This window comes from Notechis scutatus, chromosome 8, assembly GCF_049901735.1.
Source record: "Notechis scutatus isolate UNSWTSFEM ecotype Mainland chromosome 8, rNotScu1.2, whole genome shotgun sequence".
Taxonomy (NCBI): domain Eukaryota; kingdom Metazoa; phylum Chordata; class Lepidosauria; order Squamata; family Elapidae; genus Notechis; species Notechis scutatus.
The window spans coordinates 5178530-5322708 of NC_142016.1; the positions used below are offsets into that span (position 1 = coordinate 5178530).

Genomic DNA, 144179 nt, shown 5'->3' on the forward strand with positions numbered 1-144179 from the left:
CGCCCCCATGGAAGAAGCCAACAGAACAAAAATTAAAAGGGGGGAAAAAAAAAAAGATTTGTTGATGGGCCCTTCTCTCCCAGGTACCGGGTTGCATTTTTTCCTGAGAGTCGCCTCCCTTCATACTCCTTCTCCCCCCCCCCCCCCCCCCCCGTCAGAAAGCTTCCCCTCCTCTAAACTTATTTCCAGTTGGATCTCCTCCAGCCCCTGCCCCCCCCCCCCCCCCCCCCCCCCCCCCCCCCCCCCCCCCCCTCCTTTATTATGTGGCCGAGGGGAGGAGCCAGCTGAGGCCCCGGCGCCCGGGGCCACCAGGCGGGCAACACGCCACCGCCCGGCCCTGGCAGGAAAGTCCTTATTTCCAGATTGAATCTCTCCATCCATTATTCCTTGTCTAGCCTTCAGTGCTTTGGAAAATAGCTTGACCCCTCCTCTCTGTGGCAGCCCCTCAAATATTGGAAGACTGCCATCATATCTCCCCTAGTCCTTCTCTTCACTAGACTAGCCATGCCCAGTTCCTATAACCGTTCTTCATATGCTTTAGCCTCCAGTCTCCTCATCATCCTGGTTGCTCTTCTGTGCATTCTTTCTAGAGTCTCATCTTTTTTATAATGCGGTGACCAAACCTGGATGTAATAGACTAGTTGTGGTCTTACTAAGGCCTTACTAAAGTGGTATTAGTACCTCCCTTGATCTTGATTCTATTCTATTACCCCTATTCCTGGTTCCTGTTCCCATTCCCTACTCCATTCCATTCTTCTAATTATTCTTAATAATTCTCTCCAGCATAGCTAGGAATATTAAAAATGGCTCAGCTCCCTACACTTTCAGAATTAGCCAATCTAGTTTTCCTTACGTAGAAGTTCCTTTCAAGCCCCATACATTTCTACTTATGAATTTGTCTCATTAACTACAGCAGAGTTGGGGTGGGGGAGGTAAAGCTACTAGAGAACCACTCTGGACCCTCCTACGCAGGTCTTCTGAACTGATGGGAAAGGCCATCCAGAGAGACTTTTCGCCAGCCCTTGCATTCCAAGTACCAATTAAAAAGTCAAGATCACAGCAAAAAAAAATTAAAAATCCAATTTCCTGTGATCAGCAAGCACGAAACATAATTATTGAAAGGGCTGCTCATCCACCACAGCTAACTTGTGCATTGGTCTGACAAAGTTTGACTGTTACACAAACCAGATCAACAGAGACCTTACTAAGAAAGAAAAAAACAGACCCGGAATAGAGAATCTACTGCCCTCTGGTGGTGCTCACAAGATTATTTCTGAAAGAATTTACTACTCTGGCCTCATCCTGTATATTACACGAGCAAAACACAACTGGGGACCTGTTGGTTGATTCACCAGAATTGTGCCGAGATTGTTTTGAAAATATGCAAGGTGTTGATTAGGTATATAGCAAAGGCTTCTGGGAGATAGAGGGGATGTTACAACTTTTACAGGGAAATGCTGAATCGGATCTACCCCACCCAGAATCCAATGACTCCCAATTAAGTGCTCACTGGTTTGGAGCTAATTCTCTTTGGTTTATGATGAGAGTTGCACCTTGCGCCTTAACCACAATGTATGTACAAGGGGCAGCTAGCCGAGTTCACATGCTAAGCCTGAATCAAAATACACAATGCAATGCCTGGAGTTAATCACAAATTGCCTCCCTTGTTTTGCCCCTCTTAATATGTCGGGGGATGGAAAGAGCGAACAGCAGACCTCATCTGCTGGGTAGCTTTCAGAATTATTCAAGCGCAGCAACTTCGCTATATTCTTGGAGTAGCTCCCTCAAGACATACCAGATGCCTGCAAAAAACATGTCTGTGTAGGAAATTCCTCTCACTTTCTTCCTCTCCTGCTCATCACAGTGTTTCCTCAGGAGAAGGCCACAGTGAGAAGAACTCTACCGGTAACCCAACCTCATTTAAAGCCACAACTGTCCTACCCCTACCAAAGGAAGGAGAAGCTGTGCACCACTGCATCCCTGGATTCATAACATCCTCTGTAAAGATACCTCACACCCACATTTATTTACTTATTTTAAAGTAACTTTAATTAAATGGCTGGAGATGAAATGAAAAACCAGCTTCCAGAAAGTTGCCATCGTTATTCCTATAGGCATTGAGAGCTATTTTGAAGGATTCTCCCTTTTTATACACCCCCCAAAAATGATTGATTTCTATTGTTCTTTCCTAATGGAGAACTTGCAATGCAGCAAAGTATCAGCCGGTGGTGGCCCAAAGTTAAGTAACAAAGAAATGGGAAATAAAAATGAGGTAGAGGTTTTACCCATTGGCCAATGGATTGATCTAAGCTTCTTTAGCACCAACTTAAAACATATCAATCCATAGAATTTGGGCAGGTTCTGAAGCATTTTGGCAAGTCTAAATCTGGCAAAGCAGAACTTGCTCTGGATCAGGATCAATTGATGAGCTGAGGTGAGAAAGACACATAGTATAGAATATTATAGAAAAAAGGGTTTATTGCATTTCATGCGTTTTTTTAAAAAACATGCATCGGCTGAATTTTATATCATTACCCAATAAATTGTATTTGCATGTCCAAATCCCCTTAAGTCATTCCAAAATAGTTTGAGGCCAAATTTAATGCGTTTCGAAAATAGGGTTCATGAAGGAAAAGCTGGGTTTTTCCTGTTTTTTTTTTTTTTTTTTTCCATATTTGGGAGCTGCAGGTAGCAGCACCTGGATTTGGGATATTAAAAAAAGAAAGAGGAATCCCTCTGCCCATTCTCCCTGTCTCTCTCTCTCTCTCAAACACACACACACACACACACTGTATATATACATGTACACACTAGCACACTTTCAGATTTAATGACAACAATGTGATATGCGAGATCAGGTGTGAAACAGGATAAAGACCTTCTGATTTCAAATGTAATGGACGGGAGAACAGAAAGGACAAAGAAAAGATCCCAGACCATGGAGAAATGAGAAGGCCTTGCACTGCCTGCAGAGCCCTCTATAAAATGGTCAAACTGGAACTATTGAGGAATTCAAAAATTTTAAAAGAAGAAATACACATATTGCATTGTAGTCAGTTCCTGTGGTATCCTCTCCTCCCAGCCAATGTAAGCGTTGATGTAATGCTGAACACAACCCTTGACATCTTTCTATCAATGAAGACACACGGTGGGGAGGGAATGGACTAGTTAAAGGCTGCTTCTGGACTTGATCAGTGGGAACATGGATCAAGTCGCTATGAATTCCGCCACATCAGGAAAGCTTCCGGCTGGAGCTGATCAGTCTCCCGTGACCTGTGGCGCCTGTCCATCTGTTGTCTGATTGGTAGACTGGATGAACATGGGTTGGGTGATATCTTGACCAGCAGGCATAGTAACTTGTTGGATCTGGTAGAGTTGCTGGAAGGGAAGAAGCAAAGAGAAGCTTGTGAAACTGTTTCTGGTGGATCCTTTTAAGGCATGGCGTGCACTGCACCCTCAGATTCATTTACACACTGCTAGTGACACCTACAAACACTTTCTTCTATAATAGTCCTCGACTGGGAAAAACTCACAACTTTAATCAGAGTCCCCTGAACTGCCAGGGAGCATCCGAAGCATGAAACTCTAAGCTAGTTTTCTCTACTCCTTGCGGTAGATTATGATAATGACAATCAAACCTCAACTTTTTACTTTTACATAATAGTATAAACCAGCTATTTCTGTAACAACCAACCTATGTAATCGGTAAAGCCCAAAATCAAAGTTTCTTTTTTTTTTCTCAAGCACAAAGTAGAAAAGCAGTTTCCAAGGAGAAACAAAAGTAATTGTGTTTTTCCTTTAATCAAAGCAGTCAGTTTGGCCATCTCTACTCCAAGCTAGTTCTCAATTAGCAGAACGAACTGATAGGGTAAATATTATGTAATCTACAGAACAATGTCTCTGGCTTCTTCCTATTAGGTCAACAACATTCCCACTAAACTGGCTTCCTTCAGGACAAATTGACCATGCCAAGCTGCTTCAAGCAACCACCCCTTCACCCAGCCCCAATTGCAAAGACATATTATACCTGTCCATCGGTAAACTGGCTGAATTGCTGCTGCCCCTGTTGAACGTCTGTCTGCGCAATCTGGAAAGACATACATGGATGACATTTGCACCTCTGATCAAGAGGGAATCAGTGTTTAAAATAAATGCAAAAGAAGAACTGTGAAATATAAGAGACGCCTTGAATCTCTGGTCTGCTCTTTTTCCTGCGAACCCCTTTCAATTTGTGGTTTTCATTATTTATTTCCCAAACAAATTTGCCTACCAATAGAAATAAATATCCCTTCAAAGGAGGTTCAAGACCCTGTCAAAAGTAACATTCCCCACATAGTTGGGGATAAAAGGATACGAGGGTGTGTGTGTGTGTGTGTGTGAGTGTGTGTGTGTGTGTTGGACCATTAGTGTTCTTTTTGCTGTTGCAATTGGGCGCAATACACAAGCCATTTAGATAGTCTGTTGAGCAAGAAGTCTATTTGCAGATATAGCTGTGAACTCCTCCAAATAAATGGCCTTCCATAAGCAAAGTCTGAAAGTCTATGACAATAGAAACTGCGCAACACAAAGCCTTCTTGAGAAAAGAGAGGTATGTGTTAGGAAAAGCTAAGAGGAACGGGAAGACAGACAGAGAAAAGCAATCCGATTTGATACTAATCAAGGCAGATCCCAGGCTGCAGACAATGAAGCATCAGATCCGAAAGAGGTGAAGGCTACTCTTAGCCAGGACCTAAACAAAAGTACTGCTTTTAATGAATACATTTAGCAGTTACTAAAAAAGGTTTTGCAAAGCAGGGGAAATTAGATACGGCGCCTGAACACAAAGAATGGCAACAGGAAGGCTGGCAGGTGGCTCAAACAGAAAAGCTGACGGACAACAAAGGCCTGGGAGGGTGTGTGTGGAAGGAACAGAGTTTCAATAAATTTGCTGAAAGTTGCATAAAGTTTTGAAATAAGAAAGAGATTTTGGATTCCAGCCTCCAAACACCAGGCCTTTTACCATACTGAAGTGTTTTTAAAGTGTTATTTCATTTTTAACCAACACAAGGCATTTAATGAGAATGGTGATGTCCAAGTGGAGGAGGAGGTGTCAAAAAAGTCAAGATGTAGCTGCGTCCACCTTCTTTGACACTCCACAAGAGATGCCCCTGAAACAGGATGTTTACCAAACAAAACATGATTCCTATTTTTCACAGCCAAGCAAACATAAAAGGCCTTAGGTCTGGGCAGATTTATGACAATAGTTCTGAGTCATAGATTTTGTCCTATTCCACATGCAAAGGAGCAGGGTTAATACAACTTCTCCAAATGGTTGAGGATTTCTTTAAAAAAAAAAAAGGGGGGGGGTTAGTAGTCAGCAGAAATACAAGATCAGAACTCCTCCCACCACCCCTGGTTTCAGTGGTTGTATCTGGAGAAATCAATTCCTTTCTCAAAGGGTCACAGGTATTTTAACAGCTCTTCTCAAGAAATCCAGGAGGTCAGCTGATACCTGCTGCGTGTTGGCTGCAAGCGTCTGGATCTGGCCCTGGACTACCTGAGTTCCAGACACAGGCTGAGCTAAGCGGATATACTGCAGCTGGCCGGCATTCAGTTGGACCTAGAAACAGCAGGAGGGAGAAAGGGGACACATGAAAGAGGTCACCTGAAAACAGAACTAGCCTCTCCTTTCCCAGACATGCTTGGAGAGATTACACAGGAAGATGACATAATACGACCAAAGATGAAACCATAAACACATGTGCTTGGGGTGGAAAAGTTGCTTCTTCCTGTTATCTTAATTTCCAATTCTCTTTTACATGAGCTATAAGTGTAAATTTAAATTCACCTTTTGCTCTACAATCACAACTTTTATTTTTATTTCTATAGTCTTCTGTATATTTTTTTTCGTTCATCAAAACCATAAATCCGAAGCTCAACAATGTAAAGACTTTGAGAAGAAATTAAGTGGAAACTTGAAAGAACCACCTAAGGTGCACATATCCATACTTCTTTTTCAAACCTGAAAGAACCCGACTTGGTTCCTAATTTTCTGATTAATGCAAATCCTGCCCCATTGTGACACTCTCCCAAAATTGTGCCGACAAAATATGGTATCTAATCATTGATTTTCAGTGGCATAATGACATTTTAAAAAAATGAAACAATGGCATTTAAAAACGTGAAAATGGACACATTAAATCTGATGTGTGCTTAAGGCAATGATTTTGATGCCAGGAATCTCAATCTACCCCCTCTGGTGATGTTATGGTGTCACTGCTGGATCTCCCAAGTTCGTTCTTTTGTGTTTTAAAAAGTGTAAAAATGCTTGCTCAGCTCTGTTTTAGAACAACCTCACAACATTTAGAAATAATTAACCTCCTGCCCCCGCCCTGCTGTATTTGTACAAAACACAATTATATTGTGCTCAGGACAGCATCTTTTAATCAAGGAACAGGTGGATAAGATCTTTAGACAATCTGTCATTGATGCTCCAAATCTCCTCAGGCAGAAATTATAGCCCTTGGACCTCGTCCCTCCACTGACTTCTCTAACATCTGGGATTTTTTTTCCTCCCCAAATAACCAGTCCCTAAAGGCAAAGGGTAGCCCCCTGTTGCAAATGCATACTTTCTGCAAGCGAAAGCTTCACAGCTGTCTTTCTGAAGGCACAGAAATATGCCTGCAGGGAGAAAAGCTGTTTGCAAGCAGAGGCCCTGGTTAGACTTTAACTAGAATAACTAACTTAAAATGGACAACGCAGACATTAAGGGCTTCGACTTACTGCTCTGGTGCACACCACCATGGCGCTTCTGTCTGGGAAACCACTTGTTAAAGATAAGAGTGGAAAAGCTTGAAGGAGCAGTTTGCAGAGAGACCTTCAAAACCAGCCTGATTATGAAAATAAGCATGGAATGTTTTGCAAATATCTGTGCGGCCCTAGTGATTGTGTGACTTTTAAATATTAACTCAGAATATAATGTAAACCTGTTTCACAAGATGAGAATGAAGGAAGGGGAGAAAGAAAGTCAAGGAGCTGAACTGATGAGTGTGGAGGGGGAGAAATGGCTTCAGCCAAGGTTTGAACGAGCTGCTTTTTAGAATGGGCTCTCTCTCTAGAAAGGAGGCGTCCAATCTTGGCAACTTTTAAGACCTGTAGCCTTCAACTCTAGCTCACTGGGGAAATCTGGGAACTAAAGTCAACAAGTCTTAAAGTTGCCAAGGCTAGACACCCCTGGCTCTAGAACTTGGCAGTCAAGATGCAGACCCCACACATGAACCTGAACCCAACCCAGCCAGCAAAAAAGGACTAGTGTTGATCATCCAGGAGTTTCTGCAGGAGAGGATACCAACATAGCCACCATATTTTTGCCATTCCATGAGGACATATTGCAGTTATCCACAACTCCCTTCTCGAATCAAGCCCAGGGCTTCTGTAACTTTTAGACCAATTTTGACTCTCACCGGTATCTGCTGTATTTCGCCCGTGTTGGTGATGATTTGCTGCATGACCTGCATAGTTGGCCCCGTCCCACTTTGCGCCGGCTGGGTTTGCCCCTGTGGCTGGGCCTGAACGATCTGCACCTGCTGCCCTTCTCCCACCTGCATGGTCACAGGAGTGGTCTGAAAGAAGAGAGGCACACAGGAGAAGATGGAGGACATCTCAGATACAATGATCAGCTACACTTTGCATCCTGCAACATGACCCGGACCAGACAACTCCTCTCTCATGAGGAAATGCTCCCCTCTGTTCAGTGTCACAATCTTTGAGACAGAAAAAGTCTCAAGATAGCAGGAAAAAAAATAAAAAATTCAGATGCTAATGCTTTGAAAGCAAAAGATCGTCCATATTTCATTCTTTTAAAATTCAAATTATATCCTGTCCTTCCTTCAGTCTTTCAAGATGGCATCCAAGACACTGTTCCAATTTTTCCCCCTGAGAACAACATTGGCAAACAATAATAGTGGCCAAACATCATCTACAGAGCTTCCACAGCCAAAGGTGGATTTGAATGAAAAGGAAGCCTCAGTCTGACCTTGTAAAACAGGAGCAGACAGACTTGAATGTTCCAAAATGACTGTCAGCATTAATGAGGAGAGCACTGGTTTCTCCTCACTGGTGTACTTTAGGTAGAGCCTATGGATCTGCTCCATTAACTAAATTGCAGGAGATGTGGACAACACATGGCCAGACAGATGTTGCTGGAACTCTAACTCCATGTTGTCCCAGCCAATATGACCGGGGAGGGAGAACAGGATCTGCAGCAAATACTGTCTTCTTTCTTTGCTTCTCACTTAAGAAGGCAGTGAGAAATCTGACCATACTTCCATTCCCATCCCCACCCTTATTGGGTAGTTCTTCCTTCTGCAAGTCTAAGCAGTTGACTTGAGTCTTAATCTGCAGTTTTGCCAACAGGTTGGTCCTTATAACACATGAAGGGCAGCCTAAAACAGGGATGGGGATTTTGCAATTCAGCATATTGTAAGAATGCAACCACAGAATGTTGGAAGGACCTGGTCTATATATTAAGCCACAATACCTTGGGGAGTTTTTTATTCGTTTGTTTGTTTGAATACCAAGATACCCCAATGTAGCATATTACATTTTGTTAACTTTCACATGCTGCCTTGATCTCAGCCCACGTCTCCTTCCCAGCTCAGAGAGCACCCGATACCACTTTCCACCTGCTCTTCAAATTCAGCATGCAAGAGTCATGAAAGGCCTGCCTACCAACCTGCCCTTGCTGAGGCTGGGCAATGATAATCTGCCCAGGCTGGATTGTGGTAGTGGATGTGGTTGTCTGCTGGCCCGTCTGCTGGCCCTGGACCTGGACAGCTGCTGGCTGCTGGGCCAGAGTGAAGTAGTACTGGACGGGTTCTGCTGGAGTCACAGCCTGGCGGACCTCCTCCTACGCCAATGGAGAAGAAGGTGGTCAGATACGGTAAACTAAGCCTGAAACATGGATTGTAGCAGAAATGCAAACAGGTATGGAAAAATTAGTATTAGAGGTATACAAATGTCAAGATTTGCTTCCCCCCCGACTAGTATTCTTTTTTGGACAGTGCATATCAACCATCTGTTCCGCCTGTTTTACTTTTTCCCATCTTGAGAGAATCTTCAGGTCTGGTGAATTTCAATTTCTTTCTTGAAAGACAAGCAGCATCCAAGAGTGAACAGGCCTGCTACTTTGGGGGAAAAGCTTTCCAGGCCAATGAAAGGAAGGAGGTATTATTAGCAGTGAAGCCAACAAGCTGATAAAGAATGCCATTTGCTTACTTAAAGTGAGATTTAAAGTGAGATTTGAAACTACAGGTAGTACTCAATTTACAACCATTCATTTAGCAATTGTTCCAAATTACAACGGCAGTGGGGGGGAAAAGGCGATTTCTGAGCAGTCCTTGCATTTACAGCTATTCCCCACAATCACAAGATCAAAATTTGGGCACTTGGCAACCAGCATTTATTTATGATGGCTGTAGCATCCCAGGGACACGCGATCACCATTTGTGGCCTTCCCAGCCAGCTTCTCATGAGCAAAGTCAATGGGGGAAGTTGATCTGATTAATGACTGTGGTTCTTGTGGTAGATTATGAAGGGAAACAATAAAATGCACTCATAGCACAGAAACAGGTAAGAATAACATCTTAGTACAATGATTATTGCAGTACAACTGGAGCAATTTTTATCTTAAGTGAACGCCAGGCGTGTGGCTACCCAAACTCTCCAATCAAGACCTCACCCCACCTACCTTTCCTGGTTCTCCGCCTCCCTCCAAACGATGAGGGAACAGAATGTTGAGAGGACAAGCTTGGAGCCATGCGCAGATACATCTTGAGTCCCACAAGTCATAATGAGGAGTTACAACTTCCGAGAGGACCAGTCCATGCCAGGAGGCGTAAACAACCTTCTCCCAGCTACCACAAAGTCACAGCTGAGAGTGTAGGATGTTTACACACACTGCTACATGGCTAGGGTTAAATTGGTAAAACACACACGAGGGCTACTGGCCAGTTAACATCCACCACCTTCTATGTAAAATGGCTGAGGCAAAAAAAAATAAAAGGGTGAAGATGCTCACCTCAACTGGGACTAAATTCGGTCTTAGTGACTCATTGTTCAAAGGTGATGTTAAGATCTAGTTAGAAAAATAAAGTCCCACCTTCAAAGGTTTTAAATAGAAAATCCAGTAGGTTATTTTCTTCTTGAACTTTTTCAAAAAGACAGGTATAATTTTTAGAATGTCCCTAAACTCAAGTACAATTTTTAACTATTTTAAAATCATTTGGCACTTGGAACGACTACTAAGTTTGAATGAATCAGAGCTTCAAAAGCACTACACAACTGTTGTTGTCTGGCCCACTTGCCAGCAACGATGTCAGTGGGCACGGCCAGGAGATGCTGCTGCCAAGAATGAATTCCATCAATAACACATAAGGATCTCTTGTGCAAAGTCACTGGCCTGCGTCAAAGCAGCTGACCCTGGACCTACAGGGTGGGAGAAAAATCTTTCTGGGAAATAAAATCCCTTGCTGACTTTAGAAGAGTTGGAATTGTGCAGACAGAATGGAAGCTGACGAGAGTCGCTCCTCTTCCCTTTTATCTAAAACCAGATTCATGTTGCCACAAGACATGAGCACTAGACAAATTTGGTCAGTGAGCTGGAAAAGAGGGAAGCTGACATAATTGGCTTCCTGCATTTTTCAGGGCACCCTTAGACATGAGGTTAGGGCTCTGTTCACCATGAAAGAGGTAACTGTGATGAGAAAGATCCAGCTGGAAAACCTATGCTAGAAAGCTCAAGGTTTTAAAGGTCACTGCAAGCAACTATGGATGGTTGTGGTTGACAAATCACTGCATCTAGCACAATGTGGAAAGTGTAGCTCAACACCACCTGGAGGACACCAAGCTGAAGGAAGATCCTTTACATAATGGCTGGAAGAGGGTTATTTTTTAAAAAAATTTCCAAACTATAGGAAGTTTTCCCCCCCACAAACTATATCAATCGTGACTGCTCCCTTCAATACATCAAGCAATCCAAGTGCTCTTTATATATTTCATCTCTCCTCCTGCAATACTGCAAGATTGGTCTCAACTTCTTGAAAACTCACAGATCTACGATGAACTGTTTTTAACTTTTCTTCCCCAAGATTCCAATGTGGATACTTTATACGTTTTTGCACAATAAGGAGTCAACCAGTATGTGGAAGCTCCTTATTTTAATTTTAAGCAGCTCTATTTTGTTTCCAAACTAAAACTTGACTAACGGGAGTGCCTATTAAGGAAATGACAGGCTAAAAACAAGCAGCAGCAACAGCAGTCCAGGGCTGCCAAAATGGGAATCCAAACACATCTACTTGATTGCAGTATGATTTTCGTCCAGAGCTCTGCAATGTACAATTCAGGAACATGATAAAACATGATAAGGCAGTGCCACAATGGGCCAATGTATTTGTAGAACTCAGTGCAAAAGAAAAAAGAAAAAAAAGCAAGACATCCACAAGCATCCAAAGTTGGCTTCATTAAATCTGTTTCATTAATCTAACCAATCAGAGAGATGCAAAACTCTTCATTACTCTCTTTAGCTAGCTATAATTGTGATTTCTGGATTTCCCAAATAGCTACAAAAGATTATCTCACAAACACAAAATAGTCACAAAACATAAAACATTAACTTAAAAATGTTGCTATGGGCCAATTTAAAGTGGCCTGCAGTAGTTTCGTAAATTATAGAAAAATCCACAAAGAAAAAGGAACACTGACACCTAAAGCTTCCTGGAAGATTTGGTAATAAGGACATGTCTTTCTTTTCTTCTTACTCAAGACCTCAAGTCAGTCTGTATGCAGACCTAAAGTTAACAGATGTCACTCTTTTTTATTTTATATTTCTGCATTGTTCTCCCTTTGTTAACTCAGCATAGATGCCTTATTTAATACTGCTCCGTAAGGACTTATATTTGTTATATCAATAATGATATGTTTTTTTTAATGAGCCAAGAATGCCATCTATTCAAAGCCACAGAGAATTACTTGAGTTCTGCTCATGAAATCTGGAGTCCGGTAACCCTTGAAACTGCAGCCATTCCCACATGTGACCTCAAGGGACAACAGGAGGAGGACAGATATAAAACAGCGGCTTGCTTGTTCTATATTTGTCGTCAAGACTTCTCTGAAACCAAAGCAAGCCTGTCTTGGCATTTACCAAGGAGAGAAAGTGGAACAGACGTCAGAGCACTGCTATCCACCCTGCTGCTGGGAACGTTCATACAGTGCAGTGTTGAAGGATGTTTCTCTCCCGCCCCCCTTTGTGGCACACCTGGATCCTTTAGGATCCTGCATGACTAGCAAACTACTCAGTGCCACTGAGCTTCTCGAGGAGACAGAAGCCTTAATCTAATTTACCTGCACAACACTGTTATTCTGCTGTGGCATAAGGAGATTTGCTATGTTTTTGAAGTACAGGTAGTCCTCAACATATGACAATTGACTCCAACATTTCTGTTGTTAAGTGAGAAATTTGTTAAGTGAGTCTTGGCCCATTTTACGATTTCTCCTGCCACTTTTGTTAAGTGAATCACTGCAGTTAAATTAGTAACACGGAGGTGAAGTGAATCTGATTTCCCCACTGACTTTGCTTATCAGAAGGTTGCAGAAGGGGGTCACGTGATCCCAAAAACCTGAATCAGTTGCCAAGCCTTTGAATTTTGATCATGTGACCATGGGGGATGCTGCAATGGTCATAAGTGTGAAGAAATGGTCGTAAGTATCTGTTTTCAGTGGCATCACTTAGTGAACTGTTGTAAGTTGAGGACTACCTGTATACTGTACACTGTTATCAATGTTCAGAAATGCAGTTTCATTACAGGGCGCTTTGGAACATCAGTGTGACTCCCGATTTTATTTTTATGGAAGGAACAGTATAAAATAAAAAACACCATATAGCAAGGGTGGGAACCTTCCATTACCCCCTTCCCCTGCCATCCAAGCTGGAGAGCCTGAGAACAGCAGCTGAATAACATCTGGAAGACTGCAAGTTCCCCACTTCCAAAGTGAGGCCTCTTGAGGGACACTGCAAATGTATTTGTTATGTAGATATTTCTGCAAAGCCATATACCCCTTCCCTGATCCTCCAGCTGGAAAGGTCTGCCTTGTTCTAAGTGGAGGGGAGATTTAAAGCCACGGAGAGCAAACACTATACTAGGATCAGTGTTCTTTTTACATCCTCCCTACAAAAATTCCAGACTTATACTTGCTATACCAGCAGAAATAACATTTGGACAAGGCTTCTCTGTAGTCACTGAATGTCACAAGTGGAAGCTGATGTACAGACATGGGACTGTATTTCAGTGGCACTAAGCTGTTCTCTCCGCAATCTGGAAAGTCAACTTCCCCAACAGGAGGCTTCTCCATGGAATGTCTTAGATAAAGGACAGGGGCAAACTTCAGGCCTAAAAGATCTGCTCGGTTTTCTGTATGAACATCAAGACCCAGAATATAAAGCAGGGACTGAAGATCCAGATGTATGATTAGGATTCCAGAACTGGGTATTTTCTGAGTACATTTAGCAGTTCAAGAATTTGTTTTCAGTACAACAGTTAAAAGCTCACAGGTTCCTCTCCCCAATCCTCCCACAACCACAACCCTACTCCTAGTTCCCCAATTTTCCCAGGCATTTTTGTACTTCAGTGACCTAATATAGGAGGAAGAAGTGTGTTTTATTTGTTGTTCTTGTGAGTCAGACGTCCTTGTTATCAGCCAAAGTCCTCTCTGGAGGTCTTCCAAGCATATCACCACTGCCATAAGAAGGCATGTTTTACTAAGAGGCAAAGGAAAGGGATCACATACGTTACCTTGAGGTCTCTGGAGGTAGTGTAAGCAGTAAATGCTATGACCATTATAGTTCGAAGAACATTTTGCATCCAATATTCTTCTGTGTTCTAAGGCTGGTTTAACAAAAAGTAGTGACTGACTAGATTCCAAGTTTGGAGCCTTCTCTAGCCAGGTGTCAGCCAAGGGCAACTTTTCAATTTGAACCCATTCTGATTCAGCAGGATTGTGGCAGCCTGCCGCTGTAAACATCCGACTGAAAGCCTCTTTGAGCCTGCACAGCTTCCAGTCAAGGATGTTTACAGGGGCAACAACTGCCTGGATAGATTCACAATGGGACTCTCCCAGGATGATGGATTCCTTGGTGCAAGAAAATCATGGTATTTGCACGTGTTGGCTGATTCCATGTCAAATGCGCTGAAAGACTAGGAGTTCTAAGGAAGATGGTGGCTCCCCATCCACATAATTCTCAGTTCAAGCAGGCACAGACTAAGTTAACTCTCTGGCTATCATTTGTCCAGTCCACTGGACAAGGTTTTTTGACCAGGCAAAATTCCAAATGGCTAATTGGAAAATGTGTCCTGTTTCTATGCACAAAGCAGAAACCTGTGACATCATGCACAGGTTATTGCTTATGTAACAGGAACCAGCTGGGTAGGCAAGCAAGGAGCCAGTTGTGAGGCCAGGGCGGGGATGGCATACACTGCATTTCAAATTTATCCTCAAGCTGCTTTACACAATTCCTAAAACATTCAATCATCTGAGTCAAAAGCAGCAGCAACACCCCGTTACATTGAGATGAGAGCAAAAATAAATAAAAAATGAAAAGACTCTGGAGAAGTAACTATATTAAATACAACTGGCAGACTAAACATAACTATGCTTGCTATGTACACACATCTGAAAAGGGGAGGACTGCCAAAGCTGGAGGAATAAGCTGTTCCATTCCCAAGACCGAATGTAAAGTTTGGCAGGCATTCAAGCCAGCTAAAGTTCAAACTGTATTCAACAAGTCCAACTGAATCCTGCATATAAATCCGGGCATTGTACAAGCCTGACTAAGTAATGCTGGTAACACATTGGGCAGCTCCATAGGTGACTTTTAGCCAAGAGAATGGCTAAAAGTACCCTCTAGAGCAGGGGTGTCCAACCTTGGCAACTTTAAGACTTGTGGACTTCAACTCCCAGAATTCCTCAGCCAGCAAAGCTGGCTGAGGAATTCTGGAGTTGAAGTCCACAAGTCTTAAAGTTGCCAAGGTTGGACACCCCTGCTCTAGACTCTACAAACCCCCATGGGGAATTAAGACATACATATACAACAATGTTACAAGGAACTCCACATTTACCCAGAAGCCAACTTCACTCGTTTGCTGCAGCTGAACCCTAATCTAGTCTAGTCAGACTACAGAGAGGGAACACAAGGCCGCCTTCATACCTTCAGAGGAGCCAGGTTCAGTGGCTCTCAGAAGAAGGATAACTGAAGAAGAAACAGGTTTACGCCCCTGTGCAGAGCTGATGTACCCAAAATTTGCAGTTCTTCCCCTGCTTGAACCGCTTCCATTTCAGTTGGCCAGAGCACCTTGTTCTATGGTCACCAATGTTAGTTTTCTTGCAAGGACCTTCTATTGGTGTTTGCGTCTTTTATCTCTTGTACTGTATGCTGTCTTTTTAGATTGCAAATCTAAGACACACGTTTTCTTGTATTTATTGGATCTATGATTTGCTCCAGGGGGCTTCTTGTCTGGGGAATAAGATATAAATCCACTTAATGTCCCAGAAACCATGGTACAGAAATCAGGTGGAACCTGAGTACTATCAAATAGGATTTTAGCTTGGTTTACACAAAATATTTACACATCTTGAGAGGAGAAAGAACTTTCCGACCGCATAGAACAGTCCATACATTCTTTTTCATGGATAAAATTACATTTTGGTCTGTGCTGATCTGTTTGCTAAAGTCTTAATCAAGAAGAAAAGCTTTTTTCTCTCTCTCATTAATTTCCACTGACCACGATAACATCACAAAGTTACAGTTAATTTGATTTGGGCATGTTACATCATCATGAAGGGCAAACAAAGCACGTTCCTTCTGGGCTGATCAGGTCCAGGTGCAGACATATAAAGAGAACACACATGCACAGATTCTCTTTCACCCTCACCTGCCGCTTTGGAGGTTTCAGTTCATCCCTTGGAACGATGTCAATGAGAAAGTCGAACTGATCAAACTTTGTGATGGCCATAGCAATATCATTTCTCTGTAACAAAAAAGGAAGCGCAAGTAACATCTGGTTTCTGTAACTCTAGCTGAACGAACGCTGTTGACACTGGCCTTAATCAGCTTAACAAGAAAGGTAGAGAGAACAAAAGGTGACGAAGATGACATCAAATCTTAACAACCTGAAGATATACTAAAATATTTGACAGGAAGACTATTTTCAAACTTCCCAGCTCTCTGATGTTTTTTATGTAATGCTTTGCATTATGCAAAGTTACTTTTGCAAAGATATGAAACATTTTCAGTTGCATTCATGCAGTAGTCCTCAACTTGCAACCAGTTGCTTAACCACCGAAGTCACGACAGACCTCCCCAGAGGTATTTAAAGCAGAGTACTGAAGTTGTGAAGGCTGCTCCCAAATAATCATGTGACTGCATTTGGGGCACTTGACTCGCATTTACAGCTGTTTGCAGGGTCCCATCATTCCACAACTGCTTTTTACAATGTTTTTGCTGAAAACTGACATTTACTTGCAGTTTTCATCCTCTTTATGACCAACATAACTTACAATTGTAACGGGCAGGGTCCATTATGGTTGTAAGCAGGGGTGGGATTCAAATTTCTTAACAACCGGTTCTGTGGGTGTGGCCTAATTTGTCGGTGTGGCTTGGTGGTCATGTGACTGGGTGGGTGTGGCTTGCTGACTGTGGCTTGGTGGTCAAGTGACTGGCTGGGCATTGTATGTAAATATTATAAATATTTATGTAAATATTGATTTTTTTATTAAAAAAGAGCAACTTTTAAACAATGGTTGCAATGGCTGGGAATTTCAGGAAGCTGCATATTCATTTATTATAATATGTATGCCACTTATTCATTTGTTGTGCCAAAGGTGCTTTTTCAAGAGGTAATTTCCAGAAAGTCCAGTTGACTCCTGAAAAAGCACCTTTGGGACAACCTGCCTTCATCCACTAGCCAGAGCAGGAAATAATTACAGTTTGCAGAGAGTTGGCTTTACCCTTTCTAGTCAGAAACAACAACTATTTCAAACTTAAACAAGATGACTCTACGCAATGGCAAGAGAAGGCATTTCCGCCCCAATACTACCGTTTCTTCCTGCTGCCTCTATGTTGTGGCTGTTAGATTGTGAGGCTACAGCAGTGTTATCTTTTACAGTCTGCATGACATTTATTAAGCAGTTAAACATTTCTAATGGCTTAGCAATAACACCACTAATAATTCCAAAATGAATGAATGCTGTAAAGTATCCACTAAGAAAAATGGCCATTAATGTTATTTCTCATCTGCTTTTAATTAATGTTCTGAATGCTTCATTTTCCCCTGTATGAAACACGGAGCTTAAGAATCTCTGTTTTCATTTTTCCCTTTATACAAGGAATAGGCAATGTTAGGGTGGCAAGCTAATATTTTGCAAGACGGCATGGACTACTTAAAGCATTGGAATTCTTTGTTTTCAACTGTAATTAATTCTTCAAGCCTGTTAATGCAATTTCTGTGCAGTTCTCATTTCAAGTATTATAAACCATGCTGTCAGTCTTCAGCAAACAAGGCTATTGTGCCACAAAAGGGGAGGCTAAGATAGCCCACCCTTGTTTTATTCCAAAATACCAACACTTAACTGTTGCAAACACCTCTTGGGAAAGGCAAAAGATGGGAATAAGGGACATTTGAAATGCCTGCTGCTGATGCCCATTGTCATGATACAACATAGTCTTATCCACTTCAAAGGTAGGGGAAAGCAAGGTCATCCTAAGTTTGTGGCATGAAACAGACCAGTATTCTTTAAACGGGGCAACTTTTAAGACATGTGAACTTCAACTCCCAGAATTTCCCAACCAGCATGTTGGGGAATTCTGGGAGTTGAAATTCACACAGCTTAAACTTGCCAAGGTTGAAAAACCCTGCACTGAACACCACCCATCCTGTAATGTGTTTCACAATCTAGCTCAAGAGAAGAAAATTTGAACATGCTGATTGAAAGGACAAAAAAGGAGGATTGTCAATTTGCTGGCTTGCAAGACTTGCTGAGGTAAAATAGTCCACCAAGACTCTTGAAATGGTGACATATTGGAATGTGGGCTTTTTCCTCTCCTCTTGTAATTGTTTGCTGACTTGCAAACCGCTAGAAGTTTTTGGGGCAGAGGAGTAAATAGTAACCAGTTGGTTTCAGTGCTCAGCTATCAGTTAGACATTTCTAGAGCAGCAGTAACAACAACAGGCCATCCAGGATCCATCATGGGGTAGGCATATGGGTCTTCTTTTTCTTTTTATGCCTTGGGAGCATCTTGTCCCAGAGCAAATGGCCAGTGCTTTTTTTTTCAGTATTTGTTTATTGATCAAATTTATTTGCCGACCATCTCGCAGTTCAGGCGACTGTGAGCAACTTACACCAAGATAAAACTAATTCTCAGTGATTATAAACATGGACTAAAATTACAAAAATTAAAACAAGCTGAAACAAGTTTTACACCTGCATTGTGCAATCATTTCAGTAGTCACATTACAGGAGAGATGGATGGCATAAAAATTAATTAATAAATAAAAAGATATTCAACTTTTGCAATCTCCAATAAAGCTATCTGCAAATAAGTCACAGGAAGCATTTGATAAAACACACACACACACACAACCCCCCATTCCCCCTTCAGAAGCATCACTGCCACATCTGTTGCAACTTTCTGAGATGTGCTAAAAAGAGTGGGGGGAGGGAGAGGGGAGGAGAGAAAGAACGAGAAGAAGGGGTGGAATCCGCCTTCTGGTACAAAAATGTCACCTATGCCTCTTCTAGAGCAACTCAGTGTTTGTTTCCTACATGAATATAAATATTGAATATTGAATGAATATTGAATATTGAATGAACACTCAATGAATACTGAAGCCAATGCTCAAAAGAGACATCGCTGGTGTCCCATTGCTCCATCCTCCCCCTTCCCCCCCATGGGATGCTGGACTTGTGTCTGCAGAGACCTAGAAATAGAAACTGAAAGAGGAGTTAAGCTCTTGTTAGATGCTTTTTACTGTCGACTGGCTTTGCAAGGGAGATGCTATCATTAGTAAAGATCTTAATACAATCTATTCTTGCTTCAATCTAGGCTCCCACCCCTAAAGCAGGAACAGGCAAAAAAAGTAAAGGAGACAGCATAATGTCAGGATGATAAGCAGCCTCTTACCTGCAAAGTCCTGCGTTTGTTGTCTTCTGTGTGTATCCAAGCTCGCAGTGTCAACTCCGTGATGAATATCTGAGCAGCCTTGGCAAACAGAACAGGGGCTTCTGCGCTTATCATCTACAGAAAGGAGGGTGCATTTAATCTACTGACTGTATCAAAAGAACACAATTACAGGACCCTGTGTTACCCCACACACACAAACACACACACACACCCAAAAAGCTTTCTTTGGGATGAGTGAGAGCTATTACTTACGTATCTTGGAAAATAAAGTATAAATAAACTTTATCTTCCAAGAAGATCAAAATGATGCATATGGAAATTATTCCTTTGGTCCTCACAGCAACCCCAAAAGGTCAGATAGACGGAATTAGAGGCTAGTTCAAGGTTACCTGTTGACTGTTTTGGATTAATTGAAAATTTTACCTGAAATTCCCTAGGTTTTGCCACCCTGTCAAAGGTTGCCTTCCAGATATGTTAGGATTGAAACATGCCATTTTCCAGCCAGAGAATTCAAGATTTTGAACCTCAAAGGGATACAAATATGAAAGAGCTTCATCTCTGGGGCCTTGCCTCAAGCCCAAGAAAGTGACAGAGAAGACAAATGTGCATGTCTTTCCGTTTAAGAACAAGCATACAGCAGAGAAAGAAAGAAAGAAGGAAAGAAGGAAAGAAAGAAAGAAAGAAAGAAAGAAAGAAAGAAAGAAAGAAAGGAAGGAAGGAAGGAAGGAAGGAAGGAAGGAAGGAAAGGAAGGAAGGAAGGAAGGAAGGAAGGAAGGAAGGAAGGAAGGAAGGAAGGAAGGAAGGAAGGAAGGAAGGAAGGAAGGAAGGAAGGAAGGAAAGAAAGAAAGAAAGAAAGAAAGAAAGAAAGAAAGAAAGAAAGAAAGAAAGAAAGAAAGAAAGAAAGAAAGAAAGAAAGAAAGAAAGAAAGAAAGAAAGAAAGAAAGAAAGAAAGAAAGAAAGAAAGGTTTGTTCTTGGCTTCTGGATGTTTCATTACCAAACTAAGTAACATCTTCAGTGGGGTTTTGGCCGAAGTGTCTTCTTTGTTTATATAGGTCCTGGGTGGTCAGTTGGTCTTGTGACTTACCAACTTTGATAACGAAACATCCAGGAGCCAAGCAGCAAGCTCAGAGCACAAATCTCTGCCTAAATCTACAACCCAAGCTACAAATATTATCTACAATTTCCAAATAAGAACAAGCATGGCATGGTCCAAGCCTTTGGCAAAGACTAACCAGCTTCTTCCTGGTTAGTCCTCACACAGGAAATGTCTCTCTTAATTTTGACTGCACTGCTGGCCTCAGTGAACTTCTTGTTCTTCTCAGGCTACAATCCCAAATAATAAATAATGCTGTCATATAAAAGCACCTTGATCCTGGAATTTTAATCAGTAAAATATATTTATGAAGTAATACCATCATTCTGCAATATAAAGCACGGTGAACCTTGTTTTCAGATGCTTTTCAGAAGAAGCATTTTCTCTAGTGAGTAAAGTTCCTTCAAAGGTTAAACTAAGCATCTAAGAGTTTTTATGTATTCTTGTTTTAAAAAAGTCTGCTGTCCATTATTTTTAAGTGGTCACAGAACCTTTTAAACAAAATATTTTTAATGAAATAATGGACTAAACGTTGATCCCTTAGGTTTTAAGATGGAAGTGAAAATGATCTCATCTGGTATTTTAAGAAACCTGTTTTCAGGAACTTCTTTGAAGAATTCTAGTTTTGCACTGAAGAGTAGACATCAAACATGTGCAGCCTTTGAAATCAACCTTGGCTCAATCTGTAATTCCTTAGAAATGGGACAATATTTCACACACAGCTTACTTCCCAGACAGCCATGTCTATATACAAAGCCTGGCCAATTCTCAAAAGGAATAGGGCAAACATCACTTGGTTTTCCAGCATTAGCCTGTTGAGGAAGAGAAGCTGCAGTTTTTACTTCAAGTCTGAACAATGGTCCATGCAACCAGATTCAATGTCTACATAAAAGAGGAGAAATTGTTCCAATGAACCATAGGTCATCTGCAAAGAAAGTTAAGAGAGGCACAGAGACCAAGATAAAAAATATATATCATTATCAAATGCGCCTGTCAGGTGAATCTGTTTTTAATCAACTGGAACAATTTCAAAAGTGCCCTGATCCAAATCAATGAAGATTTTCACCTTTGCAAGGGTGTCAGTTTCAGTGACCCTATTCCCATCCTGTGAGAACTACAATCAGCCTGAAGGAACCTAATCCTGATACTAAGAACGGGAGGGGGGGGGGAGGAAGAGAAGAGAAAGGGTGAGAGAGTGAGAGAAGGAAGGGAAACTGGACTAAGTTTTCTGTTGCAGGTTAAAGAGTAAGATCAAGATAAGCAGGGCTTTTATAAGGTGTAATGGACACTAGGTTGTTTTAAAGAAGTTTACTTATATTCAGAAATGAATATCAAAGGCAGTCTAGAAACTTAGAAACTTGTTTACCATGGAATGTCAGTTGCTGGGAACAGCAACAATCAAAGAATGCCTTTATTGTAGACTTCTTAGGGGATCTCACCAGTAGTGGCGCTTGTAATGACTAGTGGTGCTTCTGCTCAATCCAGCAATTCCTCAGATGCGCCAAAAAGTTATGATTTAAACAATGTCCATCATTCTACTTTAATAGCAAGTAACAATAGCATATCCACCTAGCATACCACATTGTGTTTCAGCTATATGAGCCGTGGTGGCACAGTAGTTAGAACGCAAGTATTGCAGGCTGCCAGCAGTTCGAGTTTCACCAGGCTCAAGGTTGACTCACCCTTCCATCCTTCCAAGGTAGGTAAAATGAGGACCCAGATTGTTGGGGGCAATAGGCTGACCCTATGAACCGCTTAGAGAAGGCTGTAAAGTACTATATAAGTCTAAATGCTATTGCTATATTGCAAACACGGGGCTTTCCCTTTGATACATATATGCAGAGAGAGAGAAGAGAGAACGAGAATACAGGGAGAAAGCCAACTTCTTCCTTTCCAGAAAACAAGTGGAAAATCAAACTGGAAAAGCGAAACATGAACGACTTTAAAATGGAAACTCACTCTCTTCAAACTGAAGTACAATCCTCACTTGGTACCCTACCTATCTCCCTCCCCCACCCAGCTGCCACTGCCCACTCTCACGGCAGTATCAGCGCAGCAGCCTGTACTGCATCTTAAGTTTCTATTCAACTCCCAAGCCAGTCTATGTTTAGTTTCTAATTTGAAAATAGACAAGTCTCCAAGGAAGTATGCAGGGAAGTCCAATATGCTTAGAACAAATTTTAGGGGTTTACATTTAAACTTTTTTTTTTACCTTCACATCTTCATCTAGTTTCATGATCTTCTTAATGCGTGCCAATGGGAGCTCCTGAACTCTGAAGTCTTTCTGCGAAGAGTAACATAAGAGAAGCCTGACATTAGTCCCCAAAACCTATAATCAGTAAAGGATGAGACAGCTATCCAACAGTTATGGTGCAGAATATTGCACAAACCTTCCCAAGATATGATGAAGTCTTGTGTGTTGCTCTCGCTACTCTTCTTCATTGGTGATCCATTGTTAAAATTAGGCAAGTGGATCTCAGGACTGCAAAGAACAGCATGATTTGCTGCAACACAATCAAACTCTCCAGAGATGCTTGGGTAAATATACAACCAGATAGATTGGTAAGGGTTTCCATGGATGTTCAACCCAAAGTCTGTTTTACACTGAAATCTATTAAAATATACGTTGGCAACCATCCAGCTAAACAAACTTCTCTTGACAATTCCTTGTCATTCTTTTCCCAAATTAGGTAAACTCCATAACCTTCAAGCCCCTGTACCAGCTCAGGAACCTTCATGTCTCACAGACAGATCTGTGCAATTAAAATTTCAATCTTTTTCTTTCCCCAGAATGAAAATATGTAGCATAACCCAAGGTCTGATACCACAGAGTCAATCATGCTTGAACGAATAACATTCTGCCCGTTTTTCCCCTAAATGTTAGAAGGAAAAAACCACTTCAAAAGTCTGTGGGTAAATATTGGGCACACAGAAAAAGCAACTGCTTTTTTGCTGATACTTATCAAGGTAAATTGGCATATGGCTAGCCTATTCCTTCCAACTGCAGCAATTCAAAATGCAGAAACCTTCACTTAAGTAGCATAAGCAGACCAGAGTCAAAATACAATAAAATTCAGTCCCCTCTTTAAACCACTCCCAGAATAACTAAAGTGAGGATAGGCTGAGAAGGATATTTGCCAGTTTGAGCTCAGCTTAGGTTCAGCTTTTCCTGTTCTTTTTGCATGTGTATTCTAGGAGGGGATTAAAAGCCATCATTTTGTATTTTTAGCCATTTTTGGCCTTCGCCTCTAGCGGTGAAAATATACAAGAAGAGCGTCAGAAGGAAGAGCTTGGTCCTTATCATTTCCGTTTTTAATAAGGAGCACATCAGTAAAAATTAACAGGTAGGGAAGGTCATATTACAGTAGTGCCAAAATTCTGGAAACCTTTTGGGAAAAGTGTATTTTTGAAGTTGCATGGCTAATAACACCACTTTTTTTTTTAGTAGAACCATAAAATTATATATCAATGGAAAAATAATTTAATCAAGAATGCAACAAAGTTTGTTCAATTATCTGTATTCTATGAAAAGTTATAGCCAAATAATCAGAAAAAGGAAGCACAACTTGCTTAGGTTGATATCAGGTAGCTTTCCTTCATCTGATTGTAGCCAATGAGCATGAATGTTTAGAGAGCCAATCAGGTGTCACCTTGTTTTGGCAATGAGCCAATCAGATCACAGTAGGATTCAGTTATTAATGTCATGTATTGAAGCTGAGTTTATCAGTGTGTTATGTGATTGCTATCAAGTTGGTTGGGTTTTTTGTGTTCTTTCATTTTTAGTGAGCTTGTAAAATGTAAAAAAAATAATGGTGCAAAAGAGGACTGGTTGCCCAGAAAGTGATATAAAATAGTATTATTAAGTGGACAACGCTACAGTTATAAAGAAATTAGAAGAAAAATTGGTGGAAACTTAACCAAAGGTGGCATTTCTAAGTTTTTGAAGAGGTATAAGGAGACTCAGACACCACAAAATCACACTTGATTTTGAAAAGGTGCACAACAGCAAGATAGAAGAATGAAGGGACTGCCAACGTGACAGAAGAAAATCATCTGGGTATATACAAGATGAAATGGCACAATGCAATGTGAAGTTGAATGCAAGGACTGTTTGGTGTGGACTGCAGGAATTTGGCCTAAAATATAGAAATCCATGAAAAAAGCCACTTTTATCTCTCAAACAAAGGTTGAAAAGACTAAACTGGGCTAAAACCCATGTTACCTGGACAGAGGAACAATGGGACAGTGTTATTTGGAGGGACGAGATCAAGATCTCTCTGTTTGGTAGTGGAAGCATAAAATACATAAAGAGACACTTTTCCCAAAAGGTTTCCACAATTTTGGCCATTACTGTAGAGTGTTGGGCACTTTAAAGAGCCATAGAAAATCCAAGGAATGAGGTGGACTTTAAAAAAACCATTTACAACCTTGATCCAACCTTAGCAATTAAAAGGGCTACAAATAACCCCATCTTGTGTCAGCAATTCCATCAAGCTCCTTTTGTGAGAATTCTGGTTATTGCTAATCCGGTGTAGCCAGATATTTCCTCTAAGTAATCAAACCAAATCTGGTGGTTCCATGTTGCTGGGATATTTAGAACAGGGGCTGGGGTTCTTCTGTTAAACATAGTCCCTCCCAAACGGAGAACTTCCCAGATATGTGGACCAACTTTTCAATAACAGCTATGGTGGCAGAATATTTTGGGAGTGGAAGGCCACACGTCTGACAAATGTCTGAGCTGAAAATATTGAATTGAAAGAACAATTATAAGATTCTCCTCCCTCCCCCCCTCCCCCCCAAAAAAGATGATGTCTATGACCTTCAAAATGCTCCTTCCATTTTTATGAGGTGACTGCAAGGTGAGAGGAAGCAGGGAAAGTGCTACATGGTCTCAGCCCCATAAAATAAATCTCTATCAGGCAGGCATTTCTAGGGAAGACAAGTCAGTCTGCAAGAGAACACTAAAACAAGACAAGTAGAAAATGATTATTCTAAGAAATACAAGGTGTTTCCATATTCTCAATGCAGCAGCATCCTGAGAGCGCTTGCCAAAAATGCCTGTCTCACTCAGATCAGGTATTCAACTAAGTGCACATCTCTTGTATGGATTAACAACAATGAACACTGAGGTCAGTGCAAGTGAAAGGAAACCTGAACTTCTGTACTCTTGCTGATCACTTGGCACAGCTACAGCAGAAGACAGGATTATAAACACACACACACACACACACAATTCAAGACATAATTTCAGAACTAGTTACAAGCAAGATAACAACAGATAAAGAGTCCCCTCCTGTTTTGTGGTAAATATCATTTTTCCATAGTCCTAAGCAGAAAGGTTACAGCTCAGTATTCAAGATTGTACTTAATCAAGTGTAGTACACTGTTTCATACATAAGAATGCCCAAAATTTTAAACAACTACCCTTCCCTGGAAGCTTGTAGAGTAAAACTCTTGACCATACAAAGCTGAAATTTCAACGCTTCCATGTAGTAAACCTCTGGGAATTAATTCTACTTTTTATGTTCTCTGCTGGGCTCCAAGTGTCAAATGAAAATAAATGCAAAGCTTTTTTGTTAGCATGCTAGTTTTGTGCCTGGTTCTGATATTTTATATTTCATTTTTTTTAAATGAAAGCAGCTTTTTACTGGTGGGGAGTGGATTTTCAATTAAATTGGACTACAGTTAATGATATGGAGATGCAATTCTCTTACAAGGTCTTGTTAAGAATCCCCACATTGAAAAGTTCCAGTTGCTTATTTTTAGCTTCATGCAAGCATCTTAAATAAAGCTTGACAAAATCAGTAATGCTTCGCGGAGGAGGATTTAATAGATTATTTAGTTCTCTTCCTTGCAATTAGATGCCAGCCTTGCTTTTCTTGTCTTTTTTCCCTCTGAAGAGTTCAATATTCAAGCCGTGGGACGGAAACCGCAGAACTCTATGAAAAGTCCCATCCTACACAAATCTGTCAGCAGCACAGAGGACAATGACCCAAACAACTTGGAATAGAGATAGTAGTCCTTGATTTACGACGACAAATGGGACCAGAATCTCAGTTGTTGAGTGGAGCGGTCATTCATGAGGTACCCACATGACTGCTTCATTCAATGACTGCAATTCCAGCTCTCCTAGTTGTGGTTGTTAAGCAACCACACAGGTCATTAGGGGAATTGGAGCAGGACGCTCTGGCAACTTGCTGCAAGTGCAAATAGGTTGCCAAGCACCCGGATCATAATAATGTGATTGCGAGTGGGAGGACTTTTAATGCTGATTGAAAGTAATTTATGGACTGTAAAACACCCTTTCTGAGCCAACGTATGGTTCCAGCCATCACAATAATCTTATGGTTGTTAAATGACTGGCTGTAAATTAGGGATTACCTGTATAAAAGATCCCTACTAAAATGCTAGCTACAAGGATTTACCTCATTCCCAATCCAGTTTTTAACAGAAGTCTTTGGAAAGGCCATATAGTTAGCTGTCTTTCCCCATCCTGTCCTTTTAATACCTAACAACACCACCTCTGGACATAAGAATTCCACTTAATTATTCCAGTTGCTGGGGTAATCTATATACATTGTCCAGGACAGTCTGCTCCAAACTGGGACTCTAAATATGTGTTGGGGCAGCAACTTTACAACTTTATAAAGAACATATAAAATATGTGTGCACATTAACATATACCAGTTTTTTTTAAAAAAAAATGGAAAAAACGTATGGTTTAGTAAAGTTTAATAAAAATGTATCAGGATGATGGGATTAGATTTTTCAAAATGTGTTGCATTCTATAATGAATTAATTTCCAGTATTATTGGGCTTTGTAATAAATTGGAACTAGGAACCAATTTGCTTATTGCATTTCTAGTATTTCACAGAAAATGAGTTGCTTATTTCAGCAATCCTGATTGGAAGTAAATATTTTATACTAATTCTAAGCTTAATATTTGAGGTGAAAAAAATTTTTTGCACTGAAATTCTCATTGTTCCATCTTTATGACTATACATGTAGCCTTCAGTTAACAACTCATTCAGTGACCATTCAAACTTATGGTGGTGCCAAACGAGTGACGTTTATGACCAGTCTTCAAAGTTCCGGGAGTCACAGTGCTCCTGGGATCACATGATCATATTTCCAACTGTCAGTGTTCCGTGGTCATGTGATTATGATTTGTGACCTTCCCTGACTGCTTCTCACAATCAATTTCAATGGGGAAATTGGCAAGAAGTCAGAAGTCCTGATCATATAATGTTCTTCTCATGTGATTCACTTAAGAACAGTAAACGGGGACTGCTGGAACTGCCATTGCTTGATTTCTAATACTCTGCCTTATTTTCATAACTGCTTTGTTGCTGTGCTGTTTATTTTGCAGCATGGAAATCAATTAAGTGTGGAAGCACAATGAATAGCCAAGACTTGAATGACCTTAGTTTCCTCATGTTAATAATATCTTACAAGCTGAAGAAATTGCTTTCTTTTAGTTTTGGTACTATCCTCTTCATAAAAAATAGTCATTTGGTAACAAAGCAAGAATGGAAAAATGTGGATGTAGTTTTTATCTCGATTTGTGCTGATCTTTAGTAAGTTTAAACATTCAGTATTATACAGTATGTTGAAATGGTATTTTTCTGTGTGTATCAACTTAAAATATATTTATGCAACCCCTCCAGGAGTACCCCTTCCACAGAAGTGATGCAACCATAAAGAAATATAATCCATTCTGAAATCCATGTTAAGAAAGCCAGCATGATAGCTTAATCTGAAATTCAGAGCCACTTGGCTGCCTAGTTCTTTTGAATCCTGCAAGTTCTTGAATTTAATCCTTGCCCTTGTATTACTACATATATAATTCATTACTTATGCAAGTGGTTTAATACCTTGCTCTCATTAGAAACTAGAATAATTTGAAATAGAAAATTTAGGCTTGGTAAAGTATTCATCTTAAATGCTGCAATTCTGCCTAACCAAGGTAAAAGTCTTCTATTTGGAAATATCTGTTATTTTCTTCCAGTTTAGTGAACAATTGTTCTTAAATAAATACTTTTTAAAAAAACCAAATAGATAAGTTTTTTTAAAAAAGTATCCAAGAACAATTGTTTATTAATCAGGAAGCAAATATCTTCTTATATTAAAATCTGTTAGTCAATATATAAATTGCTTTTCATCCTTTGTCAAATTCCATATCAACATCTGAGTTTTCTCCTTGATTCATTAGCCTGACACCAAATTATATTATTGTATATCAATACTATTTAGAAAACCTCATGTTAAGCAAGTGTTAGTACAACATCATCGGCAAATAATTTCAATTTATACTCTTGTGAAGCTATTTTGAATCCTAGGATTCTATTTTCTTGACACATTTGGACTGGCAACAATTCCTATGCTAATAAAAATAAAGGACCTTATCTACACACCCTCTGAATTGATTTTTCCTTTTTCTAGGCTAAGGGTGGGTGGGGTGGGGGCGTTAATCTGACTGTCTATGAATGTCGATATCTTCTTGAAAAAGGTCAGAGTGCAGCTAAACTAGCCAGCTGGGAGTGGTGTGATGCCAGTCAAACTTCTGAGCCTGGCCAACTAGTTAGCTGGGGTGCCAGTGTGATGCCCATGCATGAATCTATGCTGATCAGTCTGCTATTATCAGCAGGCTGGGGTGAGGGGACCTGAGCATTTTCCCTCTTAGGTTTCTAGGAGTGTAAGTGCCAGACTGTAAAATTTTTATATTCCTTAGGGAAGGTGGAGCTTAGCTTCAAGAAGTGTGTGTTGTGGGGAACAGTTCTATCTAAGAAGGTAGCATGTTTGGTGTTGCCTTCTCAAGCGCAGGGGGGATTTTTCAATCTCAATGCCCCCATTATCCTTGTTATATAGACAGCCAGTCTGGTTTAGGGTTAAGACACGAGGCTAGAAGTCCTGCCTTAGCCAGCTAGGTGACTTAGGCCAGCCACTCTCTCTCAGCTTAAGTCATCTCACAGCATTGTTGTTGTGGGTAAAATAAGAGGCAAAGTGTGTGTTTCATTACCTTGAGTTACTTGCAAAAATAGTAAAGGTGGAATAAAAAAAGATAAATTTGAGGCAACTTGGCTCAAAAAGTTTTATTCTATGATGCATTGTTAGAGATTACAAACATGAATGTTTTAGTAATATATTGTTGAAGTTGATGGAATGATGGAATGACAGGTTTTGAAGACCAAATGGCTCCATAATCAACAGTAGTGCAGACCATTCAATGGGGTATGCTTAACCACAGAAAGCCATACATAGAAATGGATGCTTGTCAACTGCTGAAATAATACATTGCTCAACATGCAACTATGGAACTTCTTCTGACTTGAAAGTAAGAGCAAAGTATTTTTAATATTTCTAAGCATGTGGACAATACTATATTTTAATGACACTGTTTCAATGAAGAACTAAATGAAAAATGGCAGATGAAGATGCCAGCACCCTGGCAGGAAGATTTTTATGTAGTTCAAATACTTTTGATTGAAATATATCTACTAGTCCTTCTTTAGAAGTATCTAGACAATATATTTTATATAGAAAGAGGTAGCTGATAAACATTTTTCTCTTGTTGGAAAATCAGAAAAGGGTGATTTTCCACTCTAGTTGCTCTAGTAACTAGCAATCCATGGAAGAGATTGTTAAGGTTTTTTAAAATTTTACAGTCATTAAAATTGCAAAAAGTCTGAACCTTCTCTCCTACAAAAGTACAACATGAAAAATCACTAAATGCTCGTGGATATAGCTAGTAAGAGGTCTATAAACAATTTCTCTGCAAGATGGTATGGAAAAAAAAAATCTTACCACTGTTAGGTTTCGAATCTCATCCATGACCCGAGGCCAGAAAGATTGAAGACACTGCTGTGCATCACTATTTCCTCCTGCAAAACCCCCATCCGTGGACATTATGGTAACTGAAAAGAAACCAAGTAATATATTAAATGTAAGACAATGTGGATATGGTATATTTTAAAAGATATATAGTATATGATGAATTGTAAAGTAAAATAAAGATGCTCCATAAAGCTTCAAAGCAAGAACCTAGAGAGGATCTTCCTCAAATTTCTTTCAACAACATAGATTTTATTCCATCAAACCTTGGAACAAAGTAATTTTGTTGGTCAAGGATTTTTGTAAGGTCTGATACTATTCCTATTCCCTATTCTGCTAAGTGATCAATCCAGGGAGTACCTTTTCTCTCAGAAATTATTTTTTGTTTTATAGATATACTTCCTGATGTAGTTTTTTCTTGCAGGTCTTGAAGATCCTTCTCTACCAAGCATTTGTCTTTACCATAATCTGTCAAGGAACTTCCTATCTTCTCTTCCACTGATTTAATTCAGATACTTGTATTAGTCTTAGATCAGGGGTGAGGAATGATGGCCCCTTTATAATTTATAGACTTCAACTCCCAGCCCTGAGCCAACAGGGCTGGCTAAGCAATTCTGGGAGTTGGAAGTCCACAGGTCATAAAAGGGCCATCGTTCCTCACTCCTGATCTAAGACAAGGATAAACTTATTTCATATGAAGAAGTTATCCTCAGCTAAGCACAGCAGAATTCCTTCAGATAATCTGTTTGCCTAACTTCTACATTCACCTGTACTGACTTGTTATGCATGTGTGTGTGTGTATGTATGGTTACATCATCATGCATTTTAAATATTACTGTTTGAAGCATTTGTTCTGACTGCAAATTAACTTCTTTTTATAATGCTCTGGAAATCTCATTATGACATCTGTTTCCAATATTGTGTGGCTCCTCTACAGAATGACAGAGGCCCAAGGAGGCATGAAATCCTGGAAAAAGGTATGGCTTCTTAAAGGAGAATGCAAAGATGCTGCATTCAATATCCCAGACAATTTCTTGGGAGTTAAATCTAAAGCTCTACACAACCCTGTTAGGGAAACACGAGGAAATAGAAGTGAGGATCCTAAATCAGCTTTTAAAAAACCCTTAATATTTTGCTTTGGTGGCAGTCTGTATCTTATTATCAATAGAATGGAGAGCAAGTTATCTTTCAAAAATTAATTTCTGAACAATCTAGAATAAAACATAAAAAATTATTGACTCTGGTTGGCCCAAAAGTATTCACTCATAAGAGACCACCCTCTGTGTCTTCCCATGATTCTTCTCTTTTCCCTGCTTTTTTTTTCCTTTTCAGCTTTTTCTGATATAATTTATTTATTTTTATTTACGTATTCAATTTATATCGCACATTTCTACTCATAGTAGTAGGTACTTCATTCTATATTTCTTAATATTTGGTGCAGCTTAAAGTGAATGATTCAATGCAGAGATATGTTGTGGTGACTGAACCTCAAGAGGATATAAATATATCCAGGTTTAGAAGATATTTGTAACTTTTCTGTAAGGGTTGGGTGTGACTTTTTTTTCCATTCAGAAGCCCCATCAAATAGAAATTCATTCTAAATTCAACAAGTTCATTCCTTTGAGAGCAATTATAAATATTTTTAACAAGAACTATTGGGGGGAGAGTTCTCCCTGTTGGAGGGCTCCGAAAGAGCTAAAGCCACTCTGTAGTGGTGATGAAGGGGGACGCCCTACAGATCGTGGAGAGCAGTAACTCTCCTGCTGGACTTCCCTCTCAACCACGACGAGAAGAGGCAGCCATCATGTTTGCCACGAAGCTGGGACAGCCGAGGCAACAAAGAAATGTGGAGGAGCAGTGTAGATGAACAGTGATTGGAGCTGGGTGAGAAGATCCTTTTTTATTTAGACCCTAACTTTAAAGAAAGATGAAAATCCAGGAAAAGAGACTCTTAGAACTATTTCTCAAAGCAGCGAACAACCATAGAGAGAAAAATCCTAGACCCGAAAAAAAGGAATTAAGGGGAGAAAAGCTAAAGGCCTTTTAAAACATAAAAAATTGGACTTTTAAATTAAGCAGGTGTTATTTTGAAAAGGAATTATAAAATGCTGGAACTGTCTACTTGAATAGCCAACTTTGCCTATATAAATTGAACTAAATTTGGATTAATCAAATCTATAAGACTTGAAACACTGAGGGCACCATCTACTGGTAAATAGAATATATCAGACCCTACAAGTTTAGAAAAACTTTGGATAAGAGAAATAAATAACATTCATCAGGAGGACTGTGGTAACACTTACTGTTCTATAACTATTTACTTTATTGATTACTGGAGACTCTATTATGAGAATAAGGAAGACTCTTAAGGAAGAACAAGGAAGACGTTTGATTTGAGGAAGCTGCCTAATTAATAATCCTGAGATGTAAAGAACTATGATTATTGAACTTTCTGAGGAGTAACATTGGACTGGAATATATTGTTTTTGGACTTGAGTAAGAGCGGGACTTATTAAATTAAGACAAGATGCTCCATCAGGAGGAAATGAGTGAGATTTCAAGAGAAATGGTGCTGATGTTCCAAAGCACTATGGAAAAGAATCACAGACAGATAAAGAACCTAATGCAAGGCATATATGGCAAAATAGAAAATATGCTGATAATGAAGATTAACGAATCCACGAAAGAGAGGAGAAAGCAGAAAGAATGGAACAAAAGATAGAATAGACAAACTAGCAAACAAAGAAGATGAGAAGGAGAAGACGATAAAGACAATAATAACCGATGAAATAAACCAAGGAAAAAGTACTTTAAGAAATTTAAAAATGGAAGCGAACTTATGGCACGCATGTCACAGGTGGCACACAGAGCCATTTGTGCTGGCACATGAGCCGCAGACAAACTTACGTCACTGCGTATGCGCATGCCTCCCAGCTGAATTTTGGGCTGTTTGAGGCCTTTTTCGGCCTCCCAGAGGCTTGAGGAAAACCTTTGTAGGTTGAAAAATAGGCTCGTTTCATCACTTCCTGTATTTCCGGAAATACCAGAAGTGACAAAACGGACCCTTTTTCGGCCCGCAAAGCCTACAGAAGCTTTCCTCAAGCCTCTGGGAGGCCAAAAACCAGCTGGGAGGCGCAGTGTAGGTAAGGGGGCAAGTGATTGCGCATGCATGCACAGGGGATGTGGAGGGGCACACATTGCCTTCTGGTGCACATTTTTGGCACAGGAGCCCAAAAAGATTAGCCACCACTGACCTAGAAGATATTTTTGAAAGGGAGGTAGGGTTTGGGTGGATCACTCTGGAGACCTGGCAGCTTAGGAGGATAGAGATGGAAGAAATATTTAGTCTGAAGGGTGAAGATACAGATGTTGATAAAGACAAAGATCCAAGACAGGAGTATGGGAGGCAAGCCAAAAAATGAATAAGAATTGAAGTATTAAAACAAACGAGAGATGATGGATAGAATTTTTTTTCTTTTTCTCTAATATAATTATGGCCTGATTAGAAATTTGAATAGTGGTAGAAATAAGAATATACACCTTCATATGAAGCAATAGTTAAATAATTGGAGGTTGAAAGATGGTAGTATTGGGTATGTTTAAATAATAGGAAGATGGGTACTTGAATGGCATATTGTGACTTTGAACAACCAAATAATGAAGGACTATGTTTTAATATAAACATGTGATTTAATACTAGGATTAGCAATGGTAACCTGATTATAGAAGCTAGAATAGAATAGAAATAGGGGGAATATTAGCAGACATAATATGTATATAACAGAATATAAGTAATAATTTGATGAAAAAGATCAGGTGTTAAAAGATGGTATTACCATGTATGCTTATATCATTGGAATTAAAATAGAACGCTGAGATATTGAATAATTACTCTAAAATCATGTATATTAATACAAAGATAATATAAATTTGATTAATACAACAACTATTATATTATTATTGACGTTTGTATCAAAATGAATTATATGTAGGGGTCACAGTGTTCATGTATTGATATTGATGTATACTTAGTTTTTAATAACAACTGCAGTTTTCTTGGGAACTAGGCCCACACATGGATGGCCTGGAAAAGGAGAAGAAAGTATCAAATTATTTAAAAAGAACGTTTACAGAACTCAGAATTCTATTTAACAGCAAAACTGAAAGTTTGCTTCTATACAGAAACAGTCTGGATCAAAAGATTATTTCCTTTTAAAATAAGATAAAACAAGATTCAACCAATGAAATTTAAATCTGCTAAATGTTCTCTTCAAAAATAATACTAAAGGTACTTTTAGAAATGACTGTGTTAACTATATCATTCAAAGTATGCCTAGAAGAGTGAGAGAAATAAAAGACTGCTTTATTTAAAAGTCTGAATGCCTACAATCTTTTTATGCAGTGGCGTAATGGGAAATGGCTTAAGGCCAAGAATAATTCTAACATAAGTGGATATGATTCCCACTGACTTATGTTCCATTGTATGTGGTAGATTTTATTTTGGCTTTCTCTCCCGCCATACCCACCGACAATGTAAGTCCACTGTTTGGAACAAAATTGTCCAGAACCAATTACAGCATGAATTTTGACTCATGCAGTGTAAAACAGCAAGTTATTTTTTAAAATAAAAAATACTTCTAAATCATCCTATGGGGAAATTAATAGCAGTTAGGTTGCTTATACACATCAATGAAAAACAATTATCCTCATACATTACTTATTTTAAAAAATATCTACAATTAGTTACATTTTTAAGTGTCCAGGTTAAAGAAGTTTTGATGAATATTGTTTAATATGCAGAGCATCATGGCTTGCAAAAAAAGGGAATTCTGTTGAGCATATCTAGAGAATTGGCTAGAATAAATACACAAAATGCAATCAGGTCTTTCAAATGTATATTTAGTTGACAATCATTAATACATGAAGCAAACGAAGATAATGTATGCAGTATCTGTATTTTTTACACTGTAGAAGGCATGAGAAATAAGCAAACTCACAACAGAAAAAGCTTCTGTAGTTTTAAAAAACACCCAGTATTAAGGCCATAATGACAGGCACCTCAACTCTAGCTGCTAAAGATAATTAGGTCACGATGCAGTGAAAAGACTTTGTAGATGGTCATAAGGGAGGACAGGTCAGTTTCTTTAGTTAATTGAAGGCACTTTAAAATGGGCGTTGGTAGAAGTTACCCTGAATGCCCTTTCTATCTATGCTGCGAGAGAGCCCAGGATGGGTTGACTCCTTCCTATGACGTCATTTACCTGAGTCTGTACTAAGATATAAAAGCCAGCCCCCGGAAGAGACCCCAACTTTGGCGAAGATACTTGATAGACTGAAAGGTGTCTCTGAAAGCACAAATGAATACAGAAATATGACTTACCCTCTCCGGACGAATCAAGGGAGGGGCTGGGCTCTCTCGCAGCATAGATAGAAAGGACATTCAGGGTAACTTCTACCAACGCCCATTTTCCTCCATGCTGCATCGAGAGCCCAGGATGGGACATACCAAAGCTTGCATGTCCACGGGTGGGTCCTCGTCCGCTCATCACACCGACTGTTGAACCACTCGTTGAAGCACCCGTCTGCCGAAGGCTGCAGTTGCCGAGGCAAAGACATCCAGACGGTAGTATCTGATGAAAGGAGACGGAGATGTCCACGTGGCCGCATGACAGATCTCCTCCAAGGGTGCTTGGGTCACCCAGGCAGCCGAAGTGGCCGCGTTTCTGGTAGAGTGCTTCATCAGACCTCAAGGAACCGGAAGGGACACAGCTTTGTAGGCCTGCTCAATGAAAGATCTGACCCACCTGCTAATAGTAGGAGAAGAGGCCTTGTGCCCCAAGTGAGAAGGGAAAAGGAAACAAAATGGCTTCAGACTTCCTGAAGGAGGAAGTGCGCTTAATGTATATTCTAAGAGCCCTACCTACGTCTAGCGAGTGCCACTGCTGTTTAAGACATGGTGCGGGAGGGGGCAGAAGCCAGACAACATAATGTTCTGGGACCTGTGAAACAGGTGTTAACCCTTGGAATAAATGAGCGGTCCAGACTGAGGACAACCCTATCATCGAGAAAGGAACAAAGGTCCTGTCTGATGGAAAGAGCAGCGAGCTTGGATATCCGCCTGGCTGAAGTGACGGAAACGGGGAACACTACCTTCAGAGTCAGGAAACGGAGAGACAATGTTCTAAGGGGTTCAAAAGGGGGCTTTGTAAGGGCATAAAGGACCACATGAAGATCCCAGGAAGGATACCTGTGAACCACCGGAGGGTGCAGGTTTGAAGCCCCTTTCGAAAACCTCCTGACTGAAGGGTGGTAGGATAAGGAAGGAAGTGAACGCCATGAAAGAACCGAGGAGAGGGCCTCAACCTGTCTGCATAAGGTGTTGGGGGCCAAACCTTTCTCCAGATCATGCTGAAGGAATCTAAGAACCTCTGCCAACTGGGCTAAAGCGGGAGAGAGAGACCCTCCCTAAGGCACCATCTGGAAAGGCCTTCCAGGTGGCATCATAGATGCGCCTTGTGGGAGGTTTGCGAGATGCCAGGATAGTGATGATGACCCTTTCAGGAAGATCAGCCACCTCTAGCCGCTGCCGCTCAAGTGCCACATGGTCAGCTTGAGCCACTGGGGCTCCGGGTGGAGCAGAATCCCCTGATGAAGGGAGATTAGATGGGCTGGGATCCTCCAAGGAGAAGCCACCGACAGGTTGACCAGGTCCACAAACCAGGGCGTCCTTGGCCAATAGGGTGCCAGGAGGAGGAGCTCCGCTCGTTCCTCCAACATCTTCCGAATTACTGCCGGAATGATGGGAGTGGGGGAAAGGCATAGAGGAGACTTTTGGGCCATCTGCACCGAAGAGCATTGGTCCCCTCCGGTCCCTGGCAAGGAAACCTGATGAAGAATCTGGTGACCTGGGAGTGGAGAAGATCTACCTCCGGCATTCCGAATCTGAGGTAAAGGTCCCTGAATAGAGAAGGAGGAATAGACCATTCTGCCTGGTCGACTAGGCTCCTGCTGAGCCAGTTGGCCTGGGAGTTGTTGATCCCGGAGAAGTGGTCCACCAAGATCGACAACAGGTGTTGCTCTGCCCATAATCCCAACCGTAGAGCCTCTCCCATGAGGGCTCTGGACGTCGTCTCCCCCCGCCGGTTGACATGAGCCATGGCGGCCATGTTGTCCATAAGGACTAGAACATGAGAGCCAGTCATGAGTGCCTGAAATGCTTGAGAGCTAGAAAAATGGCTCTGAGCTCTAGCCAATTTATGGGAAGGGCCTGCTTTGACCTGGACCAATGTCCTGAGCTATCTGGCCTTGCATATGAGAACTCCAACCCAGGAGGCTGGCATTGGTGGTTATCACTAGCCTGTCTGGGACCCTGAAAAGGAGTCCCTTCCAGATTAACGGGGAACACCACCAAATGAGAGATCTCCGGATTTGTGGCGGGAGCGGGACCTTGATGGATGAGTGGCTGGTTCCTGCTCGTTGATAGGGAAGCAGGAACCATTCGAGTGGACAGGAGTGGAAAAATCCGTAGCTCTGGAGATATGACAGGGTAATTTGCAGATCCCAATGGGCTGCATGGATGAAGGAAGACAGAATCAAAATGTTGTCCAAGTAGCATTGGATCCTCACTGGAACAGAAAGCAGAGATGCCATCAATGCTGCCAGAACCTTCGTGAAGACCCTTGAAGCCGATGAGAGGGCGAAGGGAAGTGCTCGATACTGGTAATGGGTATTCTGATAACAGAAACGGAAAAACTGGCGATGATGAGGCCCAATGGGGATGTGGAGGTAAGCCTCCATGAGATCAGTGGAAGAGAGGAGATCGCCCTTCCGAACGCTCTCTAAAATAGAATGCAGAATCTGCATTTTAAATAGCCTGTATTTTACAAATTGGTTGAGAAATTTTAGATCCAGGATGGTTCGCTACCCCCCCTCCCCCCTGAGGCTTTAGGAACGATGAAAGGCGAGAATAAAGCCCACGTCCCCATTGAGAGAGGGGAACAGGTTTGAATAGCTCGGATTTCAAGAAGGAGTTGAATGGCCTGATTCATGAGGTCTTGCCTTGAAATGTCCCAAGAGACAGGACAGATCAAAAAAAAATGGGGGGGGGGTGCATTAGGAAGTCCAATTGTAATCCTGACCTAATAGTGCTGAGCATGCAGGCATCCGCTGTTGACTCCTCCCATTTGGAGGCAAAGAAGGCTAGGCGACCTCCGATGGGTGGGGAGAATGTGGGATTACTTAGAGCAATGGCAGGAACGACCCCCATCCTCCCAAAAAGGCTGCTTACCAGTATAAGGAGCTGGGCGATAGTCGGCTCTCTTCCCAGAGGAAGAGAGAATTTTACGTTTATCTCTGGTTTCGATGAGATAAGGTTCCAGAGCATTGCCAAAAAGCTTATCGCCCGCGAATGGAACTGAAACCAGCTTCCATTTACGGCGTGACTCCGCCTGCCAATTTCTGAGCCATAACAGTCTTCTTGCTGCTACTGAAGATGCCATGGCCCTAGATGCAAATTTGGCGGAATTGAGAGTGGCATCTGCAGTGAATTCCGCCGCTGCGATAATCTTATTAAGGCCTTGGTGAGACCAAAGGTCAGATGTAGGCAATCTAATCTGGAGTTGGTGCAGCCACCGTATGGATGCCCACGTGAGAGTGCCAGAAAATGGGAACGAGGCCAGAACCGGAATGTCAACAGAAGGCACTGCCAGGGAATTGTCCAGGGCTGCGCTGACGTTGTAGAAACGCTTATCCAGAGAAGATGGGCAAGGACCTGCCAAAGGGGAAGCGCACTGTTCCTTGACCATGTCCAGGAACAAAGTGGGAGAAGGCAAAACCCCTGCCTGCACTACAGGCTTGGAGAAGAATGAATCTCCCTGGCTAGAGGGAATTCCTTGTGGCTCGGGAGCCACTTCCTCTGGCGACAGCTTGGCAGTGACCAAGGCCATGCTGAGTAATGGCCTGAAGAGAGAAGGATTGAAGACCAATGCAGAGGATGTCTGCTCTGGGCGAGAGTCCTCTTCCTCTGAAGATTTTGGTCAAAGGTCTCACCCTCTTCATGTTCTGAACGAGAGGAGTAACTGTGTTCAGATGGTGAAGCCCTTCCCTCCTCATCAACCTCCTCCCATTCTGGTAGAGAAGAATGGACCCTAAGGTCCTGGGGCCTGTGTAAATCAGGGTGATGAGGCAACTTATAGATTGAGAAGGGAGAAGGGCCTGAACCCTTTCCGGAGGTCGAAGGATTTGCTTGAAGCCTTCAGCCAATCCCTGCCTAATGGCCAAAGAGACAACATCTTGGATATCCCCTGGTCTATGCTCAAAGGTAGGGGCAGAAGGCCGAAGGCTCACTGCTGAGGGAATGAAAGTGGCTTCAGGCCTAGAATGAGAAGAGGTTCGAGGCCTGGAGGGAGGGAAAGGAGCATAGGGCCCAGAAGCCTGTTGGAAATAAGGCCCAGATCTGCTTAGATCCTGAGGATCATTGTACTGCAAAAGCCTCAGGAGACCAGGATGGAGGATGGAATGGGGCGTTGGTCCTTACCTGATACGCCCCTTCTAGGCGAGCCGCGAGGAGCATCCAGACTGTGGGATGTGCTTCTGAGTCCTCTTCTTTCAGGCTGAGCTTTAGACGAGGAACGCTCCGCCCCTCCCACGTGGCATCGCGCAGCGTCTCCCCAGTTTTTTGCGATAACGAGAAGAGAAGTTATTAATCCTATCTAATCAACTATTGGCTCCTTGGCTGAAAACAGGAGTCCCCACCAGACGGAGATGCTAGGGTGGGGCTGGATGCTCCTCGCGGCTCGCCTAGAAGGGCGTATCAGGTAAGGACCAACGCCCCATTCTCCTCGAGCCGCTCGGAGCATCCAGACTGTGGGACATACCAAAGCTTGGCTGTCCTATGGGTGGGACTCCGTCTGGCCCGAAGGCCCCTCCGGATCATTGACAACCCTCTGTAAGACCCGCCGGCCAAAGGAGGCCTCAGCTGAGGCATACGTATCGATCTTGTAATGCCTGATAAACGGGGACGGAGAGGCCCAGGTGGCTGCCCTACAAATGTCAGCAATGGGGGCTTGTGTGGCCCAGGCCGCCGAGTGGCTGCACTCCTGGTGGAATGGGCAGTTATTCCACCGGGTGCCGGCAGAGAATGGGAAGGTAACACCTGGCGATGGTCGCCCTGATCCAGCGGCTGATAGTGGAAGGAGAAACCTTGAGCCCTAGTGTCTTGGGTTGAAAGGACAGGAAAAGAGATTCCGACCTTCGTAAGGACTGAGTGCGCTTAATATATATACGCAAGGCCCGTCTAACATCTAGGGTGTGCCAAAGAACCTCCCTGTTCCCGGAGGTCTAGGGCAAAAATTTGGTAGAACCAGTTCCTGAGATCTATGGAAGGGCGAGTTAACTTTGGGTAGGAAAGTGGGGTCAGGCCGGGGCGACCCGGTCTGCATGGAACACACATAGATCGCTCCTGACTGACAGAGCTGCTAATTCCGACACTCGACGAGCAGAAGTGATGGCTACTAGAAAAACTACCTTAAAGGTGAGGAACTGAAGAGATGACTCCCTCAAAGGCTCAAACGGAGAACGTGTAAGAGAAACTAGGACCTTGTTGAGGTCCCATGTGGGAAACCTGTGAACAGTGGGAGGGCACAGGTTGGTGGCACCCCTAAGGAAGGATCTAACCCGGGGTGATGGGAAAGGGAGCCGTAGTTATCACAGGAGACCACTGTTGAGAGGGCAGAGACTTGTCGTCTCAGGGTGTTAGGTGCAAGCCCCTTGCGAAGGCCTTCCTGAAGAAATTCCAGAATCTGAGCCACGGAGGGAGAGAGGGGTCAACCTGGGACCCACTACACCACTTGCAGAACCCCTTCCAAGTGGCATCATAAATTCGTGTAGTGGAGGGTCGCCTGGCGGCCAAAATAGTGTCGATGACATGGCTTGATAGGTTCTCGCTAGTCAGACGGATCGCTCAACTTCCAGACGGCTAACTGTAGCCATTGAGGCTCCGGATGTAGAAGGGGCCCCTGAGAGAGGGAGACCCTGTCCGGGGATCCGCCATGGGGCGCTACCGATAGGTTGCGGAGGTCGCAAACCACGGTCGCCTGGGTCAATAGGGAGCCACCAGGAGAAGGACTGCCCTCTCCTGAATGAGTTTCTGAATGACTCTGGGCACTAGCGGGAGCGGAGGGAAGGCATATAGGAGCCCTGGGGGCCATGGGCAGCGCAGAGCATTGTGGTTCTCCGCCCGTGAGACGGATACCGGGAGAAAAACCGTGGAAGTTGTGTGTTGGATGGGGAAGCGAACAGATCCACCACTGGAAGGCCGAATATCCTGGACGCTTCCTCGAACAGGGATGGATGAAGTCGCCATTCTGCTTGGTCCACCGTGGCCCTGCTCAGCCAGTCCGCCTGGGTATTGTCTATCCCGGAGATGTGTTCGGCTTTTAGTGATAGGAGGTTGGCCTCTGCCCAGCGGCAAAGGCGCTCGGCTTCCCTCATCAGTTGAATTGACTGGGTGCCCCCTTGCCTGTTGATATGGGCCTTGGCGTGACGTTGTCTGTGAAAGAGAACATGGTGACTGCGGATCTGGGGGAAGCAGCGCAGAGCCAGATGGACGGCATGGAGCTCTAGCCAGTTGATGCTGCATCTTTGTTCGGTCAGCGACCATTTGCCTTGCGCCGAGAGTGAGTTGAGATGAGCGCCCAACCGGATAGACTTGCGTCGGTAGTGACGGTGAGTCTTTGAGGCTCCGCAAAGAGGTGGCCTCTGTTGATGGCGGATTGGTCCACCAGAGAAGAGGCGTGAGGACCTTTGGAGGGACCTTGACCTGATCTTCGAGTTGCTTCTTCCGGATCTTTGGAGCGGGAGCAGGAACCACTGGAGGGGCCTGCTGTGTAAGCGGGCCCAGGGAATAATAGAGATGCATGACACCATTTTTCCCAACAATCTAGAGAGGTCAAGCAAGGCCACCCTCCTAGAACGTCTAATTTGTTTGACCAGAGGTTTGAATGCTAAGAAACCTCTCTGGGGAGAAAAACACTCTCTGAGACCGAATCAATTATGGCACCCAGGTGGTTGATTCGGGTGGAAGGTAAGTTAGCTCTTTTGCCAATTGACTAGAAACCCGTGTGCCCGTGGGGCGGAAAGGGTGACCCTGGTATCCCTGACTGCCTGGGACTTGGACGGGGACAGGATAAGGATATCGTCCAAGTAGCAGTGGAGGCGGACAGGAATGCTCCTGAGGTGGCCGCCAGGGCCGCCAGGACCTTGGTGAAGGTCCTGGGGGCGAGGCCAGCCCAAAGGGTAGGGCCACGTATTGATAGTGAAGGCCATTATAACAGAACCTAAGGAATTTGTGATGAGAGGGCCTGATAGGAATATGAAGGTATGCCTCAGAGATCTATGGAGGACAGCCAGTCTCCCGCCTGGTGCCTAGGAGAATGGATTGCAAGGTGTGCATTTTGAATTTGCGCTGGATAAGGTGACGGTTGAGCCGTTTCAGGTCTAGGATGGCTCTCCAGCCCCCAGAATGTTTGGGCACGACAAAGAGATGGGAGTAAAATCCCTTTCCTCTCTGAGCCGGAGGGACAGGTTGAATGGCCTGAATATCAAGCAGGTGATGGATGGCTGCCTCCATTAATGCACGTTTGGTGGGATCCCCTGAGGAGGGGGATGGGAAGAAACGATCAGGGGAGTGGATTTGAACTCGAGGGCGAGACCAAACCTTATTGTGTCTCTAACCCATGCATCGGAAGTGGATTTGTCCCATTGGGCGGCGAAGTGGCGGAGGCGGCCACCAATGGGGAGGAGAAGGAGGCTCTACCTTCTGCGGGGGGCCTTCCTCCCGTACCCGAAGGTCTCTTATAACCACCCCTCGCCTGGTCCTGTCGCCTGAGTCCGTGCGATCCTGGGATCGGAAGGAAGGGGGTCGGGGAATCTGGGCGGGAAGGGGGGTTGGTAGAAAGGCGGGAAAGCTCCTCGAAGGGCTGAGAGCCCCTGGTCTCCGATCTTCGAAGAAGGGAAGGCAAGTACTTCCTCTTGCTGCGACCCTCGACCAGCAGGGGGTTCGAGGGCGGGCCAAACAGTTTGTCTCCTGTAATAGGGGCAGTGGCCAGCTTGACCTTATTCTTTACGTCCGCCTGCCAGTGTTTGAGCCATAGCAGGCGACGAGCCGTGACGTGGGACGTGATGGCCCTGGAAGAGAATTTCACCGACTGGTAAGTGGCGTCAGCCGAGAACTCGGCTGCAGCCACTAACGCAATGTCCTGGTGCGCCCTCAGGTTGGAAGCAGGGACGTGTTCCCTGAGCTGACGTAGCCAGCGGATAGAGGACCTAGTGAAAAAGAGGCGGCGGTAGCTGACTTAATGGCCCAGGCGTCGGATAGGTGGGCCCTGCGCAGGGGCCAGCTCCACCCGCTTATCCTCAGGTTTCAAGGCCTCTAGGGCCTCACTAGGTGTAGAGGAGGAAGCTAGACCCACAATAGGGTCATCGACCTCTGGAATGTTCAGGAGGCTGGACAGTGCCGAATCGAGATTAAAGAACCTCTTGTCTTGGCTAGAGGGTGTGGGAGGGGTCCCTGTGGAGGATAGTTGCTTCGCTACCAGATCTACCAATATGGGGGGAAGGGATGACCTCAGCTTCAACCACTGGTTGGGTGAAAATGGAATCTTCTGGGCCCTCTGGGATGGGGGGGAGGTCAGCAGGGGCCTGGGAAAGAAGGCCCGAGACATTCTTGGCCTTAAGAAGGAGGACTTGAACATGTGTGGTTTGAAGAGCCCCCAAAGGAGGGTTGGTCAGTCGAAGTGCCCTCGTCCTCGGACATCTCCCCCTCCATGATGTCAGTCTCTAAGGAGGTTCACTGTAGCGGAGGATCCCATCTGGGAATCCTCCTCCTCGAAATCCCTAAAGTCCCCTTCCTCCTCAACCTGGGCCCCAACCGGAGGAGGGCTGTCCCTCTGAGAGAGTACCTGAGCAACCGGGGGGACCGGTTGTGGAAGGATCTGATAGACAGGAGTCGTGCTCGGAGACTCGAGGAGAGAAGCCTGATCTGGACATGTGCTGTAGTTCCTCTATAACACTCTGGCGGATGGCTGATTCCATCAAGCCCTGATGTGAGTGTGGCACCTCAGATGTAGAAGGTTCGTCCTGGCGCAGACCAGCAGCCGTGGGTGTAAAAGTGGCTTCGGGTGTCAGACTCATCGTAGGACCGGGGTCGGGAGACCCTGGGGCGAACTGCGCCTAGGTAGGGAAGAAAGGCCTGGGGGGAGAGGTTGAATAGAGGTAGGGGGTGGAGGAGGAGGTAGAGACGGTTCAGAGCGGGACTCCCTTGAACGCCTGTCGAACTCTTTTTCTAACGCCTTGTGGCGCCTTAAGGCGTCACGTTGAGAGGCCTTGGAAGGTTCCTTGTCCTTTCTAGAGCCCTTAGGTTCCTTGTCCTGCTTGCGCAAATAGTGGGACTTTGCCTTGGCCTTCAATGAAGGACGTTTAGAGGAATTGTCGTCTGCCATATTGAACAATAGAGATTAATAAGGGCGGTTGGCTCGCCCAGATCAGGCCTGGATAAGGCCGGGTGAGGATGAGGCTGGCCCGCTCCCTTTTGGAATTTTACTTGTACAGAGATAACAGAAATATATATATATATATATTTAGCTATGTAATCCTGTTTTGTTCCTTTCTGTAGTGCTTTTTATATTCTTTATATCAGCTGAATATACAGGTACTCCGATATATCCAATATCTTAAGAGAAAAATTGCTGTACCAAAAAAATTATTTCTTTTTTTGTTATTATTCCTTTTGTATTTGGATCAAATATAAATTCTATTATAGTTATTTCCTTGGATGGATATCTCTCAGTGCCGAATCAGTCGAATAACGCCTGAGGCCTAGAGTTGAATAGGAGCCTCTGGCAGCCAGCCTCCAGACAACAGAAGAAAAACCGGAGGGGAGGCTGCAACCGCCCCGAAAAGGGCTGCGGGAGGCCAACAAGCACTAACCAAGACTAGCCAGGCAGTTCAATGGGCAGCTAGGCTTTAACCCTAGGCCTGGAGATTTAATTCACCGCAGCTGAATATTAAATAAAAAGAAACTTTCAGCGCCCGGCCACGAGGTGGAGCCAAAATGGCGATCCGCGAGCTGAACTGCCTGGGCGCCTTCGGGACGGAAAGAAAAGGAAGGCTTGGCCGGTCAGCTCGGCGCTCCTAAAGCCTTAGGGCGATAGCCCTCCCGGTTGGCGTTTAGGGTGGGGAATCCAGCGGAGCGCGTGCCACAGGCAACGCGCAGGCAGCGACACGATCTGATAAGGGTGGGGGCGTCGCTGAAGGCGCTGCGAGCCCGCAACCGCCCTGAGGACAGGAAGAAATTTCCCTTGAGTCCTGACCCTTGCGCAGGAGGAGGAAGAAGCAAACCTTATTAGGACGGAGGATTCAATGAAACAGCCAAGGAGCTCTTTGAAACGCAGCCTGATTCTTGAGGCTGAGCAAAAGACTGGGAGGCGCTGCGCGATGCCACGTGGGAGGGGCGGAGCGTTTCTGCGTCTAAAGCTCAGCCTGAAAGAGAGGACTCAGAAGCACATCCCACAGTCTGGATGCTCCGAGCGGCTCGAGGGAGAAAGGCTCATAGATAACTTCTCCCCTGGGAGGGCTTGGCTGGTGCCCACAGGTCACCTGAAACATGCTGCAGTTGCACTCCCTTCTGTTGAATAGTTCTGTTGAACTGCCTCTCTAGGGCTGCATGTCTGCGCTTTTCTGCCCTCAACTCAGCCTGAGTTGCCTTCTTAGGGGCTAGAGCCTTAGCTCTGATTTTAGAAGCCACCTCCCTCTGGAATGATTGGGTGTGTTGCCTACAACTTTTTCTCTTATTGGCTTAAGAGACTGTTCCACTGGGGGGGACGGGACTCTGCCTGACCCTTATCTTACTCCATTTGAAGAATAAAGGCTCTTACGATGGAAAGAAACTGTTTGGAAATTTTTTGTATTAAGCCTCTTAGGGTATAAATTGGCCCCCGGGCTTACAAAATGGCCGCTCACCTCGTGGTGGAAGGCTTCAATCCAAGATGGCCACTGATTATGTGAAACAGGCTCCGAGATAGAAGAATTTCTCCTTAGGCTATAAAGAGCCCCAAGTGAAGTCGGCAAAGGAAAGGGCAGCCTCTGGCCACACGATCAGCTGGCTGACGCTGGTATTGGTTTGCCGATCGCTTTTTACGACCGCTCAAACCGCAGGCGTGGGGGAGGTCTACAGACGCTGCCCAACTTGCCTGAACAGCACTCTGGCAACGCTGCTCCCAACGCTGCAGGAGAGAGAGCCCTGCTCTCCTGGAAGAGCAGCTGCCCAGATCCTGGGAGCTGCTGAAGCAGGGAAAAAAGGTACTGAAGATCACTGGTGAGTGCTATCTACAGAACCTCAGCTGGCTGAAGCTGTTATCGGCTTGCCGATCGCTTTTTACGACCGCTCAAACCACACTGAAGATCGCTGGTGAGTGTTATCTAACAGAAGCTTTCAGAGACACAGCTACTGAATGAAAAGAGCTGAGTCAAAAGCTGGGGTCTCTTCCAGGGGCTGGCTTTTATATCTTAGTACAGACTCAGCTAAATAACGTCATAGGAAGGAGTCAACCCATCCTGGGCTCTCGATGCAGCATGGAGGAGAATATCTCCCTACCATCAGAATCTGTAGTAATGTGCTGAAGTTTCATAGCAATTGCACACGGATTCACCAGCATAAGCTAAATTGGAAATGATTCTAATGAAGCCAGGGGAAATCCACTAATTTAAAGATTCTTCTTCTGCACTCCACCGTTAAATTCACCAAGGGATTTACATTTTTTCATTAGAGCCTATTCGCAGTATTAACCTTTAGAATGTTTGAGAGCATCAGACTGAAATGAGTACCAACTTATTTCCTATGTCAAGATGTCCAATATGGATTTTATATAGCACGAACCTATCCATCAAATCTGCTTTGACCTGGCAGGGGTTGGTTATATAACTAAACTTGCTATATTAGCTACTAACATAGAATTTTATCCTCCCAAGCAGCAAAGCAATTGCCTTAAAAGGCAAAATTAGGCTACAATTACCAACAGTAATTTTGCCCTTTGTCAAACCTTGTTTGCTCCTTTATCTAGTTAATTCAAATACTATGCTTACATAGAAAGAAAAAATAAATAAAATTGTATTACTTAGACCTATACAGCCATCAATTCAAAAAGACTAGAGATTTCTCCCTATCTCTATTGTCATTGCTTTTCCACAGGCTACATACCACATTAACAATGAAAACTATGAGATGGTGCTATCTATGAGAGAGTTCCTTGCTTCAGCATGCAGGATACTTCTCCCAAACACTGGAAATTCTCTACTTTATATTATTTGTATAGGTGTGGTAGGGGAGGATTCTAAAAGAATAGCCTATGATTACCAAGTATGCTCAAGTAAGAAACAAGTTTTGGGAAAGAGTTTGTTTCTGGTTTAGTCATTAGTCTTCTATCCAAGGAGTAGTGCAGCTAAAGGCTTAGTAGGCATACCTTAAAGCAAGTTCTTAAGCCATTACAATCAGAAAAAAATATGCATACAGTATAAATAGTAGCTGATTTACGATCACAAGTGAGTCCAAATTTCCATTGCTAAGCAAGACAACTGTTAACTTTTGCCCCATTTTACAGCATGTCTTGCCACAATTGTTAAGTGAATCACTGCAGCTGTTAAGCTAGTAACAGGACTGTGAAATGAACAGAAATGAATCTGGCTTCTCCATTGACTTTGCTTGTCAGGTCACAAAAGGTGATCACATGATCTCAGGACACAGCAACCATCATTAATACATGTTGGCTGCAAAACATCCAAAATTTTTTGAAACATGATCGTGGGGATGCTGCCACAGGTGTTAAGTGTGAAATATTATTTCAGAGCCGTTGTAACTTTGAATGGTCACTAAACGAATAACTGAAGTCGAAGACTACCTACACAGTACAGCCTTTTGAGCCCTTAAAAGTTTTGAAAGTCTCACTCATGCTCTGATTTTTGACTGATGATTTTTCACATATCTTCCTTTAATTTAAATACTTGATTCTGAAGTACTCTAATATTTTTTCTGCACAATGTAAAAGAAATACCATTTACAGAACAATATCAAAATATGATATCATTACTAAGGAAACCATTAGGATAACTGGAGAGAAAGCAATATGATAATTCACCCAAATTCATATAGTGTTGCCATAACTATTTTCAGGGACAAACCTTGCCTAAAATGCTCAGATGACAGCTCTGCAAAATCAGACAGTATTTGTAATCATTCAAAAAAAAATTCTTCCATTTTGCCTCTGACACACCTCAAAGTTTAAACAGCAATACTTGATTTAAAATGTCCCCTTTTTCCAGATTTTTATTTCATAATGGTCGCATCTCCTGAGTGGCTTAAATAACTTCAAATGATTACTGCAGTATTTAAAGAACTGCAGATATAAAGGAGAATACTTAACACATCTAACTGAATTTTAGGATAGGATAGGATAGGATAGGACAGGACAGAATCTGGAAGAGACCTTGGAGGTCTTCTAGTCCAACCCCCTGCTCAGGCGGGAACCTTATACCATTTCAGACAAATGGTTATCCAATCTCTTCTTAAAAACCTCCACTGTTGGAGAATTCACAAATACTGGAGGCACTGCTTAATTAATTGTTCTAACTGACAAGAAATCTTGTACCCTAACATGAAACTTGGAGCATTTGTTGAGCCTTATCTACAAACTATTGCTAAAATGTAACTCAAAAATAGAACACATTAAAGATTGTTCAATTAAATAGATGCAGAATGTAGATATAATAATGATATACAACAAGATGATTTTGAATGTAAGGAGAGTATCAGATAAACTGGCACAACATATACAGAAAATCTTTAACTTATTTTCCAGGCTGAAATGGGCGTTGGTAGAATTACCTGAGAACGCCCTTTCTATACATGCTGCAAGAGTGTCCAGGAAATGGGTAGGACTCCTCCTACTGACGTCATAGAGCTGGGTTTGCCACTATAAAACCAATCAGTCTTAGCTGCTCGCCATCTTTTAGGCGAAGATTCTTGACAGAATCTTATGTGTCTCTGGAAGATAAACAAACAAATTAGAACTAAACAACCCCCCCTGACAAACTAGGGTGGGGCTGGACACTCTTACAGCATATATAGAAAGGGCGTTCTCAGGTAATTCTACCAACGCCCATTCTCATACACGCTGCTAAGAGTGTCCACGAAATGGGACATAGCAAAGCTCGCATGTCCATGGGAGGGTCAACATCTGGGCAGGTCACTCCGACCGTGGAGCCACCTGCTGAAGCACCCTCCGTCCAAAGGAGGCATCCGCCGAAGCAAAGGAATCCAACCTATAATGACGCATGAATGGTGACGCCCAGGTAGCCGCCCTGCAAATCTCCTCCAGCGAAGCCTGCGTAGACCAGGCAGCCGAAGTAGCCGTGCTTCTAGTGGAGTGGGCCGTAATGTTCGTAGGCACTGGCAGGACAAAGCTTGATAGGCCTTGGCGATGCAAGATTGAATCCACCTCCCAATCGTCAAGGGAGCCACCTTGGTACCCAAGGAGGTGGGATGAAAGGACACAAACATGGCCTCCGATCGTCAGAATTCCGCTGTCCTCTTGATATAAAACTTGAGGGCCCGCCTTACATCCAGCCTATGCCACCTACGCTTCAACTCATGTTGTGGGTCGGGGCAAAAATTAGGCAACACCACCTCTTGCGCCCGGTGAAACCAGGAATTCACCTTAGGAACAAACGTGGAATCTAACCTCAATACCAGCCTGTTCTTGCGGAACACACAAAGATCTTGCCCTAATGGAAAAAGCTGCCAACTCCGACACGCTCCTGACCGAAGTGATGGCCACCAAAAATGCCACCTCATCATTTCAAGAGAAACTGACTTAAGGGGTTCAAAGGGAGACCCCTTAAGGGCCTGTAGAACTGAAGGGAGATCCCACGTGGGAAATCTGTGAACCACAGGAGGACGAAGGTTATCTCCCCCCTTAGAAACCTGCGTATGGAGGGATGATGAGATAAGGAATCAAAACCCTCCCAGGCCAAAACAGAGAACAGAGCCACCACTTGGCGGCGAAGAGTATTGGGGGCGAGACCCTTATCAAGGTGATCCCAGGGGAAACTTAACACCTCCACAACGGATGCCAAGGAAGGCACAACAGCAGACTTGGCCGCCCATGACCAGAAGACCTTACAGGTAGCATCGTAGAGGCATGAGGTGGAAGGCTTCCGGGAGGCCTGAATGGTGTCAATCACCCTATCAGAAAATTTGGCCTCCTTCAAGGTCTGCCGCTCAAGCGCCAAGCGGTTAGTTGGAACCACTGAGAATCCAGGTGGATCAAGGCCCCCTGATGCAGAGAGATCCTGTTGTCCAGGATCCTCCATGGCTGGGCCACAGACAGATTCACCAGATCCGCAAATCAGGGTGTCCTGGGCCAATAGGGGGCCAGGAGAATTAGCTCCGCCAGTTCCTCCAACAACTTCTGGATTACAGCCGGAATGACCGGAAGAGGGGGAAAGGTGTAAAGGAGACCTGGAGGCCAACGACTCCGAAGCGCGTTGGTCCCCTCCATTCCCTGGGTCGGAAACCTGGTGAAGAAGCTGCTTACCTGAGCGTTGAGGGAATGGCGAATAGGTCCACTGCCGGGGAGCCGAACCTGTGGGACAATGTCAGAAACAGTGAAAGGTAGAGGCACCATTCCAAATGGTCGACCCGGGACCGACTCAACCAGTCGGCCTGGACATTGTTGACCCCCGATATGTGATCTGCCTTGAGGGAAAGCAGATGCTTCTCTGCCCATCTCCCCAGGCGTTCCGCCTCCCTCATGAGAGCCCTGGACCTGGTGCCCCCGTCTGTTGACATGAGCCTTTGTGGCCATATTTTCTATCATGACTAGGACGTGGCAACCTGTCACCCTGTGTCAAAAATGCTTCAGGGCCAAGAAAATGGCCCTGATTTCGAGCCAATTGATGGGGGAAGTCCTGTCTCCCTAGGACCAGCTGCCTTGAGCTATCTTGCCCTCTAGATGGGCTCCCCAGCCCTGGAGGCTGGCATCCGTGGTGAGCAGGACCCTGTTTGGTTCCCTGAAGGGAAGGCCCCACCCTACTGCCTGGGACTGCCACCACCTGAAGGAATGAAGAACCTGAGGTAGAACCTCCACTCTGATTGATGAGTGGCTGGTGCCTGCCCTTTGGAATGGCAGCAGGAACCACTGAAGCGCTCGTGCATGAAGGCGGGCCCACAGGACAATGCCAATGCAGAAGATTATCTTCCCCAGGAGCTGAGACAGGAGAGACAGTGGAATGGTGCGTTGTCCTCTGATCTGAATACTAAGGACGTTGAGGCTCTCCCCACATTCTGGGGAGAGGAAAACTTGGTAGCGGGAAGTATCGATGATCGCTCCGAGATGCTGCAGCCTGGTGGTAGGGGAGAGGTGGCTTTTCTTGAGGTTGATCGAGAAGCCATGGTTTCGCAGGCACTGTACCGTGATGCGAAGATCTTGATGGGCCGAACCGATGGACTGCAACTGAATCAGGATATCATCCAGGTAGCACTGGACCCTCACCAGAATAGCCCTCAGCAACGCCGCCAGAGCTGCCAACAACTTTGTGAAGACCCTGGGTGCCGATGAAAGACCAAATGGAAGGGCCCAGTACTGGAAGTGGACATTCTGGTAACAGAAACGGAGAAACTGGCGGTGATGAGGCCAAATAGGTGTGTGGAGGTAAGCCTCCGTGAGATCAATGGAGGAAAGGAGGTCGCCCTCTCATACACTCTCTAAAATGGAATGCAGAGTTTGCATTTTAAAGCGCCTGTACAGAATAAGCCTGTTTAGCCGTTTAAGGTCGAGGATGGCCCTCCACCCCTCCGAAGCCTTTGGGATGACGAAGAGTCGAGAGTAGAAACCCAGTCCTCGTTGTTCCATTGGAACCAGCTCAATGGCCCTAATTTCGACCAGGTGTTGAATGGCCGACTCCACGAGGTCCCGTCGAGATCTGTCCCTTGATGTAGGGCATTGAACAAAAAATCATGGGGGTGGAGATATAAACTCAAGCCACAGGCCAAACCTGCGTACTGTACTGTTTCCAGTACCCAGGCATCTGAAGTTGACTCCTCTCATTGAGAGGTGAAAAAAGCCAAACGGCCTCCAATGGGGGAGGGTCAACCGCCTCTTTACTTTGAGCAACGGAACAAATGACCTCCTCCCCCTCGAAAGGGCCCTTTACCCAAGGCCTGTTGTTGCCCACCTGAAGCCTCAGGACGGTGGTCTTGGCATTGAGCGAACGATCTCTGGCCTCTAGAGAATTGCGATGCGGATTCAGATCTGAATGTGGCTGGTCGACAGTACGGACTGGGACGATATTCCGACCTCTTCCCTGCCATAGAGAGAACTTTTCTCTTGTCCTTGGTTTCGACCAAGTAAGGCTCCAGAGCCTCCCTGAACAGTTTATCCCCCAAGCAGGGGGCCGATGCCAACTTCCATTTGTGCTTCGCATCCGACTGCCAGTTCTGTAACCAAACGAGTCGCCTGGAGGCCACCGAGGAAACCATTGCCCTGGAGGCGAATTTGGCTGAGTCCAAGGTCGCATCAGCCGTAAATTCCACAGCTGCAATTATTTTGTTAAGATCCTGGTGAGCCCTGGAATCAGTGGCCGGAAGTCTTTCTTGAAGCTGTTGAAGCCAGCGCAATGAGAACTTCGTGAAAAATGAGGCAGCCGTAGATGCCCTGATAGCCCATGCTGCAGCCTGGTAGGTGCATCTGAGGGTTTGTTCAGACCTCCTATCCTCTGCCTTAAGCACATCCTCAGGCTCAGTGGATGTGCCCGAAGAGAAGGAGGCTACCACTGGGGCATCTACCATGGGGACAATGAGGGCATTGGCCAGGCCGGTCCCACATTGTAAAATTGCCTATCATGCGATGAAGGCCGTGGTCCCGCTCCTGGGGAGATACCCTGTTCCCTAACCAGATCCAGGAATATGGTGGGAGAAGGGAGAATCTCAGTGTGAATCACTGGTTTTGTGAACAGAGAATCACTGTGGCCTGAAGGGGCCGTCTGAGACTCTGGGGCCACTTCCTCAGGTGTCAATTGTGCCGTAACCAAGGCTTTGTGTAAGAAAGGTTTGAAAAGGGAAGTTTTGAAAACCCCAGTAGAGGAAGGCTGATCAGCTCTAAATTCTTCCTCCTCAGACATATTGCAATCAACAATCTCACCCTCCTCCTCCTCAGAGTGATAGTAGTGACTGTGATCAGAAGGGTTAGTATAATCTTCTTCCTCCTCCTCCCCCCCAATCAGAAACAGCTGGTCGATGGCTAGGGAACACTGAAAGGAGCCACCCCTTGGGGCAAGGAAGACAAGGACTGACCCACTTGAGGGCAAAGGAGTTGCTGAAACCCCTCAGTTACACTCTGTCTGATGGCGACATACCCATCTGATGGCGAGTCATACCCATTTCCTGGACACTCTTAGCAGCGTGTATGAGAATTCACTGTTCTATAGTTGTTCTGTATTGTGGAACTTCTAAGTAAAAACCATCTGATTATAGAATCTTTTCTCAAAATGGAAGCTAGGCTACTCCCTACAATACAAAAACAATTGAAATTCCTGTTCACTCAGGCATTATAACTATAATTACCTGACCAGACTGCCTTTATGTTTGCCTCTTATTCAGTTTTTCTATTTTTAAAAAAGAAAGCATTTTTGTCATTTTAAAAATCTCTGTTGGTTTACAGGAATGATTTTAATACTCCCCAATTTATCTTGAAAATAGAAATATAGAATATAGAAATAAGGTAAAATAAAGTATCTTTCAAAACATTATTGAAAGAGAAGGTTGTGTATTTTCAGAAGTTATTTCAAAAATATGTTATTTTATGTCTGCTTTTCTTGGATCAGCTTCTGTCATTAATTCCCCAATCGATAAGAGGAGAAAAAGGAGGAATCAGGAATAATTCAAGATAGTCTGAACATACATAAATCCCAAGGATTGGTTTTCTTCAAGGTTTATTCCAATCCATCAATTCTAATGTTATTTTCCCTTTTTATTCATTAAGAAATAGAAATACAGAATTATTAAATGCTGTTAATCAATTACATGGCATGTGATCCTATAAAAGAGGATGTCAACAAACATTGTTAAAGAAACTAACATCAATGCAAGTGTTACACATCGCAACCATAAAAACAACCCATATCTGGTTTCTTTTCCTTACAAAAAACCTGAGAAAGGGATATATAAAAAATCTCCTATTTTCCCCACAGCAATAACCTTGCGAGGTGGGTTGGCTGACTGGTCCTAAGTTACCCAGCTGGTTTCCATGTCTAAGGAGATATATTTATGTGCTTGAAGGTCTGATTATACACCTGTTCACTTTAACAAATGTTTATATCCATACTATGGCACAAGACAGGCTATTGACATAAAAATATGGTTTAGTCCTCATTTACTACCCACAATTGGGGTTGGCAATGCAACTAACTGAAACAATTACTATGCTTACTTCACCTTTCTTTTGCAGACCTAAAAAGGATGTAAATACAAGGACTGGTCATTTTTCATTAGCATCATTAATTGTGAATGATGCAGTTACTAAATAAGGACTACCTGTAATTGAAAGACCATCCACCACCTTATCTGTCATCTTATTAATACATGCTTTCCTCCACAAAACTTTGTTTCTGAGCAACAAGAAGATTAAATTATCTCAGTTCTCATGGTTGCATGGAGAAGTTGGAGAACCTGCTTGGGAAGAATCTATGTTAAGAACAAGAGCCAGAATAAACTCTGATAGGCACAACCTATTAACGAAGCAAATCAAGAATGTGGGTACCTATGAGAAGGTCTATAAATCGACTCTATTCTCGGCACATCTATTTTTAATCTCAGAACCTTTACTAGTTTGTTGTAGAGTTTAGCTGAAATAATACCTGTTGCTGATTTAAATTACCTCTATCAAGCCCTGCCACATATGTCTTTAGTAAAATATATGATGGGTAAGTACCTTCCAGCATTTGACAATGCTTGTCAACAAGAATTTTCATGTTTCCCCAGTTGTCAGCTCAGTATTAGAATTATTAAATATTGAATAAACCCATCTGTAGCTTATGAGAAAGTCTCTTTTTTGACAGCTTATTTTCACTAAGTGTTCACAATTTATGTATTTTAATTGAGGTGGAATGAGCGCAATGGATTTGTATCACACAAAATTAAACTTTATACTGCATAACCCCTGCTGCACAAAACTTAATATCAGAATACTACACAACACTTTCCCACTACAAAGTTTTTTTCAGGGTACAACTGAACAATAAAGCTATAGACCAGACAGGCAACCAGCAAGCAACCATGATCCAGAAGAAAAGTGGAGAGCTGCATGCCAAAGAAGAAATGACCTTTCCTTCGTGGCCCACCTCAATTGCCAGCTATTTGGAAAATGCTTCACTTGCTAGTTTTAAAAAGTAATGTATTAAGAGAGGAATAAGACATATTGGCATTGCTATTTCCATCAATTATTGTGCTTGCCTTTAACACCGAGCAGTTCAAGGGCATATTTAAAAATGGTACTTTAAAAGTTAAACATTTACTTTGACTTATTTTGTTAAAGCTATCACTTTGTTACATTAAATTTTCCTAAGTTTTCCTTGGTGAGCAAGGCACTTTCCAAGTGCAGAATCAGTGTAGAAAAAGAAGTCAATGTTACCATTGTACTTCAGAGCCATTAAAGGTAGTCCTCAACTTATGACCACCATTGAGCCCAACATTTCTGTTAAGTGAGACGTTTGTTAAGTGAGTTTTGCCCCATTTTATGAACTTTCTTGCCACAGTTGTTAAGTGAATCACTGCAGTTGATAAGTTAGTAATCTAGTTGTTAAGTGAATCCGGCTTCCCCGTTGACTTTGCTTGTTAGAAGGCTGTAAAAGGTGATCACATGACCTTGGGACACAACAATGGTCACAAATATGAACCAGCTACCAGGCATTTGAATTTTGATGATCACAGGGATGTTGCAAAAGGTCACAACTGTGAAAAATGGTCACAAGTCACATTTTTCAGTGCCTTGTAACTTTGAACGTCACTAAATGAACTGTTGTAAGTCGAGGACTACCTGTATTAAAGGCAGGTTCAAGAAGACAGAGATAGTGTAATACAGATCATACTTTTTCAGATTCTATTGCAAAAGCTCTGAATTTTATTCATTTTTTTATCCTGCTTTTGTTGTTTTTATAAATAACACAAGGAAGCAAACATACCTAATACTCCTTCATCCTCTAATTTTCCCAACCATCGCCCTGGTGATTGGTGACTTGGGCTGACAATGAGTGACTGGCCCAAAGTCACCCAGCCGATAATTTTAATATCAATTAAAGGGATATAATTCTGACACACTGTAAACTTAAACATAGACTAAATTACAATTGCGAGGGATCCTGGGAACGGGAGGGACATTTATAAACATCATATATTAAGGTGTAATCAGAGTTCACAAAGATTGTTGACTGAAAAGAGGATAAAAACTTTTCATATCTACCTTCCCAAATTGAACACCATGAAAATGCGCTCTAGGGTATCATAATTCTACACACAAGTGAGAGGGAATGTTGCAGTGAACTTTGGAACAGGAAGAAATCCAGCACAATATATAATTTATTTATTTTTTGCCCTCTCCCTTCTGAGTTTTCTCACAGACTTCTGGACAAAATAATTTAGTGGACATACAAAATACAGCAAGCTTGTGAAATAAGATCATTGCCATAGAATGCCATTTTGCCTTCATCACATTCTTGAGTTATTAACTAGGCAGTTAATTTATACTATTTCCAAGGGCAAAGTTACCATCCCTGAGCTCTTTCCTTATTTATGTATGGATCAAATTTATATAGCTGCACATCTCACCAAAAGTGACTCTGGTGGCTTACAATAATCCAGTTATAATATGTATCTTTTTTACTGTATGCCAGTCAAAGAAGAGACAGTTCACAGAAATATTAGGAAGTCAAGTCATATACGTTTTGTAACACCATCCTTGTTCTCTATCAAGAACCATATAATTCTTTATTCTTTATTGGCCAAGTGTGATTGGACACACAAGGAGTTGTCTCCAGTGCATAAGCTGTCATTGTACATACAAAGAGCAAAGTGATAGGTTATAGATCATAAATTATAATGATTTTGAAGTCGTATTCAAAAAATAGATTGCTTTATGAGAAGTACAAAAAAGAACATGAAAAAATTGAATCAACACGAAGAGCACTTTTTACCCATTTAAAGGCAAACAATTGTGGGCTCCTCAGAACTTTAAGGAACATAGGAAATAATTCATTTTCGATGCTTAAAATTTGGGTTTATGCAACAACTATGGCATTGGACATGCTTCAAGCACCACCCTCAACAACTGTGGATTTTCTCAGCTTTTAATATCTTGTTAAGCATTATTTGTACTGTTATCTAATAAGCCACATTCTTTAAAGATAGTGGAAAGTATGTATTTTTAATTAGCATGAACTACTTTAAAAGCCTAGGCTTGTTTCAATCAGGGTTAACTAAGCTACTATAGAAAAGTTTATATGTCTTATGGCATAAATTGTGTTATTCAAACAACAATAACTGGATTCACACATTATGCTAAACAATGGCTTAACAGTACAGTTCCATACATATATGTGTGGGACAAATCTTTTTTAACCACCAGGTGATATATATTAACAATTTGAATCCTAATACCTAAATTTGCAAATACTTTTGGTTAAAATCTTCCTCAAATAAGAGGATAAGAAAAACTCAACACATTGGTAGATTTGTATATTCTGAGCCTTATGTTACATATTATATAGTATGCAATAGTCTGCTTTCATTTCCAGATCATAAATTTGAGCTAGCCATCTTGATTGTTCATTTATTTGTAAAATAAATGTCCCATAAAAAGGTACAAAAACATTTAAGCTGTAGGGAAAGCATCTGAGATTCTGAAGAACAGTCACTGGTTTTACACAGTACATTAAACCATGGCTTTACTTATGTTTCTTAAAACAAATTACAAGCAGCTGATTCATATAACACTAACCCATAAACCTTAATTTACCAACAAAAGTGGTAGCTGAGATCATGTATCAAAATACCAAGAAAAAAAAAAGAGAGCTTAACATAATTATGACAAACCAATATCATGGTTGTGTTCAGATACTAAATCATAACCATGGTTAACAAACCACAGCATTTAAGTTAGTTACTAATTGAGGGAACCAAATGAAATAATTCAACAGGCACAACAATAATATATGAAAACAACCCAAAATTTACTACTACACAAGGCCAATGCAAATGTGTCAACACGCAAGCACACATGTAAGATGTTAATTAGAATGCTAAAAAGATTTAAAAATGAAAGCAAAAATAATGGATCTTTGTTTGGAAAAATGGAAGTCATAGTTTAGGACCTCTGTGGTTATCAAAAATTGTTGTTGAGGTGAGACAAAAAAAAATCAGCAAAATTGTATTGCAAGCCAACTTTTTTGCCATTACTAATAACACCCATAATAAAATATCTAAGAGTTGCTAATAAAACCAAGCTATTTGACAGAAACGAATATAGATGCCTAGAAATGGTAACAGAGAAAATAGAATAAATATTATTTTGAAAACCTAGACCAAAGGCATAGAAGCAACCAGGTCTTATAAACTGTGGGCAGGTTTCACATATTGCACTAGGGCATGATGGGTTTGCATACATCACATTAGCACATTTTATGAAGCCAAGTACTATGGCTAAAGTATGGATCATACATTAGCATACATTAAGTATTTTGTCTTTACACATAAGTTAATCTACTTTTTAATAAATCTGGTGGTTTACCTGCTTACATGAGGAAAAGTATGGGTCACAATGGGTGTTTATGAATCTTATCAAATCTAAAACTACCCTTTGCAAAAGGTAAAAAGAAAATAAGCTTTTAAGTGTAATCAAACTACATGAGAAGTAGAATCTAAAAGGAAACTCAGCCATGTAATACCTACTGAAATAACAATGACTTTGTACAATTCCCATTAGTTCAAAGATGCACATGGAAAACTTCAGCTGGCTATGTACTGCATTTTTATATTATGAACAATGGATAACTTTGCTTTCCAAAACTTCAGTGACAAATGGGAGGCCTGAATGAACATGCCGTTAGAGCTCTCACAGTAGTTTATTGAAAGATGCTATTAGAAATACATTTGTTTGTAAAACTGCTTCCAAAAATAGTTATTTCCTGAAAATGCAAAGGAAAAAAGAGGAAATGACCAGCAGCCTGACACAAAGCAGAACAGATGGAGGAAAGAAAATGAACTTACTTCCTGCTCCTTTCAGCAAGCCAGGTGAGTGCCAAGGTCACTTCTGAATAAATAACCTATTCTGAACTTTCAAAATATTGCTCAAGGCCAGTAAATGGTTATAGATGAGAGAAAGGCATCATTTCTGGATTTCTGTCATCTTTCTTGGATTTCTTGGATTTGTGTCATCTTTCTGGATTTCTGAAGAGTTAAAATACTCTACCCTCTTGAAACCTCTACGAATAAGGATAATAGTGGGGCACAGAAGACATGAGGGAATAGGTAGTTCAAAGCTCTTCATTACAATGGCTTTAGTTTAAGATGTTCATGTCATTCACAGTGATTTTCTCAGGTACTAGTAACCCAGTTTCTTCCTTCCAACTCTGATTCTTTTCACCAGCTCTAAAAAGCATAAACAAACTTCATCCTTCAATAGTTAAAACCCAGAGAAGCTGTGCTTCAAGGTCACTCTTGCTTGCACAGGCAGGCCTTGCTTCAGCAACTTTTACTGCAACGCTATTCCACTCAGATGAAAGGGAAGGAGGAAAATGTAAAGAACTCAGGTGTAATTCTTTACTTAAGGCAAACACAAAGGTAAGCCCTTTGCTATAAAAGTATTCCAGAATACACTTATGCACCTTAATCCATTAAAGGATGAGATATCTCAACATCAGGAACATTCCAGTGACCTTCATCACTTACTTTTAAAAAACCCAAAGTATTCTTATACTTATGAAAAGACAGAGCAAATTAGGAGAAGAGAAGCTATCCCCCTTCAGCTATCCCACACAAACTTTTCTTCCGTTGTTTGTTTTACTTAAAGCAGATCTGGGATGAAACTATAAGAGAACAGATGAGCTTCTTTTCTACTATTCAAGCCCAACATAATGTAAATATATTACAAAGGTCCAAAGACTATACTGGGAAACTAGCTTTATGATAGGTAAGGTATTGTTATGACTCATGCTGCTTAAAACATGTGTCATTTTAAGAAAGCACCCTTTCAATCCTGCAGCCTCATTAGTCAAGCTACACAACATTGGGATGTGGGTGGAGACAAGGAGGAAAAAGGAATGACAGATGAAACAGATGTCAACATACAAGTAGTTGCAAATAGGTGGCATTTAATTCAGATGTGCCAATCTATCAGTCCAAATTCTTTGTATTGAAATGGAACATCCTGATCTGACACCTCGACCCCTCCCCCCAAGCTTGTTGCCAATGTCCTTTTTTCCTAAAATCCAAAGGGAAGCTGAAGAACTCTCTCTGCTTACATTTTTTTTAGCCTTCCACAAAAGCATTTCAAAAAAGACAAATGACAGGAAAGTGGATGGGAGAAGAGTTCCAGCTTTTTACAACCCCCCCCCCCCAAAAAAACTATGCATCTCTGTACAAATTTCTCTTAGTTTTCACAGGGAAAGACAGAGAGAGAGAGAGAGAGAGAGAGAGAGAGAGAGAGAGAGGCTGGGCTTAAAGCCAAGGACAGCAAGGTAAAATAGGTGCTTCCTTAAGCTTGCGAAGTAAGGGGCCATTTTCTGAGACAGTTTCAACTTATCTGCACTTTGGGATTTCATGACTACTCCGGGTATTGCTACATTAGGAAAGCAAAACAAAAGCAATGCAAAAAAAAAAAAAACTTACCAGGGATAGCGTTAATTTTACAGGCAGCTAATTATGCCTCCTCTGACAGAGCTAATTTAGCCATTGCTAGTCCTTCTCCACACACAAAAAGAGAGAGGAAGAGAGACGTGGAGGAAGAGGAAACAAAGGCGGCAGGAGATGCAGGCCAAGCTCTCTGGAGTGTCCACTGTGGTACAAAACTGAGCAGCTGCCCTCCCAAACTATTCGCCATTTTTCTTTGTCTTTCAGCTGACCCCTGCCTCAGTGCAAAACTCCCAGAGACTCCAATGAGACACACGGTGCAGCCTCCTTCCACTTTAACGGTGAAAGGCATTCAACCTAGCTTGCTCCCGGACACCGGACCTCCCCTCGGCCGGCCCCTCGTTGGCCGAGCGCCTTCCTGGCGGAGGTTCCCCGCGCCCGGATTGGCTGCTCCGCCCGTCACTAAACCCTCCTTTGTACACTTCCTGTTTTACAAGTTACCTTGAGAAGGCAGAACAGGGGTCAGACGCAGAGACTTCAAGCCAGGAGCAACTTATGTAAAAGGCGGATCTCGTGGAGACGCTCCAGGGTCACAATAGAGCGAAAGGGGAGCCGGGGTGATTTTCGGAGGGAGCGGGGTTCGGAGCCTCGCGATGGGACCCGGGGGCTGTCCGTGAAAAGGCAGCGTTGGCTTTTATAAAAAAAAAAAAAAAAAAAGCAGCGCCTAGAGAAACGCTGCTTTCCTCCGGAAAGGAAGGAATCGAGGCGGGAGGAGCCTTGGGGGTCCCGGGGTTTAATTTTTAGACCCTCGCTTCGCCCTCACGAATAATGGGGAATGCAGGCGGGGGGATATGTGTGGAAAGGCTCCGTTTCCCTTTCCCTCCCTCCCCCCCTCCCCCCTTTAAAGTGGTCCTTGGCCGCTCCTGGGATTCCCGGCCCGGTTCTCATCCTGGCTCAGCGGTTTACCGGCCCAGCCGATTTCTTGAATGAAGGCGACTCCTTCCCTCAACCCCATCTGTGTTAACCTAAACTGCAAGCCAGGGCAGTTGTGTTTCTCATGGCAAGGCAGTGTTAAAACAAGGGATGGCCGTTGGAATGAAAGAAGAGGGAAAGGGGGCAGGACTAGTGGAGAGAAACAGAAAGGATAGAGGAGAGGCACAGCAAAGAGGCCGAAACGTAGGCTTTTCCTTTACAAGCTGGAAAAAAAGGGGTTTTTAAATGTATTGCCAAATGCAGAATTTCTTGCTTGGGTGCTAACCTCAAAATTGCAAAGTTGCAAAATTGCAAAAAAATTCCAACCATTCAGAATATAAACAAAACATGCATACATTTCATACACAAAATGCCCTGAGATCATAGATGTATGTATGAGGTAGGATCCCCTAGGGTCTAATTTAAAATCAAGACACATCAGAAAAGTCAGATGATTTATATTAATCTTTGTTTTAAGATGCACCTGCATTTTTTTAAAAAGTATCCTTAATATATCAGTTGGTATAATGTAGAAACTGCATTGGGCAAAGTCTTTTCTAACTTTGCAACTCCAGGAGTATTGAACTACAATTCCGAGTATCCCAGATTAGCAAGAAGTCAAGAGAGGCTGTTCTAGATTTAAATCACTATCTGATAGATTCACCTTAAAAATAACGTTCTAAGTTAGTGAAGAGAATATTATGTAGTTTAAAGTCAGCTAAATCATAACTAAACCTAAATAGAAGATTGAAAAGGCATCTGTAACTTTCATAAAAAGGGCAGCAAACAAATATGTCATCTTAAATCATGGAAAAGTTCCATAACTAGGAACGGAGAGGCAATCCAAGAAGCATTCGAGGAGAGCAAAACTACTTTCCTGCATTTCAATAGTAAAAGGTTACTAGGAAATAGAGAATCCCAGGCTTCAAGGAAGAACAACTATAAGAAAACAGTTCACAAAAGTGGGTGGCGATGACAAATATTTTTTCATTTCTGTGAATATTTAGAGGGGGGAAACCTAATTCTTTCAGCATTTCTCAAACTTGGCAACTTCAGATTGTGTGGACTTCAATTCCCAGAATTCCATACATCTGAAAGTTGCCAGGTTTCAAAAACACTGATTTACATCTAGTCCAAGCAATGCTTTCAAATAAGTAGCTGAAGATTCTCTTGTCATATCATAAACGTGACCACATTTCTATAAGAAGTCTTCTGAAACTCAAATCATTTCAACTCATTTCCCCCCACCTTTAGATCAAAAGTTTATTGTGGAAATAAACCCTACAAACAACTGTGTTGCAGACTTGGAAGGTCTGGAAAATTCAAGACTTTCTCCAGCACCCATGGTGACTTCAGCTTGATTTGGGCTCAATTGCATGTGTATTTAATAATTCTTTAAAGAGAAATGACAGTAAACCAGCTACTGTAAAAAAGGTTGGGGTCAGGTTACTTACCTCTGACAAGTAGCTATGAGATACTTCAATTATCTAGCACTAGAAGATAAGCAGGATGGATTTCATTTAAATCAAGTCGATTTAAATCATGAGGCTTGATTTACATAATTTTTAAAGAGCAACTGTCATCTCTGTCCAGCAGCAGCTCCTCTGACCTGCTGTTGACTCACCAACAGTCCCAATATTGCAGAATATACAGCCTCATGCTGCATAACTAAGCTCCATTTCATGCTGAATAAACTCATGTATCTTAAATAGTAAACTATCTTTAAATAGATTTTTACTCCAAAAGCATTTTATTAAAATAAATTGATAAAAATTAAAAAAAACTGATTTACATTAAAAATTCCATTTTTAATTTTTTTTAAAAATAAAAAAGAATAGATTTTTATCCACTCGGAAGATAAGTCACCCATAAGTCATGCCAAAGTGACCTATGCAGATTATATGAATACATTCCTTGTCTTCCTGATGTTAACAGTATCCCCACTTTTCCAGCTAAATGGGTCTACCTCATCTGCCATTATCTAGTCCCACTTTTAGACTTTGAATAACTTTATTGTCACTTTGAATGTACATTAATCAACATACATTAAAATGAAAATTTGTTGCATATAACTCTCAAAGGGTCTCCTTCTCCAATATACACTACATAAACATGACAAAATAAATACAGTAAATACAAAATTATGCATATACCCGCATATTTTCTGGACTTTTGTGCCAGAATCAGCACTTAGCTGTAATCTTTGTTGGTGCTTAATGTCCGGACATATGCTTTCTCTTGAAACTGCTCAAGTTTTTAAAACGATCTTTACACCTCCTACTTTTAAAGTCTTGAGAGATATTAAGTGATTTATTATATTTTATGTAAAGAGCATTTTAAATTCTCCAATAGCAAAGAGAAAAGAAAAAGGTTGAAATGAGTTTGACATACAACAGCCAAACATTTGGACAGTAATGATATTTCAATAAACAGTCCAATTCACTAATTCTCAGTGAACAATGGAATAAATGAAGATACACTGAACAATTGCCTACCTATCTATTTTTGAGTGAACTAGATTTTTAAAACTTGCAAAAATGACTGACGTAAAACACTATCATTAACCGAAAAAATCCTTGTGAAAATATTACTGTAGCCCATCACAGTAGCTTATTCAGATAACCATGGTGCTGACTTCTCTACATAACTGTAATGTTTACATGTATTTAAGGCTCATAACACTTTGAGAGATTGTATACTGATAATGGTCATAGGGAAAACAGAGTGAACTTTGAAAATGATATGACCAGGCTAAGATATGGTTTTAAAAAGTTTCTCAACCTTGACAGTTTTAAAATAGGTGGAATTCAGCTCCCAGAATTCTCTAGATAGCTGTGGTGTGCTAGCTGGGGAATTCTGGAAGTCCAATCTATTTTAAAATTGCCATGAGTCACACACCTTGCTTTAAAATTATGGGCAAAACTCTTGCTATTGCTCTGGACAACAGTATAAAAATAAAGCTTTCCGTGTACACAAAGCTTACTGGACATATACATGCTTCAAAAAGGTGTTGTTGTGTCCTAAGACACCATTAACTACAGGAACATCCACAGTCTTTTCTCCATCCCAATAAACTGTTGTTTTGATGCAAAACAAGACAGGTATCAAGCAAGTAATTGGTCTACAACCAAGATGTAACCTTACCTCTGGAGAAGAATGGAGAACTGGAAGAAATCAGGAGAACTGCTTATGGAAAGAGGCAGGAATGAAATTGGGGGACGACTAAAGGGAAAGAACCTGCCTGGAGATGACACACTCACATAAACATGAAAGCAGAGAAGGGGGGAGGTTTTTTAATTAGAATACAACTCAATGTATATTTAATTGGAAATAAATCTCATATAGTTTTAACTGTAATTAGTAAACATCTGTTTAAAAAAGCAAAGAGGAAGTTAACTATCGCCACTACTACATGAGCTGAACTCGCTGCTGGGCAGAGTTGATATTTAATAAATGGCCCATTTTCTTTTATTGTTTTTGCTGTCTTACATTATTTTTGTCTGGGCTGCATGAGCCAATATTAACTGTTTTTCTGTCTTCATTTTGTATATTGCCTAGAGTCCATTGGAGTTGGGCAGCCAGTAAATTTAAATATTTAATTTAAAAAATAAGCATAAGTTCTCATGAGATGCATCTATGTAACTGCAATGTCTTCTCTACTCTTCTCTCCCTCACCTTCCCAAATGAAATTAAAACCCACACCTCTCAAGCCATTCCTCGCATCTGATGAAGTGAAGGATGGGAGGCTATCACTCTCCAAGACAAAAGGATCCAGAATTTTGGAACACCTTGAAAATTCCCAACTAACTGAACTATGTGCATTATCTATTAGAAGCATTATTTTCTTCAGCACAGAACAGAAATTATTGACTTAGGGTTATGAAGTGGCCCTGGTAAATACATAAATTACATATTTAGAAGTGTTTAAAAGCTAGAATATAACACCTGCAAAGTTAGCTGCCCCACACTTAAGGTATAAAGCATATTCAAATTTGTTTCTGAATCCAAAGTGCTCACTTTTTTTCTGTTAAAAAGACTTATTTTTAGATTCACATTTCACCTTTATTTTGTATAACTCAAGGCAACTAATTAATACTTGTGTCTCTTATTTTCCCCACAATAGTACGGGGGAATAGCAGGTTGGGCTCAGTGTGACTGGCTCAAAGCCTAACTTTTAAAAACTGACTTTCCTGTCTAAAGGAAAACATGATATAAACTACGATACTTCAAAAATCAGAATGTAACTACAGAAATTGGAGCAATGAAACATAGAGGTTTAAATATTTTTCTTTTCTTTTCTTTTGCATTCTATATACCCTTTTTCTAATCCCAATCATAGCCATGGGAAGTAAGAGGCTGTCAAGAGCCAGAGATCAATAAGAGTTTCGATCATCAACAGCAGATCTTCCTGAGAGTCATGCAATTCCAAGAGATGAAACCCACTTTGCCTCCTTCTTAAAGAGGACACAGGTACCGAGTTTGTTCGATAAACTTATCATGATTAAATGAATCATGGTTTACTGAATGAACCACATCACTAGGACTCATGCAATACCCGTACAAGCATAGATTAACGGCTCGGGGTAACGTCGGAGCCCAGCCAGAATTCTGACTTTTTCTTGGCTGTTTAGAACCCAGGAGAAATTCAGGTTCCTTCCACTTAAGCCCCGCCTCCGACTGAACCTAGCCGGCCCCTCTGCTCTCCTCTATGGAAAGTTACCCATGGTCACAAGCCCCGCCCTTTCCGATGTCCGCCTCGAGGCTTGGATAGAGGGGCGGAGAAAAAGACTCTTTCCGTTGCACGCTGCTTTCTCCACGGTCCGTCCGCAATCTTTTACCCAATGGCCTACCGACAGTTCCGCCCATTTGTCTACCCCGCCGGCGGCCAATCAGGAATGACAGCGGAGGGCCATTCCAACCAATCAGAAGGACGGGCAGGGTGAATGGCGGCGACGGGAGAAGGGGGAAGGGAAAGATAAGTCCAACCGCCACTCCACCTCGGAGCTTCCTTCGCCCTACTTTAACTCACCGTCCAGCTCCGAGTCCGTGGCTCCCGTTGGGCTTCGGCTGCAGCGGAGAATGCCAGTGGTTTAGCCGCAACTCGGGCGCTTCCCACCGAAACGAGCGGGAGGGGGCGGGGATGTGAGGGAACGGAGCGAGCGCGAAGCGGCGGTGAAACAAGATGGCGGCGGGGCCGAAACTGAGGAGAACGGCAAACCCCGCCCCCTTCCCTCTGAGCTAATGCGCAGGATCAACGTTCCAATTTCGTCTACCTCTCCCTCCATTCTCTCGGAAGTGTAGATTACCGCGAGAATTCACCAAAGGCCGAGAATTTTTTTTTCTTGCCACTGCAAGAGAGAGGGAGTTGGTTCTCCCGCGGAATTGTGGGAAGTGTAGTTTGGGCGGACTTGGAGCCGCCGATACAGGTCTGTCGTGGAACTCTGGCCACTGTGTGGCTACTGGGTTTGCCCGCCGGCTGCAGAGGAACGAGCAGCTGCACACCTCTGATCTCCTTCGCTCGCTATTTCTCTTGGAAGGTGGAAGGACACTTTAGTTAAGCAACAGACAATACTGCTACCCTTCAAAAAGACCTCGACTATGCATCAGAATGGTCAAACAAATAAATGCTCTGTCTTACATATTGGCAAAAAAATCAGAAAATAAAATACAGGCTGAATAGTCAAGACCTTGTTGATGATCCAAACTCTGTCAAGGATCTTGGAGTACTCATCTCAAATGATCTAGAGCCCACTGCAACTACATAGCCAAAAAGGCGTTAAGAGTTGTTAACCTAATCCTACTAGCTTTTTCTCTGGTAATATCACACTACTAACCAGAGCATACAAAACATTTGCTAGACCAATACTCGAATACAGCTCATCAGTCTGGAACCCACATTACGTATCTGATATTAGCACAATTGAGAAAGTCCAGAAATATTTCACAAGAAGAGTTCTCCACTCCTCTACTCGTTGCAGAATACCTTATGACACCAGACTCGAAATTCTAGACCTAGAAAATCTTGAACTATGCCGTCTTCGGTCCGATCTAAGTATAGTATATAAAATCATACATTGCAATGTCCTGCCTGTCAATGAATACTTCAGCTTCAACCATAACAACACTAGAGCAAACAATAGATACAAACTCAAGGTTAATCACACCAAACTTGATTGCAGGAAATACGACTTCAGCAACAGAGTGGTCAATGTCTGGAATACTCTACCTGACTGTGGTTTCTTCCCCAAACCCCAAAAACTTTAACCTTAGACTGACCTCACCTTAGATTTTGAGTCTGACCTCACCCCTTTCCTAAGAGGTCTGTAGGGGGCGTGCATAAGCGCACCAATGTGCCTACTGTCCCTGTCCTATTGTTTCTTTTATTTTTCTTATATGCATCCATGTATTCATAACTATGTTTTTACTTATACCTATTATCTTGTAAGCAATTGACAAACCAAATAAAATAAATAAACAAACCAGAACACATTGCCATACAGCAGAGGTCTCCAAACTTGGCCGCTTTAAGACTTGTGGACTTCAACTCCCAGAGAATTCTGGGAGTTGAAGTCCACAAGTCTTAAAGCGGCCAAGTTTGGAGACCTCTGCCATACAGTAACTCCAGGAATGGAATTAAGTATTTGTCAACTTGGGATCAAACTTGGAACCAAAATTTCGATTGCTAACTAAGGAGGAGGTTTAGTGAATCATGCCCCACTTTATAACCTTTTTTGCCATGGTTGTTAAGTGAATTCCTGCAGCTGTTAAGCAAATAGATGGTCATTAAGTGAACCCTGCTTCCTCCATTGTCTTCCTTTCCCTCCTCCCCACCCCTAGAAGAATGAAATATTTGGGGGAATATTAAAAAGGCAGGATAGAATATTTACCCTGACGGAGAAATGGGGGAAAAAACCCTTAAAGGAGACAGAAACCAGCCCCAGTTTCCCTCCCCAGGAAGAAACTGAAGAGGCCAGCTTATAGAAATGCAGATTTCTATCCCAGGGCAGTAACTCTGTTGAATTCTACTACATAGTACACTAAAGATGGTATTTAATTTCGTTGTACAATGTGCAATGACAATAAAGTAAAGTAAATTTGGGTCAGGCAGAAACTTCAGGTAAGCAACACAATCAAGCCAAAGGTTGACAAAATTAGCTAAGACAAACACCTAGGATTTGCATTTCCCCTTTTGCCTATAGAGCCAGCCATGACCCCTGTTTGACCCCATAGAGATCCAGAAGGTATAAAACCCACTCACTCTCAACTCCATTTGGTCAGCTGTCTCAGAACTGCAACACTGTGTGTGTGTTGGTTCTGCTCACCAATAAACAGAATCTTTCTTTCCAATCAGCCTCCATTTTATTCCCAGCTTGGAACTGGAACTGGATATTTCTTCCAAGAAAGACAAGTGGGAAGGTCGCAAATAGTGGTCCCATAGCCCCAGGACACCACAATTATTGCAAATCCTTGCTGGTTGCCATGCATCCAAATTTTGTTCTCATGACCGTGGAGATGCTACAATAGCTGTAAGTTCAAGGACTAGTTACAAGTCATTTTTTCAGTGCTGTTGTAACTTTGAATGGTTCCTAAAGAAATGGCTGTAATTTGAGGACTACCTGTATTAGCGTCAGAATGACAATCAAGGGACAAAGGAATGCAGCTGGTCTGTTTCATTGAATTCTTGGGATAGGAGACTGGCATAAGGTTCAATTGCCACATTGTGCACTCTGCATGCCTTTTGCCTCCCACATATTGAGGGACTTCGCCTTTCATTAAGCTGAGGCATTATTCAAATACAGACAGCCACTAGATGGAGGGTTAGAACTCTTTGTACTGTATCTTTGGCTTGCAAATTTTTCCAACCCAGGTCTTGCAATTGAAGGAAAGGAAACACCATCCAGAAGGCTGGACAACAAAATGCCCTGCTGAGAGGTTGTGTATTTCAGACTTTACTAACACACAATGTTATTTAGTTTAGATAATGAAACATCTGCAAGAAAACAACCAAGCTCACAGACCACCAAGGATCCCTCATTTCAGCCCTGACCTATTCTCCTTTATTGAAACTTCACTCAGCTCGCAACAGCCTGGCTGAGAATGGTCAAAAGAACCAGAGAATGACAAGAAACTGCAAATGGTTACACCAAGAATCTGGAAGGCAGGACTTTAGTTTCCTTGAGATGATGTCAGCCTTTTTTGCCCAAACCACAAAGGTGTGATAATTGTCCTGGGCTTCCAAGGCAGAGGTTGCTGAATTCTGTAGTTCCCTATCATTTGGTGGACTATAGGCTCCTCATCCTAATCTACGTAAAAGCTCCCTTTCGTGTTTATACATGCTCATTAAGAAGGGCATTCTACAGATTCTCAGATTATGGGGTGGATCTCCTTCATCCAAATCAGAAATAAAAAAACTGCACAGTGTGCATAAATCATATTATTAAGGACAGAGACTAAGGGTAGCCCTTCCTAACTAAGGCAGGGCATGAAGCAATGAATAGAAGCTGATCAAGGAGAGAACCAACCTAGAATTAAGGATAAATTTTCTGACAGAAAAATTAATAAGTAGAACGGCTTGCCTGCAGAAGTTGTGGGTGCTCCAAGCTGGAGTTTTTAAGAAGAGATTGGGCAACGATTTGTCTGAAATGGTATAGGGTTTCCTGCCTAAGCAGGGGGTTGAAAGACCTCAAAGATCCCTTCCAACTCTGTTATTCTGTTGTACCTACTTGAGCTGGCAGAGAGGACCTACTGTGGATCCCATTGGTCAAACAACTACTGGATCCAGAAGAAGAGCCTTCACAACCACAGAAGCCGCCCTGTGGGACATCCTGCCCTCGAGCATAAGATCTGCCTCCAACCTCTTAACCAAGTGTGGGATTCTACCGGTTCTGTCTGGTTCTATAGAACCGGATGTTAGGGTTCCCGGTAGTTCGGAGAACTGGTAAAATGGCCCCCTGGCTGGCCCGGCCCCTTTCTGCCTGCTTCTCTGCTTCCTGCCCAGTCAGTCCCTATTGCACATGCGCAACATCATGAGCATGCGTGACATGCCTGCAGTCTGCTATTGACTGCCAGGCCAGCATTGCTGCCTACCTTTCGCTCCTGGGCAGCAGAAAAGCAGCCCGGTTGAATCCCGTTTCTCTCTGCTGCCCAGGAGCCATTTCCCGAAGGGAGAGGCCTTGTAAGCTTTTCCCTCTGCCGGGAGAGGCTCTCCCAGCAAGAGCAGGTGAAAGAAGCAGCCCAGAGCCGATCTGCCTGTTCACAGGTAAGCCTGCCCTTCCCCCACTGTCCCTGGGACTCCCCGGGCCTCACCCAGCCTACCTAGCTGCCCTCCCCAACATCCCCGGGCTCGGCTCTCCCAGCTCTCTTTACCTCGTGGCAGGCAGCTGACCTGGCCGCTGCCCATAAGCAGTGCCATCAAACGGGAGGCAGCCAGGTCCGCCGCCTCTACCACCAGCGGAGGTGCTTTGGGAGGGCTGGGACAGTGTGTGTATGTGTGTGTGTGTGTGTGTGTGTGTGTGCTTTTATAGGTGGAATTCGTAGCCTTCACCTTGGTCTTCCCCAGCGACCCACTCAGAGCAATGGTTTGCCGTCGCTGCACATGGAGCGGAGGTGCTTTGGGAGGGCTGGGGCAGGGTGTGTGTGTGTGTGTGTGTGTGTGCTCATGGCCTTGTTTTAAGCATGCAGAGGTTCTTAAAGCAGCAGGGCCCGGAGCACCTGCTGCCCCAGCTGTCGCTGCACATGGAGCGGAGGTGCTTTGGGAGACCTGGGGCGGTGTGTGTGTGCTTATGGCCCTGCTTTAAGCATGCGGAGGTGCTTTGGGAGGGCTGGGACAGGATGTGTGTGTGTGTGTGTGCTCATGGACCTGTTTTAAGCACGCGGAGGTTCTTAAAGCAGCAGGGCCAGGAGCACCTGCTGCCCCAGCTGTCACTGCATGTGGAGCGGAGGTGCTTTCGGAGGGCTGGGGCAGTGTGTGTGTGTGTGTGTATGTGTGATCATGGCCGGGGTGGGATTCCAATTTTTTAAGAACAGGTTCTGTGGGCGTGGCTTAGTTGGTGGGTGTGGCTTGGTGGCCATGTTACTGCCTGGGCATGGCCAACTCAATATCACTCACATCAAGGCACCATCTCCTCGCCTGGCCTCTCATGACTGTGGGGATGCTGCAACAGTTGTAAGTGTGAAAAATGGTCATAAGTCACTTTTTACAGTGCCATTGTAACTTTAAATGGTCACTCCACATAAGCAAAGTACCAGCAAAGGAGGGGAAACAAACTCCAGAAATGTTCCTGAGGCAGGAAGTCTAGTCCTGCCAAGAATGTAATAAGGGTTAACGGAGAGGCAGTTTCTGTAAGCAACACCAGAATGTTTCCTTCCTGCCTTCCTTACAGGATTAGGCCAGTAATTTCTTCTACAACCGGTTCTCTGAACTATTTAGAATGTTAACAACCGGTTCTAGTGAATAGGTGCGAACTGGTAGAATCCCACCCCTGCTCATGGACCTGTTTTAAGCACGTGGAGGTGCTTAAAGGAGCAGGGCCAGGAGCACCCGCTGCCCCAGCCATCAAACGGGAGGCATCCAGGTCCACCGCCTCTGCCGCCCGCCGAGGTGTGTGTGTGTGTGTGTGTGTGCTTTTATATGTGGAATTCTTAGACTTCGCCTTGGTCTTCCCCAGCGACCCACTGGGAGCGCTGTTTTTTGCTGATGCTAGCGATGGTTAGGAAAACGACCTGACCATCGTTCCGAGTGGGTCGCAGGGGAAGACCAAGGCGAAGGCTAAGAATTCCACGTAGGTGGAGGACATGTGCGGTTGGAGCCGGCTTGCAGGAGAAGACTTTGTTTGGTGGGATGCTGGTGCTCGAAGCGGCCCGCTGACCCCTCTCCTCCGTCATAGTCTGGCTCTCCGTGCGGGCGTAGAGAGCCGTCCTTGCCCTCCCTCTTCCCAGGCTCCCTTCCCTGTTTCACCTGCCCGCTCTCCCTCATGTCCTTTCTTCCCCCCACGCCCCGGCGATGGCTTCTTCAGCGCCTCCGGGTTCCAACTGGGGCCTGATCATGAACATTGTGAACAGCATCATCAGGGTTAGCGTGCTGACGATGTCTTTCTGTTTCCGACAGGCATTAATGGTTATTATATAAAATATATAGGTTGAATATTCACCTTAGGAGCAGTAGTATGACTTGCTTGCTATATTGCTCAAGGTTTATGTTTCATTTTTTTATTCTTATTTCGTATTCTTTTTAAATTGAGTTATATTGTCTGTTCTTAGAACATCTATCCTGCATTATTGATATAAAAGGATAGCATATGTAAGAGTTCTCTTGATACATGAATTCCAAGGTTCATTATTTCTTTAATGCTTTCTCTCTTTTGTCTTATTGTCTGGTCATGTTTGTTATAACCTGGTGCTTAGACACCTGTTCATCTGTGTGACTTGTCTGACAGGGACAAAAATATAGAATTTGAGATTAAACTTTGTTTTATAAATTGGGAAATTACAAACTATTTCTGTTCATCATTAAAGTAATCTTATATATATATATGAGAGTCATATAAATCTTGTTTCTTTTTTTCTATTTTTCCTTCCCCCCTCACCATTGCCATGGATGTTGAGAGGCTTTCAGATTGTGGAATCAAATGTAAAGTAGATTTTAGAAACATATGCCCCAGGTTGTTTCATATTAAGAAATTATCTGTGTGTTTAAGCTCCAGATACATTCCTTAGGAGCCATTTTGGTGTAGTGGTTAAGGCATCAGGCTTGAAACAAGGGGGCTGAATTGTAGTCCCACCTTACCCTAGTGCCTAGTCCCACCTTAGGCCCAAAGCCAGCTGGGTGACCTTGGCCCACTCACTGTTTCACTAGCCCTAGGAAGAAGGCAGTGGCAAATCCTTTCTGAAATCTTGCCAAGAAAACTGCAGGAATGTTTCCGGGAAGATGTCAGGATTGACTTGAAGGCACACACAAAAGATAAAGTTTGCATTACATGGCTTTGCAGAATAAAGAGCCCTGGAATATGTTTTTTGCAGTAATTAAGAAAAAAGTGAAGTGAAATTGCCTGTCCAATGAATAAGTGGCATACATATTATAATAAATGAATATGCAGCTTCCTGAAATTCCCAGCCATTGCAACCATTGTTTAAAAGTTGCTCTTTTTAAATAAAAAAATCAATATTTACATAAATATTTATAATATTTACATACAAGCCACACCCACCCAGTCACATGACCACCAAGCCACACCCACAAATTAGGCCACACCCACAGAACCGGTTGTTAAGGAATTTGAATCCCACCCCTGCTCCTAACCCTCCATAATAGCCTAAAAACCTGACTCTGCAATTTGGCATGGGGTCCCAATGGGGAAATGAGGTACTGCTAGATTGACAGCAGACTCCATCTCCCCACCTCTTGCTCCCCACACATCCATCTTTTTTATTAGATGTATTGATGTATTTTCTGTTTTCTTTTTCCTTGTTTGTTTTATTCTATTATTTTGCTTTCATTTTGTTTAATCTTCCTTGTTATTTCCTCATTTTTATGGTTGTGGGTTGCCCAGAGTAGCCATGGTGAGATAGGTGTGTTATGATATGTACAGAATAACCCTTGAGTAACAAGGATATGCATATGGAAACGTTTATGAGAGTAGTTATGAATAATTATTCAGCCACGCACAGATACACTAAATTGAGTTAAAGTTTACTTTAAGAAATAGCACACTCCAATAAATGGTCCAGGTCATATACGTTTTACAATCCAAAGAATATCCAATTACAAAATCTTCTTACCGGTTGCCTTTGTCATTTCCAGTAAACAAAAATATCAAAGTATAAGCACAGCATAAATACAACAGATAACCTTAGATAGCAACAGAATGTCAGAGAGACAGAATGTCAGAGAGAGAGCAAGCTATGATCTCTAGCTCCCTCTTATGGTAATTTGCAGTATAATCAACCAATCGGAATATAGTATAAATCAATACAGTGATTTTTGTCTTAAAGCTACAAACATACATTGTTGGTTTATATATTGCCAACCCAACTCATTGGTGGACAGATTCCTAACAAGGTGGATAATAATAATAATAATAATAATAATAATAATAATAATAATAATAATAATAATAATAGTAATAATAGTAATAATAATAATAATATAACAACAACAACAACAACAACATCTTGTGGGACTTTTGAATACAGATGGATCGCCATTTGGAACACAATATATCAGATATTAAAGTTGTTGAGGGCCGAAGCGTACAATGTATTGATATTGCTGTACCAGGAGACGCCAGAGTCGAAAAAAAAGAACTGGAAAAAAATCATAAAATATTGTGATCTGGCCATCGAAACTACGTGGTTATGGATGAAACAAGTAACAGTGATACCCATTGTCATCAGGGCACTTGGTACCTTGTCCAATAATTTTACAAAATACATCAAGAAATTGCAGCTTCCTGCAATAACACCAGTGGAACTGCAAAAAACTGCACTACTCAGAACATCGTATATTTTAAGAAGACTTGGTTGATACCTAGGATGCTGGCAACCATTAGAATCAGTCACTGATATTTGTGATACATTTTAAAATGTTCAGCTGACAGCTTCATGTTTAATGAATAAAAGATAATATTGAAGAAACTACTGTGGTTGTGTTTACACAATATATTAACTCAAAACACAATTATTTATAACAGGGTGCCTAATTAACACACTTAAGACATCACGGCTGTGCTTGCACAGCATGTTTAACTTGGTTATTAAATTTTATTTGGGGTCAATCATACTAACCAAACCAGCTAGGTTTGGAAAATAGAAGCAACTGAGCAAAGTGTGTTGTGTGAAGGTATCATTTGGCTAAGGATATTATGACAGCAAAATAAGCAATGAATACATTTAATCAATAACTGAATCAATGTTGAATGAACACAGTATGGTTTGCTTGGCTTTGGCTTATTTTATTTACATAAAATTTTATATGCCATCTGCTTCACAAGACTTAAGGCCATTTGCTATGATGCATACAATTAATAAATAGAAATTGAAATGATTTCCCACATTAAAAATCAATTTGAAGGCAGTAGTATTCCCATTTATGTGCAAACACTTTGCAAAATAAGATTGTTCTTCAGCCAGAAGGTTAGGAGCACCATTTACCTCAGAAGCATAAGGGAGGTCCTAGAACAGTGTCCTCAGCCCACTCACATGTGGGGAAGCCATTTCTAAGTTATCAGGACAAGTTGAAACTTGGTGGGAGAAATAAGTGCTTGAGAACCAAGTAATGTAAGTGATATCCAGCATTTTTAATCAGAAATGGAAGCAAATTGGTAGCCAATTAAGCTACTATAACTTATACAGCAGTGGCACCAGGGATCACCAAAAAGTGATAAAGACAATAAACCAGTACAAGTATCTTGGCTGTTATCATTCTAGCTGCTTCCACACTGGAATTGGTCAATGGGATGGCGTTCACGGCATTATCCCCAGAGAAATAAAATTTCCTTTAAAAAGACCAGTCATACCAAGGACTAACTTGATCCATCCATGTTCTGGAAATATCTAACCCTAGTTACTGATTGTTTTCCATATCTAGTTCTCCAAGACCAAAAGGAGTGGCTGAAAAAGGAAGCCAGACCATAAGAGCATTCATTCCCTAAGCATGGAGCTGAGAACAGATCACCCAAATCTATTGACTGCATTGACCAACCCATGCCTACTGTTGCCTGTTGGCCAACAAAGAAAGGCTGGCCTTCCTGGAGAAAGGCTGGCACATGTAATACCTTTGCTGCACAAGCAGCATTGGGAGCTGATGTGCTTCCAGGTCTAGTTCAAGGTGTTGGTCATCATCTGTAAAGCCTGTCATGACATGGGACCAGAATACCTGAAGAACTGTTTCATCCCACCCATTACATTGATCTGTCCCACCTGGTCAAGCAGGAGGGCATGTTGTGTATCCCATTGGTCAAGGAGTTTTTAGTAGCACGATCTGGGAGGAGGGCTTCCTCTGCTTTGGAACATCTCACCCCCAGGGGTGAGGTGAACCCCCTACTCTTCTGGATTTCCAGAAGAATGTAAAGACTGATTCTGCCAAATTAGCATGAGTGTCTAAGACCCTGGGGACGGCTGGTGGCTTACCTTCTACTGCAGCCCAGTGACTAAAACAATTGAGGCGCGGCAAACTGTTCTGCCATGCTAATCTGTTCTAGAAAAACAGGAAATAAAGCACAGGAAAGAGCAGAGGCAGGTGGGCAGGGCCAAATGCTTACTGGAACTACAAGTTCGCCCAAACCGGTCTGAACCGGTAGAATCCCACCAGTGCTTCAGGGCATTCCTGCTGCTTTGTTAATCTTTTTAACCTTCTGAATTTGATTACCTTTGATTTTCACTTTTAACTTCTAGGTTTTATAACTTGATCTTAACTCTATTTTTAATCTGTGCTTTTATTCAGGTGTGTATATTTTGTGCTGCTGTAAAACACTCACAGTCATTTAATGTAGTAAGATAGATGGTGTAGAAATGTAATAAATAAAATGAGCAGGAACATTTTTTTCCAGAAAATAATACTTTTAACCAGGTTAATGTGATAATGTAAGAACTACTGAAAAGATTTGCCTGGGTGATGAAACGTCCTTTGGAAAAAGGACCACTATCTTTAAGAACCAGAAGCCAGGGTAACCATAAAGGAAGGTTATTGAGCTATACCTGTTGATGACATTTTCCAGAAGCAATTGGAAGATCAGGAAAATATATATGTTTTTTCTTAACAAGGCACCACCGTGGCTCTTTTTCCACAATATGTTTAACTCGGTCAATGAGGGATCAAATGTGGCTACACACCTAAAAGGGTTAATTGATCCAACTGACTGATTCGGCAAGATTCAATTCAACCCACAACAAACCCAGTCATGCAAAAGATTAAAATAACTTCACTCAGCTCACCATTCATGTCCTGGGAACACCTAAACCCAGTTGACCCTGTGATTATAGCCCATCTGCCAAGAAAAAGAGCCGATCAACATTTGGAAAAGCAGCAGCATTGACCCTCAACCATTTCTGACCTCCACGAGGATCCCTGGTTGCAAGAGAAACGCCCACTTTGTGCTTTCAGACTCAGTTTCTGCCAGCACTTACAAAACAACAAAGACTCCAAATGAAGAGAAACTTTAGTGGAGGTAACTTGTGACTCAGCTACTGAAAATCCAAACATAAACAAAGAGATTCTGCCCTAGCTTCCCAAGAATGGCAACTTTTGGCCTTGCACCTCTGGAAATTCTACCGGTTGATTTCAGGATCCTCTGGAAAGATTGATCTATTCCATCATAACTGTCACCATGCCCTCAAGGGAATCTATTGAGTGAACCCATGGGGATAACCAGTCATGTTACCATTTATTCACCATCGAGATTGATTAAGTGCTAATGATCTTTGAGTTCATGCTGGCCTTTGAAGTAACTCAGTGGTATACTCAGCTGCTAGACCTCGCTGGTTTGATTCGGATTGCCAGCGACTGAAAAAGAAATTGAAGGCAGCCATGAGGTTTGCCCAGAGGAACCCTACTGCCTATATACAAGCTAAGATGTAGCGCACAAGAAGGGAATATAAAAAAAAACTATAACATTAAAGAAAAAAAGTTTTGCCACCTCAATCTGGTCAGAACTTGAGTTGGCTGCCAGAAGTCAGAACTCAGTATTATTTTGGCATTCTGCAGCAGGTATCCTGAAGGAACGGAGATTTGCGTTTGACATACCAATCTCTGCTGAGGATTGGGAGAATTATCATCAGTGCTTGTTTGCCTCCACCGAACCAATAAATAAATTATTTTTAAACAGTGATTTAATAAACCCTAGAACTCCCCCCTCCCCGCCCTTGGTCACCAGTCTCAGAAAAGGAGATACAGTCCATCATTAAAAGTTTAAAGAGCAATAAAGCCCAGGAGAGGATTTTCTACCAGCAGAACTATTTAAGAAATTTCCCAACTGGTGGGGCCCTGTATTAGCAAGCCTTTTTACACACATAAATAACACCTGCCACATACCAGATGGCACTAGTTGTCCCCATATATAAAAAAGGGAATAAAAAGGATCCTAGTAATTATAGGCCCATCAGCCTGATTGACATTGTAGCAAAATATATATGCTAGGTACCTTTTGAATAGAATTGAAATCTGGGTAGAGGAAAACAACATCCTCACAGAAGAACAAGCAGGTTTTAAACAAGGCAGATCTACTATTGATAACTGCTTTGTCTTGAATCATCTAATTGCCAGATATGCCTATAGACCTTACAGCAGCATTTGATATGGTAAATAGAGACATACTATGGAGTAAACTGACATCTCTTAAATTAGAACCCAGACTCCTGGCTTTGATTAAAGCCCTTTACACAAGTACCTGTTTGAGGGTGCGGTATGGGGTTAACGGGGCCCTGACTAACAGGATTTGCACAAATAAAGGGATAAGGCAAGGGTGTATCCTGGCCCCATTATTATTTAATTTATACATCAATGACTTGCCAGGGTTAATGAAGGATACCATGGTACACATGCCGATAATCTTAAATACTTACTGTAACAGCTTGCTTTATGCTGATGATATGATTTTATTATCATACACACAAGTAGGATTACGTAGGCTATTAAGAAGATTTAGCTCTTATAGCCAGGATCTCTAATCATTAGTAAATCTAAATAAAAAATAATGGTGTTTGGAAGAAACCATCAGAGGCATAGGTGGCAATTGGATGGTGAACCAATTGAACAGGTTAATTCCTTTGTATATTTGGGTGTAACTTTTTCCAAGACTGAATCTTGGGCCTGCCATCATCAACAGAGTACATTTAGAGCAAAAGCCCATTTGAATTTATTGCTCAAACTAAAAAAAACATAGTTATCCAGGGTCCCTAGTCCCATTAATCAAGGTTTATAAGGCTAAGGTTACCACAATGCTCTTGTACGGAGCAGAAATTTGGGGTCTTTACTCAAGCACAGTCCTAGAACAAACACAGCCCCAGCATTTGAGATGTATTTGGGTGTAGACCCAAGAACATCTGCTGCAGCAGTTAGAGCTGAACTGGAAATTTATACAATTCAGGCATTATCTAAAATTAGAACTTATAATTACTGGTGCAAAGTTAATGAAATGGAGACTGATAGACTACCCAAATTATGCCTACTAGAGCAAATAAAACTACAATCACAAATCTCCTGGATCATTAAACTAACAAATTTTGTAAGAAGCTGTGGTCTTCCCATCTCTTGTGTAACAGAACAATCTAAAAGAAGAGTTGCCCAAAGAATTAAGGATATAGATGCACAAACTGATATAGCTATCCTTAGTAAGGTAGGTAACTTGAAATGGTTGAGTAAATACAAATGTACTTTCCAAGTAGATAGCTACTTGAATTTACAACTCCCAAAACATCTTAGGGAGATATTCACGAGAGCGAGATTTGAACAGCTTGACACAATGGTTAGATGGGAGATTTTATGCAATACCGTACAATGAGCGTCTCTGCATTTGCAGAGCGGCAGAGGTAGAGGACTTGGCTTACATCCTATTTGACTGTTGCCTGTATAAGAGGATGAGAGACAAGTATCTTGGTCTATATATCAGACGAATGACCCATTGGGATACCCATATCAAAATAACTTGAAAATAACATTTAAAGTAGCACAGAATTTAAACAAAATGATTCGGTTGAGATCTGCATATGTGGGATTGATTGGGGTAGATTGCAAGGGCGACTCCGAAATATGTTATTATATTTTATCTATATCTTAAATTATTGTACATTATTACAATTTTATTTTGGATTGTATTTTATTACAATTTCATCTTAAATCATATTTTGTCTAGATTCCATTTTAAATTGTATTTTATCAAGTTCCATTTTAAATAGTATTTTATCAAATTTCATTTTGAATTGCTTTTATTAAATTTTAGTAACAAATTGTTGCTGAAACTTTGCACTTTGATATGGCCCAAGAGCTAATCAATAAAGACTTATTATTATTACTCAGCTGCTGTTACAATTAGGTTTACCCACTTTGCTCCTGGCTGTCTTCTTTCCTTTTCTTTCCTTCTGCATTTCACCCATTATGGACTTCTCAAGAGAACTAAATCTTTGCATACTGTGTGGTCATTTGTGTCTTGAGTTAAAACTCTGGCTCAGTTTGCTTTCTTTGAGCCATTTGTTTAACTGCCTGTCTTCGGTGTTCTTCTGGGTCTTCTCCAACATCAAAGTTCAATAATCATCAATATTCTTCTTATCCAGCTTCTTCAGAGTTCAACTTTACTTCCATAGATTGTCAGAGGGAAAAATCAAAGATTCTAATGTTTATAGAGATTCTCAAGTCATGGTTGCCATGGTTGTCCCAAAGTTGATTTGTCCAAAAGGCAACTGGATTTCTTGGTTTTTTCCCTTTGAAGACGTTTCATTTCTCATCTAAGGAGCTCCTTCATGCTGCTCATGTTGGCATTGGAGAAGGAGAAAAAAATACTCAAAAATATCCAAATGTCTACAAAGTTACAATTCAGGAGAAAGGAAGATGAACTCCAGTAATATTGAGAACCATCACAAAGGAACAGGACTTGTGAGATCCTTCTAGAATTAGAGGGCAAGGAAATCGGAAGGTGTGATAGGGGATGCATGTTTGGTGCACATCCACAACAGTGGTGGGATTCAATTTTTTTTTTTATTACCGGTTCTGTGGCCATGGCTTGGTGGGTATGGCAGAGGAAGGATACTGTAAAATCTCCAGTCAGAGGTAATATTTGTCGGTTCTCTGAACTACTCGCTGCCGGTTCTCCAGAACTGGTCTGAACCTGCTGAATACCACCTCCGAAGCTTTTTTTTTTTACTATCTGATGTATATTTTTCAGGTTTCTTTTAATGCAGCTAGTGCTTTTTACAACATAGGCATTCAGTCATCACAGCAAGTGGCACCCCCTACAGTAATTGAAAAAGCTAGATGAGACTGATTAGAAAACATCAGAAAATCCAGGGCTAGAGAGAAGAATTGGGATGGGGGTGAGGAGAGAGATGCAGAAGAATGCAATGGTAAACCAGTTCCATACTGTACAGGAACACTAGAACTGTTAGTAGAACCTGCTGAATACCCCCTCTAATACACAATACTTGGCCCTTCCTGGCGTTGAGGAACATTGAGGCACATTTACAACATTTTCTGTGACTGCTGGCAAAAAAGTTGACTGGCTCATGCCCTCTTCTTATCCTCTTCCTTCCTCTTGGGGCAGGTTGAAAATCCTAGCAGGAGGAAAGTGATTTGGTCTGTGCCAAGGTCATTTTTGTTGGTATTTTTATGGTAGGCAAATAATTCAGCACAAGGCCACAAACCTATAAGCAAAAAAAAAAAAAAAAAGTGGGTGGGCGTGCTGGAAGGTTCTTCAATTTACGTTATGAAAAGAAACAGGAAAATCAAAGAAAGGGTAGTTGTTTTTTGAGTTGCAGATGTTGCAGGACATATTGCTGGAGAGGACTTCAGTTGGGAAATATGGAGTGAGGTGGAGCCTGCAAGTCCAGAGATTCTGGCCCTGAGATGATGAGGATGAGGATGACCAGGAAAGAAAGTCTGGGAGTGGGTTGTGAACTTTCTATGTGGAGAGACCAAGAGAAGGGACTGTGTTCGACACAGGAAAACCAGGGGTGGGATTCAAATTTCTTAACAACCGGTTCTGTGGGTGTGGCCTAATTTGTGGGTGTGGCTTGGTGGTCATGTGACTGGGTGGGCATGGCGTGCTGACTGGGTGTGGCTTGGTGGTCACGTGACTGGCTGGGCATGGCTTGCATGTAAATATTATAAATATTTATGTAAATATTGATTTTTTTTATTAAAAAAGAGAAACTTTTAAACAATGGTTGCAATGGCTGGGAATTTCAGGAAGCTGCATATTCATTTATTATAATATGTATGCCACTTATTCATTGGACAGGCAATTTCACTTTACTTTTTTCTTAATTACTGCAAAAAACATATTCCAGGGCTCTTTATTCTGCAAAGCCATGTAATGCAAACTTTATCTTTTGTGTGTGCCTTCAAGTCAATCCTGACATCTTCCTGGAAACATCCCTGCAGTTTTCTTGGCAAGATTTCAGAAAGGATTTGCCACTGCCTTCTTCCTAGGGCTAGTGAAACAGTGAGTGGCCCAAGGTCACCCAGCTGGCTTTGGGCCTAAGGTGGGACTAGGCACTAGGGTAAGGTGGGACTACAATTCAGCCCCCTTGTTTCAAGCCTGATGCCTTAACCACTACACCAAAATGGCTCCTAAGGAATGTATCTGGAGCTTAAACACACAGATAATTTCTTAATATGAAACAACCTGGGGCATGTTTCTAAAATCTACATGACATTGGATTCCACAATCTGAAAGCCTCTCAACATCCATGGCAATGGTGAGGCGGGGAGGGGAGGAAAAATAGAAAAAAATAAACAAGATTTATATGACTCTCATATAGATATAAGATTACTTTAATGATGAACAGAAATAGTTTGTAATTTCCCAATTTATAAAACAAAGTTTAATCCCAAATTCTATATTTTTGTGCCTGTCAGAAAAGTCACACAGTTGAACAGGTGTCTAAGCACCAGGTTATAACAAACATGACCAGACAATATAAGAGAGAGAAAGCGTTAAAGAAATAATGAACCTTGGAATTCATGTATCAAGAGAACTCTTACATATGCTATCCTTTTATATCAATAATGCAGGATAGATATTCTAAGAACAGACAATAAAGCTCAATTTTAAAGGAATATGAAATAAGAATAAAAAAATGAAACATAAACCTTGAGCAATATAACAAGCAAGCCATGCTACTGCTCCTAAGGTGAATATTCAACCTATATATTTTATATAATAACCATTAATGCCTGGTGGAAACAGAAAGGCATCGTCCGCACGCTAACCCCAACGATGCTGTTCACAATGTTTATGATCAGGCCCCAGTTGGAACCCGGAGGCGCCGAAGAAGCCATCGCCGGGGTGTGGGGGGAAGAAAGGACATGCGAGGGAGTGGGGGAAGGGCGGGCTTACCTGTGAGCAGGCAGATCGGCTCCGGGCTGCTTCTTTCACCTGCTCTCCCGGTGAAAGAGCCTCTCCCAGCAGAGTGAAAAGCTTACAAGGCCTCTCCCTTCGGGAAATGGCTCCTGGGCAGCAGAGAGAAACGGGATTCAACCAGGCTGCTCTTCTGCTGCCCAGGAGCGAAAGGCACGCAGCAATGCTGGCCTGGTAGGCAAAAGCAGGCTGCAGGCATGCCACGCATGCGCATGATGTTGCGCATGTGCAATAAGGACTGACTGGGCAGGAAGCGGAGAAGCGGACGGGGAGGGGTGGGGCCAGCCAGAGGGCCATTTTACCAGTTCTCTGAACTACCGGGAGCCCTAACATCCGGTTCTATAGAACCGGACAGAACCGATAGAATTGCACCCCTGAGGAGAACTATGAAAGCTTTGCTTGGCAGCAAGACAATCAGAACTCACAGGTGTTTCCATATCAGCCACTGAGATAAGGAGAAGAAAAGCGGAAAGATAGGGAAGGACAAGCAAAAAGCTAGCTAGAGCTGGAGTATTAACTAGATAGATGGATGGATGATAGGATGAGAGATGATACACAGATATGATGAGATATATAACACAGACAGCTAGATAAAACACAGTATATATTATACATACTAGATTTTGTAAATTATATTTTTAACTGTCTATTTTAGCTCCCATTATTATATTTGTATCTCGGTGGTTAAAATAAATTCCTCCATTTATTTAAGTGCTGTCCAAGTGCATGTGCCTGTATCAGCTCCTTCGCTTCTCGGCCTTTTGGCTAAGATAAAGTGTAGTATCAACTTCCAGCGTGACCCATCCTCGGGTAATATCTCACAGTTCGTTAGAAGGTGTTACCACCGATAGGCACCCTGAACTAAGTGCAGTTAATTAACCTGGCATTCTTGGAGAAGTAAGCATGTAACAGGCTACATCGTTATGGCATTGGTATCTGCCCTGTTGAAGGGGGTCTACAGAATCACAGGAGGGCCCATGCTTACCATCTGCTAGAAACAACTAGATACTGGCTGGGAAATTCTGGGAGTGGAGGTCCACTTATCTTAATGTTGCCAAGACTGACAAATGTTGCAGGAGAGGAGCTCTTGCATTGTGTGGTCAGAAGGAGGCACTTGCTGTTATAGATGCTCAGATATGTTCCATATTAGCATACTTGAAATACCCTCTTCTGATTGGTCAACAAACACTGTACAATGATTGCTTCAAATATCCTACTGCAATTGGTTCGCTAAGAATCGCCCGCGATTGGCATGGCCGATCGCGGGAGATTCAAAGAATTGTCATTGGTTGCGAGCCGCAGGAAAGTCCTATAAAAGGGCTGCTGCGGCTCCAAGATCTTGTACAGAATTATATACTGAAATAAAGAGCTGAACTGTCACACTGGTCTCTAGTCTCTTTTTCCCGCGATCGAACAATGTACATTTCCTATCTTGCTGATTATCTGATCTCAGTAGCTATTGAATAGATGTCTTGGTATATCTCTAGAATCTGCTTGTGGCCATTGGTAAGTCCAGGTGACCTGAGGGCTCTTCTGCCCACCTTTTTTCTTTTGCCCCCACCCTCCAGCTCAATCACTAACTGAATTCAGCTTTATTTTCTTCCTAGCGGTCTTCTCATTAAAAATAACAAAACAAAAAAGCAGATTACCCATAACAATAAGGAAACTTCAATCCAAAAAGAGATCACTCTGGCGGAAAAACAAATCTGGTCACGTTGCCAATTTCAAAAGCCGATACAAAAATTTATGCCACCAGATAAAGACCGAATGCATCAATTATCACATTAAACAAGAGGAAAACCTTCTAAGCACCAATTCCATCCGTGCTTTTTACAATTTTGTAAACAACAAACTAAAAGACTCAAGGTCTATCCCACCCTTGATAGGACCTGATGGTAAAGACTGCAACAACGACACCATTAAAGCCAACATCTTTAACACATTCTTCGGCTCAGTATTTGTAAACAGCAATGGATCATGCCCAGTATTTCCTAGCCGTACCACAGATAACAACAATGATCTAATACATATCGATTTTACAGAAGACAATGTTGAAAAAGCACTACGCAATCTAAAACCATCTCTATCTATTGGACCGGATGGAATATGTGCCTACTTCTTAAAAAAGCTATCCACTGCCATAGCCAAACCTCTAAGCATAATCTTTGAAAAATCTTTCAGGACCAGCTCCTTGCCTAACCTATGGTCACAAGCCACAGTCATCCCCATCTTCAAAAAGGGAGACCCAAGCCTAGTTGAAAATTACAGACCAATCTCCTTATGCTGCGTCACCTGTAAAGTCATGGAATCAATTATTAACCAATCCATCATCCTCCACTTAGAGACAAACAACCTACTCTCCAATAAACAATTTGGTTTCAGAAAAAAACTATCCTGTAATCTGCAACTCTTACACTGCAAAAACATATGGACGACACAACTCGACCAGGGCAAAGCAATAGACGCAATCTACATAGACTTCTGTAAAGCCTTTGATTCAGTGGTACACGACAAACTACTCCTAAAAATAAAATCCTATGGTATCTCTGGACAACTGAATAACTGGATAGAAGCATTCCTGGCAAACAGACAACAAATGGTCAAAATTGGGAGCGTCCTATCAAATTCTGTACCTGTCAATAGTGGTGTCCCCCAAGGCAGTGTTCTAGGACCAACTCTCTTCATACTCTACATAAATGACCTCTGTGATCATATTAAGAGCAATTGCGTTCTTTTCGCTGATGATGTAAAGCTGTTCAATACCACAGACAATACTGCTACCCTACAAAAAGATCTTGACTATGTATCAGAATGGTCAAACAAATGGCAACTTCAAATCTCAACAAATAAATGCTCTGTCTTACATATTGGCAAAAAAAAAACAGAAAATAAAATACAAGCTGAATAGTCAAGATCTTGTTGATGACCCAAGCTCTGTAAAGGACCTTGGAATACTCACCTCTAATGATCTAAGTGCTAGAGCCCACTGCAACTACATAGCCAAAAAGGCATTAAGAGTTGTTAACCTAATCCTACGTAGCTTTTTCTCTGGTAATATCACATTACTAACCAGAGCATACAAACATTTGCTAGACCAATACTCGAATACAGTTCATCAGTCTGGAACCCACATTACGTATCTGATATTAGCACAATTGAGAAAGTCCAGAAATATTTCACAAGAAGAGTTCTCCACTCCTCTACTTGTTGTAGAATACCTTATGCCACCAGACTTGAAATTCTAGAACTAGAAAACCTTGAATTACGCCGTCTTCGGTCTGATTTAAGCATGGTATATAAAATCATACATTGCAACGTCCTACCTGTCAATGAATACTTCAGCTTCAACCATAACAACACAAGAGCACACAATAGATACAAACTCAAAGTTAACCGCACCAAACTTGATTGCAGGAAATACGACTTCAGCAATAGAGTGGTCAATGTCTGGAATACTCTACCCGACTCTGTAGTTTCTTCCCCAAACCCCAAAAACTTTAACCTTAGACTGTCTACTATTGACCTCACCCCTTTCCTAAGAGGTCTGTAGGGGCGTGCATAAGCGCACCAACATGCCTACCGTCCCTGTCCTATTGTTTCTCTTATTCTTCTTTTATTTTTCTTATATGTACCCATTTCATGTATTCACAACTATGTATACACTTATACTTATTATCTTGTAAACAATTGGCAAATCAAATAAATAAATAAATAAATAAATATCCCAAAATGCTATTTTACAGTACAAAATATCCCTCCTCCTATTTTTGTTGTTTGCTTTTTGCAAATCAAGGAGTCTGCTCCTCTGAGGGAAGCAGAAATGAAGTTTTCTGCATTCTGAGCATCTGAACAGAGTTGCAAAATTGCTGACCTTCCTTCTTTATCAGGGAGACGCTCCTTCATTAGCCACATATTGTGGGGGGACTGCTGCTGAAATCTGGTGGTTTGCAATTTGCTTTTAAAAAGATGCAAAGTTCAGCAGTGGAAAACCACTCTGCTGATCAGGTTTTTGGCTGCTATCTTCTGCTTTTTTTATTTAGTATAGTAAAGAAAATACAGTTCTAACAAAGTTGTGGAAAACTTTGAAAATGAAGGGCTGGCAAGGAAGCAGCTGGTAGCTTTCCCTCTGCTTGTCTGACCACCTGGGATATCTGCAGTAAAAGGTTTGTTTTTTTAAGTCAAGATGGTGGTACAATTAAACTCCACCCATTTTTTCAAAATTTACCCATTTTTTCAAAATTTTACCATGTTTGATGGACATGTAGAAAAACTAGAAGACTGTGGATACAAAGATATACACTAATCCAGAGGATCTGAAACACACACATGAACTTAACACACACGTGAAACTGGAGGTTTTTCTTTGGGATTGGTGGATAAACAATGGGGGGAAAGTCATGGAACAGTGTTTTTACACATGATAACTACAGCAAGACTATTACATGCACAAAAGTAGAATGATTTGGCACTACCCACAATGGAGGAATGGTTGGCAAAACTTGCAAAGATGGCTAAATGGACTTTCTTGATTAGAGAAAAGACACATTCTGCATTTATGGCTCACTGGAAACCTATTATAGACTTTTTGTGTGAAACAAACAAAAAAAGAGCTTATGACCTGATGATCAGAAAAAGTAGATAATAGGAAAAAAGGGAGGGGTTTTTGTAAGCATGAAGTAAGTTTGTATTTGTACTTATAATTGATATAAAGGAAATATATAATTTAATTTCTTTTCATTCTTTCTTTTTCCACTTATGTTTGTGTTTCTTTCCTTATTTCTTTATGTTAGTTCTTGTTAGTTTTACCTCCTTTTTAAAATTCTTAATAAATATATCTGCTGTCATTAAGCAAGGACTACCCTGAATGGCAAAAAGAAATCATTCCTAGTTAGAAAAAGGAGATAAAGATCCTGTGTGTCAAATGGAAATGGTTTTAAAAACAATATTTTATTTGAAGAACCAATTTCAAACAATTCAAACAGATGGTTGAAAGCGTTAATAAAAGCATACATTACGTTGTATAAAAAATTAAGATAAAATGGGCAGTAAAATATAAAGAAAATAACAGAGAGTAAAATCGGTAATAGAATATTTTAAATATCTCATCAGAATTAACAGATCATTTACAAGCCATGATGGTGAACCTATGGCACGCATGTCACAGGTGGCACGCAGAGCCATTTGTGTGAGCACGTGAGCCCCAGCCAAACTTACCTCACTGCGCATGCGCATGCCTGCCAGCTGATTTTCGGACCGTTTGCGGATGTTTTCGCCCTCCCGGAGACTCGAGGGAACCTCAGCAACTTTGAGAGGCCGAAAAATGGGCCTTCCAGAAATACTGGATGTTGCGTTCAACAGACTGACCCGCAGTCTTCACTCCGATCCACGCTTCTGGCGGGAGCGCGGACCACTCCCATTGGTCGATGCCGTTTGACAGCCGGCTATAAAAGGAGCTGTCAAACGGCATCAGCTGTTGCCGCTAGCTGACTGCCTGTTAGCCCGGCAGCCGCGGCAACCCTTTATTCTTTGTAATGAAGTTACTTGACGTTCGCTCCGTGTCTGCCTCAGCTCATTACCCACCGCTCTACAACACTGGAAGTGTCAAAACTGGCCCGTTTCTCTCAAGCTTCTGGGAGGGTGAAAACGGCTTCAGACCGATCTGAAAATCAGCTCGGAGGCGCATTCATGTGCAGCTAAGGGGACGGGGCAGGGGTGTTGCGTGCATATGCACAGGGGTGGGGGCCAGTGGTGGGATTCAAATTTTTTTACTACTGGTTCTGTGGGCATGGCTTGGTGGGCATGGCAAGGAAAGGATACTGCAAAATCTCCAGTCAGAGGTGGTATTTGCCCATTCTCCGAACTACCCAAAATTTCCGCTACGGTTCCCCAGAACTGTTCAGAACCTGCTGAATACCAACTCTGGTGGGAGCGCATTGCATTGTGGGTGCTGGCATGCACGCACGCACTTTCAGCACACCACAACAAAAAGGTTCACCATCATTGATTTAGAGCCTTCAGAAGTTGTAAATGCTCCCACACTGGAAGTTTTTAATAAGGGATTGGACAACCATTTCTCTGAAATAGTATAGGGTTTCCTGCCTAAACAGGGGGTTGGACTAGAAGACCTCCAAGGTCCCTTCCAACTCTGTTATTTGTAATCAGGAGAAAATTAAGTGCCTCTGTTTGGCACAGAAAAGACAATAAATGCACCAGATGTACCTATCTTCTTAGTTTTGAGGCTAAGATCAAATATTATACCTGTTCTATTTAGTATTTGTTCTCTATTCAAACTGACATCTTTGATCATGAACGTGTCTTTCTCATTATTCTGCAACAGAAGATGGAATTGGTTTTCAATATCTTCACACCACTAATGCATTTCTGTTCAAGATGTTCTTTGGCCTCTTCTATTTTAAGTCAAATGTTCTCCGTATTGACAGGAAAGGTTTTCGTATAGGCTGATGTTTTGTTCTTGGAGCTGTAACTAAGAGCTGCTGGTCTAATTCTTCAAGAAAGATATCGGGAGTTGTGGGTGGTGTTTGTCCACATGCTTGGAGTGGCAGGTGTGTGCATTTTATGCTGCATTTCTCTAACTCTGGAGCTGTAACATTAGGCCCGATGAGGAGCAAACTGTACAAAGAAATCTAATTTTAGGTCACATTTGAGATGCAAAGTTTGGTTGCTGGATTGGCATAGCACCAAAGGAATACATTATGAACTTTACAAAAGACAAGGTGCCACTTGTGAAAATTCTTTAAAATGTGTAATTATGGTGCAGGGTGAATAGAATGCTAGAAGGCTGAAAACAAAGAGAATTAAGATTTTTTTCAATATTAGGAAAGAGAAAAGGTATAACCAGGGGTGGGATGCTACCGGTTCAGCCCAGTTCTATAGAACCGGTAGCTCTGAAGGGTAGCAGACACTGAACCGGTTCGCTGCGATGACCTTTTGGTCATCTGTTTGGCCCACCCGCCTGCCCGGACTCTTGGTTGTCCTTTATTTCCTGCTTTTTCAACCTCAGCTGCTTTGCGCAGCCAGATGAGTTTGAAAAAGCAGGAAAGGAGTTTGAAACGTTGTGCACTCCCACGAAGCACTTGTCAGCTGTCCAGGCAGCATGGCTGAGGTTTTTTGGAAATGGTCTACACACTCACGCAAAACGCAAATCACGCCACTGGCTGCCCCCGCCCCACTCACTCACTCCTTACCTGGCATGCACGCCTAGTAACCTGTCTGCTAAGTTGCTATTTTTCCTTTTTTTTTCCCCCTGACCATCAGCTGTTCTGTTGTGCCGGGAGATTTAGATTAGCTAAAAAGCAGAAAATTGTTGCATTTCTTGCTTTCTAGCTAATCTAAAACATGAATCTTTCTTAGGACCGAAGTTTCTATTTTTCAATGCAGACTCAGGTAGCCGATGGCAGATAGACAGATCTCTAAGTGAATCTGTGATTCTGTGAGCAACTCAATCTGCCTGCCTGCTTTGCCTGATTTTGGGTAAAAATTGTTCTTTTTTAAATAAAAAATTCAATATTTACATACATAGTGTGTTGTGAGTTAATTTTGTGAGTTTGCTTGCTAGCAAATTTTATGAGTTTGCTTGCAAGCAAATTTTATGTGACAGACTCAGGTAGCCGATTGCAGAAAGATAGATCTCTGAATGAATCTGTGAGCAACTCAATCTGCCTGTCTGCTTTGCCTGATTTTGGGTAAAAGTTCCTCTTTTTATAAAAAAATTCAATATTTACATAAATATTTATAATATTTACATACAAGCCATGCCCAGCCAGTCACATGCCCACCAAGCCACGCCCAGACAGCAAGCCATGCCCAGCTAGTCACATGACCACCAAGCCACACCCACAAATTAGGCCACACCCAAAGAACTGGTTGTTAAGAAATTTGAATTCCACCCCTGGGTACAACCGGATTATATAACCCAACTGCAAGAGGGGCTGACTGGGGGATGCTTTGCACAGTTTAAGTTATAGGTAGTTCTCAAATTATGACTGTAATGGAGCCTGCTGATGAAGGTTGTAAGTTATAACAGTAGTAAAACAAGTCACCCACATTCACTTGCCTGATTTTATGATCTTTTTGGAAGTGGTTGTTAACTGAAAGCTGCAGTTATTAAGCGAAGTTTGCCATTTATTTATTTATTTGTAAAATTTATTAGCCACCCATCTTACCTCAATTTCACTGAAAACTAAATTCTTGTTTTTGGCAAAAATGTTGTAAAATTCAGTCATGTGATAGTGAGACACTGTACATTGCTGGAAATGTGGGCTGGTTGCCAAGCAACCGGCAGGTCACCACATGACTGCAGTGAGGCCCTGGCCATTAGAACTTCAGACTCAGTAAATGTCTATGGAAATTACCAATCACCCAGGTCATGGTTGTCCCAAAGGTGCTTTTTCAAACCCTCTCTCAACAGAGGGAGAGATATATGACCTCATCTATCTCCAGTCTATAACACAGTCCTTTCAGCAGTTCCAAGAAGGCTGCACACTCATTTGCACCACTCAGGTGACCCTGAGGACACAGGGTGGCCTCAACGACCCTCTAAAAGTATGTAAATGACCAGCTGTCTAGAAGGAATATAATACTATAATATTATTAGTGGCCTCAACGACCCTCTAAAAGTATGTAAATAACCGGCTGTCTAGAAGGAATATAATAATATTATATAATATTATTAGTGGCCTCAACGACCCTCTAAAAGTATGTAAATGACCAGTTGTCTAGAAGAAATATAATAATATTATATAATTAGTGGCCTCAACGACCCTCTAAAAGTATGTAAATGACCAGCTGTCTAGAAGAAATATAATAATATTATATATTATTATTAGTGGTCTCAACGACCCTCTAAAAGGATGTAAATAACCAGCTGTCTAGAAGGAATATAATAATATTATATAATATTATTAGTGGCCTCAACGACCCTCTAAAAGTATGTAAATGACCAGTTGTCTAGAAGGAATATAATAATATTATATAATTAGTGGCCTCAACGACCCTCTAAAAGTATGTAAATGACCAGCTGTCTAGAAGGAATATAATAATATTATACTGTATAATATTCCCACCATCCAGTCTGAGCTGAAGAAGCTTCTTGGCGGAGAAGTGAAACCTCTTTAAAGAAAAACCAGAAAGCATAGTTGCCTCTTTAAAAAAAAAAGCCTTTGAGTTCAGAATCAGTAAGTACCTCTGGGACATTCATCGTACCTTTCAACTGTCATTAAGTGATCCATCATAAGTCAAGGATTACCTTACTGGTTGGGAGCTGGTGATTTCATTTTGGAGCCCTGCTGCGTCAGACTAGAGACCCACTGAGTCCAATGTTTTGTCCTTATGTTGGCCAGCCAGGAGATTTTTGGGGTCCAGAATAAACACAATTACATCACAATATCCTCATATGTCTGAAACTATAATAATAAAGAAAAATAACGATTCCTATTATTTTCATGATGGCATCATGATATCCCTTGCCCCACTGTGTCTTGCACAGATGCTCATCTTCACAAGCAGGCCAGGGAAAATAATTCTGCTTGGCAGCTTTTGATCTGCATGAATTTATCTCATCTTCTCAAGTTGTCCAATCTCAAGTTGTTTCAATCTGTACTGTGAGAAAATACTTGTCTCCCTAATATATTAGTTTTAACAGATTAATAGATTAACAGAGTTGGAAAGGACCTTCTAGGTCATGTAGTCCGACACCACTACCCAAGCAGGAGATCCTACACCATTTCTGACAGATGGCAGTCCAATCTCTTCTTGAAAGTTTCAGTGATGAAGCTCCCACAGCTTCTGAGGGCTAGCTGTACCATTGATTGATTGTTCTCACTGTCAGAAAGTTTCTTCTTATTTCTAGGTTAAATCTCTCCTTGTTCAGTTTCCATCCATTATTCTTTGTCTGGCCTTTGGGTGCCTTGGAGAATAGCTTGACTCCCTTCCTCTCGGTGGCAACCCCTCAAATATTGGAAGACTCCTATCATGTCTCCCTTGGACCTTCTATTCACTAGACTAGCCATACCCAATTCCTGTAACCATTCTTCATGTTTTAGTCTCCAGTCCCCTAATAATCTTTATTGCTCTTCTCTGCACTTTTTCTAGAGTCTCAACATCCTTTTTATAGTGTGGTGATCAAAACTGGATGCAGTATTCTAGGTCTGTTCTTACTAAGGCTTTATAGAGTGGTATTAGTACCTCACTTGATCTTGATTGTATCCCTCTGTTGATGTAATTTAGGATTGCATTGGCTTTTTTGGCTGCCGCTGCACACTGTTGGCTCATATTTAGCTGGTTGTCCACTAAGACTCCACATTTTGGTGGAGTGTGTGTGTGAAAGTTTCCTGTCCTGCTGTGATCCATCCTGTTTGCAAGTTGGGGTTTATGCACAAGACCTATTTCAAATCTGAACATCCTGCAAGCCAAATTAAACTAACATTGTGTGTTTAGTTCCATCCTCCATAGTTAGTCCCACCCAGAACTGGAGATTTTATACAGGTGATCCTCGTGTAGCGACTATACTAACAACTCAGTTGTTAAGTGTAACAGTTATTAAGTGAAACCATGACTGTGGTTAGGATCAGCTTTCCTTTGCTTTACAGACCTGTGAAGATATAAATGTGAAGATTGGGTTACAAAACTACTTTTTCTTCACCTTACACAAGTGGCATCTTGGTACTCAACTGCTTTAAAACTCATCAAATGGACTTCCGGTTTGAAGGGCTTCAGCGATAGACAGAAATCCGCGATTGTGCGCGGTTTCTGTCTGGGCTCGCCGCTGGAACGCCCCGAGCCGGCTGGTTTCAGGGCTAAGCCACCCCATAGAGGTGGTGAAGAGGGGGGAGACCGCCAGTAGGGTTGAGGAGAGCCGCATCTCTCCTCCTCAGCTGGCCATTACTCCCTTTCCCAAAGGCGGTTGTAGCGATGGTCAGAAATGGCCACCACAAAGGAGAACTCAACCAGAAAAGAATGTGCAGGAGGAAGATAAGAAGTGAAAGTTTTGGCTGACCGGGTTAAATTGTAAAAGCAACAACTAAGGTACCCTGGAATTTAAACTTACAAAAAATAACATAGCTCCCAAAGAAGAGTCGGAAGCAGCGAAGGAAAGTGAAAAGGGAAAGGTTTGGCTTTTTTTTCCTTCTCTCTCCTTCCCTATACTGACAACTAAGAGACTTAAATAAGAAATTGGAAAAATCTGCTTTGACATCAATAGGCAATTAAGCTGAAAATAAAACAAAATGCCAAAGGGATAATAAAGATTTCTGGACATTAAAAATTTTCTTTTTCATAAGCAGGAAGGAAGAGAAAAAGAATAAGGGCAGGATCTGGAAGAGGGAGGAGACTGCCTGGAATTAAAAAGAATCTACAGTAAAATCTCAACAAGACTTCTAAAAGATACATTTTAACTGAAACTTTGCAATTAAATAGTAACCCCAGGAAGAGAAAGTGAAAAAAAAGAGCAAAAAAGAAACAGCTTGCGTGTATTTGGATTATTTGGTGATCCTTGGATTCTTGGTTATTACATTTGAATGACTAAAATCAATCGGGTGGTTGTTTAAAAATTTATACAATGGCACCACTTCTGGATGAATTGAAAATGGAACTTAAAAAGTACAAAGAAGATGCACAAGAAGGGAAGGGTTCTTTTGGCTTCATTTTTCAATTCTTAGAAATGGAGATTTGGAACTATGAGAAACAACAAGAAAAGACTGCAAAACAAGAAGACTGGGACAAAGAAGAAGCCATCTTTAATAAACAAGCAATTTTATGTGGGGAAGAAAAAGGAAAGGGGAGAAAGAGAATGGAGAATTTAAGACTTAAAAAAACAACCAAACAAAAGAAAAATAATTCGAAAAATAAGTATAATACCGGAAAGCAACAGAAAAGGGGAATACAGAAGAGAGAAATAGAGGTAGAGAGACAAGGGAGTAAAAAGGGGAGAGAGAAGAGCGGGAAGAAGGAAAGGAAAAGAAGTTACAAAGGACCGGAGCAAGATATAGAGAAACAGGACCTATTTAGAGATAATGAATGAAAATCTAACTGAAAAAGGGATTGTGTAAAGGTACATAAGATTGTATTGTTATATTAGTAATAGAAATAACTTTAGAAAATGGGAAACAACGTATGATTAAAATGAGGGATAAAATAGTTAGTGTAATTTAGTGAAATGTTTGTGAATAAAATAAGTGAAATAAAATAAATGAGAAAATTGAATTAGGAAGGAACGGGAACATTTGAATTAGTTAATGTTTTATAAAATATAAGTGAAGAGGGGGGGGGATTAACTATGGAAAGCTTATAATTGTTCCCATAGAAGTATGATATTTAATTGAAAAGTAATGTTAAAGATGTTAAGACTTTAATGAATATTAATATTGATACAATTGAATTGGAATGGAATGTTGTTTTTATTATATACATTTATATTTTTTTTAAAGAATACAGTGTGTATTTTAAGAATGTACCAAGCAGAATCCGAATGGAAGTTATGTATTATATTGAATGATACAACTTTAGGGAAAAGATATAAAGGCGTCATACTCCAATCAGTAACTACAGGAGAAATTTTGTTTAATGAGAAAAGATAATAGATAATTGAAACAGGACAGACAAAAAATATAAATACAATGATTTGAATAGAGATGAGATAATTAAAATAAAATTGAGAAAATTAAAAGAGGGGAGAAGCTATGCAGAAAATGTAAAATAGTAATAAGATATGGAATAGAATATAAAAATGAGCATGAACCTGAATTTGTGTCTGTACAAAGAAATGTAACCCGGGATTACGCTACTTTCAAAAAAGATGTTTTATTTGTATTTTTTTTCTTTGTGAAAACTCAAATAAAATTTACAAAAAAACCCCAACTCATCAAATATGGTACTCAACACTTTTTGACCTGAAAATTTTGTCCCGTATTCATGGTTTGTTTGGTACTCAACACACAAGCTAGAACTTGTCAGTGTCAGCTGCCTTGTGACTCCTTATAGAAATAAATTGGTTGGTACTCATCATTTTTGATACTCATCACACCTCCCGGAACCAATTAATGATGACTACTGAGGTACCACTCTCAGCGCAAATGGTCACTAAACCAGGCAGTTGCTAAATGAGAACTACTTGTATTTATTTTCATGATCCCCTCTCTCTTAGACTGCAAAGGCTGCCAACTCTCTTTGTGCCTCTAGGTGGGGGCAGAGAGCAACCATTGGGGCTGTTGCTGAAAAGAAACAGGTGGTGGGTTGGTGATGCTCAAATCTGGGGAATTGCTGTGAAATGCTACATCAGGGACCAGCAGCAGGAATCTCTACTCCCTAAACAGAGGAGCATCTGCTCTCTGCAGTCAAGAAGAACAGTTGGATAGCAGAAGGCTACAGACTCCATCTGGGTTTCAACAACAGAACAACAGAGAGTTGGAAGGGACCTTGGAGGTCTTCTAGTCCAGCCCCCTGTTCAAGCAGGAGACGCTATACCATTCCAGACAAGTGGCTGTCCAGCCTCTTCTTAAAAACCTCCAGTGATGGAACACCCACAACTTCTGAAGGCAAGCACATTCTGCTGATTAATTGTTCTATCAAGAAACTTCTCCTTATTGATTCTCTCCTTAATTACTTATCATCCACTGTTTCCTGTTCCAACCTCAGGTGCTTTGGAGAGTAGGTCGACCCGCTCTTGTTTGTTGCAGCCTGTTAGATATCGAAACACTGCTATCATCTCACCCCTGGTCCATGTTTTCATTAGACATACCCCATTTCTGTAACCATTCTTCATATGTTTTACATGGATTAGCACCAAAGCAGCCCTTAGTTAGTATCCAAGACCAGACAAAGCTCAGGTTCTTCCAGGTATCAGTACTGTCAGTCAACTGGCTGAAGAGCACCCTGAAAAGAAGCGGAATGCAGTGGGGGTTTGGTTCTATTTTTCTGGGCATGTACAGATTTCTCTGGGGCGTTGCGTTTCCCTCCCACCTTGCAAATTAGGAGGAGCCAAGAAACAATCCTCACAAATTCCCTGTGAGCTCAATGCTCAAGTGGAGATTTGAACCCAGTCCTGCTTGACCTTTGAACCACAACTCCAAATGCGTTTTAAAAGTGTGGGTTCCTCAAGCAAGGAAGAGGAGAACTGCATAGCATTAAAAGCTCTTAGGTAGCATCCTGGAAAGTGGCAACTGCAACCTTTTGTGCTGCTGTCCTACTTAATGCCATTAACACCTCTGCTTAGTGTTAGAGCAGTATCCCTGTCCTTAATCCAGCACTCAAAACATTGCACAGCTATTGTATTCTGTGTTTTTCAAAATGGTTTTTTTTAGATCAGTTTTTAAAAGCGAACCACTATAATTTTTCACCAAATATGATGGATGATTAGCAAAATGAAACACACAAATTTGATTAGAAGGAAAATAAACCTTTCCTGCACAATTCTGGCAAAGGATATAGACTCACAACTGAAGACTTAATGACATCCTGTCAAAGCTATCCAGCAGGGCAGAAAAACATCTGGAGTTAGATAGCCTCTAACTTGGATATAAATAAATAACTAGGAGGTGAAAGTGGGGAGGGGTATTTTATTTATTTCCCCACTTGGTGAAAGTGGGGAGGGGTATTTTATTAAAGTGGATGGGACTTGATTTTCCAGGTTTGGGGGGCTGACTTGGAAGGAAGGAAAGGGGTCCCTGTGGATTTCACATCACTAGTTGTTGCTGATTATAGGGAGCTGTGCTGATCTCCATTTTGAGGCCATTGAGCCAATACTGTCCAAAGATGTTCCTACGGTCATTGGTCATACGGTCATTGGCCAGCGTGACATCATGGTATGCTGTTACCTTCCCACTGAAGTTGTACCTACTTATCTATTCGCACTTGCATGCTTTCAAGCTGCTAGATGGGCAGGAGCAGGGGTGGGATTCTACCAGTTCGCACCTATTCGCTAGAACCGGTTGTTAACATTCTAAGCAGTTCGTAGAATCAGTTGTCAGAAGAAATTACTGGCCTAATCCTGTAAGGAAGGCAGGAAGGAAACATTCTGGTGTTGCTTACAGAAACTGCCCCTCCGTTAACCCTTATTACATTCTTGGCAGGACTAGACTTCCTGTCTCTGGAACTTCACTAGAGGTTTTTTCCCTTCTTTTCTGGTACTTTGCTTGTGTGGAGTGACCATTCAAAGTTACAATGGCACTGACTTATGACCATTTTTCACACTTACAACTGTTGCCAGCATCCCCACAGTCATGAGAGGCCAGGCGAGGAGATGGTGCCTCGATGTGAGTGATATTGAGTTGGCCACGTCCAGCCAAAACATGACCAAGTCACACCTACCAACTAAGCCACACCCACAGAACCTGTTGTTAAAAAATTTGAATCCCACCCCTGGGCAGGAGGTAGGCAAAGACAGGCGCTCACCCTGTTGCATGATGCTCGGATCTCAAAGTGGTTAAGCATCTTAACCACTGAACCATTACACCGCTGACTTGGAAACCTGATTCAAAAAATAAATGAATAAGCTTTTTTTTAGTGCCTGAATAATCATTTGTAGGAAGAGAAGTGGGAAGCCATGCCATACATGTCTGGACAGTACAGGAAGAAGGAGGTCCAGGACCCCCAAATGGACCACAGCTCTAAAGCTCATTTTTGAAAGCACATTGCTTCTGTAATACCACATCTAAACAGAAAGGCATCCCTACGGTGCTTTGTTTTTGTTGTGCATCCTAAATGCTTCCAATAAGAGCCAGTTTGGTGTAGTGGTTAAGACAGTGTTTCACAACCTTGGCAACTTGAAAATGGCTGGTTGGGGAATTCTAGGAGTTGAAGTCCACACCTCTTCAAGTTGCCAAGGTTGAGAAACACTGTCTTAACCAGGTCATCTCTGAAAAATGGACATCATCTAACAGAAGGGGGAAAAAAACACTTCAGACAGAGGATGCTTGACACCTCCAATCAAAAGGTTTTCCATGTTTTTCTTCCTAATGGGTTTAGGTGTATTTTTTTTTCTGCTAAGGAAAATAAAAAAAAATTGAAACACAGAGGGTTTCAAGTAGAAGATGGTATCTTCTGGGACCTTCAGCAAAATACTGTGAATCAGCAGGGCTATAGCTGGATAAACATCTCTGGATTTCCAAATCCTGCAAAGTCATGGTCCGTTTAAGCAGGCGGATGGTTGAACAAGGCACAAATATTTGCACCCCAAAGTAACTTCTTCGTGGTTAGTGGGATGAGAGAGGCCACCTTTCTGTCTTTCAGCTGGGTTCAGACAATCCTATCAGCCCAAGGGGGATTTTCCTCTTATAGGGCGATCTGCCCCGTGCAGCTAATCCTTTGCATCTCTGACCTTAAGCACAAATCAACTTTCCCCACGCCAAGAGGAAAAGAAAGGGGCGCTGGGTTGGCGAGCCAGGCTGAATCGGAGGTGTGTGGGTGGGGGGGGGGGGACGGACGGCTTACTAGCCCGGCAGCTGTATTCACACAGCATCCTAAAACCGCAGCGCGGGTCAGCCCTCGGCTTCGCCTCTGGTCCGAGGCGCGGCGCAGGCGGCCCTTGCCCGGAGTCCGCTCCGCCAGCGGCTCCAGCCAGCCAGCCGCGGGAAGGCAGCCCAGGTGCGCGTGGGCAACCGGGCGCTTGGAACTGCAGCCGCCTCCGCCGCGCCCCCCCCGCCCCACTTGCGTGACCCAGCCCTTCTCCAGCCCCGGCTTCCCTGGCCGCCGCCCCGGCTGCGGAGGCTGGGCTGCCGCCTTCGGGAGAGGCCAGGGCCGGTCCCCACCCAGCGCGCTTAAAAGCTGCCAACCGAGCGCCTGGCAGCATCTTTCTCCGCGGCTGGCTAGGGCGCCGAGTGGGCGGATGCAGGAGGCCGCGGGGAGCAGCTCGGCGGCGCCGCTGCCGCCGCCGGCGGGAGCCCAGCGGCGAGAGGTGAGTCAGCGGCTCCGGCCGTTCTCGAGGAAGGCAGCCCCCTCGGTCCGCAGCCCGGCCGTCTCGGGGCCCCAGCTTGGCCGGGAACCGGGAGGAAGCAGCTCTTGGAAGCCTTTCCTGGCCCCCCACCCCGAAAGAGCTAGAGTCCCTCTCCAGCCCGGCGCCTCCCCGGGACCCCTGAGCCCACCCTAAGCCGCTGCGCGCTACGCCTTCGCCCGGGGGTGCTAAAGCCGGTTAAGGCTGCCGGAGTTTATCCTCCGTTATCCTCGCTTCTCCCGTTTCCCGCTGACTCGTGAGGTCCGGGTCTCACGGATTTCATTCGCGCCGGGCGCTGAAAACTACTAAGAAGGCTCCAATCACACTTCCGTTCAGCGGGTTGTGTGAATGCTGCACATCTGGTCCATTTAGGGCCCTGTCTCTCGCGCCGACCCTTAAAAGAAAATTGCAATCATTTAGGAGCCATGGCTGAATTAAAAAACTGGGTGTGCGCTTTGGACAATCGCACCCCGCTCGCTTTTTTCTCCCCCCCCCCTTTGGCTGGGTTTTTACCACTTTCGCAGCAGAAAAGAAGCGAGTGCAATTGCAGCCTCACACATAGTTAGTGGGACCGTAGTTTATTTTATTAGCCTTAATTGCTGGTTCTGCCGAAAGCGGGCTCTTCCATAAGTGAACGGGTCGCCTGTATTTGCTTGCAATGTACTAAGATGGAATGAGGTCGATCGGTTTATTATGCAAGATTTACCGAGGTAGTTACAAATCTTTTATTGAATTCATCTACTAAGTTTGGCTAACATTTAACCTGGGTTTGATTTTGGGTGATTTAAACTGTTGATTGAACCCAGCTAGCTTGCTTGGATAGTTTAAGGCTTAATGTAATGTGCAAGATGGCTTCATTCAATAACCAAGTTAAAGCTGTTGCATGAATGTTGTCTGCTTTTAGCTATGCACCCTACTTTTTCTGTATCAGAAAAATGCTTTAGCTAACATTTTGAAGGGAGGGTGGTGTCTGTGGTGACTGTTGCAAGTATTGAATTGGACACAATTTAAACATACTTCAATCCTAATTAGATATTTTGGAGCTCTAAATCCATTTTATTTTCAAGATAAGAATAATCAGTCATTGTACTTAGCAAAGTATTTACAACATTAAATATTGAATTGCATTTTCCTGTTTTAACAATAAACAACTTAATGTTCAGAGTAAAAGTAAGTGATTTCACAGAGTTTGGTTAGGGAGGATGGCTGAATTAAGTGGTGGGATTTGAAATTAATTTGAGAATGGTCAGTCTTAAATTGTCTGTGTTTCTTGTCCAAAACTCAAGCAATAGCTTTCATTTAATTTTCTTGTCTTGACTGTTAATAATTGTGATAGTTATATTTAAGTAGCTCATTATCTTTGCTGGGAGCATGACTCTTAAGCATTGTTAAGTGCTAATTGGGCTTAAAAGTGGTTGAAAACTTTTTTAAAAAAAAAGATGTCCCAGCTTCTGTAAATTCAGTGTAATCTAGTTTTACATGTATCACTACTGTCTAACTGTTTTATTTTATTTGACTTAGATGTCTGGGTAACTCAGTCTGAAAAGTCAAACAAATGTACAATCAGAAATAGAGCATTCTCTTGCTGTCATTACAAAATGCTTGTTCATTTTCTGATCAAATTATGAGCCTAGGAGATATACTCTTTTTAAGAAAAGATAAACGTAACTTAAATAAAACGAAGTGTTCCACCTGGTATTTATTGTAGCTTCTGTTAAAGACTTAGAGGAGAAGGTTTTTTATTTATTTTCATCCCATCTTTATTATTTTTTATAAATAAATCAAGGTTGCAAGCATATCTAAAACTCCTTCGTCCTCTTATTTTCCCCACAACATCAACCATGTGAGGTGGGTTGGGCTGAGAGAAAGAGGGACTGGCCCAAAGTCATCCAACCAGCTTTCACTTTAAGGCAGGACTAGAACTCACTGTCTCCTGGTGATTGGCCCAAAGTCTCCCAGCCATCTTTCATGCCTAAGGCAGGACTAGAACTCTTGGCTTTCTGGCTTCTAGCTTGGTGTTTTAATCACAAGACCAAAGTGGCTGACTCATGGATTCAGTAGTCCTCCCCTACCTGGGACCGTCCAGGTGAGCTGCTAAACATTGATGAATTCCCTGCTATGCTGTCTGGGGGTGTGGGAGCTAACACAGGTAATTCTTGACTTATGACCGCAATTGAGCCCAAAATTCCCATTGCTAAGCAAGACAGTTAGCTATTCATTGAACTTTTCCTTATTTTACGACCTTTCTTGCCACAGTTACTAAGTGAATCATTGCAGTTATTAAATTAGTAATACGATTGTTAAGTGAATCTGGCTTCCCCATTGACTTTGCTTGTCAGAAGGTCACAGAAGGGGATCAAACACTGTAACCATCATACATACATGCCAGTTACCAAGCATCCGAATTTTGATCACGTAACCATGGTGATGCTGCAACGGTTGTAATTGTGAGAAATGGTCACAAGTCACCATTTGGGGGGCATTGTTTTAACTTCAAACGGTCACTCAACCAATGGCTGTAAGGGGAGAACTACCTCTGTGGCATCACATCTAGAGAGCAGGAAAAACCTTTTCAGGATTCGAATCAGCACGGGGGAAAAAAATCTTTTCTGAAATCATACTCGGTGATCCTATATTAATGGGCTGTCCGACTCACACACAGTGATTCTGGGTGGCTGACATCAATGGTCTCCAACCTTTCCGGCTTGGCATATCGGTGGTGGCAGCGGCGGAAGGGGTGGGGAGAAGGCATGGCTTCGTGCACATCACTTCCCTGTCTGAACAGGCCATGGCCTGGCACCAGGATGCGGCCCATGGGTTGGGGACCACTGGCTTACACTATTAAAATTTCACACTATGAAAAAAACCCCTACCTCGCCTCCACTGCCACCTCTGCAGTGGCAGAAAGTAGAATCATACCACTCGCTTGATTGGCTACCTGTCCACCTGGGTCCTCCAGCTCATTGGCAGAACCATCTATTCAGGGGTTTGTGGAGAAATACCAAGGCAGGAGCCATTCTTATCTCTTGGGAAAACATTATTCCCGAGGAAGGGAGCCACCACGGAGAAGGCCCTTCCTGTTCCCACTTGTTAGATGAGACCTATCCTACCTTCCTGCTCTGGTGGGCCAGGTAGATGTAATTGGGGAAAGGAGTCCTTCAAACAACTTGGCTATGAGTCATGTAGGCCTTTAAAAGTAATAAGCAGCACCTTGAATGGCGCTCAGAAGCAAAACCATGATCGCAAATGAAGGCATCAGCTTCAGAAGGGCAGGGTTCACTCAATTTACTCAACTCAATTCCTGAATTAATCCATTTTTAATAGCTTTGCCCAATATGTGGAATCAGGCAGCAGGTGAGTTTACGCCAGGGGTCTTCAAACTTGACAGCTGTAAGAATTGTGGATGTCAACTCTCAAAATTCCTCCTCCAGTCATGTTAGCTCAGGAATTCTGGGAGTTGAAGTCCACAAGTCTTAAACTTGCCAAGGTTGAAGACCCCTGGTTTACACAATGCATCAATCCCCACAACTAAATCGAACCAAAGGTCTTTTTGTTTAGCCTGGTGCACAAATGCAACTGCTAAGTTTGCAACTGACTTGGTTAAACATGTTGGGTGAATGCAACCAGTTGTGTTTGCTGGAAAAAAGTGTTACCAGACTGAAGCCAGCTGCTTTGTGCAAGGGAGGGTGTGGCATGCAACAGGCCAGGATTGTCAAGGAAAAATGAAAAGTGAGGCTCTTTTGCAAAGGCTTGGCTAGTCAAGGATTAACACGTTAGACACCAGAAGTTCCCTTCCAATTAGCTGTAATAAGGCTCTAGCAGTCCCTTTGGGGATACGTGGCCAGGACTAACTGGTGGCAAGCTTAAACAGTTTGCCCTGTTGTTGGCATCTTAAAACCAAACTGGAAGGAGGGAGGGAAGGATGATGGGAGGAAGGAAAGAAAGAGCCAAGAATGAACTCGGGAAGGTTTCTGGGCTCTAACTGGCATCTTCTTTCTCTGGCAGGGTTTTTAAGGCCTGCAAATGGTTGCCTAAATGGCAAAAATCCAACAGGTAGAGCTGTCATCTCTCCAGAGCTTGCTGGACTGTTGCACATCTTGCCTAAGAATGTGTCTTTCTAGGATTGATTTCTCGAAAGAGACGAGCTGGAAACTTTAGTTTCTCAGAGAGGTTGGTAGGGAAAGCAAAGTGTTCCATATATTTTAGGTTTAGTAGAGAATCAGCCCTCTGTATATTCTCCAGGGCACTGTCGGCTGAGGTTTACATATTCTAGCACAGATGGTACAGGTCTGTATTTCGGGGTTCAGGGTCTTAAGCCATGCAACCCTCTCAAGGGTGTTCCTCTTTAGATATTTGACTCACTCAGCCAGAACAGCTGTCGCTTTTCTGTGGCAGCCGTAAACCAATGCAGCCTCGGTGTTGCTTCTTTCAGACGTTGAGCACGAGTATTCAGGAAATTAATGCAATTCTGGTCGATTAATATTGCACAGGTTTGGTGAAAGCGGTATCTTTTGCTAAAACAACAGGGAAGATTCTCTTGCTTTGAGCCTCCCTGCCTATGTTTTGAAATGTAATGAGACCCTTGGAAAATGGATTTTGCTGACAGGGGTGTTCTCCAGGGGGTTGGGCTTCAGGACCCATCATCTCCCCAGCTACCCTTAATGCTGGCTGGGAAATGATGGGAATCGGTCCCGAGGCACGTCGAGGAGGAGGCGAGATTTGCAGTGCTTCTTCCAAGCTCTGCTAAACAAGCAATTAGCCCAGTGCTGGCTTACATCACCCGCTGCCCTGGGAGAGCATCTTGCAAGTCCAGAGTGGCTGATTACATTAGTACCAGAGCAAGGTTGCAGTATGACATCTCACAGCTATGCTGCGGCTGCCGTGGCTTTCTTTTATCTCAAAGCAAACATATCCAGTTCAGCCGATACAAATGATCAGAACTAGAAAAAAGCCAGGATCTGGGTTACACAATTTCTGAAATTCTGATTTACTTAACCGCAGTTTGTTCAATGAGCCAGAAGTACTACTTACTGTACATTTCACAGAGCAACAAACTATGGTGTCAGGGTTCCAGCAAACACCCCCAACAGAATCAAAACTCCAAGGCAGGCATGTTCCTCAAAGTATTTATTTATTAGGTATGTCGTATTGGCACATCTGGGGAAAAGCCAACTCTGAAGGACCCGAGGTTTTCCCCACCCAAATCAACTCCAAAGTTCTTCCTGTCCCCAGGATAAACATCTGTCACATGGGCCAACCAGGTCGCATCCTCCATCCTGGCTGGCTTTGGTTCACACCTCTCCAGCACCTGATAGAACGTCCTTGGCTCCCACGGGAAAGAATGTTGTTTTGGCTACACATTCCTCAGCTATTTCTTATCTCCCCACAGTTCCAATTGGTGGTGTGACAACCCTGAAGATGCTTCCAAAATGGCTTCAGCCCAAAAGTGGCTTCAGGGCTGACATATGGATTACAAACCAGTCTGGTTGGGTTTATGCAATAGGAACTAATCAAATGGAATCGAGTTGGTGGAATCCAGTTCAGAAGAAAAGGCCAGAACCAGGAATAAATACTATGTATTGAAAATCATTAGAAAGCTGTAAATAATTTCAGAAATTGCAGAGCTGAAAAACTAGCACAATTCATAGAAACAGAATTTAAAACTTGCCTTTCATTTTCATTATTGCCAAATGTAAAAAAAATAATAATAGTTGCACCAGTGGTGGGATTCAAATAGTTTTACCACCAGTTTGGTGGCTTGGGCACGGTTTGTGTGCATGCCCACACTTTGTGTGTGCGCGCATGCCAAACACGTACTTTGCGCAGGTGCAGTTCTAACTCACCTCCTGCAAGCCTGCACGATCCCAGTTGCTTCAGCAGCTGCTACAACGGCACATTTCTGTGCCGCGCAAAGCAGCTGTGCTTCAAATTCAGAGGATAAAGGTGAGTATGGGAGACTGGGCGAGTGGGTGGGCCCAACAGCAGAGTGATGGAGAGAACCTGTTTGGTTTGCACTGCTCATCACTGCTACCGGCTAGGTAGAACCGGGCTGAACCAGTCGAATACCACCACTGACTTGCACCCTTTTTGGAAGAGCTTGTGCTTGTCTGTTTCTGAAGCAGCCAGCTTTGCTCTGACGGTGTGAGAACTCTTGCAGGAAAGCCAGGATCTTCCCTAGAATAGTCAACTCTAGGTGGTCATCCACAGGACAAGTGAACCACTACACAGTTTCCTAAGTTGCCCAAACTCCTGACATCAGTTGTTTTGGAAGTCTTCAGTAGATGGTTTACCTGAAGCCTAGAGCAGACATGAAACTTTTTCTACTTTGTTGATGTTCTTCTCTTGGCCTTGATCATCTGTCACTACACCTCCACCTGCTGGGTACAAGCAAGTTCTTGCCCAATGCCCAGTGTCTTAGCCCAATTTTTTTAACCGAATTTCAAGCTTTCTTGCAGGTGAAATCCAGCCTGATATGGCTTTGCACTAAGCCAAAATGATTTTGGCTTTATGCATTTCATGAACCTACAAATATCTTGGAGTACTCATCTCTAATGATCTAAGTGCTAGAGCCCACTGCAACTACATAGCCCAAAAGGCATTAAGAGTTGTTAACCTAATCTTACCTAGCTTTTTCTCTGGTAATATTACACTACTAACTAGAGCATACAAAACATTTGCTAGACCAATACTCGAATACAGCTCATCAGTCTGGAACCCACATTACGTATCTGATATTAACACAGTTGAGAAATTCCAGAAATATTTCACAAGAAGAGTTCTCCACTCCTCTACTTGTTGCAGAATACCTTATGTTGCCAGACTCGAAATTCTATACCTAGAAGACCTAGAACTATGCCACCTTCGGTCTGATCTAAGTATAGTATATAAAATCATACATTGCAATGTCCTACCTGTCAATGAATACTTCAGCTTCAACCATAACAACACAAGAGCACACAATAGATACAAACTCAAGGTTAATCGCACCAAACTTGATTGCAGGAAATACGACTTCAGCAACAGAGTGGTCAATGTCTGGAATACTCTACCTGACTCTGTGGTTTCTTCCCCAAACCCCAAAAACTTTAACCTTAGACTGTCTACTATTGACCTCACCCCTTTCCTAAGAGGTCTGTAGGGGGCGTGCATAAGCACACCAACGTGCCTACCGTCCCTGTCCTATTGTTTATTTTTTAAAATTTTCTTATATGTATCCATGTATTCATAACTATGTTTTTACTTATACCTAATATCTTGTAAGCAATTGACAAAAATAAATAAATAAATAAATAGTCTTCAATGTATGAGCACAGCTGAAACCAGAATTTAACCAATGCAGGGGTTAAGTGAGTCATGCCTAATTTTATGACTTTTTTGCCTTGGTTGGTAAGTGAATCACCTGGTTGTTAAGCAAATCTGGCTTCCCCCAGGGACTTCGCTTCTCGGAAGCTGGCTGGGAAAGTTGCAAATGGGGGGCCACGTGACCAGGAGCGGGATTCAAAATTTTTAACAACTGGTTCTGTGAGCGTGGCTAGGTGGGCATGGCTAGGTGGATGTGGCCATATGACTGGGTGGGCGTGGCTTCTTTTTTTTTTTTGAAGCACCCCTCCCCCCATTTTTTGCCTCCCGGGCCTCAGGGAAGCCTCCTGGGCAAAGAAATAAGACAGTGACGAGGATCCTGGCACAGCTGATCGTCGGAACAGCTGATTGTCAGGAGAGGGGAAAAAAAGAAATACCTTAAGGAGCGACTGGGCGGAGGATAATGCAGTCAGCAATGTCAGGCATGCATGCGACGTGCGTGCGCGATAAGGACTGACTGGGTAGGGAGGGGAGGGGCGGGTGGAGAGGGGCGGGGCCAGCCAGGGGCATGATTTGCCACTTCTCTGAACTGCATAGAATCATAACAACCGAGAACCTGTCTGAACCAGTAGAATCCCACCCCTGCACGTGACCATGGGATACAGTGGTGGGATTCAAATTTTTTTTACTACCGGTTCTGGGGACATGGCTTGGTGGGCTTTGCTTGGTGTGTGTGGCAGGGGAAGGATACTGTCAAATCTCCATTCCCACACCACTCCTGGGGGAAGGTTGCTGCAAAATCCCATTCCCTCCCCACCCCACTAACCTGCTTTCCAGCTCCATTCTCCTGTGTAGGGCAACCAAAGAAGACCCAGCTGATCAGCTGGGACTCGGGAGGCAGAGAAGAGATGGGGGCGGGGCCAGACAGAGGTGGCATTTGCCAGTTCTCTGAACGACTCCAAATTTCCGCTACCAGTTCTCCAGAACTGGTCAGAACCTGCTGAATACCCACCTCTGCCTGGGATGCTGCCAACTGCCAAGTGCTCAAATCGCAATCAAGTGAGTGTAGCAATGCTACAGCGGCTGTGAGTAAAAGTTCCTTTTTTCAGTGGTTTTGAATGGTTGCTAAATGAATGAACATAAAATCAAGGACTACACGTAATCCATAGTTAATGATAGTATATGTAAAGCCAGTCATTTTGGGCGCCTGAATACTAGCAATATTTTGCAGTGAACTTCCTGTATCCTCCACCCAGGGCAAAATCACATATCCAGAGGAATCGGGATGTAAAGCAATTAGTGATCCTAATTGCCTCTGGATTGTGGAGGGAGGTGTCGCCTTGAGCTATTTCTTTTTAATGCTTTCCTATGATCCTAATTATAAGAGTGTTTCCTGGCAGAGCTTTTGTTGCGTTGCTTCATTCAAAACATTTTAGAGGGGAAACTCAGATACTGTATTCCTCTCTTCATAGTCTACTGAATTTTCCCACACTTCTGGCACCCCCCTTTCCACACACACGTACACTAATATAAATGCTCCATTAAGCAGAAGAAGCTGAAAGAACCCTGTAATACCTGCCAGTATAGAAACACCTTTTAACATCTAAGCCATTAAACAGCAGCAATCAACTAAGGCTGGAGAGGACATTCTACAAATATTCTTTTTTCTGTTCCAGTTCTTATGAATGCGAAGGACACCTTGCCTCCAAACTTTCTTGAGAGGAGGGTGAGGTTTTCTTTGAGTGCGTTGCAAATTTTTTCTTGTGCATATTTAGTGACCAAAGTGGCCAAAAAGGTTATGAAAACCTTGTTTTTCATTGAAGAATTTGTTTTCCTGTGGTCTTCAGCCTCCTTGGATGCCCACAGTCCAAGTGAAGCTCAAAAGACTGGAGATCTTTTTTTCTTTTGGAAAAAAAAATTATTCCCAGAAATTTGAGAGAAGATTTTGAAATGCTTTAACTGGATCAGAATAACAGAATAACCGAGTTGGAAGAGACCTTCTAATCCTGTGACGGCGAACCTATAGCCCTCTCTGCAGGCATGTGAGCTGTGCGCACCTCCTACTGGCCGGCTGGTCTTCAGGTCTCTGCCGTGCATGTAGGTGGTAGTGGTGGGGAGCATGTGTGGTGGCGGGGAGCATGCACGGAGGGTGTGCGTGCATTGCACTTTGGGGTTTTGTGCACACACACACACACACTTTGGGCACTCAGTGCCGAAAAGGTTAGCCATCACTGTTCTAATCCAACCCTCTGTTCAAGCAAGAGACCCTCTACAATTCCAGACAAGTGGCTGTCCAGTCTCCTTTTAAAAACCTCCAGTGATGGAGCACCACAACCTCTGAAGGCAAGCAGTTCCACTGTTTAATTGTCCTCATTGTTAGGAAATTTCTCCTTAGTTCTAAGTTGCTTCTCTCTTTGATTAGTTTTCATCCATTACTTCTTATTCTGCCTTATTCTGGTCCTTTGGAGAATAGGTTGATCCCACTTGACTTTGTGGCAGCCCTTCAAATATTGGAACACTGCGATCATGACACCCCTGGTCCTTCTTTTCACTAGAAAATACCCAACTGCATGCCCAATTCCTGCAATTGTTGTTCATCTCTAGGCCCATAATCATCTTTGTTGCTCGTCACAACCCAGTGCACTTTGGTATTAAAATGAGGACCAAAATCTATGCCATTGAAAGGTACTCTGCAACAGAAAAATTAAGAGCCCCAGTTTCGCCATGTGCAGGGCCTGTCAGAAGAATTTAATTATATCTTTCAGGGTTTCCACCTAGCCAAGCCATGGAGAATAAGAGAAATTATATCCTGGCAAATGTCCAGGAACTGCAGCTTCTGCAGAATGTGGATTGGGTAGCTGGAACTTAATTTGGAAGCGGTATTTTCTGTAAAAATGTATTAAAAGAAAATGTTCCCTATCGCTTTGAAGAAGTACGCTTAGTGCACTGTGCTAAGCCATGTATTGGTTTCTCTGATATTGGGTTAGCATGATATGTGACGCTACAGATATATCCTGAAACTTGATTGATTATATGACTGCTCTACTTTTCTTGACTAATAAAGTCACTGCTTCGGTTCATACAATTCCTAAGCTGCACTGTGGCTGGTTACATTGTGCTCTCCTGTGTGTTGTATGAATCCAGGCAATTAGGATAAGTCAAACTAGGTGTAAGCATGCTGCGTGAACCAATTTATGTCTCTCTCTCACACACAAACACACACACACCTTTCTATTGTTTGTAATACACAGCATCTCCTCTAGGGTTTTGCACCAATCTTTTTAGAGGTCTCCCAAAGGAAATATTAAATTCTCGTTGGTGAAGTTGCATTGTCCTAATGAAACTTGAGGATGTTTCTTTTTTGAAGATCAGCCAATGCTTTAGAAGTAAGCATCAAAGAACAAAAATACTGATTGCAAATCTCTTGCAGGACTTAATCTGGGTTTCTGGTAGGTAGGTCCTCAGTTAGATAGCTGAATAAATGGATGTAGGGCTTCTGCAGACCGGTGCATTTCCGATGTGATGGATACCAGCTGTATTGATCATATTAGGTAGGGATTGTAGAAACTGAATTGCGGCATGCCTGAAGAACCCCAGGAAAGGGGAATTGATGTAGAAGAGAAGAATTGTTTCTTGATTTCCCCACTCTCTCTTAATACTAGAATTCTGAAATCGATGGGGAGGAGATTCTAAATGAAAGGTCACACTTTTAACAAAGTTCACTTTTAACAAAGATGCACAACCTGCATGTCACATCTACCTGATCCACTAAAGCGGGAAGGCAACGAATGTTGCCTCCCATCATGGAATGTTGCTTCCCATCTCCTAAGGAGATACACCTGGTGGGATCCAGAAGAAGGGCCTTCTCTGTGGTGGCTCCCTCACTCTGGAATATAATTTCTCCAGAAATTAGACTGGCTCCACTCTACTCTTTCGGAAGGCCCTGAAGACATGGTTCTGCCAGCAGGCCTGGGGAACCCAGAGTGGGATGGAGCCCATCAAATGGCTGGTATGAATGTGTATTGTCGCCTGGGTGTGGGGGGGTTATTTTATTTTTATTTTTTAGTATTTTTATTTCTCTTATATTGTGCTTATGTGTCCTTGTAAGCTGTCTTGAATCTCCACGTGCAGCAATATACATTTTCTAAATAAATAATAAATATATAAATTGTAAAGCTGTAACTGTTGGGTTTACACAAAATGTCATGTCCTAACAAATGAAGCCATAATGCAATTTAACCTCATGGCAAAGTTTACCTAATATAGTTGGATACTGGCTCGATTTCCATTATATGCTAAACTACAAATAATGCTAACTCATTTTAGTTTTGTCTTGTTTGTTGGGCAAATCTTGCCAATGGAGACCTACTAATTTTGTCAAGGTCAAAGGCAAAATTGATGGTCCAGTGTGGTGACCAGATCCTGGGAATGAAACTTTCAGGAGGGTACTATCAGGCAGGAAAGATCAGATTCAGATGTGAAGGTTCAGTTAAACTGATTTATTGCTAATCATGCCTATGCAAAGAAATCTTCTCAACTAATGGTTAGCACCTGTTTGGGGACAGATAAGTTAGATCAATGGCATTCAAGGGAGGTTGAACTTAGTTCACTTGTGGCCATGTAGGGATTCTAGGCGTATCCCTCTTTTAATTCCGCTCCCACTTTTGTCACTCCTTCTCCTACAGGTACTGGAAATACAGTATAAGGTTCCTTGCCTAAAGAAGCTACGGGCATATTCTGGGGTGTCCCATCACTTCTGAAATCTGAGAGCCACAGAGCAGTGCTTCTCAACCTTGACAACTTTAAGATGTGTGGGCTTCAGTTCTCAGGAATTCTGGGAGCTAGAGGCCACACATATTGAAGTTGGTTGAGAAATGCTGCCCTAGACATATGTTTGCATAGTATGCTAACCTATAAAGGGGTTTGCATGTTTGTGCCTAAATGTGTCATGTGAACTCTCCGACAGTGGTTTATTCAGCCAATCTTGATTAAGAAAAGATATATGATGAAAACAGTTTGGGTTGAATTAGGAATTCTTGGAGTTGTTCCCAACATCCCTGACAGATTCTGTTTAGGCGAAAATTGTTCATTCATGAATGAATCTCATCTTCCGCTATGTAGGGAGAGTGACAGCTTGGGTGAGTTCGGTGCCAAATAGAAAGTCAAATGTGACCATTTAGATGCATTCAAGGATGTGCACATAAGTGGACAACCAAGGAAATCCAAGTACGCTTTTTTTGTGATAAGCCGATGGAACAGGATACAAACATCATGTCCTCCAAGCACAATTATGGTATTGATGGGCCTCATTTTCTGTGTCCCTCTCTTCCTTTTCCTCCCCCTGAAAATAAAGTCCCCAGATATTCTATAGAGCTGAACCGACTGCAATGTGGAATAAAGTCAATAAAGGAACTTATTCTTGGCAATGCATTTTAATATTTTTTTTTCTGTAATGAACTAAGTTAATTAAAAAATCACAGCTGTAATTGCACAGATTTGAAGGTCTTTTGGGCTTTCAACCTGGAAAGTTAGGTCAGTAGAGATGGATGAATGTTTCATTGGCCACTGGCACATTTCCACTATACAGCATTTCTGTATGAAATGACCAGGCTGACCCTGAGGGAGGGAGGGTCAGTGACAATTCACCATGGCCGACTCACCAAGGCCAATTTGCCACAGGACAACTCACTGCAGTACAGGAGTTACATTAATATAAAAAAAAATAGTGGAATATTAAAGAATCATTAAAGAAAGAATATTAAAGGATGCAAAAGGAGGGACAGAATGAAATGTGAATTGCAAAACTTAAAATATTTTTTATTTATTTTAAATAATTAAATAGAATTGTGAAATTGTCCCACAGCGAGTTGTCCCATGACGAGTTGGCTGTGGCGATTTGGCCATGGTGAGTTGGCTGTGGCAAGTTGTCCCTTTCCACCTGGGGGAGGGGTCAAATGTGTCATCAGTCATGAGTCCCTTTACGCCCACAAGTGATCTAAGTCCAGCCTACCTTGAATTCCTTCTACCTTTATCTACCACTATCTACCACTATTTATCTACCACTATTTACCAACAGTGGTATTATCTATTTACCAATTACATTTGGCTATTAGTAGTTCAAATTTTGATACAGAGCTTAAGCTTGCAATAAATCTTTAAACCCATTTGATTGCCTGGATCTCCTGATTTCCCTATTGCTTGACAACTTCTTTTAATATTGCCTGGAGTCGACTTAGAAGCAATAGTACTTAGACTTATATATGGATTCACAGTGTTTTACATCCCTCTCTGAGTAGTTTACATAGTCAGAATGTTGCTCCTAACAATCTGGGTCTTCATTTTACTGACTTCAGAAGGATGGAAGGCTGAGTCAACCTTAAGCCAGTCAAGATGGAATTCTTGCCAGTGGGCAGAGTCAGCTGAAATACCGCATTCTAACTACTGTGCCACCAAAACTCTTAGCTCTAAGCCAGAGGTCTCCAAACTTGGCAACTTTAAGACTTGTTGACTTCAACTCCCAGAATTCTCCAGCTAGCTATGAAGTCCACAAGTCTTAAATTTGCCAAGTTTGAGGATCTCTGCTCTAAGCAATCCCCTAATGCCAGTTAACATCTGGAGATGTTTCTTTCTGCCAGATGTCTTGAGCTAAAACTTTCATCACTTTACCTAAGCTGATAAAGTTAGGTAGCAACAGTTTGGAAAAGCCTGGCTGGGGAATTCTGGGAGTTGAAGTCCAAACATCTTCATGTTACCAAAGTTGAGAGACAACGATCTCATCTGTTATCATCCTCTTATTTCCTTCAATCTTTCCAAAATAATTATCTTTATACTGCATGTCTTCTATCTATACAACTCAGAGTGTTCAGGGAATGATTGGCCTTTATTTCATCTACCATTGATTGATTGATTTTTTTCTTGCAGCCCATAATACTCTTAGTAAATGTTGTCTAATTCATAATTCAAAGGCATCTAATTTATTGTTCTTTCTCAAAGTCCAATGTTCACAGCCCTGGCTTTATTGCTACAAGCTTAACCCTCATCAGCCTACTGATTTTGTCTCCCCCTCATCCATTTTATTTTCTCCAGAACATTGGCCATCTTATTCTTGAGCTAAAGAGAAAAAAATTAAATTTCACTTTTTCTGGATAGAAAAAGAGAGAGGGAAAGGTGAGGTGGCTAGGAGGACACTGCCTTGTCTGTTTTGAGCTTCTAACATATGAACGGATAAAAGATGCCTCAGATCAAATTTGATTCTGGGAGACATCACTCATATAATTTTCTAGACTGTTATAAAATTGGCTTGTCACTGTCGTTTGAGGAGATGTTTTTTAAAGTCAACTTCTTAAGAGTTTCTATATGATCCAAGATCTAACAAGAACCAACTCTCTCAATCTTCCAAGGGAACCAAATTCATCTCAGCGATGTCATATCCGGAAGCTATAAATAGATCCATAAATGTAAAAACCTGGAGTTTTCCACCACCTCTTTACACCTTGTAAAAAATTTTCCCTTTGAGACAGTAGAGAACATCAGATGGTTTGATGATCTAACATGGTCAGATCAACATGACCACACACAAAGGCAATGTAAAGATAATTCAGTTATCTGGAAGTTCCCACCTCTTGGTTTAATTCAGGGGTCTCCAACCTTGGCAACTTTAAGCTTGGAGGACTTCAACTCCTAGCATTCCCCAGCCAGCAAAGCTTCTGGGAGTTAAAGTCCTCCAGGCTTAAAGTTGCCAAGGTTGGAGACCCCTGGTTTCATTGGTCAAGCTGCACTTTGCACTGGATTCCTGATAGACCCTTCCAATTCCAGTAATAAAACCAGCCAATTCGATGAATTTGTGCTCAAAGGGAGACAACTTCTTGGATCAACCTTCTCCTCTATTGGTCTTTAGCCATCTGATTCATGAAGTGCAGGTGCAGGATTGTGGCCAAGCCCCGTAGCATGTTTCCAGTGTAGCTGAATGCCATTTGAGCACTAGAGCCAGCGGGTGATACTACCTCCCTTCCGCTTTTCTATGCCCCAAATATTATTGCAACAGTATGAAATGCAGCCTCATCTGAAAGTGCCATCATCTGAATTAGGGGAGGAATCAGCTGATGTACAGGTGATACTCAAGCAAGTCGCTGGCTGCCTGTTCCTCCCGCCTTCTTTCCCCTCCCACGGCCTTCAAATTTGGGGGCATGCCTCCCCTGCTTTCAAAACCTCTCTCATTTGCGTGCTTCGCTGTGATTGGGCATCCGGTGCTGCAGAGTTCGAGTGGATGGCAGTTCAGTGAGAGCTGGTCAATTGCAGTGTCTATTCTGGTTCCCTTGTCCAAATTTTCCCATCTTCTTTCATGTATCTCTTTGACCATGTGCACTCCGCAGACATTGCTCCTGGCTGCTGTTTCTGTTGTTAATTGGATTAGGAAAGTTAATCAGCCATATCATAGAAGTCTCAGCCTTTTCTGCTCCTGGGATTAAGGAAACTACTGGCAGAGATGTTCGTAGCTGCTGAAATACAGTATATTCTTCCTTTACCTTTCTCTTCCTTTCTCTTTCTCTTTTTTTACTTTCATTTCTGGCTTCCTTCTGGTGGGAACAATTTCATTTCTGGAGGAAGAGAAAGAGCCATGGAAGCAATTATATCGTTGATAAAGTGTGCTGCCTTGGTGGCAAGCGTGGGCATGGGTGGGTGGGTGGGTGAGACCTTTCCTTCACAAGAAGAAGATGTGACAATTTCATAAACACGTTGCACAACTTGTGTAGATGCCAATTGCAACATAACCCTTTCGAACACAGGGTAGCTCACAGTTACTTTAGGAATATACAGTATTTGCCCCAAGGATGGGAAACCATATTCAAGCAAGTAGTTCCAGTGTGGAAATTAATATTTGAATGTTGAGCTAAATGAGATTTCTAAGCAGTCTTCAAGGGTGGACCTAAGCATATAACGCATTGCAGGAATCTGACTTTTCAAGTTTCCACAGCACAGTCAGAGTTGCTGTGTTATAGAGGGACATTTTCCATAATCTTTGTTTGCAATAGATCTTATTATCTTTTTTTCTGAGAATACTGAGAATATCAAAAACCACAGAAAAACAATCTATCTGAGCTTAACCCCATGCTGTTACTGGCCCTGAATAATACAAGTCTACAAAAAATGAGAGAAAAGACAGTTAATGGCACCCATCTCATCCATGTTTTTCTTCATGTGATGTTGTTGCTATGAAGGGGAGCTGCTAAGCTGAAAAGCCCCCATTCCTCTATTTTGTTAAAAAGATGCCATGCAACAAGATCTGCGTGGTGGGATAAGGAAAAATTGTTGCAAATGATAAGAAGACCATTCACAAACTCTGCAGAACTGTAGCAAGCACAGAAAAATAAGACCTTTGCTGACAGTCGAGATGCATTACTTCTAACCCAGTAATCAACTCCTGAACACAGTCAGTATTGCAAGATCAGACAGATCTAGAGCTGATTATAAGTTTGTTATTTATATACAAATGTACACCAGCCAGGTTCCAAGATTTCAGCCTGTCAAATGTTAAATACCAGTGATTTTCATCAATCCAATTGAAAATGACAGCCCAATACAATGCACTCAAACAAGAATACTAATCAGTCACTGAATACCCCTGAAACTGATCCATTTTAAGGCTCTGCAGAAAGCAGATAAGGAATAGAGGCAATGTAAAAGTGTCCTTCATCTTGGTGGGCCTACAGATAGCAGAGATGTCTTTGCCAGTTACATGTACTTCAAACCAATAAACCTACAGCTTGATAAAGCCATCTTCCCCCTGCCTCTATTTTAAACCCAAAACTGGTAGTTAGTGCTGGAGTAGAAATCTGCAACCCTTAGCAGCTTAGCCAAATGTCATACAGTGCTCAATTTAATTTGACAAGTCCTCTGCAGGAAACGATGGAGATCTATATTAAGCCTAGTAGAACTTGATTTGCATGAGTCTCGTCAATCATTTTTTCTGCTATGCTTGTGGGTATCTATATGTCTTTAGGCTAGAGCAGTGTTTTTCAACCTTGGAGAGTTTAAGATGTGTGGAGTTCAACCTCTAGGATTCGTGGCTGAGAAATTCTAGAAATTGAAGTCCACATATCCTAAAGTTGCCAAGGTTGAGAAACACTGGTGAAAGGAATATTCTGGATGACAGTCTCTCCAGTTAGTCTGGATGGAACTTCAGGAACTGGATCTTCATCTAGTCTAGTTTGTCACAGTCTATAACCAAATAATGAAGTTGTACATTCACAGCTAGTTCCCAGGAACCCATGGAGAATAATTGTGAGAAAATCATAGAACAATGACAATATCTGTGAGAGCCAATCCAACAATGTAAAGAGACTGCTGTCTTGAAGGGTCCTTGGTGCTCTCTAGAGCTTGGTTGTTTTCTTGGCAGACATTACATTACCCAAACTAAGTAACATCATCAGTGCTAATTTCTTTGGTCCAGTGGAACTGGTTGGTCCTTCATAGTTTTAAATTGGCTAGTGGAGGATTTGAATCTGCTATCAAGAGATGGAGGACAGAGTTTTCAAAAGGGATCAATAAAAAGTCTTGCCTCCAAACATAATCCAGAGCCTGGAGTGTTTAATTACCAGGTCTTGTTTGTCCAACGAAGTTCACATCTAGTTGTCTCGCCGATTTTTGATTCGGGGGGCTTTTTAGGTTGTTTTCAGGCAGCTGGCTGGCTCTGTTTGCCAAACCGGTTACAAATTAAATGGCTGCATTTACACAACAGAACTACACACAGAAAGTTTCCTCGTGGCTTAATATGTTGCCTGGAACCAACCTGTTTGGTTAGTTTATTATGCAAACTGAGAAAAATGGGTCAGTTCAGGACATAGTAGGAATGAAGGCAACATCTTTCCAGTTTACTGAATAAGCTCAAAAGATTCCAATGTTTTGCTAATCTCTTTTTTTCCTTTTTAGTGCTTTGTATGAACTCAGCTTTGTAAACTACAGTTTAGATCTTAATGCTTTATGTAAGCCAAGAAACTTTAGTGGGTTCAGTAAATCATTGCTAAAAGAACCAAAAGTCTTAGCAATGTGGGAAATCAGCCATTTTGTGCATTGATTAAAACATTGTACTCTGAGTGCAGATACAGTGGAAGATCACTGGTATTTTGTTTCAGGTTGCTGATTTCGTTAACACAGAGAAATAATGCAGAATCTCATGCACCCAATGTCTCAGAAAACTTCCCTTTGAAGGCTTTAAGCTTAAATTTAAGGAAAGACAAAATGTGTGATCAAAACTGGCAGCAAATGGTGCATTCAAAATGGACAAGGCACAGAAGAAGGGTGAGATGGCCCTGGTTTTTCATCTCCAAGGAACAAAGTGTGCTTGAGCTACTGAGGGATTATGTCAGCCCAAAAACTCTGTCTCTGGCATTGGACCTGTCATTCTTGGGTCATACCCAAGAAATCTGCTTAGTGTGGTCATGGTGAAAAGATGCACATTTATGAATCAAAGCAATTTGGCCCAGCCGTGGCTGACATGGTGACATCTCTCCAGAGATTCAGGAGCCAAGATTTCCCTTCCTTCTAGAAGAGAACAGACTTTCCACAGGCATTTTCTTTATCCCAAATTCTAGATACAACCAATAGTATTCTAGATTCCTTGGTGCTCTCTTGGTTGTTTCCTTGCTAAGGCTTTATTACCCAACTAGATAACATCATCATTTACCTTGATAACTAGAGCACTGATGATATTACCTAGTTGGGTAATGAAATATCCACAAGAAAACAACCAAGATTAGGGAGCACCAAGGACTCCACAGTTCAAGCTACAAATATTCTCTTCTATTGGTACTTAATGCTCTATTTGGAAGCTGGCTTGAAATATGCCCCTTCATGTTTGAAACATCTGGCCTGATGTGTGGGCTTCTTGATTCTTCCCCACCTCTGGCTTTTGGTTATCATCTTGCAGGGTCAAGAATTCTGGAGGCTCTTTTATTCTTCTTTCATTCGTCCTAATCAAAATCTCCCCTGATTGTGGATTTGGGGGTGTGTGGAGTGTGGAGGCTTCCCCTCTTGAGGCCCAAACTTCCATGATTACATTATTATTGCTGTAATTTAATCAAGAAATTGTTTCTAGTACTGGAAGCCAGACTAAGCTGATCTTTCAGATAAGGTCCTACTTGTGCCAATTTCCTGGAATTGCCCTCCAAATTAGTTGACCGGACCGGACCTCTTGTTATTCCCTCCAGTGGTGCACTAAAGACATTTGGAGGATACTAGGCTGTGCAAGGTGGCTGTATATTCCTTCCCCCTCAATGTAGAAGGACCACTAGACACGATGGGAAGAAGGCTTTGTTTGCTTGCTCCTGGATGCTGCTTCTCCTGTGCCCATTATATTCTCCCTGTCTTATCTTATTTCCCCCCAGTTCTGTGCCCCCTCTCCATCTCTCTGCTTTTGGGTGTGAGAAGAACTGGGTCAGGGAAGTAACCATGACAATGCTTAAGCAAAGACCGTCTCCCATGTCATCCACTTCCCCCACCCTCGCTGCCTGCTTTCTCTCCCTGTTCTCCCCCTGCTCTCTCCATCCAGAAGAAAGCTTGGTTGTTACAGATGGACTAGATTCATCAGGGTTGAAGACCTGAGTCCCAGTCCTGGGCGTGGGGCAAAGCGCTGCCTGCCTGCTTCAGCAGGGGAGGTGTGTTGGTGGCGGAGGGCTAGTGGGTGAGCCGATTCCATGCCTCCTCAGCTGCGTGACTCTTGGTAAGGAGAATCTTTCTTCTCTCATAGCAGGGGTTGATCTTCTCCAGGGTTGGGTGAATGAGGGAGGGGAGGGAGAGGCAAAGGACCCAGGCCCTGGGTTGTAATCTTTGCCAGGAACCTTCCTGGACTGACAGGAATAGGGAAACGTAACAGGTTTATCACACAAGGATCAATAAAGTTGTTTCTTGTTGCTAAAGCCTTGCATTTCCTGCCAGAGCATTGCATTCCAGTTGCTAGAGCATTGTTGTTTGTGTGCTGCATGTTGCTATCACAAGGAGAAGGGAGGGAAATTTCTCTGCACCCCACTTTTCTCTCTCTCTTTTTTAGAAGAATATACAAGTGACTCCCACCAACGTAAAGGCAGGATTAATATCCTCATCGTCCACTTTTTCTTCATCATTGCAAAGGATGTAATACTAATAATATACTGCTGTTCTTTCCAGAGGAAGGTCTAAATATCATTCACTTGTTTTCTGAATGGTGGTTTAAAAAGGGTTTCAGAAACAATATCTGGCATTTTGATCCTCAATCTTTCTAGGAGCCCATAGGGGAGGTTAATCAATGGGGGATAATCTCAACTCTGTTATTCTGTAGATAGGATGAAATTAGTTGGTTAGCCATTTGTGAACCCAGTTGTGAGTCCATCACCTCTTCCATTCCTAAAATAAACTCTTAGCTGCTAGCAAGATGATGCACCCCAGAGGTGTAGTGTTGCTCCCCTCCCATCACATTCCAGCTTCAGCCATCCTGCCCAGGGCTGATGGGGATTGTCATCAAACAGATCTAGTGAGGAACAAATAGGAAAAGGCTTAGTGTTGCACCATAGAAATGGACAGACAATACTACTTGGAGAAAGAAACAGACGAAGAACTGAGACCATGCTGAATTTCCCAACTCTTGCCTTCTACCTGGAGCAATGTTTCTCAATCATGTGAACATGTGTGGACTTCAGCTCCCAGATCACAAAATACTGGGAATTGACAATCATACATCTTCAAGTGGCCAAGGTTGAGAAACACAGCACGGATCTTTCACCAATGGATGGATTCTTTCTTTGATAAACACCCACTGCAACCTAGTTGATGCATATTCCCAATTTCTGACCTATATTTTGACTGCATTCATGATTTAATATTATTAATAATTTAGCTCATAATTAAATTTAATTCACAATTAAATAATAATTTTATTCATAATTAAGCAGGCAGGTAAGTCTGGGAGTTGAAGTTCATATAGCTTCAACTGGCCAAGGTTGAGAAACACTGCTCTAAAAACATTGTTCTAACGTTATTTTGTTGAATACTGCTGCACAGTACAAAAATTCTTGCACCTTGGTGTGAGCAATATCTTTAAGCATTTGAAACTGAAGTTCACATCTAAAGTTGTATGATATGTCAAGCCCATTTCCCTTTAAAAACATGGGGTGTGGAATCTACTTTTCTCCTGGATTATTGCTCACACATCCCTGTGGTTCTCTTGAAAACAGTGTGGAGCAGAGGTGTCCAACCATGAAAACTTTTAAGATTTGTGGACTTCGATTTCCAGAATTCCCCAGCCACCTTGGGGAATGCTTGGCCGGCTGGGCAATTCTGGGAGTTGAAATCCACAAGTCTTAAAGTTGCCAACTTTAGATGCTCCTGATATAGAAGGAAAATATCTCTATTGCTGCTTTCTGGATATATTCTTTAACTTTCCAGGATTGCCTACAACCCAGGGATTTTCTGATAGTCCCCTGTTCAAATGCTAACTAGATCTGACCGTACTTATGTTTTCAAGATTGGTGCTAACTCCTTGAAATGATTCATAGCTTAAATCCCCTTTGTGTATAAAAGCTGCTACAAGGTTTGGGCTTTTCAAATCCACCCAAGAGCTTTTTTTCCTCCTAAGGAACTTCAGACACTATCCCTCTGAGATGGGATAAAGGGCTTGCTAACAGAGAATTCTCAGTGCTTTTTTCTAAACTAAAATATCTACCTCTGTCTCTGCAGCTACCGCAGGGGCAAGCGCTGCAAAATCAGTTGATGCTTATGTACGGAACGCTGTATAAGGCAGTACTGGCTGGGGAATTCTGGGAGTTGAAGTCCAGACAGTCTCCAAGGTTGAGCAACACTGATATAAGGGGTGACTATAGGTAGAGGGTGCATGTCATGTTAAGTTGTTGAGCTTGGATATAGGAAATTTAGGTTCAAATTCTCACTTGACCACAGAGTTCCATGGGTGATCTTGAGCCAGTAATTCATTCACTCTGTCCCACTTACATTATAGGCTTCTGCTGTAGGGAAAGCTGATTATGAATGGAGGAAGTCATCCATGGATTGCTGCCACATCATGAAAATATATTTGGACTTTGTTGTTCCATCACTAAGTCGTGTCTGAATCTTCACAACCCGATAGATATAGCACGCCAGGCCCCCTTGTTCTGCACTGTCTCCTGGAGTCTGCCCAAATTCATGTTCATTGCTTCAGTGACACTATCTAACCATCTCATCCCCTCCCTTCTCCTTTTGTCTTCGGTATGCGTGGAATTAATTTCTTCCATTTGTTTCTTTATTTTCTTATAGAAAATTGATATTGCCTCCTACTTGCACATGGTGACTCAAGGCGGCTTACAAAGATATGAAAACACCATATAAAAGAAATAAATAATAATAACAAGAAAAATAATAAAATGATAACCTTCCACCCCTCACCCTGGCGACAACACACATTCGTACTAACCATTTAATGGGCTCCATCCCACTCTGGATTCTCCAGGCCCACTGACAGAGCCACGTCTTCAGGGTCTTCCAAAAGAGTGTTAGAGTGGGGGCCAGTCTAATCTCTGGGGGGATGATGTTCCAGAGATAGGGAGCCACCACGGAGAAGGCCCTTCTTCTGGGTCCCATCAGGTGTATCTCCTTAGGGCACGGGACCCACAACATTCCTTGGCTCCCTGCTCTAGGGGGTTGCTGTTTTGGTTTAACATGTTACCTGTACTCAGTCCTTCTCCATTGTTGATATTTTAGCATGGGAGGCTAATCCAGACCAAGGGTGTCAAACTCCGTTTCATTGAGGGCTGCATCAGGGTTGTGTTTGACCTCAGGAGGGCATGGCCAGGTGGGTGTGGCCAGCTCGATATCACTCATGTTGGGGGCACCTGTGGTGGCCTGGGTGGGGCAGTGCATGGCCCTCCCAAGCTCCGTTTTCATTGGCAAAGGGCTGCAGGAGGCCATCAGGGTCAAAATATGGTGTGGTGGAAGGGGGGCATGCATGGCCCTTCCGAGCTCCATTTTCACTGGCAGAGGCACCGCAGGCCAATTCTTCGCTGTTTCCAGGGTGATCTAAGCACCCTGCAGGCCAAATCTGGCCCACAGCAGAGATGGTATTCGGCAGGTTCTGACCAGTTCTGGAGAACCGGTAGTGCAAATTTTGAGTAGTTCGGAGAACTGGCAAATACCACCTCTGACTGGAGATTTTACAGTATCCTTCCCCTGCCACGCCCATCAAGCCACACCCACAGAACTGGTAGTAAAAAACATTGAACCCCACCACTGGCCCACAGGCCTTGAGTTTGACACCCCTGATCTTCTAGACCAGGGGTGTCCAACCTTGGCAACTTTAAGACTTGTGGACTTCAACTCCCAGAATTCCTCAGCCAGCAAAGCTTCACGATTTAACAACAGCCTTGTTGAGTTTGACTGCTGACAAATGTGTGGACTACAGCTCCCATCATGCCATGCTAGTTGTAGTAGCTGAGAACTGAAATTTACTAATTGGGTAGTTCAGGCTGAGGAAGCCTCTTTCACACCTTCCTATTTGTCTGTGCCTTTAAACCAGCTTTGCTAAATGGCAAAACGGCCCAGAGGATGAGATGGATGCCAAAAATCTGCCATTTACGTTTAAATGAAAACCAACATACTTCTTTCAACAGAGAGCCAGCTGAAAAGTGAAGGGCCTTATTATCTGTGTTACTGTTTAATTTGTACCACTGTGCTAAGTATTGCTTTGACATTTGCCATTGGTGTGGGGAAAGAAACCCCTGCCTTGTGGTTTTTCAGAGAAAAGAAACAGTGCCCACTAATCTATTTTGCTGCTGGAAATGCAATGAAGTCTTTTGTTTAAAAGGCTGGCAGGAGAGGCCTGTTGGTCCAGATTTCCTGGAGAATGGCTGATTTGCCAGCTTAATTGAGGCTGGGGTGGCATTGGTGATGATGGCATTTCCACATAGGTTTTCCTAACTCTTTTAGGAAAAAGAAAAAAAAAAAAGATTGTTAGCCCAGAACGTGGAGCCAATGCAGACAAGTGACAAAGAACATTCTAACTTTATGTCCCAATTGAAGAAAATATTAATTCTGTATCTCAGATAAGGGATGCCAATCAGATAAAATGGATTTGCCTCAAATAGTGGGGGAGGGGAAAGATCCTGTGGCCCCAATGCTGGGGGCAGCCTTGGTCAACTTTCAAAAAACATTTTTGCAAAGCATAATTTGAACTGCTGCTTAAAGTGACCTGATGCAGAATTTATTTCTAACTGGAAATCATTTCTGGCTTTTTAAAAAAAGATCTTATTAAAATTTATAATAGGATAAAATACAAATACAGGTAGTCCTTGACTTACAACCATTTGTTTAGTGATTGTTCAAAGTTAGAATGGCACTAAAAAAAAGTGACTTACAACCGGTTTACACATTTAATGACTTTTGCAGCATTCCCATGGTCACATGACCAACATTCAGGGATTTGTAAGTGTTCCATCACTGGACGTTTTCAAGAAGAGATTGGATAGCCATTTGTCTGGAATGGTATAAGATCTCCTATTTGACCAGGGGGTTGGACTAGAAGACCTCCAGGGTCCCTTCCAGCTCTGTTATTCTGTTATTCAGCCTTGGCAACTTGAAGATGCATGGCCTTCAACTCCCAGCAAGCTGGCTGGAGAATTCTCGGCGTTGAAATCTACATGTCTTCAAGTTGCCAAGGTTGAGAAACACACATCTACTGGAAAGATTCATGTAAGTTCATGTAAAATAGATGGGAACAATTCATGCCCTCAACTGAACTGCTGCTGCTACATTCAGCAGCTCATGAGGAGGATATTTACCCCTTCATTCACAGTTTAGAACCAGAACTTTTTCAATTGTAGGATGTATAGACAGAAAAGAAAAGAAAGAAAAGAAAAAGGTAAAGTTTATTTCAATATAGGATTATTGGGAAGAGATTCCAGAGATGGAAAGATTTGACACTACCCATTATGGAGGAATGGTCAGTGAAACTGACTAATTTTGCTGCAGTTGATTGGATAGGATAGATTAGAGAAAGAATAATTATAGAAACAAGATTAATATAAATTTAGAGAGGTTAAATATGTGTACTTATAATTGCTATGAAAAATATAAGAAACCACTTTTTTATATCTTCTTTTTCTTTTGCACTCTGCTTTTCTTTGCTCTTTTTCTTCTTTCCTTACTTTATATTAGTTTGTATATTCTTGTTTAAAAGTGTCTTTTTAAAAATTTTAATTATGCAACACACACAGACACAAAAAAAGGTCTGTTTAGTAAAACATGTTCAGGTTAGTGTTTCTTACCATGCTGTGAAAATAAGCACAGTTGAGATTGCGTTGACACCACATAGAAAAATAAATGAAGAAGTTATCTGGATTACTGATAGACTGGTTGGCTTTCTTTCTGGAATCTCATTGGAGCAGGGCTGCAAAGAGAAGCTAGCTGTTTTGTACCCAAGTAAAACAAATGGGAGCAGGGGATTTTCTCGCATCATATTTATTGATGTATTTGTAAAATTTATTAGCTGTCCATCTTGTCATACAGTAAGTCTGGGCAGCTTCTTTGCAATCGGAATCTCTTGGGACAAATTCCTTGTGTGTCTAATCACACCTGGCCAGTAAAGCTATTCTATTCTATTCTATTCTATTCTATTCTATTCTATTCTATTCTATTCTATTCTATTCTATTCTATTCTATTCTATTCCATTCCATTCCATTCCATTCCATTCCATTCCATTCCTATTCTACTCTACCCTATTCCCATTCCTATTCTTGTTAGATTACAATAGCCATAGTTGCCTCCAATTTTTTCCCCAGTGAAACAGCAAAATCTGCCCCTCGGAAATGACAATAGCAACCAGAGGTCCCAGGGGAGAATAAGGAAATGCACGAAAGGTATCAATATGATCCGCCTCCCCTTATTGCAGGCATTTTGCCAGTTCCCTTCAGTTAGTACAGGATGATCTTCAAGGTTTCTATTGAACGTCACCAGCCTCCAGATGTAAAGGGCCTGAAGCTCTCAGGGTTTCTGTACAATAAATTTGGATGGTGAATCTGTTTCTCTATTCTATCACTTCCAACTGCAAATTCCAACTACAACCTCACAAAGTTTTTCTGTATTAAAAAAAACACTGCATGTTTAAAGCTTGCTTTCTACATGAAGGGAATAATATTAGCATCATGTTGCATTACTTCAGTGCTACTTTCTTTTTGGTCTATGGAAGACCTGGGCCTAATACAGTACTGGTAGTCCTTGACTTACAACAATTCCTTTAGTGACCACTCTCAGCAACCACCTAGGCTATCCCTGCAGATTTTCTGGCAACAACATTTTCAAAAGTGGCTTTGTTTTGCTTTCTTCTTAAGGCTCAGAGAGTCCAAAGTCACCCAGCTGGCTTCATGTGTAAGGTGGGACTATTCCCGGACTTCTAGCCCAACGCCCAATGCCTGATTCTCAAATTAAGTATTAGTCAAGTATTTCCCATGACACTTCTGAATAGTTGAACCCTAGACCAGGGGTCCCCAACCGCCGGTCCGCGGACCGGTACCGGGCCGCGGAACAAGCCTTACCGGGCCGCTGGTTGCTGGGCGCCGCCATCTTTTTGGTAAAAAGTGCTTCCAGTGAGCTTTTCCGGGTAGAAAGCTCAAGCGGGCGCTTTTCGTCATAAAAGATGGCGGCGCAGCTACTCGTGAGCTTTTCGGGTAGAAAGCCATTTCTACCCAAAAGCTCACTGGAAGCGCTGGCACCGCCATCTTTTGACGAAACAGCGCTTCCGGTGACGTCACCGGAAGCGCCTTTTCGTCATAAAAAGATGGCAGCGCCCAGTTGACGCCGGTACCGGGCCGCGGCACCCAGCTGATGCCGGAACCGGGCCGCGGCGTCGAAAATGTTGGGGATCCCTGCCCTAGACCATATACAGGTAGTCCTCAACTTACAACAGTTCATTCAGTGACTGTCCAAAGTTACAATAGCACTGAAAAAAGTGACTTATGGCCATTTTTCCACACTTAATGACTGTTGCGGCATCCCCATGGTCACATGATCAAAATTCAGACGCTTGGCAACTGACTCGTATTTATGACCGTTGCTGTGTCCCAGGGTCATATTTTGCAACCTTCTGATAAGCAAAGACAATGGACAAGTCAGATCTATTTAACAACCGGGTTACTAACTTAACAATTGCAGTGATTCACATAACCACTGTGGCAAGAATGGTTGTAAAAAGGGACACTTAACAACTGTTGCAAGAAATCGTGCTCAGTTGTGGATGTAGGTCAAGGACTAAGATGAGAAAAGCAAAACAACAGCCAATTTTTTTTTTTGTCAAGGAGAGGATGAGCATTGGATGGCTTGCAAGTTCTTTTTGAGTTGTGTCTCAGTGCTTTTTTCTTTTTTTTAATATATATTTTATTTTATTCAAGACAAAGTTAAAATACAAATGCAAAACTCTCTCTCCAAAAATCCAAAAAGAAACAAAAAATAAGAAAAACAAAAAACAAAACAATCAAAACATTAAAAAAAGAAAAAGGTACATCAAAAAAAGGCCAACCCATACAGTATACACGTATTATCTCCCCTAGTTGAATGTTGATTAATATATTATTACATTAATTCCCACCTCTTATGAAACAGGCCCTCTCAAAAATTTTAAACTACTAAATCTATTCGCAAATTATTAACCTATCTTTTAGATCAAGGTTCTTCAAACTTGGCAACTTTAAGACTTGTGGACTTCAACTCCCAGAATTCCTGAGCTAACATGACTGGAGGAGGAATTCTGGGAGTTGAAGTCCACAAGTCTTAAAGTTGCCAAGTTTGAAGACCCCCGTTTTAGATACTATACAGGTAGTCCTTGACTTACAACAGCTCATTTAGTTACAACAGCACTGAAACAAGTGACTTATGATTGTTTTTCCACACTTAGGACCATTACAGCATCCCCAGGGTCAAGTGATTTACATTCAGATGTTTTAACAACTGACTCACATTTATGATGGTTGCGGTGTCTTTGGGATCCCCTTTTGCGACCTTCTGACAAGCAAAGTCAATGGGGAACCTGGATTCACTTAACAACCGTGTCACTGACTTAAGGACTGCAGTCATTCACTTCACAAATGTGGCAAGAAAAGTCATAAAAAGTAGCAAACTCACTTAACAAAGATCTCCCTCTATAACATAAATGTTGGGCTCAATTGTTGTTGTAAATTGAGGACTACCTGTATTGGTGGCAAAGTAGGTAATAGGAATATTCTATTTTGATAAAATTAAAAAAATGATTATAATTGATTATAATTTATTATTATTATTATTTCAAAAAACAAAACAAAATGCTTTTTTCTAAAAAAAAAAGATGGGGAAACAACAGAGAAGTCGATTGTGGAACAAATGCATTTCTCGCGTGATGCACGTAAAAAGGTCCCACCTGTGAAAAATGGTCTTCTCTCTTTAGAAATGGAAGGGGCCTCTTCCAACACTTGTGGTTCAGAATGGCTATCCTGGGACTTTGGCTGGGCAGGGAACGGCAGTGGTCTGGTTTCTACTGATGGCTCTCAATTGACCCATCTCTGACTTGGACACTTTGGCTTGGCTTGGCGAAATGAACTGATTTCCCCAGCTGCTACTTTTGGAAATCAAAATAACATCCGTTCCCGAAAAGAGAAACCACAGGCGTTGCTAGGGAAGAGAAAGAAAAGTTGCTGAATGCTGCTGTCCGGTTCTAGTTCGACCTGCTGGTGGAAGGCGTGCCGTTTGCTGCTCGGTAGTCAAGAATGGTGATTTTATTATTTATTTCGCCTCTCTTCTTTCCTCCATCTCTCTTTTTGTCTCTCCTACTTCCTCTTTTATATCAGTGGTGTTCCTGGAAACATTTTCCCAGGTGTTGCCAATACCTTCTCCCTCTGTTGTTGCAAAGTGGCTGGGAATGAATAATTTAGTTTCCTCAGGAAGAAGGAGGCGTCCATTACCCTGGAAGGCTGAATTATTCATAGCAAGGGGGAAAAAACAACCAAAGCTAGTAAGTAATCCAGCTGGGCACTTCACACCTTTTCTGGCAGCACCCCGAATCAGAGGTCTGTTCTGAGAGACCAGGGAGCTAGGCTGACCCATAAGGAGAAATGGTCCAAGAAAGGCTCTGATTTTGGAATCTGCAGGTGGGGGAGGAAGGGGACAAGCCTCTTCATGGTCCCCAGATGCAATTTGTAGTATCTACACTCTGCCAAGTTACCAAGCAGAGAAGGTAAAATCCAGGGAGCAAAGGAAGATGTAGGGATGCTTTAACATTCCTGTTCTCCATGCAAGTACAAATATTTGAAAAAGTGGTGTGCTTTTGTAATGATGTATTTGTTTTTATTCTTGGCCTTAAAAATATATCTAAATAATTATCACTTGATCATTGAAAAAGGGTACAAAAAAGTTGTTGCATTAAGTTAAAGGGTAAATCTTCCCAACAGTGCTTTTTTAAAAGGCAACTGGACTTTGTTTTTCCTTAAAGATGTTTCACTTCTCATCTAAGAACTAAAGAAGCTTCTTGAATGAGAAGCGAAACATCTTCACGGAAAAACAAAGAAAGTCCACTTGCCCTTTGGAAAAGCACCTTTGGGACAACCACGTCCTAGATGACTGAGTTTCTCCATAGACTTCCAAGAAATATGTATCTTTTTTAAAAATCTCAACAGCTGACTGGGGAATTCTGGGAGCTGAAATTCACCCAGTTGAAAGTTGCTGAGATTAAGAAACACTGGTTATAAGATTTCATGAAAATTGTTCTGGAAGTGTCATAGAACATCTACAGAATGCCAATTTTGCACTGTAAATAGAAATGTTGTAATACTCTCTGTTTTACCATTTTCCAGGAAACATTTTAATAATATTGAGGCATCTTGGGAGAATGCTTGTAGCATGATGCTGGTGTTGTTTTGAAAGAAAGAAGCTTTGGCTTTATGATTAAGAAGTGAATAATGCAGGGAATATGATGTTTTGAGTTTTCTTCCCTTCAGTCGCCTTTGATTACATACACATATCTTGTCAAAAAATGAACTGCTTTTGTGATGTTTTCTCAATCAAGGTCTGGGTTTACCGAACATGCAGCTCCTTATTCAACCAGTCTGTACAAGTTGAATTGTGAACCTGGATTCACATAACATACTAAAGAATAACATTAAAAAGAAATGCAGGTTAATTTTAGCTGGGTTGAGGGTAATGTGAGAATGCAGCTAACAGACATACAACTGACCTGATTTAAGTGTATCATGTGAATCAATCAGTATATATTTCTTGAATAGATTTTGTCCTCTGTCAGAGGTCTCCAACCTTGGCAACTTTAAGACTTGTGGACTTCAATTCCCAGAATTCTCCAGCCAGCTGGCTGGAGAATTCTGGGAGTTGAAGTCCACTAGTCTTAAAGTTGCCAAGGTTGGAGACCTCTGCATGTGATCTCTAGTTGTGTTGGGGTACAAGTCTCAGAATTTAACTGCGAATTGTTGTTCTAGCAATGTTTCTCAACTTTGGTAACTTGAAGATGTGTGGACTTCTGGAAGTTGAAGTGCACATATCTTCAAGTTGTCAAGATTGAGAAAGTCTGCACTAGAGAATGGAGGTATCAGTAAAGCATCAGTAACCCAATGAAGGAATATATGGACCAGATTGGAGAAGATAAATACTTACATTAAATGCTTTTCGGGGAGATGTTTCTTAGAGAAAATGTAATCAGCACCAAAAGTGTGACAGAAGAATATAAAGAAATAGGAGCATTTTTAGCTCTGGCTCCAGCAAAGTTGCACCAAATGTATTTATGGCAATGTTACTGTTTGTTATCTTGGTAATTGAGTCATCTGGATATGTTAGCCCTGTTTTCAGTTTCAGGCTGCCTATCTAATTTTGCATAATATTTGAAGTTCAAAGCTTCTAGCAAAATGAATGAATGTATTACTCCTGCTAGCAGGATTCATTATCCAAAGCCACAGAAACACCAACCAGTGGGACAAAAAAAAGTAGGGCCACTCAGAGAATGAGATAGCCAGTACCTAAATTAAAAAAAAACAAAATAAGTCTTTTTTAGCTAAAGCTTCAGGGGTTACCAGCTGTCAGGCCCCAAGTATTGAAAAAGACACAAAGAAGAACTTCTGAACTGTTTCTTTTATTTTCCTCACCAAAGCCATTCTTGTAATCACTATAGATATACTCTGGGAACCATTAGGGAGGAGCCTTCTTTCTCCTGACCAAACTAATCAAAATTTGCTGTTTCCTGGTCCTCTGGAATGCAGCCCCTCCCTCTTGGGAATCCAGTCTACATTCTACCACATCAGTGAGCCTTTGGAAGTACCACCACCACAGCTATTTCCCCCATATAAGAGGACTACATTTTTAAAATACAGTCATTGGGTCAGCTATGAAAACAAGAGATTCTCATCTATACAGTGCAGCTAGAAGTTTGTTTTGTGGCTGCAGTTGCCATTGCATTGATAAGAAGGGGTCAAGTCCGTCTAGATGCCATATGAAAGACATTCATGTGAGCCATGGTTTTAATCCTATAAAAGGAAAAAAAAACCAAAAAAAAAAAAAAAAAGAAAAAAAAAAAAAAAAAAAAAAAGAAGGAAAAAAGAAAAAAAAAAAAAAAAAAAAAAAAAAAAAAAAAAAAAACAACCGGCCCCCCCCCCCCCCCCCCCCCAAAAAAAAAAAAAAAAAAAAAAAAACCAACCCCCCCCCCCCCCCCCCCCCCCCCCCCCCCCCCCCCCCCCCCCCCCCAAAACAAAACCAAAAAAAAAACCCCTATATACTTTTTATTGTCCAGACATGCCTAGAAACACAGAAAAGCAATTTTGAACAGGTGCAGAAAGCTCTTTCACACTAACAGCAGTTCTCTAAGGTTTTGATGCATTTTTCCCTAGTCCTAGAAAGATATATTATCTGGTGTCTTTGGTTTGAAAAAACATGATCATCATTTGGCTGGTTTTAGTCATATTTTATTTTGTCTGAAGTGAGTGTGCTACATGAATGGAGTCTGGTGCCAAACCATTGGTACTCCAGCTCACGGGTGTCAAACTCGATTTCATTGCGGGGCCACATCAGGGTTGACCTCAGGGAGGCTGGGGTGGGGAATGGCCAGCGGGCATGGCCAGCTCGATGTCCCTCATGACAGGGGCACTTGGGATGACCCAAATGCTCTGCCAGCGAAAACCGTATCCCAAGCTCCGTTTTCAGCCATGACAGCCTCCTGCAACCCTCTGTCAGTGAAAACAGATCTCGTGAGTGCCATGTACAGCCCTTCCAAGCTCCATTTTTTTCTGGCGGAGGCACCATGGGCTGGTCTTCCACTGTTTCCAGGGTGGCCCTGCAGGCCAGATCTAAACACCCCGTGGAACAATAAAGAAATCTACTTGGAAGAATCACCAGTCTTTCCTGATAACAAGCCTTCTGGGATTAGAGGAACTGATTCTGGACTGCAGATTACAACTTCCAGGAAGGTATTTTGTCACCCCCTGAGCTGTTAAAATGTAGGTCCCCCTGAATTCATTCTGATAATCTTTGCATTTCAATCACTTCTTCCTGAAGGAGTGAAGAATAGTTACTATTTCTATTCTTGTATCCTAGAGAACATTAAATTGAACATTAAATATAGTTTAGCTCTCCAGCAGGGCATGGATTGGCTTTCACTGTATCTGGTAGTTGGTACTAGTCATCCAATAGTACAAATAGCATGAACTTTAACAAGCAGAGAGGGTTGGCATTTATAAATCATAATTATTTTTAATGAAACAAAAAAGAAACAAACAAAATTCACCAGCAAAAGCCTCCAGGATGTATCTTCAGTAATGGGCATTTTGACCTTTTCTAAAATTCAGGCAATTTCTTGTTCATTTTATCCTTTTGGAACAACAGAAAGCAACAGATATCTTCCTGCCAGACATACTCAACTTTGGGGGGAGAATAATTGTATTATAAACATATTAAATATATCTTCCATTGTGTACCATTTTATTGTGGTGAAAGACCATTGTGATGTGGTGGTACAGGTGTTGAACCAGGAGCGGATAGACCAAGGTGCAGATCCTCCCTCAACCATGGAAAATCCCTGGAAAATGTGGCATTAGTCACACATTACTGGGTTGTAGTTGTAATAATAAAAAGATGGGAAGTTTCCCTTGCTTCCTCCTCTCCCAACACATCTACAAAGCTTCCATGAGGAATAGTCTGGTCTTCTGCTGGATAAAGTTGCCTGGATCTCTTCTAAGTTAGGCTCTGACTGGGCAGGTTGTGTTGAGTTGGTCTTTTCCTGTTGCCTGGAAAGAATCTTACAGAAGTGGACAGGATCTTCACAACTGTCACTCTGTCTACCTGCTTATTAAACCCACAACCCACCTGGTTGATTAAGGCCTCCCAGGTATGATATATGGCACATCCATGGTGGTAAATTCATGCCTGAGAGATGCAATGATTCTTTCTACAGTACTCCAAAGGTGGTGATGGACTGCCTTCCTCAAGAAAGCATTGCTGGATCTAATAGTTCTGGGCAATTTTCATTCAGTCTCCATTCCTCTCTTTTTGGGTATGGTTGTGCAAGTGTAGCTTTAGGAAATTAGCTGGACCCATGTTGATTTGGTATCAGGTCAGGGTAAAGTATAGAGAATGTACTGATCCCATTATTTTACAGACCAAAGCAGTGTGCCTGCCTCTGTTGTTAACAGAGGAACCAACTTCTCCTGCTTCATGTCTCCTGGTCTTCTCTTGCAGCTTCACCCAGATGGTCTGCAGCCAGTGAGGTCCCCCCAGGTGGTCATGCTGAATGGGGAGACGAGCAACTCTGCAGCCAGGAATGTGGTCCGCAGCTCCAGCATCAGTGGAGAAATGTACAACATAGAGAAGAGTAATGGTGGCCATCCAGATTCAGCCAGTCTCTCCTCCACTAAGAAGCGGCGATCCAGCCTGGGGGCCAAGATGGTGGCTATTGTAGGGCTGTCACAGTGGAGCAGGAGTACTATGCAGCTCAATCATCCTGGTAAGAAACGTCATGATCTGACTGAGGCTTCCTTGTGATGGAAAAATTATCTGCTCTGCAACTGTCACCTGGTCTCTCCACAGGTATTTACGATGGTTGACCCAAGAACTGGAATCACATGTAAACTCCAGCCATAATGATCTTGGTTTGGCTTTGGCTTAGGAACCAAGCTGATCTGGGATGTAAACTCTGGTATCTCTGAAGGCACTGCCACATGAAGTGTCTACGGTGGGCTTCATGTGTAGTGTTAAACTATCACGTTGTTCCTTTAAGCTTTGGCTTAGAATGTTATGTGAGCAAAACCATTGACATTTTATTATGAAAAGCTAGCAAATGGTGGTCTTTTTAGTAAACTAACATCAACCAAATTAAGACAAGAGGTGGTGTAGACTCATGTTGTGTAAGCTTCTTCAACATTTCTGCTTTCTACTCATTCCAAATACAAGTTGAATATGCCCAAAATTTAACGGATAGGAGGCCACCCTGAATTTTTATTTATTTATTTCTACATCAAACTTCTAAACTTTTCAGTGTTAAGATGACCCCTGTACCTCACTCTGTGATATAAAATAAGAAATAAAAAACGATGAGCAACAGAATGCTCGATTCACATCAAAAGGTTTTAGGCAATCTCAGAAGGTCTCAATAAATGTAATGGGTTTTGAACACATCTCAATTGTTAATTGATAAGGTACTTATGATCTGTCTCATGTACATCCTGTATCTGTATAAACAACCTTTCTTCTTGTCATTTCCTCCCTTCCTTCCTCCCTCTTTAAATTCTACATCAATTTAGCCACTTTATACATCTGATCAAATGAGTTGCAGCTCAAGAAAGCTTTAAGCCATTTAATGAAATTAGTTAGCTGGAAAAGGGGCTACCAGCCTCCCCGTGATTTTTTTATTTGCCCCCATAGACCCAACAAAGTTCTCCTCCTACAAAGCAAACTTGATTCTATCATTTAAAGGTAAATTATTTAAGGGAGAAAAACTATCTTTCTTTGAAGTAACTCCTCTATTAGCAATGGATTCTACAGGTGAAATGCCAATGAGATTCAGAAGATATTTGACTATTACACTCATTAAGTTCTTAATGGTCTCATCTGTTATTGCTTATGCCCAGTGACTGTATTGTTTGGTTTCAGACAGTACAATTATTTTTGGTAATTGAGTCTTGATTACACTCGAGAGCAGACATTTAAATGTAGCTCCCAATACTGGCCATAAAAATAATGCTCCTTTTGAAAATGGAACGTGTGAAACAGGATAACACAGAATCAACTATGAAAGCCACCAGCACCCCATTGGAGGAAAGGAAAAGATGGCTCGAATGAAAAGAAACATATATTTACATTATATTTACATACTTTGGCCTAGATGATGCAGGAGGGGAACAGTCTGAGCTGGAGGGTGGAATAAATGCACAATTAGTTAGGAGTTACTATGCTCCCACAAAAGACCCACGTTCAGCCTCCCCACCCTGAATTCCATTGACCCTTATCTAGCACCAATTTTGATTGATTGTTAGTAGATCCGCTTCTTGTGTATAGGTTGCATGTAATAAACTTTTAGGGCTTTGTACTCAACTCCTGTTCCTGGTTCCTTGTGCCTACCAGATATTCTGCAAAACAGCAAACTGCTGATTGGAATGCCTGGGTGACATATTTAGCCTGGCTACCAAATTTACCCATTTTCTGAATTTGTGCAGAATATTAGCCAAGTTTAAAAGTAACCTGTATTCATTTTCTAATTGGTAGTACCATTGAAGACTCACAGTCATCCAGTGTCCGAAGGTTGAACAACTGGGCATTTTTTGTTAGCTTGAGATGTTTCACTGCTCATCAAAGGAGCTTCATCAGTCAATGCAAGTCATTAGGCAAAGAGTCCTTGGGATGTACCAACTCTTGCCATGCCAACCTCAGAGGTTTTCTTCCCAAAATGCCTTGCAGAGGAAACTCCAAAAGTTGGTGTGGCAAGAGCTGGTCCATTTCAAAGACCGATTTGCTCTGACTGATAAAGCTGCTTGACAACCACTGCCTGTCACGATTCAACCTTCAGACAATTGTTAGTACCCATTACTTGCATTGGAGGGATGCCAAATTCATCACTCCAAATATAATAAACAAAATCACACAATTATTGGAAGAAAGAAGGCAGGCAACATATATAAAGCTGTTGGCCTTTAAGTCTGGAAATGAGATGAGGCATACTGTATGTTAATGCAACTTTGAACGGTAGAATTTGTTTGTATGCGTGTGTGTTTTCATCCCCTCCCAGGTGTGTTTCCTTTTCACACTAACAGAGCACTCTTTCCATGTGGGGTCAAATCCAAATCTTAGGAACCATGGCTTGGTTTCAGAGTCCAAAGGGCCAATTTATCATGTTCTGCCTTTTCTTAACTGTGTTTGCATTTTGCCTCTTCCTCCCCCGCATGCAATGGTTCTCCTTGAAAAACAATCCATGTTGCTGTTTTCTATCCAGCAGACACTGAATGTGTTTTTGTTCTTGCTGAGTGGTGAGTATCAGGATCAACTGACGCTAGTTGGCACCTTGCTTGGCAAGCCATTGCTTTCTCCAGGGCATTTGGAAGAGTTGGAAGGTTAATTGACAGCTCATGTTCCCTCCGCCACCTGCACTTCTCTTGCCAGAAGAGCGATCAAATTATGATCATCCAACGAAGGGAATCCCATTCATCTTGCAGCCACCAGAATTTGATAGGGCAGGCAAAAAACACAAATAAAATGAATCTCAGAGTAGGAATATGGGTTGTGTAAGTACGTAACTCTCCTTTTTCTCTGGTAATATCACACTACTAACTAGAGCATACAAAACATTTGCTAGACCAATACTCGAATACAGCTCATCAGTCTGGAACCCACATTACGTATCTGATATTAATACAGTTGAGAAAGTCCAGAATTATTTCACAAGAAGAGTTCTCCACTCCTCTACTCGTTGCAGCATACCTTATGCCACCAGACTCGAAATTCTAGACCTAGAAAATCTTGAACTATGCCGTCTTCGGTCTGATCTAAGTATAGTATATAAAATCATACATTGCAATGTCCTACCTGTCAATGAATACTTCAGCTTCAACCATAACAACATTAGAGCAAACAATAGATACAAACTCAAGGTTAATCACTTGAAGTGAGGTACGAATACCACTCTATAAAGCCTTAGTAAGACCATACCCAGAGTACTGCATCCAGTTTTGGTCAACACATTATGGAAAAGAGGTTGAGACTCTAGAAAGAGTGCAGAGAAGAGCAACCAAGATGATTAGGGGACTGGAGGCTAAAACATATGAAGAACGGTTACAGGAATTGGGCATAGTTAGTCTAATGAAAAGAAGGACCAAGGGAGACATGATAGCAATCTTCCAATATTTGAGGGGCTGCCACAGAGGGGAGGGGGTCAAGCTATTTTCCAAAGCACCTGAAGGCCAGACAAGGAGCAATGGATGGAAACTGGTCAAGGAGAGATTCAGCTTAGAAATAAGGAGAAAGTTTCTGACAGTGAGAACAATCTACCAATGGAACAGAAGTTGCCTTCACAAGTTGTGGGAGCTTCTTGAAAGCCTGGAGGCTTTCAAGAAGAGACTGGACTGCCATCTGTCAGAAATAGTGTAGCATCTCCTGCTTGGCAGGGGGTTGGACTAGATGACCTACAAGGTCCCTTCCAACTCTGTTAATCTGTAATCTGTAAATTACAACCTACCTAAAAAAGGGAACTGACAACCTCATGTGACCACACTTTGAGTGCTTGCCAACATGCGTGCGTTTACAGTCATGTGCAGCATCCTGCAGTCATGTGACCACATTTTATGATGGTGTCAGGTTAAGGTTAAGTGCCTTAAGTGTCTCAGAGTCTCAGAGTTGGCTAGCTGTCAGGATTCCGGCACTTAATCCCATTTAAATCATGAATCTCAAGCCAGGCTTCCAAAACTTCAAAAGGATTTATTGGGAGTTAAAAGGTGTGGCATCGCTTGGGTATAGCCAACTCTGAGACACATCATTCATTGTCACCCAGGTTTTCCCCCACCCCTGGATGTATCATAATTTGTATTCTCCAATGAGACACATCCATATCCAAAAGTCATCAATCATGCTCCAGTTAGAATTTTGCGCAGCAGAAACTTCAGTTACCTACCGTGTTTCTCATATAATAAGGCCGGGTCTTATTTTTTTTTGAGCCCCGAAAAAATGGCTAGGCCGTCTTTTCGGGGGTGACTTAATTCCCCCCCCCTTGCATCTTCAGGTGGGCGGCGACAGCTTGGATGTTGACCTCAGCATTGGTGGGGCACTTCGTATCGGGGTCAATGCAGGTAGCACCATATCCGGGTGTGCAACAAAAGTACTTCCTAACGGCAAGCCCCCCCCACCATTCCCCCCCATTTCGCATGTTTTAATATAGGCCTTAATTTGGGGGAGGGGCTTAATTTCATTTCATGCCTATAAAACATGCTGGGACTTCCTATTGGGGGAGGCCGTATTGTTGGAGAAACAGGGTAGTTACCATCTTGAAAACATTTATGGAATGCAGTTTCAGTTGCAAGCTGTCACACTGCTCCCCCTCCCTTTCTGTTGGCAACTCGAAAAGACCATAGAATTATTTTATGAGTTGACATTCGACTCCGCTCACTTCTTGAAGGTGACCTGTACAACACAAAAAGAAAACAAATTATTGCAGGTATAGGACCTTGGGTGGTGAACCACCCCCAAGCTTGGGTGGGTTTTCTGTATGGAACCTTGTCACAAGGCTTGGATGTTCCTACTCTTTACCCAAGATGCCTCTGATAAGGGGTAGCCCTTCCACGTGATCAAATATTGGAGTTGTCTCCTGTGCCACCTCGAATCAAGGATTCGCGGCACCTCATAATGGGTTTGGCCTCCTATAACCATGGGGTCTGGGGGCTCTCGAGGTAGGGGCCTCGGGGTCAATCCCACCAGGGGTTTTAAGAGGCTACAATGGAATACCGGGTGTATTTTTCCTAACAATCGGGGCAACTTCAGCTGACAGATGGTTTTTCCCAACACTCAGCACTTCTGGTTTCCAGTAAAACTGTGCCTAGAGCAAACATTGGGTTTGCACTTGTGACTATGATGTTCACCTAATGACTGGGGTGGTCCCTTAGTGACTGGGGTGTTTGTACTTATGATTCTGGCATTCATACTTACGACTGCAGAATTGTAAAACCGGGTCCGTCACATGTCCAACCTGTTTTGTGAGGGTCACATGACCTACGACCATAATGGGCAGTCTCCATTACCGTTGTATGTTGAGGAATAGATAAATAAAAAAAGAATAGCCAATATTCTTTTATGAATCAGTCTTCCATACAGGTAGACCTCGACTTACAGCAGTTCATTCAGCGACCACTCAAAGTTACAAGGGCACTGAAAAAAGTGACTTATGACTGTTTTTCACACTTATGACCGTTGCAGCATCCCCATGGTCACATGATCAAAATTCAAATGGGTAACCAGTTCATATTTATGACGGTTGCAGGGTCCCAGGGTCATGTGATCACTTTTTGCCACCTTCTGACAAACAAAGCCAATGGGAAGGCCAGATTCATTTAACAACCGTGGCAAGAAAAGTCACTTCACTTAACTTAACACTTGCAATGATTCACTTAACAACCGTGGCAAGAAAAGTCACTTCACTTCACATTTGCAATGATTCACTTAACAACCGTGGCAAGAAAAGTCACTTCACTTCACTTCACACTTGCAATGATTCACTTAACAACCGTGGCAAGAAAAGTCACTTCACTTCACATTTGCAATGATTCACTTAACAACCGTGGCAAGAAAAGTCACTTCACTTCACTTCACACTTGCAATGATTCACTTAACAACCGTGGCAAGAAAAGTCACTTCACTTCACACTTGCAATGATTCACTTAACAACCGTGGCAAGAAAAGTCACTTCACTTCACACTTGCAATGATTCACTTAACAACCGTGGCAAGAAAAGTCTCTTCACTTCACACTTGCAATGATTCACTTAACAACCGTGGCAAGAAAAGTCACTTCACTTCACACTTGCAATGATTCACTTAACAACCGTGTCAAGAAAAGTCACCTCACTTAACACTTGCAATGATTCACTTAACAACCATGTCAAGAAAAGTCACTTCACTTAACACTTGCAATGATTCACTTAACAACCGTGGCAAGAAAAGTCATAAAACTCACTTAACAAACGTTTCACTTACCAACATACATTTTGGGCTCAATTGTGGTCATAAGTCAAGGACTACATCTATTATTAATCTACAAAAGAAATCTTTATATAGAACTACTGAAGGGATTTGGGAAATGCTTTTTCAAAACTAAAAAGGGTTGTCAGCTGTGGAAGCTTGAGGAAAAATTTGTGCCCAAGTGGGGAGGGGGGAAAGCCCCCCTCTTCAGTATGAAGAAGAGACAATTATAATCTTGGTGACTGGCCTTGCATTATTTTGTTCTGGTTCTGGTAGGCATTTTATAGCTCAGCTGCTGTTTGAAAAGAAGTTTATTTGGAGCCCTTATTAGACTTGTGCGTTTGAGATGTTTCAAAAAGGTTGTAATTATGTTCAGAAAAGCTAAGAAAAGAAATAGGGGAAATCATAAATAGAGAGGTGGGAAATAATAAGAATCCATGCTAATTCAGCTAGATAATAATACTTGAGAAGATTTTGGGATATTAACAAACAAACAAAACAACCCCCTTTGAACCATTGTGACTGCATGGAAGAAAGAACAAGAGTAGAACAGAGATTCTATTAAAAGTTTTAAAGGGAACATAAAATGTAACAAAAACTTACATAGAATAAAGAAAGAAAAAGAGAGAAAAGGAAAAAGTGCAGAGAGAAAAGATAAAAAGAAATAGAAAAAAGCTTCCAATTTCCTTTGTGGGAAATACAAGTATGATTGCAAAGATATCTTACTGTGAGAATACAAAAAAGCTCACTTTTTCTATTATCTATTTTTTTCCTAATCATCAAAACCACAAGTTTTGTTCCATCTTGAAAGTCTGGAATAGATATAAAGTAAGATTGGCTTCCAAAATTCCTTTATGTTTGCAGGCCTTAAAATAATTTCTATAAAAAAGGCCAAGAGGTATTTTTAGAACAGAAATGATAACCCACATAAACTTGGTTGATGTATTCTGTTTTACTGACTTTTTCCGAAGGAAAACCTTAACATGATTGTTAAGTTGTATAAATTCCTGTTGAAAATGAATATGGAGGAGGATGTAGGAGATGATTAGGCTGAGCTTGAAGGAGGGGTCGAGTATGCCATCAGTCTCGAATCCCTTCATGCCTGCAAGAGGTGTAAGCCTAGCCCACCTTGAATTCCGTTGACTCTTATCTACTGCCAATTCACTTTGACTGCTAGTAGTTCAGATTCTCGTAGAGAGCGTTAGAGTGCAATAAACTTGGAGTCATTTGAGCTGCCTTGCTTCCTGATTTATTGTACCTGACAGATGAATTTGTTAAAGATTGTAAGATCAAATAGGCGAGAAATTTTGGTTATAGCCTGACGCTAGATCAGTAGGAGTATATGTTGGGTAAAGACTGAAAATTACATTGAATTATAACTTTAAAAGAGAATTCTGAAAACATGATGTACCACTGGCATTTAGCACCTGATAAATTGTCAGAGTTGTATGAGAATGTGTCAAATGTAAGTTGGAAAGATGAAAAGCCTTTCCTTTATCTGGTGGACGTATAAGAAAGCTTGGACTCATTGGAATCAGATAGGTATTTTAACCCAGCGAATTCTTAATTGGAATGTTCAAGTAAAGCAAGGGCTTTACTTTTAGGTTTGATGGACAAATAGCTTGAAAAAATATACCTTTGTTTTTAAATATGACAAGAGTACAAGGCTTCTGTATATGCACAGCTGGAAAGATTCACACATATCTATGAAGCAAGAATGGATGGTGAAAATTAATGGAGTTTGGTGGAGGTGGCAAAACTGACTGTTTTGATTAAAGAAAAGACTTTATCCAGCTTCATTTCTACTTGCAAACTTCCTTGGAACAAAAATAAATGAAAATTTCACCTTGGGTTTTAACAATTAGACTTGTTTATGATTATAGAAATGCTATTTGTTATACTTTATTCTAGTTCAAAGGGTCATTGATTTATTGAGCTATTTTTTTCGATAACTTTTCCCCTCTTTTTTGCCTTCATTCCTTGTTTTTGCTTCTTCCCTACCTCTTCCTTTTTTTCCATTTGATTTTTTTTCTATGCCTTTTTGTATTTCATACTTTTTTAAAAAAAAATCTAGAAGCGGTTTTCAGATATGTGGATTTTGTTTTTTCTTTAATCAAGGAAGTCAATGTATTCATCTTGTCAAATTCCATCATTTTCACCAACCATTCCTGTATTGGGGTTATGTTGAACTTTTTCCACTTTTGAACACATTGTAATCTCGTTGTGGTTATCATATATAAAAGCAGAATTCTATCTGTCCATTAATCCCAAAAGAAAAATCTCTGGTTTCGTTCATCCTCAAACAATTTATAATTAGGCTCTAATCATCCATCTGGTCCAGCTGCCTATTCTGCTTTATTCTTTTTAATAGCTTTTGAAATGTCTTGTTATAGTTCATCACTTGTCTTTGTACTTCTGTAATCCTTGGTAGATTTTGTTTTCTGAGATATTCCTCTCTTGTTTTTCCTCACTGAAATATTATGTCCTCTGTATAAATTAGACTAATATTGATAAAAGTTTTTGTATACCCACATCAGGTGTTAGTTTACTATTTCCCTCTTATAATTTCAATCTGATGTTCTTTATGTAATTTATGAGTTGACCACTTAAATGGTTTATTAGCAAATTCAAAACCAATTT

At 42.1% G+C, this 144179-nt stretch overlaps 2 protein-coding genes across 6 annotated transcripts in view; one reads left to right on the forward strand and one right to left on the reverse strand.

Annotated features, from left to right (window-relative positions):
* Positions 1 to 2460: 2460 nt before the first annotated feature.
* Positions 2461 to 67294, reverse strand: NFYC (nuclear transcription factor Y subunit gamma). 3 transcript variants are annotated; one of them, XM_026673681.2, is made up of 10 exons: positions 67084 to 67294; positions 30110 to 30219; positions 22517 to 22588; positions 19211 to 19324; positions 15963 to 16058; positions 8714 to 8887; positions 7443 to 7601; positions 5492 to 5599; positions 4028 to 4087; positions 2461 to 3378 (listed from the first exon to the last, which is right to left on the reverse strand). In XM_026673681.2, the coding sequence occupies exons 2-10, from the start codon at positions 30209 to 30211 to the stop codon at positions 3259 to 3261; spliced, it is 1005 nt and encodes a 334-aa protein (XP_026529466.1). In that variant the 5' UTR covers positions 30212 to 30219; positions 67084 to 67294; the 3' UTR covers positions 2461 to 3258. The 3 variants fall into 3 exon arrangements, with proteins under 3 accessions (XP_026529466.1, XP_087826649.1, XP_087826648.1); XM_087970523.1 differs by lacking the exon at positions 67084 to 67294 and adding an exon at positions 61584 to 61806; XM_087970522.1 differs by lacking the exon at positions 67084 to 67294 and adding an exon at positions 61122 to 61496.
* A 33355-nt stretch (positions 67295 to 100649) lies between these two features.
* Positions 100650 to 144179, forward strand: part of RIMS3 (regulating synaptic membrane exocytosis 3) — a 65278-nt gene continuing 21748 nt past the window's right edge. Inside the window, exons 1-2 of one of the 3 annotated variants that reach the window (XM_087970521.1) lie at positions 100650 to 101024; positions 135067 to 135331. In XM_087970521.1, the coding sequence (XP_087826647.1) occupies positions 100956 to 101024; positions 135067 to 135331 (334 nt within the window). In that variant the 5' untranslated portion in view covers positions 100650 to 100955. Of the gene's footprint in view, positions 101025 to 120861; positions 121078 to 135066; positions 135332 to 144179 lie in introns of those variants that run through there. The other 2 variants (XM_087970520.1, XM_026673680.2) reach the window with 2 other exon arrangements.

Coding starts and splice junctions, on each gene's coding strand:
- NFYC (XM_026673681.2), bottom strand. CDS start 30,211: ATGTCCACGGATGGGGGTTTTGCAGGAGGAAATAGTGATGCACAGCAG. Junction 5,600..7,442: donor GCGAAATACAGCAGATACCG/GTGAGAGTCAAA, acceptor TGCTGTTTCTAG/GTCCAACTGAATGCCGGCCA. Junction 3,379..4,027: donor GCCAGTTTACCGATGGACAG/GTATAATATGTC, acceptor CTTCCCTTCCAG/CAACTCTACCAGATCCAACA.